This window comes from Sylvia atricapilla, chromosome 17 (genome assembly GCF_009819655.1).
Source record: "Sylvia atricapilla isolate bSylAtr1 chromosome 17, bSylAtr1.pri, whole genome shotgun sequence".
In the NCBI taxonomy this organism is placed as follows: domain Eukaryota; kingdom Metazoa; phylum Chordata; class Aves; order Passeriformes; family Sylviidae; genus Sylvia; species Sylvia atricapilla.
In genome coordinates, this window is record NC_089156.1 from 6,949,573 (window position 1) to 7,082,851 (window position 133,279).

Genomic DNA, 133,279 nt, shown 5'->3' on the forward strand with positions numbered 1-133,279 from the left:
CTGCTGCGGCGGTGCCGCGTCCGCAGCCCCCTCTAGAGCCGCGCTGTTCAGGGAGCCGCTAAGGAGCTTCAGCATCCCACACAGCGCCCTGTGGAGCATAAGGCATTGCCATTTTCCTTTTCGGCGGCGGGAGGGGAAGCTGTCTGGCGGAAAGGATAGAATTGGGGCCCCCTCCCGCGGGGCTGCGCTGGCTGCGCGCCCCGCTCCCGTCTCCCCGCAGCGCTACCTTAAGGGGCTGGTTGACATCAGCCGAGTGGGCTGGGCGGTGTGGGTGGGATTTCCTGTGCTGGAGGTCAGCTGCTCCCGTCCCTCTGCCGTCCCTCCCAGCCGCCCGGGTCCCGCTCTCCCCGCGCCGGAGGGACCCGCATCCTCCCGGCTCCCTCCTCTCGGGTTGGATTTACATAGTGATGTGTAAACTACAGGATGCCCAGCAGCACTGGAAAGAGGTTTAAACCTACGAAATACATCCCGGTCTCCACAGCAGCTGCCTTATTAGTGGGTTCGACTACTTTATTTTTTGTTTTCACGTAAGTACCGCTCCGGCGGAGGGGGGGCCCGGGCTGGGGCCGCCCGGCCCGGCGGGGGGAGGCGGCTGCGCTTGACAGTCCTCCAGGGCCTGCCGCCGCTGGTCCCGCTCCCCGCCTGCCTCCTGCTATCCCTGCCCGGCTTTGGCTTGCAGAGGCTCGCGATCTCTCCCTATGATAGAATGTGCCTGACAGTCAGATCCACCATTTCACGGCACGTAAAAGCCCATCAGCCTCCCGCAGCTGCCGGCTGTGTGCATCAGGGATGCCAGAGCCCCGCAGCCCCTGTGCCCGTCTGTGCAGGGCTGGTGTACCGGAGAGAAATGCAGCCCCAGCCGCCCCGCTGCCCGCAGGCGTGGATGCAGCCTGTCTCCGCTGGCCGGAGTCTGTGCTCCAGGAGGGAGAGCTGGCCTCTCCCGTTAGTGTCTCGCTTGTCTCAGGGTTTATCCGGCGCAGCCTTTTGAAGTGGAAGGAATCCTATTCTAAGCATTACCGATTTTACATATTTTTATGTAACTGTTCCTGAAAGCTTGAGGAGCTAATGAACAAATTTACATTTGCTTGAAGGAAAGACGAGGAAACTTTTCCCCTCTCTGTTTCTTCTTCTCTCATTCCCTTCTCCCTTAAAATGCAGGCTGGATCTGTGGCTGTCGGCTTGCAGCTCTCCTGTAGTTATATTAATATGTGAGTGCTGTAGTGCTTCGGCTGTTTCCATACGCTCGAGTTCTGTGGCTCGCTAACCCTTCCTGTGCAGGGGTAGCGGCACCCTCCTGCAGAGGTGTCCGTGTTTCCAGAGATGCTACAGAACCGTGCTCTGAAAGGAGCTTTGGCTAAGCTGCATTCGGGAAGGTGAAAACATGGCTATTGCATATTAAGATTTATTGTTTCACTTATTTTGGAACTCTGGTTTCCTCGTTTTACCGTTGCTATTTTTTAACCGAGCTCAGTGAAGCTGTTGGAAGCAGAAGGCTCTATAGGAGTGGGAGTATGTGTCTGTGTCATTATCTTTTGTGGTTTGGCTGTGATACGATTCTCGATGTTTCAAAATGCTCGTCACTGGTATGGTAATCTCAATGTAGGATTTCAGAATAAAATGTAAATGTTGTTTTGTCTAACAGTTTCATAAATTGAAACAGATTTTGACACTGAGTTTTGCTTTTGACTTAATGTACGTTGATTTTTCCGTGCTTGTTTTCCGTGCATTTGATGTGAAGTATGGATAAATCCTTTCAGGATATTACACTGTTTCAAGAACTGGTCAAGTCTCAACAGCTAGTATAAGTATCAGCCTCTCATTCATCATTTGAGCATCTAATTATAGTTTGGTGCTCACAGGCAAACACAGGACAGAAGTAGGCTTTTGTGATGAACTTGGTTGACGCTGGAGTGGTGAATATTAAATGGTGAAAAAGGGGGCCTTAATGTCAGCTTTTATTTTTCCCTGATGCTTGAAGAATGAGTGTATACTAAGGTTGTTTTGGAAGCTGTATGTTTGTTTTCATATGATACTTCCCGTGCAGAGCTGCAAATTGCTTAGTGATGTAAGACTTTCCTGGTAACACAGTTGTTGTTGGAACATCCTTTTGGCAGCAGGTCATCAATGGAGATGTTAGTTTTATAATTTGTACGGAAGAAGCAATTGCCTTTAATCTGTTACCGAGTCTGAAACTTCACTCTGCTCCCTCTGTTATCAGTGAATAATTACATGCAAAATGAAGTATTTTAAGGATCTCTCCATATTGTAACTTGGCCTGTGTATCTTGAAGTGTTAGTAAATTTTTTGAGGATTGTCCCAGACATACGTTCTCTGCTGCTGCCAAGTCTTGTGTGTAATAAAAGTAACACATAATTGAGCAACTGTTGTCAGGCAGAATCTGAAGTCCTGTCCATTCAAAAATACTCACATGAATTAGTATGGGATTGGTGTTGTTTTTCATGCTGAGCAGTTTTAGCAAAATCTATCTTTGTTGTGGAATCAAAGCAAGCCATATGCATGAGATTAGTTTCTTTTGTGTGGCAGTGGGTTTTTCCCTCTTTCCTGAGCATTTCCATTTTTTATCTTTTTTCCACAGGCAGTGTTTTGTCTCCTGAAGATCTTTTTGTTGTGATATGTTATTAAAGGCTGAGATAGACCTGAATTTTCAGGCATGTTGATTTGTCCAACTCGTTTGATGTTGGATAGAGCTCCAATACGCAGCAGTTGAAACACTGGCCTAAAATTGTTTCAGCAATTTTAGCAGTGCTTTTGGTACAATCCGTGTTTGCTTGTCATAGCACCACAACTTAATGAGATGAAGATTTACATGTGTGTTTATTAATTCCTTATTTGTGTCATTAAGCTCTAAGGCTGCTGTGTCTGCTAATGAAGTAACCTGTATAAATACATGAAACTGATGATGAATGGGATTCCTATCAAATTTTGGGTGCAGATGACCTCAGTGGGATGTCAGGGATTAGAGCAACTTCAGTGCAGTGGAATTGAATAACAGAGGATAATACACGTGGAAAAATTGAATAAAAACTATTTTTAAACCACTTACTGAATAGGGAAAAAAAGTAAGCTTTTTGTGGCACTGGAAACATTTCTGAGTAACACGTATGAAAACAGAACCTCCGACTTGGCTTTTTCCCTAGACACGTTTGTGGTCTCATGCCACGCATTATGAGTGTCTTCTGCTGGATGAAAAGCTCTTTGAACTTGAAGACCAGGGTTAGCTTTTTAGCAATGTGGTTCTTTATTTTTAGCTTTTTTTTCCTAACACCTTTGCTAAAAAGCAGCACATAAAGAGTATTTGAAATACACAGTTGTCTGCTATTAGCTCATCGTGGTGCTGATCAGTAGTACTGTTATACTTCAGGAAAATTCCATTTTAAATTCTCCTTTTTTCTTTTTTCTCAGCTAAGCATTTAGGATTCACTGTATCACCACTATATTTCTTCTGTTTTTATGAGGGGGAACTAAACTATTTAGCTATCAAGATTATTGCCTGGAAAGGCAACCAAATACTGCAGTTGTATTATTGCAGGCTTTTAGCACTCCATGTGTGTTCCTTCAGTAATAAATACAGTGTCTGAGTAGGTGGTCTAATTTGTCACAGTGGGAGAGTAAACAAGCATTAACTCCAAGCATTATGAAGGAACATATCAATAATGTTGTATAGAATGATTAAGTTAATTTACTTATATGAGCAAATCAAATGGTGTAATGAAGGAAGAACTAAGTCTTCTTAATACAGGACAAATCCAGTGATCTGGTTCTGCAAACTTGAACTTATTTCTACCAAAATAATTTTTACTTCATATTTCTCATAAGAGTTTTTGTTAGAGGTAACAATTTAACCTGTTTCAGTGAAGTCTGGGTTCTTAAGCCTTGAAGTACCAAGTGCTGTGATGTAAACCTAGTTGTATTAATTCAAAGACCCTCTTTCAAGAACTTGCCACCTTATTTTACATTATGCAACTTCAGTGTTGGCAGAGAATGCAGCTCAATGGTCTGCAAACAGAATGTCACCTCTGGCCAGTTGGAATCAGTGATCTAAAAGGACAACCTAAATAATTTTATAATTATTCTGGAGCTAGTAGTTCTCTTCACTTGCATAGATTGGCTATTTACTGTAGATGCTGGTGCTGAGAACTTCTGAGTTAGTTCAGCAGCTGCAATACCTGTGTCTGGAGATTACACAGCCAGCTGAAAGCATATGGTTTTAAGGGTAAACTGTGTCTCATTTTAGTAAGGAGAAAAAAGCTCATCATTCTATCACTGAACGTTGTAGGCCTGAAGTTTCTGATAAAATACCCATTTTCAGACTATTTTCTGTAGCATGCAGACTCTTGAGCATCTCTGAAATACAGTAGAAACATGTAATTCATAACAAAGGTCTAGGTGCCACTACTTCTTTGATATAATGGTAGTAACACTGCTGTATATTATTTCTTTAAATGGGATAATAAAATGGGTAATTTTCTGGGTGAAGTGAAAGCACAAATAAGGTGAAAACTCATTCAGTCAGTACTGAAAATGTGAACAACTTTGTTTTCAAGAGTCATAATGGGAGATAATCATAGATATACACCACAGACATCTGCAATTGGAAATCTAATGCAGTCTGTGGCACAGGGAGTCTAATACCAGTAACCTTCAGGAAACAATTGAGGAGTGATAAATTGGTGTGGAAGAGCAACTGAAGTTGAAGTCGCAGTAGGGATGGAAAGAAAATAGAGAAATAGCCTAAACCTGTGCTGTTCAGATAGCAGGAGGAGGAAGAATGGCTGGTAGACTGTGCTCCATAGCAGGGCTGCTGGATTTACCTTAACAGGGAGGAAAGCCTGGCTTCAGTTAATGAATATTTAAAGAAAAATTTGTGTTCCCCCCACATTTATATAGCATGTTACTGCATTTCATGAACTGGAAAGACTCAACATTTCTGTAGTTAGACATATATGAATCCAGATGCACTTACGATACACTCACCTCTTAAATCATAAGCACTACCCCCTTCCTGCAGTTATCTGGTCCTGCACTGGAACAGCCTTAAAATAAAGAGGTAATAGCACTTCTAAGTTTAAAACTATCATAACCATCCTGGATGGTAGTTAATGAAAATATAGTGCTATGTGTACCTAGAGTTCTTAAACTATATGTTAGATCTTTTCCTCTTATGACTTGCAAATGTTCACAGATCAAAAAGGGAAAAATACAGTCTGTTGTTTTCACTTGGGTTTGTTTAGTCACTAGCAAAGGCCAAGCTAATAGAAGATCATCTTTGCTTTAGTGAATTTGATTTGTATCCAAAGATGTTTTCCTTGCCTAAAGTATTTGGTTCCAGATGTGCAGTTGTTCACCTCTGCCAGTTCAGTGTTCTGATCGCACTTAAAACAAATGATAAGATGTGATTTAAAATATATTTTTACAGATGTTGTGGAGCTTCATCTGTAACACAGGTGTGTTTTATACCAGCCTAGAGGAAATAGAACTTAATGCTGAGAGGTAGATGCACAACAAAGAAAATAAAGATAAAATTGTAACTCAGATTCTTTTATCTTGATATGTTGCTGGACAACATGAATCTTGCCTTAGAGTGTGGTCTTACATCCTTCTTACTGTTTGGCTTCTGCCTAATAACTTGCTGAAGGCTGCTTGTGGATTTGGGAGAGCTCTGGTGGCTTGTGCTGCATGATGCCAGACGTTCCAGGTGTGCTGTGGTGCGTATGAGAGCACATAGAAACTGCCACTCCACAAATCCACTTCCCCTCCATCCCCCAACCAGATGGTCATATCAGATATCCTTGGCATTCTGAAAACTTTGGAGCACAAATCTCCTCTACCTTGTCCGTTTCTAGCTGTGCTAGAGGTCCATTTGATAGTGGTAATGCTAATTTTGAAACAGAACAAATTCCCCCCTCCTTGAATGTTCTTTCCACACCATTCTTCACTACTTGAAATATTAATGTACTTCTGACTTTTCTATGTTTGTTTGTTTGTTTGTTTGCTTGCTTTCCATGTGCCAAATCAAGAAATTTCTGGAGCTGGTAGGAGCAGCCTCACTGACAGCCATGCAGGTGACACTATACAGGGGGAAAAGAGTGTGAAAAAAAGTGTGCATCAATTTAATCAGATGAATTTTAAAACTGACTGCACAGTCACATACTGATTTCAAGCAGTGCAGTTTGGCCTCCTGAGATACCTTAACATTTTCCATGTTAGATGCATCTTTAATGGCAGGTTTTTCCTGTCCACTCCTCCTGCAATCCAGAAGAGGTAACACTTGCCTGCTTGACCTGAGTCATCTCAGTTGGCATGTCTGTAAGCTTCTGAAAAATATTTACTTTTGTTATGACAAAGAAATGTCCTTTTAAGCTGTGGCAATTTCATCTTGCTATAATGTTTTTGGAAATAGAATCTAGACAAACTTGTCATTCTAGATAAGACAGGCAGTCTCAACAGGAAAGTATATTTAACTGAAGTGTGAAAAGTTTTTGGTTTATTTTTTTTTTTAATGCTTTAAGAAGCCTCAGTCTTACTGCTTTTAGCTAGTTGATTTTATGATCTTTGCTTCCAAGGACAGTTATATTTGCTTCCAATAGCAAAGCTGGCAATACAGGACATTTCTGAAAGCTATTAAAATTCATTCCTTTGGAAAAAAACCTGATATTTTATTATCAGTGGGAATATTTTTTTCTTTCTGTAGTTTGAGAAAGTAAAAAGGAGAGTCATATTTGGTGAGGGCAGTAAATGGCTACACATGTTCAGCTGGGGATGCAGAGCTCTCTGCAGCCACTGCAGTGGCATTTCAGTGCTCATTGTAGATCCATTTTGAAAAAGGCAGGAGAGTTACTGGAATGGAAGTTATTGCTGTACATGGGCTACAGCTGTAGTCAGTGTGTGATTTATGCCAGTAGCAACCGCCTTTCTATTTTTCCTAATAAGCAGAGATTAAGGTCATATGGAAATAGGAATGAGAGTGTCTCAATTAGATCAGGGTGGGCCTCTCAGCCTTTCTACAGGAATATAGGAGCAATTTTTCCTTTTTTTTTTTTTTTTTTTTGTCTAAAGTCCTTTTCAATATGCTAATTTAAATACAGTTCTTGTTTGTCCAAGTATGCCACATGTGTATCCTTTTATAAATAGAAACAATCTCTACAAGATTGTTCAAGCTCAATTGGTTTGTTAGTAATGTCAGCAAAGGAATGTTATTGCTGAAAACACCAAAACTGAGAGAGAAATATGTGTGGTGATCTTGGAGATCTGATTTTTGAGGTTCATTACCTGGGATAGTTGATAATTATACACTTAAGATTATTGTGTAAACAACTTATTCTGCTACTACCTGCTTCTCAGCTGAAATAAACTGTAGAACCCTGTGGTGTGGGGATCCCTGGGGGATCTGTGAGAGATGTTCTGGAACAGGTTTTCAATGCTCACATAGAGTATAAGCTACAAGGAAACTTTTCAAGGCCAACAAAGGGAACAGCAAAAAAAGAAATATGAGGTTTGTTCAGTTTGCATTGAATGATGTCTGAAATACAGCAATAAAGTGGTGTAAACCAATTTAAAGCATGAAGGAGATGCATACTGGAGTGGGGGGGAAGTATTGTAAAAGCTACACTTGTTTAATCAGTGCAGAAGTGGAACTCTGATTTACTGTCCTTTGATTCAAGCCAGTAGATACAACACTTATTTCTCTATAATCCGAGAGTGATGTTCAATTTGGCTGCACTGTTACAGAGCTACTATTACTTGACCATTTGTCACTGGGAGCAGCTAAATGAATTTGAGAGGAAGAGGCATGGGGGTTGAGGCAGAAATGCTGCAGTTTTTCATGGAAATTCTGTATTATTCTTTTGCAAAGAATACTTTAGATTGAAAAAACCTACTCAGCCTTGATCTTATTTTACCATGGAGAGGCGATTTTAGGGATCCTTGCTTGGTGATTGGAAAAATTAATTCCAATGAGTACAGCACAGTGTAGTGTCTACTACATAAATCTTCAGCCAGTAATCTGTATTCAGAAAGAGGATTTAATTAGTCACTGATTGGTTTTTTTGCAATTACTAATGCAATTTAGCTAGACTTGCTTCAAAGCTGTCCAAAGTGCCTAAAATTCTGTGCTCTAAATGTGTTGTGGAAACACTAGTGGGTGCTTGATTCTTTGTTTTTCTCAGGATGGATATTGTGGAATAAACTGTACAGTAACCCATATTTAGATATTGCAGTGGTTACCATGGTTCTCTGTGAAAGTGTAAACACAGAATTTGTTCACTTCAAATGTGAAATCCTTATGAAATACCTGTACTCTGCTGCTATGTGTTCAGATCATCCAGCAACAAAAGACAGGGGTGCTGGGTGCAGGAAAAATATCTCTTGAATTTGAAATCTAAACACCAAAGCAGCTGTTCATGTACGTGTGCACCATGAAATGACTACTCTCCAGAAAACCTTGGTACACACTCAGACTAAACTAACCACTGAATATTCTTAAATGAACAAATTACCTTTTAAGTTGGAGCCCAACAAAGCAAACCTGAGGCTGCTTAAATATATAAGGGCCTTCATAAATAAAGCCAGACAAAGCATTATTCTCCTAGGATTCTTAAAACTAAATTGGCATTTACATTAGCTCTTATTCATGTCTTCAGGGAAATAATGTAATGTAATATCTATATCAACACAATTTAAGTACAGTTCTGGGAATAAAGAAAGCTTGGACATTTCTATAAACAAGCATAATTTTAATTTAAACTTTGGTCAATCATAGAAATGCTTCAAAATGGCAAAGATCAGCTTAAAACTTTTCTACTTACTCTGATCCCAGTCGACTAGGAGAGGCAGGTATTTTCTTATGGAAAAACACTTCCTCTCCCCCTTTTCAGCCAGTTCAGTTTCAAAAGTTATTTCGGATTATTTTCATTGTGTATAACCTCCTTTTCAGTTCTTTCTCATGAGTGAGATCTCGTTTTGCATGTTTAGCTTTCTCTGAAGATTAATGTTTGCCCCAGCAATAAGACTCTCCAGATGTGTTATGATCTAATAACGCTGTGCTTAACCCTTGTCTGCTGTCAGCAGCTTGCTGAACCACCTCCTGTGTTTTACCAAACCCCAGCATTTGATGATGTAGTTTCCTGGCTCCAAACAGCAGGAGCCATGAGTTGTGTAGGTGGGCAGCTCTCCCTCCATGGGCTTTGTATCTGGTACTGGGCTCAGGAGCCGCTGCCTCAAGACTTCTCTGTGGAACCACGCTGTTAACCTGGCTGATCCTCCAACATTCCAAGGCACAACGAGGGAGCAGGGTCTTGAGGATGTCTGTATGATCATCTTCATGTGCTCAGACCTGTGACTTTGACCAGTAACTCTAGGTCTCTTAAGTTCTTGTTTCATTTTAGCTTTTTTTTTTTTCAATTGTCTCATTTCTTTGTTGTGTGCTGCATAAGTCTCACATCTTTCTTTTCTTTTTGAAGCTGGCTTTGCACATACTGTATCTTGTGTAAATGGCTAATGAGTCTTTGTGGCAAAAACAATAAGAGCATCAACAGGCACTAGTTTTTTTTTTTTAATTACTAAGTTTTAAGAATTCTGCAGAAAGAGGGACTTAAAATGGCTGCTTTCTGATACACAGTACAAGTTGAACAGAAGGAGATAGAAAGCCTCTGAATCTGATAGCTTCTAAATCATGTATGGAAGTTGTAGCATCTGCACCAACAAAGGAAGTTAGTATCTGCTACAGAAATTTCAGTGCAAAGACAATGCAGGACTAAAATAACAGGACTCTCTGGGTGTGGCCATTGAATCAATGTAATATATTTTTAGTTGTGAAGCAAAACTTCTAATCCATGTCCAGATAGTTATGTATCAGAAATAAAATGCAAGGACCACCTCAGTTCCTCTTGGCAGCGTTCTGCTGAGAATGTTCCCTCATCTTACATAATCTATTAATTTTGAAATCAAAGCCAGTCTGTATGAGCAGTGCTGTCAAGAATCTGGTGGACCGTGGAGGAGGACAGGCAGATACAGGGGTTTTATAATATTAGAAGGGTTGGTTCCTTGAAATGAAATGGTTCCGGTTGTGTCATCTTTGTGTATTTTTAGAATCTGGCATTTAACAAATAGATTGCAATGATAATAAGATACAAGGTCTTACATGTGCCGTTGAATTTGGCCTGCTGATGATAATAAACAGGTTGGAAAACATCTGTTTTCCTTCTCTACTGCTTCAGTTGAGAAGACTTTGCTCGCCAAAGCCGTGCTACTCCTTAGGAAGTCACCATTCCTTCTGGTCTCTGGTAGTGTAACTTGTGAATAAGGTCATCAGTGCTATAATCCCTGTTTACTTCCAAAATGGAGGAAGAGAGGCACTGTACAACTGGAGTGCTGGTGCTTAACAAGGTTTGCACAGATGAGCCAACTACAAGCTGATGCCCTGTCAGCCCAGGACTCAGTGGAGATCATTCTTTCAGAGAAGGCTTCTGAAGATTTGCCAAATTCTACAGTTTCTACTCCATCTAATGTCATTTTGGGCCATCGGTTGTGCAGCAAGACTGTTTTGTTTCTTGAACACTGCATGAATGTATGAATAGAGAGATAAGTGTACTAAAGCTTTGTTGTCTCTCTCTAAAAGTTTAATGGTAACATTGTAGTCTTTAAACTTTTATTTGTATGTAATTCCACAATGACTAGTTACTTTTGCAAGTAATTTTTCTTGCATTGTATTACAAAGACTAGTGGGATAGAGCTAAACATGATATCTGTGGTTTGAGAACTGAAAAATTAATGATTCCTCCTCTAGCCTGCTGTGTTTGATTTATAATTCATATCTGATAAGAGACATGCTCTTCTGAGCCAGCTATCATCTCTCCATTTACATCTAGGTGGGGGTTTTTTTTAATTCTTCCTGTGGTGGGTGCTTGTGAATTTTGGGCCCTGGAGTGCTCCTGAAGAAGGTTCCCAGACACACATTTTCTCCACCTCTAATTTCCCACCTGAGACTCTTTATCCTCTGTAGGATCTGGCCCCAGGGCTTGTGTTGACCCCAAACGTCACCGCTGCTGTCACAGCCCACTGCCATGACCTGTGACTTTTAGCATAACCCAAGTACATGGTTTACCTTTCAGAGACACTTGACAGCAGAAGGAAATGGAGAACAACATGGGTTTTAAGTGTCCTGAGTAGCTGCTTCCAGCCACTCTGCCTCTCAGGGAGAGGCATGGCTGTGGACTAAGCTATGAGCCCTTTACAGAATACATCTCTCACTTCCTAGGTTTGGTCTTTTCCATCACTCTGGATCTTCCTGGGCTTATCTGGCTGCATCTTGTCTGCCTCTTGTACTGGTTTTTCTGGTGTTCTCTGTCTCTCTTGACAGGTGATCTCCAGGTCAGTCTGTTCAGGTGGATAAGGCCTTTTGCCCAATACACACACAAAGGAGGATCCACTGCTTGTTTACCCACTGAAATGCCAGAGAGGCCTTACAAATTGCAATTCAAAATCTAATCTCATCTGTTGAGCTAGGGTGGCTTTTGGGGTTTGATGAAACAGTTCTTCTGTACTGAAACTGTAAGTGCTCTCAGTGGGCCACTGTCTTTATTGTGACTCACTCATATTTGGCATCCTCTCCAAGGAAGCTGACCAACATCTCTATCTTCTTCCCTGCTAAAAAGTTCCAAATTCTTTGTAAATTTTTTTGCTCCAGAACAGTAAGCTGAGTCGCTGGCTGGTCAAAAGGGAAAGAGATGTGTAACAATTTGCCAGACACATTGTCCTCCTCTGAACACAAGAGCCCTGTTTAGGGGAGTGAGGCACTGATCCTGCATTTTTGTGATTAATATGTTTTGTGCTTTTGTTTGCGTCTTTGAGAATGACGTTATTTATTTTTGTTACTTCAACTGTTTTGGAAATGAGAAAAAGCTATTTCGAGTGTAATATTGTCTTGGCATCATTAGAAAAAGCATCTCTTCTTGCCAGTTTTTTTTCTTGGTTCCCCTAGAAATACATTTATTTTGGGTTGCTTCTGCCATTGTGTGTGTTGTGATAAGTCTCCAAAGTATACTGTGCATGTGTGGATGGTGGATGCTTGCATGTCTGATGAGGGATTGATTCCCCTGGGCATGTGAGTCCTGCCAACTCCTCAATTAGAAAACTTGAGGTTTTAATATACATTCTGTGTTTTAGTCCCAGTTGGGCCTCTTCTTTTGGAAGACATTTCTTTTCCTTTTTAATAAAAAAAGCTTAGTTATATTGAGCTACTTAATTAAACAGTCTGCATCTAATTCAGATCTCTCCTCTTAGTTCCCTTCTCACTTTCTCTTAACTGTGCCTGCTTAAATAACCTGATGAAGCTATGTAAGAATTACTGAGATGGGTTGAAGCCCATCTAAAGCTAGAACCTGAATCTGATCTCCCGACCTGCCCATTAAAATCTCACTGCAAAGTGATTACTCCAAGGAATTCTGCACGCTTGGTTTAGATCCTTGGAGGGCTCTTGGTTCCCCTGGCGTGGCTGACAGTGTTCCTTCAGCTGCCATTATCATGCAGATGTCCTGGGCCTTACCCTTCTGAAAGATGACTGTCTGTGGCCCAAGGACAAGATCCTGTTCTGTTACTCTGAAGGGATGAGCTTTTCAACAGGAGAAAAGAACAACATTCTTCAGCTTCCCCTTGAAAACATCTGAATCATTTTGGTTAATGCCTAAATTGGGACCAATACTCTGCTTGAAGGGCAGAGGTAGCAGAAAGATTGCAGCCTAACAGTTAATTTGGCAAAGTGATTTGGAATGGAAAATACACAATATTGCTTTATACCTGTGCCTTCTCAGTCCCATCAGCAGATATCTGAACACATTCCATCAGCTTTTCCAGTGGCTGCTAGTCTTCAGATGCCTCTCTTCACTCCTTAGTTTTCAAGTTGGTCTTTCTAAATTTCAGGAAATACTGAGCATTCCCTGTTAAAGTCAGTCCTCTTAAATCTGCTTCTTCCATAGGATGACAGTCTTAAAAATGTATTGTTTGCTCTTTTTGTTCTTCTGAGTTCAGAAAACAGCGATTTAAGCTAAATTATCTCTTTTAGAAGAAATTTCAGACAATTTGCAGTCTACACCCATTTAAGTGGTAGGGGGCAGGACGGAAAGACAGGAGAATATAAAATAGTGCTGTTATGAATTATTGTGCAGTAGGCAAGGATTTCTCTCACTTTCTACCCCAGACCCCCAACTTATATATCTAAGGAGGAGGTTGCAGGGTGAGAAGGGATATTCTGATTTCCAAGGCATTAACACAGAAGGAATTTTGCATTTTCTCTAGGAGTACACAAACACTTCACTATCACTTACCTGACATTGCCTGTTATATTTTGAAGGCTTTTGGAGAGAAGAAGGTATATCAAAGGGAGGCTTAGACTGCTGATTCTTACTCTTTATTTGCTGGCCTTGAGTGGGTCAGTGTTCAGAAAGCAGAAACTTGTCAAAAGTCAATACATCTACATTGAATTTCCAAATTATTATTAGTATTCTACATGCAAATTAGCTTTCTTTTTGTGGTTATTTACCTATCTTGGAAATAGCCTTCTAAAAATATTAGCAATAGATGAGTGCAGGATGAATGCCACACTAGGCACACTTCAAAATGCGCTCATGTATATGAAATCTAAAATTCTTTATTTCAAACTAAAGAAAATAGAAAGGAAAGAAGTCAGAACCCCTAAGGGGAAAGTACTGCGTGTTCAGGTCTCTTGTCATGGCCTATTTGATTTATAAATATAAAAAAGTGTTTGTGTCTAGAGCTGTGGCTGGTCCAGTGTTCTTTGTTGTGCTCCCACAATGTGACAGTCACCCAAAAAGCTTGTTTCTCTGTAGATACCACTGGGGTTTTAGATGCATTATGGTATAAGTGTATATCTAGATATAAACTGTCAATCTCCATTTTTGGGTGAGCCTTAAAGGAAGGTTCAGGCACAATAAAATAGACATGTTTGGTGACAGTTCAGCATCACTTCACTTGCCATGTATGATCACCCTATCAAGAACTGCATCCTGCTGCGATGACAGTTTGCTGGAAACTCTCCACAGATTCATTGGAAGTTGGCTGAGCCCCAGCTCCACAAATTACTGGTCAGAAGAGACTGTTTGTAGGGCACAAATGTATCCAATTTGTAGTGTTGATTTGATTCTTTTTGTAATTAACACTTTAAAAAGTGTGTCAGCAGAGTGCCAAAAAGACAAGAAATGATCAGCTAAAACATTTTATTGTGGCATATGATGCTGTTCCATATGATCATGAAAACATGGCACTTAGATACAGCAATATTTTATTTCCTGTTACTTTTGTTCATTTTATGGTCAGCAGCAGTTTTAAATAAACAGTCTTCCCCAAAAATGCTGGGTTTTTTCCCTTTTTTCTTTTTATGTCTTCTCGATTTTTATCTCCTTTCCCTGAATTCTCATTAAGTCCAGTATCTTATTGAATCTAAAGCTAACAAGTTGAATATTCCCTCCCTTTTAATTTTTTTTTTTTTTTTTTGTAAGACTGTTTTCTGTCTGGTGTTTCTGACTGTAAGAGGTGATTGGCAGGTATTACATAAGGAGTACACTAATCTGTAGTCCTTTGGAGATCCTGCAAGTACAGTCAGGATTAATAAAATCTGGCTGGCTGTTTTTTGATGAAATCATCTTTCTCGCTCTCTTTTTTTGCTTTGAAGCATTTTTTTCCCTTTTTTTTTTTTAATTTTTTAATTTTTTTTTTTTAATAGCTGTTATTTCCTCAGTGCTCTATGTGAGACCGACACTCCGTCCATTCCTTCAGTCTTGGATTGTGGGAGTAGCAATGTCAGCGTGAAAGCTCAGAGCTGGCGCTGACAGCAATTTAAACGCACCCTTGGTTATGTTTCCTATAGAACCGCTGGTTTACAGCTACAGACGCTGGAGATACTCCGTGCAGGGAGGCTGTTGCCGGTGCTGGAGCCGTGTTTCCAAGGCGGAGTCAGTGCTGTGTCGGGGCTTCCCGCTGCTCGCAGCCCGGCACGGAGCGGCCCGGGCCCATTCCCGTGCGGAGCGCCCCGTGCGCCCTGCCCGGCCCGGCTGAGCCATTCCCTCACGGCACGGCACAAAGCGGCGTGACAGCGACGTCACTTACCACTTGCCATCAGAGACAAAGCAAACTCAACTCAGGGAAAAATTAATGTATTGCCAATTAAAATAGATCTGAGCGATGCAAAGCGAAGATAAAAGCTGAACACCTTTCTCTCTGAGCCTCATTCCTCTATCCCCTGCTCCTCCCACCTCTTGCTGCCCCCCGAGCAGGGCCAAATGCTGCCTCAAGTTTACCTGCTTTTTACTGTTTGCATTTGTTCTCAAGCAGCTTCAACTAAACTATCTATATTTTTAGTTTTTTTCTATTATTTATATACTTCTCCTCTGAGAGGAGAAAGATGATTGATGGTGATGTTCACCAACGAGGTCGAAGAGGTGGCTACCTGCGTAGCCAATTTTGGCCTACTTATAAATGGAGTCAGAGAAACAAAGAAATAAAGTAGAGCCTTTCCTACTTGACCTCCTGCTGCCGGCTCGTTGTCTCGAGTCCCGAAGAGCCGAAGGGATGGGCCATGTGGGCTGTGGTCGGCGCCTCTCCGGTGCTCCGCTGTGGGCTCTCCATGGGCCGCGGTTCCTCCCGCTGCCGCGTTCCCTCAGGAGCCGCCTCAGCACAGGCTCTGCCGCGGGGATTCGCTCTGTGCTGCCTGCCAGGGAGTCCACACGGCCGCTCCCAGCGACGTTCCTCACACTTTTCCCCTCTCTCCAGGGTCATTCCTCACACTTTTCCCCTCGCTCCGTGCAGGTTTTGCCCTTGCCCGAGATGCCGCGGCCTTGGCTGAGGGTTTCCCTCACAGAGCCTCCGCAGCCCTCAGCGTCTGGCCACAGGCACCCAAACCCCCAAAGAGATAAACATTTCTGCATAGATGTTCCAGCAGCTCTACGTTTATGAGTCTTTACATACAGGAGAAGGAGACTGTTACAGAAAAATGCATTTTGACCTTCGTCATCCCCACCTGTACCTGTACAAGGTCAGTCAAACAAGTTGGGAGAAAAGTGGATTTGCCTGTTTTTTCTGCCTATGAACTGGTTGTTTTTTAGTGGCGCTTAACAATCTCTCTTCAGGAAAATTGCTGAATGTCAGAGTGCGGCAATGGCTCACTCTGATTTATGAAATTCCTCAGAATTTCCATTGTGATTCTGTGAGTCACGTAATGTGGCTTCTTCATGTCACTCGAGGAGCTCCAAAGCTCCATTTGCATGTTCCACTGTAGCCTCTCTGCCATGGTCTGGGGGTTGTTGGAGGCCAGGCAGAGGACACAAAGTCAGTTCTTGTGCTCTACAAGCTGCTGGGGAAGAGAGTTCACTGGGGGGAGGCTGTGGCTGAAAACAAACCCACACCAGGGGCTGGCAGCAGGTAATTCTGTGTAGCCTCACAGGCTGAATGCACTGCTGCTGACTGGCTGCTGAAAAGCCTTGTCCTTCCTGTTAATCCCAGAGAAAACTTGATGGGGTTAGTTTTAACCCCTTTTAAATGCTGGGGTTTGGTTATAGGGCTGAGATTTTTAGAGGAAACTTTCCAGAAAATAGGTGCCTTTTCTCTGGGGACTTAAAAAGGTTTAAAGATGTGGAAACTGCCCACAGTAACATCCGTGTAGTAGAAAGACATAATGTGAAACATTTACCACAGCTTTACAGAGATAAGTTTGGATAACTTTGGCAGCTGTACCCTGTTACTGGAGACTACATAGGAAGAGCCAAGGAGAAATAATCATCTTCTGTCAATGTCAGGAAAAGTGACTAGGTCAGAAGCTCTGTGAGAAATGAAGTTTCCAGAGCAGAAACGCTAAGGCTTCAGCCCAGTTTGCAGTTTTCTCTTTTCCTGTCCTGAAGCACTCCATCATAATTGCCTTTGTTCATACTGCACCTGTCAAGAGATGACACTGTTATGCATTAAACTTGGTAGTGTGACAGCAATCTGTTTTGGCCTGCCAGAATGGAGGTGGCTTGTGCCCATCTTCTAGTATTTGCTCAGGTCTACCAGCTTTTCCCCCCCTAATTTAGAAATAATGCCAAACAGTAACACATTGTGTGTAAACCAAATTGACTGTCCTTCCTGGGCCCCTTTAAAAATACCGGAGAACTGCTTTTAATGCCTCTGTTTATTTTGGTACAGTATCCAGACTGCTGGAAGTATGTTTACAGCACAGTCTAACAAGCTGAGGATCCTCTCTAAGATTTCAGTGCGTCATGGCTGGATAGAAAAAGCTGATGCACTCTAAATATATATTCATTTCAGACTCTTGCTTGCAGTAATAGTTAATGCCACCTAAGCTAAGTTTGAGCAGCAGTTTTTCCTCAGCACCTGATACAGTGATCCTTGTTACTGTGGTGCTCATTAGTCAGACTCACCAACACCCGTGGTTGTGAACATTACCAGTTGCATTAGGTCATCTGTATTTAAGCTTGATGACTTGATAAGAAACCATTTTAATGTGCTGTCTACCTGTGCAGCCTGAATTCTAGGTTAACTTTGAAATCTGGTTAATGTTTTAGATGCAAGAAATTCAAGTATGTGAAAATAGTGTTACTTACATTGAACAGTAGTATAACTGTGTGGTGAGTGCCTGGAGCAAATATAAGTGATACATAAACTGCTCTTTTCTGTACTGACAGGCTTTCAATCCACTTTAATGCAGTGGGTTTAATCTCCTATTCTTCACACTTTCTTTCTGTTTGTTTCATGCACAAAGACTTCATTAACTGGAAGACAATTTTGGAAATGTTTTATTTTTGACAGAAATATCTTCCACACAGGAAGAAAGATTGAAACATAAATTATAAGTTTGTTTTGAAACACAAGAATTATTCTAAACATTGAACAAATAATCCTGGTTGTGCAAGATTGGAGTTGTTTAAATCAAACTTGCTGCTTGAAGCCACTATTTGTTTCCAAATGGTTTGAAAAGCCAGTTTGCCACATCTGCTCTCCCTGCCCGTGTGAATATCCCCCTGCCCCAGTTACCCATGGCTGGCAAGGAATAGGTGCTCACTCTCCTTTTTTTTTTCCAGGCTCAGACCACTGAACTTATCAACTCTTTCTCACAGAAACTGGATGATACAGAAAAGTGATCATCCTTTTCCCTTGCTCTCCCAAATCTTAAAGCCACTGTAAAGGCTTTGCTGTAGTTGATAGTTCAGTGACAGAGAGTATGGAGAATTTTGCTTCAGTGCCTGTTGGAAGGAACCAAACTGTTTTCCAGTGTGCCTCTGAAAAGCGCCTCTCTTGTGTTCAGTTCTAAAATTCCATGCAGTCCCAAAGCTAATATTAGCAGTGAGCTCTAAAAGCTGACTGAAAAAGAGAATTGATTTGGAGTATAGAAAGCTCTTCTGTCAGTGTTTTGGCCAGCCCTGTGTAGTATGGGCAGTTGTTAAGTCTTCCTGAATTTCTAAAGAAAGTAGGTGTTTAAGTGATTTCCAGGTTATTAAAAACATCGTTATCATACCATGACAACATTTTAATGAATTACTTTTTAAAATTACAACTGGAACAAATATCTGCTGGAGTAGGAGGTTCTTCGGTACGTAGCAGAGTTGTTGCCAGGAATATATTGAATATTTGAAACCCAAATTAGATGTAGTGAATCTAGTTGGCTCATTCAGTGAGTTATAGCAAAGCATAGAAATCCTCCTGTAGCAAACTCATCCTGGGCTTTCGAAGAACATTCCTATTTCTTATTGACAGAGTGAGGATTGTTTAAGCAGTTTGGGGATTTGGGGAGGAATGTCCTTGTGCATGCATTAACAGCTCACTGTCTGGCTGAGGGGTTACAGTGCTCAGCTGTGTGCTGCAGAGTGCTTGTCTTCCTCGCCACGCTCCTTCCCCTTTCCTGTGCTGAAACTGCTCAGGGACAACACCTCCTCTGAGGCACAGCCCTGGCTGGCACCCGCAGCACCTGCCAAAAGGAAGGACAATGTTGAGTAGGGATGACTCACAGGAACCTTAAACCTGCTCTGTTACAAGCGGGAATTGCAGCTTCCTGAGGCAGCCAAACACGATCCTCGTGTAAAGCTCCTCCTCAGGCTTCTGGCCTTTTCTGAGCGCCTGGCAGGGCCCCAAGGCTCTGGTCTCATTCGGGGGTGAGAATTCTGGACTGACCCTCCTGTTCACCTGGGTGTTTTCTGCCTAAGCAGGTGAGGCCCAAATCAGTGTTTTCTGGGGAAGAGTGACTGGGAACCAGTGGCTGTTCAATCTGTGCTTTTTCAAACTTCCAAAAATAAGGAAACTGAGCAAATAAAATATGTAGACTGTGATGCTAACTTTTGCTGGCTCCTTTGGGTACTCTGTGAACTGGAGGGAAAACACGGGAAAGCAAGACTTTAAGCAGTGAAATAGATTCTGACATGAGTGGAAGACAGAAGCAACCAGTGGAATTACTAAAAGCTGTGATGGGTTTTGGGACACTGTTTATGACTGCAGAAGGCGACTTACCCTCTGCTCCTTCTGCAAACGTTACCAGACCATTTGCCCTACGGCGTTCCTTTACACGCATTGTGTGACGGGTGTGCTGCCGTGGTTCAGTTCCTGTGTAGCCAATAGCAGAGAGGGTCAGTTCTGTGCTCTCTCTGCAGTTGCCAGTGCTGTTGGCATCAATTTTTTGTGCCCTTAACCTCCCTTGTGCATGAAATCACTGCTTTGAAATTTAAATTGCAGGTTGCAGTGTATCTTAATTGTAATTACCCCCAGCACTTCCACTATAAGACCTTAGGTTTAGTTCCATGAAACTTGCCATTTGGGTGAAGAAATATACTTCACACCAAGGTGGTTTTTGTGTGCTTAGGTTAAACCCGAATGATTTTTAAAAAATGTTTTGCCTATCAGAATCTTCAAGATCAGTGAGACTAAGCCATAGGGACTTGAAATGGGACAACAGGATTGCTTTTGTGCTTGGACATCTTCTGTCTCTACAGGCACAGTGGGGTTTGTGTTCATGAGCAGAGGGTTACAGTCTCTTGATGTTCACTCTTGCAGGGCATGATCTGGTGCCCAGGGCCTCTGCCCTGCCCTGAGCAGGCAGCTCTGAGGAGCACACATGGGGAGCACACATGGGGCTCTTTGCCCAGGCTTTGGAATCCTGCAAGCAGCAGAAATGAGGGCAGAAACAGATATTTCAGAAATAGTCGTGTGTTTCCTCAGTGCTTCTAAGGTAGCAGTCAGGGAGCTGGGCAGGGGCAGGGGAAGGCAAAGAGCCTGCAAGCACCTGGGTGAGCTGGTTTCAGTCATCTCACAGTGACTGCAGTCTTGGTTTGTTTGCAGAGCAATGTCATCTTGAACTTCTAGCTCTGAGAAATACCAAGTTCATGTTATGTTGGCAGTGCCCCTTTCACTGACTGCCTAATGCCAAGGTTCTTAAAAAATCAGGTTCTGGGGGACACACAGCATTTTGGAAAATCAGACTGAGATAGAGAGATGATAATATCTCCTGGGGTGTTAAAATGATAAATGCTGATGTTAGCAAAACACTCATATGAGGTTAATTATAACAGAACATCCCAGAAGGAGAACAATTCTATATTGAGTACAGAATGTGCGTGGCATGCAGCGAGTACGGCCTGAGGCCACATGGCAGGGCACAGTTATCCTGAGCAGTACCTGCTCAGCCAGTATGCAGAGCAGCAGCAGCCCTTTAGGGAATACAGACAATAAAGAGATTAAATTTGGCCCTCTTGTTACATGCAAGTGACTTTAAAGATTCATGGGCAGTTTTATTCCAGCAGTCCAATTTTCTGAGCACTTGCCTTTATGCCAGTGTTGTCACTTTAATGTATTTTAAAAATATGATGGTGAATATGAACCCACAGCATCAAGTTGCAAAAAGAAGTTCTGGGCTTGGGGCTGTTGGGTTTTTTTTCCCACTCAGTTATTAGTCTAAGGAAGGTGAGAAATCCAATATTGTATCTATCAAATGGGAAAGCTTAAAGGTTATAAGCAACTTAAGTTCCCTTGGATTGATCTGGATTGTTTCAATGCATTTTTCTTCTGTATTGTCAAAATCATCACAGTTGATCTTGGAGCAAGTCAAAGATGTTGCTGCATGCAGAAATATTCGGAAGAATGCTTGCTTCCGCAGGAATTACAGTAAAGTCTATTAATCTTAGCCTACAGCCTATTTTTACAAATACAATTATGGGTTTCAGTTTGTTGTGGTCACATTTCTGCAAGACTATCTTGGATGCTTCCATCTCTCACTTCTAAAAAGGGATTGTATTATGTATTAAGCAGTATCATAAATATAAGTCTTATATTTTAAGAACAAAACCTTGGGCCTCCTTGCATTCTCCATGATGTTTAATATTTCACAAGTTTGACTCTTTTGCAATCCTTTGTGACTTTGTAAGTTGTGGTTTTATGGATTAGAGTTCAAAAACTGGTGGGTTTTTTTATAACTTCAAATAGATTGGGTGAAAGTAGTTATTATTCTTTGAAATAATTACAAGCATGGCAACTATTTGAGGCAGAAGTAACTGGGATTTCAGATTCTTACAGGCAAAGCTATTCATCAATCAAATAAATCAATCCCTGATGGGAAGGGGAGAAGGAGTAATCACCATGTTTTTGTGGCACAATAAAACAAAGAAGATACTGTGTCCTAAAAGTCCTACTGCACAGATTTAAGATACTTTTTTTCTTCTAGTACTTTTACAGATTAGGGGAAAAGAAAAAGCCAGACTCTGTCTCTCAGGCTTTGAGATAAGCATGAATAATTTCTTGTCTAAATATAATTCCCTACTTTCTCTAAAAATCTTCAGAATAGTTTTTAGAATAAAAAATGCAGTGAGTGTGAGAAGACTTAATAGGCTAAAAATTTTGGTAACATTTTGGTTTCCATGAAATTCCAACCTTTAAAAATGACTAAGAAAGGTGCTTTATTTTTACAGGAGTCAAAATGGAGTTGGTAGCAGCAGAGGGAAGGGTGGACAGGAGTAGAATGGGAAGACTTGGCTGCTGGGAAAATGGTTACCATTCCACTCTGGAATGGTATAATCAAAATTTCTTTATTCTGTAGCAAGAAAGAAGCTTGGGAAGAAAAGAAATCAAATTGTTTTATATTTAGACTTCTTTATATCCTAATGTTTGTTGGTTTGCATTATGAGAATTGTGGGTTTCTGTCTGTATTGACAGCTGTCGCCTCCGTGTCTCCTGGCTGCTTGAGCAACCAACCATCTTCTTAAAGCTTGTTCATTCCCCAGAGGGCAGGAGAAAATGTTTGGACCATTTATTTTGAAAGATAATTATTGCTCTAAGGAACCGTTTAAAATTGACACTACTACATTGATTCAAGTGTAAACATATGAAAAATGTTATGGTACTGAAAAAGAACATTTAGACTGAGAACGTCTGTTGTGAAACAGTCACAAGTTTTAAAGCACTGTTGCTCTAGTGAGAGCCCTGTTTCTTTTCTCTGTAGGAATATGGGTAAAGAGTTCAGATTTTGACTGTTAGAACTTGAGCTAGAGGAGCAGTTCAGGGAAGGATAATTCTACCGTGGGATGACTTTTCTTGGAAAGAAAACTTCCAGAATGAAAGCACAATATTCTGTAAGATGCCAAACCACTCTTTCCATAGTCGTGGGATTTTTCAGTTCAACTCCTGCATGTCAGGAGTTTGCTGTTAATCTAGATTTCTTACAAACTTTAAACCTGGTTTGGCTTTAGCAAAAAAAAAAAAAGCATAATGGGCTTTGGTCAATGTCAGGATGATCTCCAGTACCAAATTAAGCACTGCCTTGAGTTCAGGAGGATTTGCAATAATTTCTCATGTTTATTGCTTGTCCTCTTCCTTCTCATGTAATTTGTTTGTTGAAATGTAAAAGCCCAGTAAGTGTTGAATCATCTCACTAGAAAAAAATCTATTCTAACCTCTCTTGACCAGGAAAGAGGAGGAAAAGGGAAGAAAAAGTCTGCACATTCTACACTTAGGAAAGGATTTTATTGGCAAATAGAAATTATTTTATTGCAAATGGAAATGATGCACATGGATCCTTCCTTGTCTTTCTCTGTTGGGTACTGTATGTGTAGAGTTAAAGTTCAGCACTGCTTAACCCTCCTGTCCCTAGTTATGCTTTTTTTTCATTAAGTAATAATCCACAACAGGATACGATGATATTGTCCGGTCTGGCCACACCTAATCTGTGCTGGGACACACTGACTTCATTCACTGGTAGGTGTGGTGATTATTAGACAGTTTGTCACCGCACCCTGCAGTGTTTTATTGCAAACCTAAAGTGCTTCAGCTGAAGGAAACATCCCTTTTTCTAGTGGAAAAGAAATGGCAACTTTCTACCTCTAAAAGAACTCATTCCAGGAATATGTAGTGTAAAAATTTCACAGCCTGGAATAATCACTGAACTTGTACCAAGTATACAAAGAATTGCATGGCTTTTTCCATTGAGTAACAGCATACTGCAATATTTTAAAATAATTATCTTGGTTTGTATGCTTCCAAATTTTCATCAGATCTTCTGTAGAATGGCTGAAAGGAGGGCTCACATTTCTCTTCTTCCTCTGGCATGCAGAAAGGCTCATTTTATTGTGTGAACTTCTTTGTGGGCAATCCAGAAGGGAAACTGCAGAGCTTTAGAAGTGGAAATATTTTACTTTTTGGCTGGTAGGTTGTTCATGACACAGAGCAACATTGGAGGGTAAAAACAAATGGAGCTCGTGTATTTCTGGTGAATATCAATGTTAATTGGGCTTTGAGCATCAGTTCAGTTTACAACACTCTTTTCCTTGCTGTTAAAAGAAGACTCAATCAGAAATGATAAAAAGAATCCGTTGTGCCTTACAGAGCAACAGAAATGCCACTGATGAATGACCAGTCTGAGGTATTTTTAAATTCAGGCTTGCTGGAGGGAACTGAACTTAGAGTCACTTCCAAGTAATTAAATTAGAAGGAAAGACTTCTTTAAAAATAGTGTAAGGGATGAACCATATTAAGACGTGCTAGTTTCTTACCATGAATGCAACTATGCTACTGAAATGATTTCCTGGGTTGTAACTAGGGGAATTGCTTAATACCAACCAGCTGGAGGTGTGATTTCCTGTAAAAGTAGGAAAGACAGAAAATCCAGTTTAAAGATGATTTGTGACCTTGAGCAAAACAAGATGAGACAAATGGTAGAATTTCAGGAAGTGATGAGCTGCTCATGCCAAGCACGTGGCCACCCACAGGAGATATTTTACTCTGTGCTTCATCCTGTCTTCTTGTAAGCCAGTGCTGAGGTTTCCGAAGGGTGCAGGGTAGCTGGGCAGCAAGAGTCTCAGTCTCCCTAAAGCAAACCTGATGATCTCTACCTGAACTGAGTTTAAAGCATGATAGTCAGGTAGTTGGGGATAGAGGCACAACTAATAAAATTCAGTGAACTTGATAGTCCTGTGTTTAAGAGGAATGAGAGAGGACACTGTCTCACAAAGCTGAGCTGTGATGATGGTCTTTCTGCGAAATGCTGTCTTTGTAATAATTTTCAGAAGGAAAAGACAGCTTTGATGGCAGGGAAACCTTTCATTTCATTTACTGCTCTTGTCAAAAATCTGTTTTATTGATGCTATGCTGCACAGCCTTTTCCAAGTCCTTACATCTATAGTCTTTCTTCCTCAAAAAATTTACATGGGAGAGAAAACATGCTAAACTGGACTGTCTTGCTGTTTGTCACAGATCAGTCCCATTTCCTCATTTTTTGCTTAGAAAATGAGATGTAGCAGCCAAATATGTTTGCCATGCACATTTGGCATTTTGAAGAGACTATTTTTGTTCTGAGTGGAGGAGTATTAAGAAATCGTGATGGAAAATGTAGCGAGGCAGCAACATGCAACTGCTTTGAGGCTCAGTAGTAGCATGTCTGTGCTGTTGATTTCTCTGCATTTATCTATGTTGTGATTGTGGTCACCACCATTCTAAAGCCTCCCTTTTCCTTGCAGTTAGTTTCTCCCAGCTGCCAAGCTGTTTCATGTGTCCCTATCAGTGGGAAATCCCTTTTCCTATGCAGGGAATGTAAAAAAAGCCAAGGTCTCCTCCCCTTTCTTGCAGCCATGAGGTGATGTCAAACTCCTGTGCGGCATTTCTTCCATCAGAGGAAGGAAGTCTCCTTCTCTGTGAGAGTCTGCCAGGCAGAGTGTGGGGAGGAGCACAGCAGAGATCCTGAGAGGCATTCCCTTGGCCAGTTTTCTTTTCAGGAATCTTGAAGGTTGGAGGAAGTAGGCAAAAAATGCATATACCTGGAAGATAAGATCTCTTGGGTACTGTGTAGTATTTTGGATGATTGACACTTTTTTAATGCTGGAGTTCCTGTAATGCCTGAGTTTTGGGTGGTCTGATAAAAAAATGGACTCTTGGCAAAGGTGGCTGTCTCCATATCAAGTGTTTGGGCTGCCTATTTGTAAATCACAGACATTTCCTGAGCTACCAGCATTCAGGATGATTCATATCTTTCCCTTCTCTTTTTATTATATTTTCTTTTTTTTAATCACCTTGTACATCTTATTTCTCCATAAGTGTAAAAATATTATCTGGAGAGCAATAAACAAATTAGGAGCCTCACTGTGCTTGTATACAGTAAGGCAGGAAACAGACTTCCTAAATGTGTGTGCAGGTGTGACCATAAAAATGCTAGAATGCTATTGTTCATTGGAAATTAGTTATTCTGGTGAAAACCTTGAAGTACTGGAGTGGTTTTGGAACCAAGAAAAAGCTAAACTTGGCAGGGCTGTGCTTTACAGACCCTGTATTCCTCCCTGCTCCTTCTCTGGCTTGTTTCTCATCTGTGGATTACTGATGAAGCTTTTTCCCCTTGAGTTACTGAAAGTAGTGTGGGCCAGAGAGCTCATCTTTTCTCTCCACTTGTGAATTTGCCTTATTAGGAACTAGTCAGACAATTTTGTACAAGTGTGTGACTAACTTTGGACTCCTTTTTGTAACACTTTTGTCTACAAAAACAATTAAACAATTCCTGTCACAAAAGGAGGACAGATGCTGTTTTCCTTAAGTCACTTCCAGTGTGTCCCTAATAAAGGGCTTGATCAAAGCATTTTGCATTGCTATTACACAGCCTAATTGTGGAAAGGATCTGATTCTGATTTCAGTGAAATGATCCCCCTCAAAAGTTGGCAAAAGCAGGCAGGTAGCATCTCCCATTTAGACTTGAGGATCCTTTAGAAGACACTTCTGCTGGACATGCTTCTGTCACTTACAGATCCAGCTGCCAGGCTCTTTCACCTTGCATCTTTCAGTGGGAGAGCTTTAAACTGGTTTTAGTACCTGCACAAATTGTGCAGGTAAGAAAGTCTCCCTCTTTTTGAGGCTAAGACTGAATGTTTTGTCCAAGGGAACAAGAGCTTTATAGCAAGAGCAGTTTGGCAGAGCTGTAGAAATAAGACAGCTTAGCAGCACTTTTTCTTTTTTTTTTTTTTTTAAGTATGCTTTATAAGACATTTTCTGGAGGGAAACTTCACATCAGCAGTGATTTATCTTCCTCTAGGGGAAGGACTAGAGGCAGTGAAATACTTTGCTGTTTAATGTCCAGTGGAAGAAATGGCTTCACTCTCATACTAATGATGTTGTGTTCGTATCACTGAGGTCATATACCTCTGTGCCAGCCAGTCTACTGGGCAAAGTTCATTGTGGGTTCTTATGGAAGCTAGTGTTTTCTTTTTTGGGAGAATATTCTGTCTAGTCTTGGACACTTCACTTTGTATTGGAAACATAACAGTTCCTTCCTAGTGCACACATGATTTACAGTAATATCTTATTCTTTAGGTATGGAGCACAAGAATGTGTTTGCAGGAAAACGCCCTGCTTTGGTAGGACTGTAAATTAAGTGAAAAGGTGCATTATGAGGAGGCTGCTTTTTCAAGATTTCTAACAGACCATAGTTGTAAAGCTTTCTAAACAAATAAAAAGAAAGTCACTCTGTATAAGTGGAGCTTTTTGTCCAAGTTACAGCTTGGAGAAATGTTTCATTGGGATACTAATTTTAATGGATTTTTACAAGTGTAAGTTTTCAAAAATTTATTTGTGTTAATAAGTTCTTGTTTATTGCTTCAATTCAATGGCAATGGTACAGTCAATATGCTTATAAATAGTCTTAAATAACAGAGAAGCCAAGATTATTTTGTGTATTCCCAAGCTGTAGTGAGTGGACACCAATGAATCAGCCAATTGCTTTGGTTGTTGCTTTTTCAGTAGGAACTTTGAGAATTTAGAAGCTGTCTGCTCTTATCAAGGAAAGTACATATTTTGAAAGCTCTTGTTGAGCTTTGATCACCAAATTGTGGGTTTGCTTTTGTCCCAATTAAAGACCTGATCCAAAACCTACTGAATTTAAGTGGAGTGATTCCAGTAATTTTGAAAGAGTTCTGGATCTGGCCCATATTTTTAGCAAAGAGATGATGAAGGGCAGTACCTCAGCATCTGGCAGTTCTTTTTAGCAAGGCCACATCTAGGGTCTTTTGTAACTTGCTTCTGCTTTATCTTACACTTCAGTTCCACTCCTGTGGGCCAGGAGCCCAAGCTTCTGTTGTTTTTTATACTCCAGTCCTTCCCCTCTTCTTGAACACCCATCATGAAGCAAGCAGGACAAAGTACCGGTGTAAAAACCGTAAGATCTTCCAGACTTTGCATGTTTTGGCTTTCTTTGTGTGTTTTTCTTAAGTTTGTTTTTGCCAACATCTCCTCCCGTGTCTCTCACATATTTGCTGTTTCTCTGAGATACTGGAGGAGCATTTCTAACAAAGAACAGCACAGATGTAGCTACAAAACTGGCAATATATTTCCTTGCTGGAAAAAAAGCTATGGAGTGTTCTGCCCAGATAGGATGTTAAGGGAATGATTTTTCCTTTTCCATCGTATCAGATTGTTTTGCAAGTATATTATAAGTGGGAGGATGTGTTTAGGACATGTGTTTAAGGAAACTCTTTTCTTATCTGTGTAGGCCTGACTGACCAGGTCAATTTAATGCTCTTGATAGTTTCTTTGCAGTCAAGTAGGTTTGGGTATGAATTACAGCATGTCTTCAATGCACATCTGAAAATTATAATTTCATAAGGTTTGAGTTGTATCAGAGGCATTGCTGGAACACTGGTGTATATTCTTACACGTGTCAGAACTCTTTATTTAAACATTCTTGGGTGTAAAATTAGCTTACAGATGTGTTGGACTGAGGAATCAAGAGCTGCTGATGCCTCACTCTTCTGGCAGCCCTTGTGAACACTGTGCTTATATAATGCTCTTTGAGGGGGCACTGTTGCATAAACACCTCAGCATTGCCTTACTGAAGGTTACTGCTTTTGAGCCACTCATTCTTAATACCCTGTCCAGGAGTTTATTAGGCAGGATTAAGATGTGGCTTTGTACACTTGCTCTTCAGCTTGCTCGGATGCTTGGAGGAGTCAGGTGGGAAGGAAGGGGACAGAATGCAGAAAAGATCAGAAAATAGCTGCAGGGAGAAATTACTGCAAATTCATAACTGTCAAAAACTGTCAAAACCTTTAAATAGCTTGATGGGCCAATAAAGCATCAGTAGAAATGCATTGGTGCAGAGCTCAGTTCCAGACAGCCTCAGTATTACTAAGGAATGAGGAGTGATCCTGTCTCTCATGTCTCTCTGTGACTTAAAAGAGATTGCTAGATCCACTGGTTGAGGGTTGGGCTGTGAATATGGCCCCATGTCTTGTGGTGGTGTTTCTGGAACTAAAACACTTGAGAAAATGTCATTTTGGATGCCTTTTGGCATCCTGGGACTTGTTAAGATGCTTCAGTCAGGATTTGAGGTAATTGGGTAGGGAGCCAGGAAAACGAACTTCTCTCCGTAGTGTTTTCAATGGTTCATGCAGCACTAACATACACGCATACACACACACACACATCCATATATATATAAAATATATACATACATATGTATATGTGTAAATAAAAGCACCCATAGTAGGACAATTATGCTTTGTTCAGAAGAGCCAGCAGTTCAATTTTTTCCTCATCCCATACAGTTTCAAACCCATCAAGCAGAACCTGCATTTCTCTCTACTTTGTTTCTTCTGAGAAACAAAGTAGAGAGAAACATCACTGTGTTTGATCAAGCACAGTTTGTTGTTTCCCTCCTTCTGCTGCACCTAAATGGTTTTTTAAATAATTTGTGTATGAGGGATGTGTGAGTGAAAGCCATGTCCAAACAGGAGATAATGTTTTGAACTTTTCAGGTGTTGGACTAGTATATTGAAACTATTCCAGGACTTTGTTTGGTTTGGAAAAGGAAACTGTGGGGGTTTTTTTGCTCTTAGTAATAAAATCTCCTGGGTGAATTTTGATGGCTGAGGTCTGTTTTTCACAGTTTAAGCATCCAGTGTGCGTAATTGAGATTTTTTCCAAGGCAACTGGAACTACTGTGATTGATCCTATGGAAAATTTTAAAGTGGGACTGTACCAGAGTGTTACAGGTGTGTTCAGGGGCTCATTCTTTTAATGTACAGTTTGACTTTGGTCCAGAGGGGTTCAAGATGATGTGGGGGTTTGAACAATATGCTGGATAGAAAACTTGACTGAAGGAGTTCTAACAGGATCATGATGTTACTGGACATAGCCAGTAATTGCTTTTATTATTTTTATTTTGGACTGTGCTATAAATTACTTGTTTTTTATGAGTTGAGCTAATTGGATCACAGAATGAGAAGTATACAGAGAGAAAGGAGGAGTAAATAAGAATACCCAAGTTGGCATGTGCTGTGGATTTGCTGTCTGGTTGAGGAAAGGAATGGAATCCATTTAATGGATGTGCACAAAGCTGTCTGCCTGTGGCTGGGAGCTGGTTAACTGCTAATCCAGGAGCTGCATGCTGCTGGCTCTGAAGCTGCAGGCTTTGCTTGGCAAGCGGATTTTGAAGCATTTGGGAAAGAATGGGACTCAACTCCTCTTGTGTCCTTGAGGATCGACACATGCCGTTGATCATGGGTATTCCGTACCAAGACTGAGAAATCAGTTCTGGAGGAGAAAGGTATTTGAGCAGACCCAAACATGTAGTGGAAGTGTGGGAACTCTGTGTAAAGGAAGGATTAGGGGACAGTGGAGAACTAACTGGAGAACCAACTGCTTGGTGGTGTTCTTGGTCAGGTAACTTAGAGCTCTCCAGTCGGTGCATGCGATCGCCTTGGCGTTTAATTGTGCTGTACCTGGGGAAAAGGCAGGGCTTTGCCCAGACACTCAGCAGAAGCAAAGTGAGAGGTATGGGCTGTGCTGCTGGGGGAAATCCTCTCCTGCTCAGCTCTATTCTGAAATGGGCTGCTTGTAGATGTAGAGGGAATGATTCATAGTGAGAGGGGGTCTGGGAACAAGTTAGTTTAAACTCCTAAGCCATTCTTGTTCTATCCATGAGAAAGTGGTATTCAAGCTTCTGCAAGAATTGAAAATACCTATAAATAATGGGATAGGGCGGCTTAAATCAGAACATGTATTTCTTTGCTGACAATGCACAGCATCTGCTTCTGCTTTAAGCAGGGACTGAAGAGACTTGGCAAAAAAAAAGCCTTTGGCATCACATGCAGGGGGAGCTAATAAAAGGCTATAAATCGAGCAAATATATGGGCCTCTTCACATTGACAGTTCCCTTTGAGAAAGTAATTAAGGATGGGGATGAAATTTTAAAGAAAACACATGCACTGGGAGACTTTGAGTGGATCTCAAACAACAGAAGAGCAAAGAATGTATCAGTACTTTCTTGTGGAGTATAAAATAACCAGCATTTAGGGGTTGAGTTGGAAGTTAGAAATTTTGCCCCAGACTCTGCTGCCTAATTGAGAAATGGCTTAGCTTATGGTATGTCTTCCTTTTCTGATGAATCTTTGAAATGAACTGTGTTGCTGGATAAAACACATGGTATTTATGTTTTGACAGCAAAATAAATACCATGTATTCATATGCTTGGACACTAATCTTTTGAAGAGAAAAACAAAACCCAAACTCAGCTGTGATAAAATCTTGGCAGCAAAGTAGACCCAGATGAACTGCATTTTGTATGCAGTACAAAAAGGCTTCAGTTTTTTCTTCCCCTTCCCTGGCTGACTGGCCTTAACACTTTCCAGTAGATAGTTTGCAGTTGCTTCCAGGTTATTTCACAGGCTGTAGTTATCTTTGTGGTTACTTTCAATATTCCATCAGTGATAAAATTCCCCTGATGGTTTTCAGGAGAGTCCATGAATGTGAGGTGCTACAGGACAACTAAGCAATGGAATTCTTTAAAGACTCACTCTTGACTATGATTCAAATTGTTTGCAATCTGTCCTAAAACACACCAAGACTGTATATGCTTCTGTGGCTTTCTCAAAAGGGTATTGTTTCACGAATATCAGTTTCAGGTGGAACTGCAATGGTAGTGGTTGTACTAGACAAAGTTATAGTTGGAGAAAAATCTGCAAGACTGATTTCTGTTTTCTGCTTTGGCAAGAGTGTTTTTATTCAAGCAATAACTGAAATAGTGTTGAGCAAATTTGAACTTCTCAGGATCAGTGAGGAGAAGTGGTAGATAGAGTGGCAAATGGCTCAAAGGCACCACGCGTTCTTTCCATATATCCCTGATACAGTCAAGGCTTTAAGATAAAGGTGTGATTTCTAGAGGTTGGAGTTCTAGAGGTTTCTTTCTGTAGTGGGCTTTTCTCAGACTGCTGTGCAAGTCTGATGACATTACAAGGAAAAAAGCATTAAAGGAAGGCATCAGCAATACTTGTGCTTCTTTTAAAGTCTGGGTTCCGTTTTTTTACCTCTTTGCTGTGCTTTAGCCCCATTATTTCCATTGGGATTTAAATAGACTCTTCACTGTAACACAGGGCAGACTCACTGGCTTTTGGTTAGCAGAAAGCAGGAGTTGAATTAATATCTTTTCTGACAGTACCTCAAGAGTTCGAGTAGCCATTAGCAGTAAATGACTGGTAATTACTCTGGTTTCCCAACCTAGCAGAGACCCTGCTGCTGTATTAATCTCCTGGCTGTGGAATGCAGTAGAAAGGTGTTAGGCTGTGAAGGCTGCCCTGTGCAAAGCTTGAACCAAATCTGTCAATAGATGAGCATAAGCAGCTGCTGCCTTTTGATCTGGAGAAATACAGGACTTCATTGACTCAACAGTAGGATGCCCTCATTAGGTACCACGTAATACTATTTCTTCATCAGATTTCTGTAGAAGTTTGCAGTTTACCCTGCATAGTCCTGGTCTAGGGAGAGACTACAAGACTCCGTGTTTTCACACATCTCTGGGGTGGGAGCTGCCACTACAGAGCTATTTCAAAAGGAGCTCTTTTGATAATGTGTCATTATTGTGGTGGCAAAGTTCTGCAGAAGAGCTTAGGAAGGTGTTTTAGTGGGCAGAGTTTGGTTTAGGATGGGTGACCAGCTTGCCACTGTTTCAGATCTTGGAGTTCAGGAAATCAAATGTGGGCTTTATGAGTTAGCACAATTGAAGCTGTATATAATTTCATAATGTACCATGTAGTAAAGGAATGAAAGGTTTTATCTACAGGGAGTGCTATACTTAAAAGAAAGGCTTTTAGTCGATTTTAGTACATTGCAACAAACCTGTGGATACTTTTAAAATCTGCAAGCTTCAAGCAAACATCCAGTTATGCTCTGTAGATCATTTGCTGGCCGGGGGTGTTTTAGCTAACATATTCAAGATGGATATTTGGCAGTGTTTACTTTGAACTGCCCAGATGGCTGAAAGGCCGAGTGCTTTATTACACATCTCATACTGGGGCTGCTCTCAGTGCTACCAGAGGCGTGTCAGTTTTTCTGTTGGTGAAGTTGCTAGTAAAAGTCTTGGAGCGTGTTTTGGACAACTAGAAAGTATTTAAAAATCTCATCCAAGAAACAGGATAGTGCAGTCTGTTATTTTTGTGGGATGGTGGGTGGATTTACAATGCAGTTGAACAAAATAAGATCATGCATACGCTTCTGAGTCTCTGTAGTAATTCTGCTTCCTTCAGGGCTCAGCTTCTGTTTTGTCTTTTTGTAAACCTTCTCAAACAGTACAGTTTTAAACCTGTTTCTGGAATTGAAATTATCAATTTAGATCTGGGAAAAGCTGATCCAACAGTAAATTGGTGTCAGTCACAGCCAATGTATTCAGACCAAAAGCTCTGACTTTTGTCAGCAGAGACCTGGCCCATAGGGAATCCCAAGTGTTGCAGAGCTGAATTAGGGATACACTGGAGTCATAACACCAAAATTACTTCGTACTTGGATATCTGTATATATAAATAAAGAGATATAAACTTTTGAAGCAGATTGGAGTGAACTTTTAGGCCATTTTTCTGTTGTACTTATCAAGATGGCTGGGCAAGGTTCTACAGAATATTATATGTGCATTTGTGTGATGACAAAATAAATTCTTATGGTTTCATACTTTCTCCCCCCCCATTCCTTACTCACTGGACTTGAAATCTTGAGAAGAGCTTAATAAATCCTTATTAACATCTCAGGTGTTCTAAAACCTGGTCCCAAATCCTGTGCTTGTGGAGCACCCAGAAGCATGCATCAGTTTCTCCAGTTCCCTACAGATCAGAGAGGATCTGTATCTTTGTGCTTCATTCCTGAAACCCTGTAAATCTGTTTCTAAATTCCATAAAATACCCAGTGGGCTTTCCTTGACACTAAATATCGATCACACACTTAATTGAATATTCTATTTTTGGAGTTTATATCTGAAACAATATAGAACAGACTGCCTTAGTCTAGCATTCAAGTATTGAAAACTTGGCCTACATTGTGAAACTGCAGGTCTTATTTCCCTGATATTTCCCACAAAATAATGCAATAACTTGGGCTTTTGAAGCATGTGGTCTAAGGTGTGATCAGATGCAGTCTGCCTAACTTTTGCTTACTTACCCCAGCTGTTTCCTTTCAGGGACAGGGCACTGGTGGGCCTAATTTCTCACTCCCAAGAAGTGTGCTCACAAAAGTACAAAACTTCCTGCATTAGGTGATGTGTACCAAGTCTCTTGTCAGCAATGTCTAAATGTAGAGGTAGAAATTGAGAATTTAGTGAGTCTTACTAGCTGAAAGCTGAAGTTTGTTATTCTGTTAATAAAATAAGTTATGCGTGACATAAAAGTAGCTGTTACCAAATGTGCCACGATGCCACTTTTGAAGGAAATGCTTCTGGTAATTGACTCTTGATGTTTTGAAACGTGCCTCTGCTTGTACCCCTCTTAAAGCACAGGAGAGAAAGGTCTGGAAAGGAAGGCAGCGTTTAGTCAGGTGGACAGAATTTACAGAGTTGATACTGAAAATGGAACCAAACATGAGAGGGGAAACACTTGAGAGATTTTCAGGTGATGTATGTGGGTCCAGTAGGTGTTAGAACATTGTCCTGCTAAGCACAAATAAATAGCAAACCCAGTTCTTTCTACTTGCCACCTGTTTCTTTGAGGGTTTTTTTTTTTTCTTCCTTCCTCCCTCCACTACAGGAAAAACCCAGCCCCTTGTTGGTGGAAGTATAGCAAATAGGAAGCATTATTTCCCCATTTTCCCAGGAGGTGATTTACTCATGAGCAGTAAAACCCCAAACTGTCTGAACTGCAGGTTTACCCAGATCCCAGGGTTCAGTTCAGTCGTCATTTTGATTTGTAAAGAAAAACAGTCTCTTGTGGAGAGGTTTAGGAGACATCCTGCCTTGCATGGTCGTTCATAAGAATTGAGATGCATTTGAAATACAAAACAGATGCATTTGAAATACAAAACATTCTCTCTTCAAAGTATCTTCTCAACTATGGATAAAAGTCAGACCTGATGGGGTGAATTAGCTTTATCTAGGGCGAGATTCACTCTTCAGCTTAAATACTGGTGTGCTTCTCTGGATTTCCTGGGCTTCAAACTGAACTCAGAAGAAGGAAGATTTTGTATAGGTGGCTGCTGATTTATTTTACCTCCTCTTCAGAGCAAAGTGCCACCCTGCAAATTCAAGTGGATAGGAAGTGGATGGTGAATTGATTGTAATGGGATATTTTTCTGCTCTCTACTCTTTCCTCTGTGCCTGTGCAATCCAACCAGGCTTCAAGTGGTTCAGAACATGTCAGTTCCTAGATTCCGTAGGGCAGCCAAGAAGATAGTACTTAAACCTACCCAGTGATTAGTGTCCCCACTTAAACTGAAATTCTCAGTGTCAAGCCTTTTAGCTGGAGGTTGATCAAAACCACCTTTGTTCTCGTATTAAGTTACAGTGTCAATCTTATAGGACTTAGTTTTTTCAATGCTAAAATGCAGGTGCTATTCACATAGACTTACATTTGAATTAATTACTTCTATTTGTCATATATTGGCAGTATAAGTCAACAACAAAAAAATAAAAGGACCCATCCAAAGCCATTCGGGAGCTCATTTAATGTTTCACATAAATATTAACTTACAGAAAGTCTTATCTTTTACGTTAGAGGGTGAGTATAAAATAACCAATAAACCATTCAGTGGCCAGCTAAAAGAACATAAGATTTTCATGGAGCTTGATGTGCTGCATTACAGGAACTAGAGATCCCAGGGGTGAGTTACATCTTTAATCTGTGAGTCTGTGTTTGGTGCTATTGGATATTGAGAGGGTCAAACAGTGAAAGAAGGCAGCAGAAATACCAGTAGTTCATGATAATTTAAATATGGTCTAAAATTTTGAGGACCTGAATTTAACAATGTCCCTTTTAAAATATAATCAAAAATACATCATTTATCCTGTGCCTAATAAGAGGTAGAATATGCTAAGCAGTACATAATCCTTGCCCTAACAAATTGTCCCATGCTCAGTGGATGTAGGGCCCCAAATAGAGCCATGAGGGTGTCATTATGGATATAACAGCTGCAGTAGGTGGGATTTGAAGATGCACAAAGCTCTGCAGATACAGTGAAAAATCCATCTGAACAAGAAGCAACACAATAGAAGTCATTTGCACCAACATGTACCAAAGGTCAGAATGTGCTGGTTTAGAGACTCCAGAGTCATGGTGACACTGACACAAGCATTTCAAGGTTCAGGATACAAGAGGAGTGGAGGAAAGAAACTCTTTCTTTGTAGGAGTAAAAGTAGCTTAGTAAGCAAAACAGCTGTCAAGACAAGATCCGTGATCGTCTCCTGCATGCTTGATTGCAGGTAAGAGCAGGTCTGAGATTCTTTCAGAGAACACTAATATCTCTGTATATTTTTAGCTGTCATAAATGTTATTCAGGTGTGGTAGAACTGAAGGGGAAACAGCCAAAACAAAGAGATGTCACAGACAGTTTTGAGCAATATGTAAATGGTTAAGATGAGGGATAGATACTTAGAGAGACTGTAAGGAATGAAGGCTTTGTAGTGGCTTTAAAACCATGGGGGGAAAGAAGCAGCTGTGTGTATGTGTTGTAATTGTTTATTAAGTAGAAAGTGGCTGTTTGTAGTTACTATCTCTCAATTGAACTCTGCTTCCCAAAGACCCAAAAGCCATTGGAGTTTGGAGCACATGTCCTTCTGGGAGCTGGGAGCATTAGAGAGCAGTTGGAGAGAGTTTTGTCTGGGAGCCTGGGCAGAAGGAGGTCAGACTTGTGTTAGTCCCTGTCAGTGTGATGCAGCTGCAATTGCTGTCTCTGCTGCACTTTTCAAATGGATCCCATCCCTGGGCTGTGTGGCCCAGGGTTGTGCACACAGTGCTTTTCCATTTGTGGTTCTACGAACAGCCCTCTTTTTAAAGCTGAAGGCAGAGATGAGTGAATGCAGCTCCAGATGGGAACTGACAAGTTTGAAAACATGTCAGCATGTGTATATTTTTAATTTCAAAGGCATCACGCTAGCATTAGAGTTGCTTTAATTCTAGAAGTAACTCTGTTGAACTATACAATTCCTAAACATCTCTACCATAGAATAGGCATGTTGGCAAAAACACAAACCCCTGTGGGCCACTTAATCTGTAATGAAGGTGAAATATTCTTATTCTGGACTTCTGGTCTGATCAGCCACTTTCTGAGGATATTGTTGGTTGCACTTTGTCTGACATTACATGCATCAATTGCAGAAAGCTGAGGAGGAAAAATTTGTTATGGATACCTAAATAATCTTGGCTTTTGAAATTCAGTCCACAGAGTTCGGTAAGGTTGAAACAGAAGATTAATCTAAACAGATTCTATTAATAGTGGTGCTGCTAGGAGACTGAGCCTGAATTCTCTGTACAACAGCTGATGTGTGCTCTGAAATATGTTTGGTGTTGGTGCTTGAGATGTAGATTTGGAGGTGGGAAAGATTCTTAATGCAAGGTTTCATCACATGGGGATTCTTTTATTTCCTAGTTGACTCTACAAAATGACATTGCCCTCCAAGACCATTTTTTTTCCAGTAGGGATGCTCGAAGGGAGTGGAGGGTGTGCCTCCATTTTTGATAATGGGAGTCAACATATTGGACTATTTACAACTAATTCTCACGTCCACTGTGCAAGACTGACAGAATAAACAGCAGCTCTGGAGCTCATATCTGCTGTGCTGTGTGTGTTGGCAGGAAGGCAGTGAAAGGCAAGGTTGAGTACTCAGTGTCTGGGGGTATTTGAGACCTTTAAGAATGCCAAAATGTAAGTTACACTGAGGTATCTAAACAAATAGGCATCTGGATTCAAACTTCCCTCCACACCTACACCTGACTTGCTGAGCTGTAAGCTAAAGTGGAATCTGAGTGCCTGATTCTTACATGACTTCTGTCCTGAGCTGGAAAATATTTGGTTAAATAAATTGTTAAATAGTGTCCTATTTCATAACAGAAAGATGGAATTTTTTAATTATTATTTTGCATGCCTAGAAAAATGGCTGATGCTGCTTCATCATGGGCTTCACTAACAATGGTTTTTGTTTCTTTGATAAAGTTTGTCAGTGTCTGTATTACTGCTCCTGTGCCATAAATCTTAGAACAACGACCTGTGATAGTAACTAGTACAAAATGTTTGTAGGCTTAATCAGTGTCTCCATCAACCGCTTTCATCTCAGTGAAAAGAGGAGAAGAAAAGAACAGAAATAGCATCTGCCAAAGTGATGACCTGAGGTCCTGAGGCAGCCATTGCTTCCTGCCCTCCTTGCACAGTTTCCTTCATAAGGAGTCCCATTTCCAGAGCACAGCTTTGTTTCAGGTGTGTGGAGAACCTGGAGGTGCTTGGTTAGTGGCCCCTGGCAATTGACCCTGGAGGCTTTTGCCTTTTCTGCTGAGATCATTTTATTGCCTTCCTGCCTGAGAACAATGAGCTTTTAGTTCTGACACTTAGTGAGATTAGACCTTACATAAATGGCCCTTATATAAAATGCAGTAGAATGGTAAAATTGCCTAATTAGTAACACACAAAGCAGACTACATAATTGCATAAGAAGTGAAAACTACAGATGTGACTACCTGGGCATGCTGTGTGGTGTTATTGTAGGAAGGCTAGTTATGGTTTCTGTTTTTTTCATGAAAAATGTTTCTTGAGCAAGTTCTAATCATCTGATTTTGCAGAAGAGATTAAACCAAAGCTGTTAATATACTGTTAGGTCAGGTTTGAAATGGCTTCCCAAGGGCAAGCTGTGTCCAGGTGGGTGCTCTCTGATGGTAGGAACTAACCTGCCAGAGGTCTAGTGCTGAAAACCACTGAATGTGACAGTTAGAGCTTGCATGCTGCTTGGATGATTCAGATGTTGTATTTCCCAGCTTCACGGATATCTGCAAATGTTACATTCCTAGTTTCTGCTTTTAAAAAGACATTTTTGTTGAGCAACTTCTTATCTCTCCTTACTATTTTTGGTATTCCAACCAAAGATGCCGAAACTGAATCTGAATACTGTATAAGGCTATTTACTCTATTTAGACTGCTTCCTAAGGAAATGCCAGGCTTTTACAATTGCCCTGTCAGCTGACTAATTCTGAATTCATTGGTCAGTTTTCACATTTGAGAAGAGAGCTGGAAGCCTGGAACAGCATTGCTCTTTCTGAAATGGAAGGGTGACACAAATGAACATTTCTGCTCAGGAGGAAGCAGCAGCACTTAGCTGTTGCACATCATTTGGCAGGAGCTGACCAGTGAATTAGGCAGTGTGGACAGGTCATCTTTACTTGGACTTTTCTCTTTATATATGACATACATACACATATATCTCTAAAACAATGGGAAGAGCTGTAAGAGATACCTGAGCATGTCAAAGGAGACCAAATGACAGAGAGGAGACTACTTCAAACCTGAAACGAATTTCCTCTGAAATATAGCTGTGATCCTTGGGTTGTTTTTCTTTGGGGCTCATCTCACTGCTTGAAGTCAAAGAAAACAAAGTGCTGTTTGATTTGATAATATTGCAGGGAGGAACTTCATGGGTCATCAAATCCAGCACTATGAAAAACGTGCATTCAACCAAAAGCACAGTTGATAGATGTACCTGCCCTTCATCTTGTGTCTTGAACTGCTTCAAATTTCTCATAGCTCAGATGTCTTGCTTTGAATGAGAATGGAACATTTTACTGTTGGTGCTAAATTATGAGCTTGCTGACTCTGTCTGCCCTGAGCTTTACTGTCAGTGGCACAAGAATGCTGGAATAGATAAGAAGTGATGAATGAGTAGTTCTTAGGGGTTTTTTCCTAAGCATCTGCTGTTGGCGACTGTCAGAGACAAGAGGCTGAGCCCGCTGAACTCGTGCTCTGGTATCAAACAAGTGTTATTTTCTTAAGAATTTTGAAAATCCTCTCTCCCTCTGAAGCAGAGGAGAGGAAGGAGGGGGGTCCTGCATGACTGGACTGCTGCAATGCATCGTGTTTGGGCCAAGGAGGAGGAGGGTTACAATTTCCTAACAAAGCATTCATGTTGCCTCCCTTCACCCCAGGACTGATGGCTGCACATCGTTCCTGTCAGCCTCGCTCCATTATCCCTGGGACTTTCTCAGGGAAGCAGCTTTGGCAAATGAGTTTTTTCCTCCATCATGCTCACATGTCAGAGAATATCTGTGGAAATGGGAGGCTGCTCCATCACACTCATATTTTGAAGCAGAACTGGAAGCTGTGCAGAGAGATGATCAGAGGTTCATTACACACCACCTTGGAAACAAAATGTTTGGTTTTATCTTTAACTTTGCAAAGCTGTCTATGTCTTAGCCAGAGATTCTGGGTTTTTGTTTGAAAGGCATGACTGAATGTGAAAACCACCAAATTGGTACATGTGTATACAAGGTTTAAGACTGTAACTGATTGAATCTACCATCTATCTAACATCTGAGTTTCTAGGGCTATCTCTAGATGTCACTTGTGCAAATGTGACCAGTTTGAACATTTGAAATTGCAAATAAACAAGTTAAGCTTGCTGCTATGAATAATAATGTTTTAACCATAGTTTCTGAGTTTGCTGGTTTATTGGTTCACTGCTCTTCCTCCCTCCTTGATTAATTTGAATTTCTAAAATTTCCTGACTTTAAAATCCATGAATTTAAAAAACCTGATTTTACAAACACTTGCCCAGATACACATATGGGATTGCTTTATCTTTTGACATTAGAGCTTCGTGAGCAGTAAAAACATTGGCATAATCCTAATGCATCTATTTCTGAGTGGATGATGAGTCCACTCCTGATTTAATGAGGAAATAAAGGGAAGCAGTGGTTTGTATCAGAATATCCAGGGCAGATGTGAGTGGAATAATCTCTCAATTAAACTTTTAATTGTCTAGCTTTGTAAATATTCCAGTTTAGTAGGTTTGGGTCTTAAACTTTTCCATTACTCCTTAGGGGATCATGTTGGATGAGCCTTGGACAAGGAACATGTGATGCTCTTTAATATTGACAGGTCTTGAAAGCTCCTGAATAGATTAAATGTCTTTTTGCCTTCTTAGAGATGGCCTTCTTGCCCTTTTTAGAGTTTGGATCTAATCCAAGAAAAGGCTAGGACTTAGCTCAGCTGCCAACAAAACCTGACTACTGGCTCCTGAATTATGAATTGAAACTTCACATAAGGGAAATTTGAGGCCCAGTAGTCTAAACATTAAAGTTGCCTTGCAGTGTTGTTTTTGAATGAGTGCAGGTATTTTTGCTGTTTTTTTCTGCATAGCTTTTGCTTCCCTTCCTGTTTCATTCTTACTTGTTTTAATACGTAATTGTAGGCATACAATACATAATTGAGGGGCTCTGGTACAGGAAGCTTTTGAAATGCATGTGAAATTTGGAAAACATAGCTCTTTAACTTCATGTTTAAAGGTACAGTATGAGAAGGGTCTAAGGGAATGACTGCAAGATTATGTAAATGTGTATATAATACCAAACTATCTTTCATACTTTCTTGTCCCCTGTAATGTTCAGGGGAGATGATAATATTGATTCAGTATTCCTGAGTGTTAATTTTGGCTAGAAAATGTCAATATTAATTGAATTACTTAATGCTTCTGTCCATCTCATCATCATAGCCTTGACTGAATTCCTTTTCTTTCTCCACTCTCAAATTTATTATTGAAGTAACTCAGTGTTTACTTCATATCCAGCCCTTACTAGAATGATACAGGTACACATGCCCACAAGTATACCTGGAAGTCTCTATAGGATCTGGCACAGATGTAAAACAGGAGCAAGTAATTAATTATCTTGTTTCACTATCTCTAACCCATGGGCATTACCATATCCTTGTTGATTAAAGTACATTTTTCTGAAAAGCTGATAGTTTTGATCTAATGACACCAAGTGAAGGGTTTTCTGTTTTACTTCTTGTTTTCTTCCTGTAAGTAATTGGCCTCACCCATAAACTGGTATCATGTTTCTAATTTGTCTTGCTTGAACTGTGCAGCAACTTCTGGGACTGAGCCCCACTGTGCCTTCCCTCTTGGATAAAAACTCCTTCAGCATTTCCTCAGTGTCACTTCTTGCTGCTAATGATGGTCACTTCCCAACAGTGTCTCCTGTAGAAACCTTTTGTTTCAACCCTCAGATTTCTTTTCATGATGGCTTCTTTTCTGCCACCTTCAATTTTCCAACGCAAATTTAAAAATGTGGATACTAAGATTTGAATGTAATACATTAGTGGTGCCACAGAATCACGTCCCGACTTTCTGTTCCCTTATTTCAGGAAGCTGAAGGCTCTGTGAGTCATTTATTCATTGACAAGTTCTTCAGGACAAACTCTTTCCTGGAGCATGTGCCTGTGCTCTGAGTTACCAGAGGTGTAGCTGTCTCTGGCTTTGCCTGTTTAAACTGATGTCTACTGAATGTGTGTGCATTTTTCTTTTTTCTTTCTACTTTTATTTTTTATTTCATTCTGCCAATCTATGTGTTAGCAGAACATTTCTTCCAAGGAATTGGTTATATCTAGACCTCAGCATTTTTATGTATCTGCATGAGTATTTGGCTAACTCTGATTAATGCAAAACCAAACTAAAGCAATTTCATTCCCCAGTGACTTTATGCTGTCAACTGCTTTGAGATCTGTCAGTTAGCCAAGCCTTAATCCATTTAGCATGTGCTTTATTGACACATGAGCCAAATTTGTAGTCAGAATATCATCTGCTGTAAGTCACGTGCCTTGAAAGTCTTAAGTACTCAATCAACTCTACCAGCCAAACCCCTGATTTCAAAACCTGAAATCAGGTTTGTTTGGATACTGGTATCATAAACCCCTTGAGATTGCCATTAGTTGCAGTCCTGTCCTTTAATAGAAACTTATGCAAATTTTTCAGTTTCAGTCCAGCACTGGTTTTGGACAAACGAGATTCCAGTGGCCAAGGCATGAAGTTAGCAGTCATTTCTTTGGGAACTGTGGAGAATTGCATCCACTGAGATTTACATTTAAAAACTAATGTATTGGTTAATGCTGTTAAAAACTGCAAACAGACTGAAAAATTTGGAGCCGATATATTAAGTGTTGGGTGAGGAGAGTGTTTCAAATAGATCACAGGCTGCTGGCTTCCATCAAGACATTGGTGACTCTTGTACTTGTGCTTCTGTGTTCCAAGTGCCTGTCAGAGGCCAGCATCTCTGAAAACAGCAGTGTTTGTACTTGATGTCATTGTTTATACTTTGATTCACAAGTCTAGTCTCTTCTTGTGTTCTCTTCAGTGGAAAGAGATGTTGTTAATTAATGTTCCCAGATAGGAATGCCCATCACAGTTTAGTTAAACATAGTATGCACTTCTTAATAGGAATGCTCACCCCAGTTTAGCTAAACTCAATGTGCATTTCTTTAATCTTTGAACTCCTTGAGTGGAGAAACTGGCCTGGCCTTGTAATCAAAAATTAAACTGAGGCTACTGCAGGTTTCAGCTTGATCTCTTGCATTTGATTCTCAAGTTCAGTGGCTGTTGCAGGAGCTTCCCAGAGCCCAGTCTCTCAGGAAGAGGATCTCGCTGTTAACATCACTGACTGATGGTTTGGGAAGAGAAGTAGAACTGATTTGATAACTTTTCTGCTTGAAAGATAATATTGAGGAAGCTTCAGAATATTCAAGGGTTTCCCTCTTTGCAAATTTATATCACTATACTGTAATTTCAAAAGAAGAATCTGTTGCACTGTGGGAAGAACGTCATGGCGTTTAAAATCAAGTCTATTTTAGTTTTGCATAAATCCATCCTTACTAATCTTAATCTGCCTTTACTAATCTTGCTGGCCTTCTGCAAAATTGGAAAAGGCTGGTTTGAAATCAAAATTGTGCAGACTCGAGTCAAAACCCACTTCCTGAAGCCAGCTGCTGTGCAGTCAGCACCCTTTATGTGCTTCTGATGGAGGTTCTGATAACTTGAATTATCCATGGCTGATGTCTTTATCACAGCCTCGGTGCTGTAAGGTGAGGGAGAGCCATCTGCTCACAGCAGGATTAATCCAATTGATGGCCCATGAACGCAAGCTGCTGCTTCATGGATCTGCCTCTCTGAGTGATGGGAGAGGCAGATGCTGTCATATCACTGTAGAGACAGGCATGTGGCTCGCTGCACTTGAAAAAAGTCCCCTGGGATACCCAAGCTTTGTTTTCTACATCAGCAGCAAAAGAAACATTTGTTCAGGGTGTTTCACCTACGGGTTGTACCTCAAGAAGACAAGGGTGGAACTAAAACCCATAGTATGCTCAGTATTATATCAAAACTGAACCATGGATTAAATCTTGTTTTGCTTAAGGAGTGTAATAAATATTTATTTTGGGGAAATGGCAATGTCAGCAGAAGACTTAAATACAAAAAAATAGTTTGAGATTTCTTCTTTTTCGTTTTAGTTCCTTTGAGCTTTTCCTTTAGGGTTTCATTATTAACAATGAAATAGCAAACCTGCTCAAGGGCAGAATTGTACTCTGAGAATCATAAGCATGGTTATAAAAACAATTTTTTCCTCCATAGTATAGCAGATAGCTTAAATTTTAACCCTGTAAAGCAGGATCCATGAGCTGGGCCATATGAATTTTTGCTGATAAGGTTTTGAATTAATCCCATTTTGTACAGACCTGTGCTTGCAGAAGCTTAAGGAAATTCATCACAGTTGCAGATTGTTTTCCAAGTAATATCCTCATGGACTACGAAGCCTATCATTTTATGATAAATGCATAAAGGTTTTGCTTAACTTCATTTTTGAGCCACTCCATCTCTAATCTATGTTTCTCAGTTTTTAAGTAGGCTTTGGCAGTCTGGCTGAACTACAGTAGTGCTGACATTGAAATTGCACAGTACGAGGGGAGGGGAGGGATGGCAGAGGAGGTTCACTGTAGACACAGCTTGGATTTTTCCTCCCCTTTGATACAGCTGAAACTCTTACTTCCTGCACAGACAAGCAGTCAGCGTGATTTCTGAATATTTGGGTAGAGGATAATATACAGCAAAGTAATTCAACTGTAATCCCTAAGGATGGGATAACAAATAACATCCCTGCTCTACAGGCAGCTAGAATTATCCCGAAGGTGTAAAGGGGCTTTAATGTTGTGAGGAGCTGCCTGTGAAGGGGGCTTTTGAGTAGGCACATCTGTAACTTTGCAAAGGAAATCAGAGGCAGGCACAGACGAGGCTGCTGGGTTGTTTGCTGTGCTGAGGAGGTGACTAAGCATCTGCAGCTGCTGGCAGGTGTGCTCAGAGCTGCAGGTGTGGCTTCCAAGGCCTCTCTGCAAAACAGGCATTTGCTCGCAGTGATCGAGGCATTGTTATCACTGCTTGTTCCAGAGCAATCGTTGTTGAGATTACAGCATTAAGTAAATATTTTCCTTTATATCAGTGTTATTATCTTTTAATCTGCCTGGGTAAGGGGGAATGACAGTAGTTCTGGGAAGAGCTCTAGTAGGGAACTGGCTCTCGAGTATTCAGCTCAAGGCTGTTCTGCTCTGTGGGGCTGTGCCAGGGCTGAAACAGGCAGCAGGGGGACATTTGGGCCAGCATTTAAGCTGTAACTGCCAAAATCTGGGCCAAAGCATGAATGGCTTTGATAATCAACATTTCCATTTTAGACGTGGTTGCCTCTTGCTTACTCTAAGCAGCAGATACTCAAGTTTGAATTTCTACAGATTGAACTAATTTGAGATAACTGCAAAGGGGAAGGATTGTGTGAAGAGATACTGATACACTGTTCTTGTTTGTGAGTACCCCTGAAGAGAGAACTATCCAAGCATTTTTTGTTATCTGTGACATGAACTTGCATTATATATGTGTGTCTCTGAGGAAGATGACAAGCTTTTATTAAAATAAAACCTAAAACCAAACCCAAATCTTAAAACTCACTGATTGTAGTATTCACCCAAGGTCGTGTTTATTAAAAGTGATTGTCAGTTGTACCAGGAGTGTGTTGGCCTGTTCCTTTTTCCCTAGTTTGGGTTTTACAGCCTGTGGTGTGGTGTTCAGCCGTGGCAGAAGGGGAGCTGTGGCAGCGTGGGAAGCGAGCAGGAAGTTGGCACATAGCAGCTGCAGGCAGGAGCTCCATTCCCCATCCATTCAGAATCAGATGGCCCAAACCCACCCCAGGTTTATTCATCTTTCTACAGCCTTGTTCATATTTCTACAGGTTTCTGTCCAATTCCTTACTTCTTACTGTCATCTGAGTTATTGTAGTTACAGAATGAAGGCTTATATGACAAATAGCAATGGAATGAAGTTAGGCACAAGTGGGTGCTGTTAATTTCAATTATAGTTATTGAAAGGCTTTCAAGAATTTAAAAGGCTTGGGGTTTGTTTGGGGTTTTTTTCCCTAAGAAGGTATAAATGAAAAGTGCACCTTTTAAACAGATGGATGTGTAAATGATGAAGAGGTAATCTGATCTATAAATATAAATGGAATTTTGTCTACTGGCTTCAGGCCAAAAAGCAATAGGTTTAAAAATAATTTTAACTGCTTTAACCTGAAAATAGTTTTGCCTCTGAACAGAATATTTCAGCAAATGACCAGAGAGGCTCTTGATGAGAATTGCTGCTTAGCTGAGGAGCTCTGTCAGGCGTGCAGATCTGGAAGTCACAGCATGCGACTCTACCCTTGTTGCCAAAGTTCTGCAGGCCCAATTATTCCCAGTATGACACCTAAAAAATCTGTGTTGATGTGTCTTTCCTCTTACAGTGCTCTTTTGCAGCTATGAGTTCAGCTGTGCTGGGTCCATCTAGCCCTATATCCTGTCTGTGACTGTAGCCAGTAGCAGTTGCCTGAAAAGGAGTGTTGGAACAAGCCAGATGAGATTCTTGGCCAAAATACTGTCCCTGATTCCCACAGCTGCAGTCCAGAATGCTCTTAAATCAGCAGTGGTCTCTTCTTTGCCCAGTGTCAGGCAAGGATCACAGAGTGTGTTGCAGAGAGTGCCCCAGCAGCACATCTTGTGCCAGGGCTGGGTCTGCCAGCTTTTGGCTCCTCGCGTGGAGGAGTCAGGAGATCAGCCCCAAGTGTCCCCATGGAGAAGCTGTGCTGGTCCCCACGTTGGGAAGGACAGTCTGCTCAGGTGAATGTGTGGCTTCTTCGTCATCAGCAGGTCCTGGCAGCAGTCCTACAGCACAGCTACTCGGAGCAGGCCTGGGAAGGGAATTTGCTTTCCTGAGCTCAAGCAATATTGTGTTTTGGGCATAACTGAAGAATAATGGGTACTTAATCTAAATAATTGTTGTAATAAAGCTAAATTAATAAAGTTAAGAACACCTTCTGTAGTCAAAAACTATTCAGCTAAAGCAGAGAGTTGAATTATGCAAGCTTCTCAAATAAAGCAAAGGGAAGCAGTTGTTACTAGGATCTGTTTTACTATCCCAGGAGTGCTGATCCCAACTCTCCATTGCATTTCTAGGCTGTTGCTTTTCTTCCTGGGAAGGCTGTGAGAGTCATATGAACTGTGCTTCCTGCTAACAGTCCCACTGTTGAAAACTTAAGAGAGCTTTTCAATTTGCCAGACTTCTGGTGAAAGCCTCTGATCTGAGTTACACAATCGAGCCTCAGTTCGTGCCTGTCAGAGGCCGGTAGCTGGTAACATGTGGGCAGCTCCAGTCTGCCTCTGAAAGGTTTTGTTCAGTGTGTGCCTCTGCTCGGCCCCATCAGGCCCTTGTATTTTTCAAAATGTTAAGTACTCAGCTTTGCTGCAGTACATTATCTCACAAATCTTCTATTGTTTGGCCTTTTCTGAAGAGCACATTATGTGTGGTGGCACGAACCGTGGCCAAGCCATGTCTGCAGTGCATGCAAAGGTGCTGTGGGCTGGAGCTGGTGCCACCCACCATTGGGTGGTTTGGGACTGCCTGAGTCAGGGGTGCTCTGGACTTGTTCTTCTTGGCTTAAACTTGTCAACGAAAGCATAAAGTGCTGTGGCTTTGTTCAACGGGGACAAGCGGTGACAGGTACATAATGTTCCTATTCTTGGCGTTGTCAGATGGAAGAGAGCTAATATGATAACCCATGATACTTTGTATTCTGTGATCTTGAGAGATAGCTGTGCTTGTGCATCTAATTTCCACTGGAGAGGTTTGGAGGAAAGTAAAACAATCCCTGTTAATGCTCAAATCCAATCTAGCCAAGCTGCAGAGTTTTCATCAAAGGCAGGAAACAGACGGGCACAGCTGCAGGAGGAGCTGCAAGTGCTCTGAGAAAGCTACCCAGGCATGTGCTGCAAGCAGGGACACCAGGACTGTGCTGCTGTTCTGCACAGGGCCCCAGCTCTGTGCCAGTGGATGGATGGTCCCACAGCCCCTGCAGCTCAGGGAGATGCCATTTCGGGGAGGAACCTGCCTGGCATTTCTCCCAGCACTGTACTCTTGCCTGTTTCCAGGATTTGCTCACTGTCGTAGAAGAAGAAAAGTGCACCAAAGACTTATTTGTGTTTCCAAGTCTTGAATCTCTGGACTGTGCTGCAGGCCCTGTCCTAGGGAGCTCAGCCTTACCTCCTTTGCAGCAGTACCTCATTGCTGTGTCCCTGCTGAGTTCTCCATTTCAGAGTGGACAGCTGCATGATAAAGAGGAGTTCTACCTTGGTGGGCTCACAGAGGCAACCAGAGAAACCTCTGGGGTACACAGGGGTGTTGTTTCTTATGTTCTTTGTGAGACAGAAAAGAAAAGAAGGTCCAGCACCATGTCCCCGGTGTGTGCCCAGCCACTCACCCAGAGCCAGTCTGACAGTCAGTCATTGCTCTTGTGAAAAATGACTCAGTGCAGGTTCTTTATCTGGCACCTTCAGGCCTTGACTCCTCCTGTTGGAAGGTGCAAATGTTTAGATCTCTTCCAGAACAGATGTGTGTTATTGTTATTGAGAGGGTTTCTTTTCTTCAGCAGTTTAGGTTTTTTGCTTCTTTCGTGTATTTTTTTCCAAAATCAAAGATTTTTCCAAACAAGGCGCCTATGTAAGCACAACTGTGTAGTGGGGAGAACTTTTCTCAGCTTGCTTTCCCTTTTCTAAAGACAAAAGAGCCTTATTGAAATGTGCTTCCTTTCTGACTGCTAATGGCTTTTCCTTCCTTCCTCCTTGAAATGAGCTTAACATTCTCCCATCCTGTTGAGTATAAATTTCAGCCTGGACTATTTTCCCTGTTGAGGTGTTGAGTCACTGGCCTTGAATGGGAACCTGTGATGAGGAAGGGAGAAGAGAAGGCTTGTGAAGAAAGAGTTTTCCAGCAGTTTGGTGGTACATGGGATGATTTAAAAAAAAAAAAAAAAAAACAAAAAAAAAAAAAAAAAAAAAAACAAAAAATAAAAAAAAAAACAACAACAAGGGCAAGGTGCTATTTATTTTAGCTCAAATATCTTTTCCTTGTTTTATTTTTGGATACTTTCTTATGATGGATCTGGATAAATTCCAGGACATAATACACAAAATGGATAAAGGAAGAGCTGGTTCCTGTTCAATAACAATGTTCCATTTTAAGCTGTCTCAGGTTAAAGGGGAAAAATATATGATGCCATATCACTCGAATCCATTTATCTCCTGGAGGAATGGTGCTGAAATCTTGCTTCAAAGGCTCTGTGTGGGAATAATGTCCTGAAGCCTGGATATTCTCCAAGGCTTAATTAAGTTTATTCATAGAAACCCTAAACTTTATGAACTGGACAGCAGACCTCTAAATTTGGCTCTAAGTGCAGATGAGGTATTGTTTCTGTGCACTCTGATTAGGAACACTGAGCACAGACATACACTTTGGAGTAATTAGTACAATGGACAGGAATTAAAGCAAGCTTTGCTCTGAAAACAAAACAGATGAGCTAAACAAGTCATCTTCCTATCTGCATTTTTCTCTCTTAAGTAAGGTTTCATTTTGTGTGGTGTTGGGGTTTTCATTTTGTGTGGTGTTGGGTTGTGTCATGTGGGATGTATCTTCTCTCTCTGTCTCCCCTCCAGAAATTCTTTCTGTTCTCAAGTCCACAGTGGTGTATTTGAGACAAAAATCTGCATCTCCTCCCATGTCATCTTGCTCTGCAAGATGAAGAAAACAAGGCTGAGCAATGGCATTAAACCAGCAAGAGTAAGGTTAGGGCCACACATACACTTTTGGCAATTTCAGAGAAATCTTAACCCAAATATCTCTGTTGCTAATATTATCTATGCCTTGGAGGTTTCTTTTGCCCATTTTTCCTCTCCAAGCAATATGGCTGAGAAATTAACTTCTAAAATCAAGACTAGAAATATTATTGTAATTATTGTAAGGCATCTGAGCTTGTGTGAAAGCAAGCTATTGTTCAGTTGGCTTAAGCAAAAAGGGGTGGTTTTTTATTTGGTAGAAAAGCAGGTGAGACTTCAAAACCAGTTGAAATCAATGTGTCCTGCTGCCTTCATGGATTTGTGTAGTTTGCAGGCCTCCCTCTGGAGAGCCAGCAGTGCCAGAGGGTCACAAAAGTAGTTTAGAGGGCTTTTTTGTTGGTGCTTGAGGGTTTTTTTTTAATTGTTCTGCTTTAATTGCAGATCAGTTTATAAGAGATAAGATTCTTCAGTAATACTTCCTTTGTAGAAAGCTCATATGTAGGTGAAACTGAAGGGTTTGCTTGGTTTTTTTAAAGAACTCTACCTTGAAGGAATGTTTTCTTCTTTTTGGTATTACTTAGGATTTATGTATCAGGAGATTTTTTTTATACATCTTTTCTCACAGCATTTTAAATAAGTGTGCAAAAAAGCTGAACAGAAGTGTCATTTGGACAGAGCAAGTTATATGCCTTGCTGTTGTCACAGTTCTGTCAGTGTTGGGGCAAATTGTCTTCTGTTCAGAATTTTGTTCACCCAGAATTCCACTGTAGATTAGTTTTGAAACTTACTACTCAAAGGAATTTAAGAAAAAATATCCTATGTAAAATTAAAAAAAAAAATTTGTAGTCTTAACAGATAGAATTGACTATCTGTTGATTGACTTTATTTTTTTAATGTAAGTCATAACATTTAGACATGTAAAAATGTAATTGCTTTTTAAAATGTAAAATAGCTCCATGAGACTGCCTAATTCTTTGTGCATGACATCTCCAGGCTGCTTAAGTACTGTTTGCTTTGTTAGTGAGATGAAACAAGGATTTGAGAATGATAGACAGTCGGGGTCTGGAGAAGCAGTTGTTATCAGTGAATTTTGTTTGTTGAAAAATGAGGCTCTTAGAGCTGGAAACTTTGGCTTTGACATATTGGGCCCACGTTTCACACAGATGTGCAGGTCCTGTTCTGATGACCAGGGGTCACTATGGATTTCAGTGAGCTATTTCAACTTCCATCCTGCTTGAAATTGTGCACCTTCCTCCTGCCTGTGCTTGAATAACGTGGAAAGAACCACAGGCTGGAAAGCAGCTTGACTAATCCAGGTTAAAGGGGCTGCAGTTTGGGATAGCTGAGGTCTCCTTACTATGGCAATTGCCTACCCAAGTGTAGAGTGTGAGTAAAGTGTCATTACAGCGTTCACAAGTCTTGCAGCTGCTGACCTGATATTGGAAGATTTTTATCTAACATAGAACAAATATCGTCATCATCTTTCATATCTCTGAAAGCAGCACTGTGCTCCGTATCTTTTATGTTTGATTCTTGCAGGCACTTTGAATGTGTATCTTATGCCCTGTATCCTGCTTTTGAATTTGCAGTGCAGTATCATAACACTCCATCTTTCTGTGAAAGAGCTGACTGTAGGATGAAGCCTAGGAAAAAACCTCGGGGTTACGCTCTCTGTCTGAACTGCTTTAGAGATCAACCCAGCTGAATTCTAATGTAGAGAAGAAAGCTTCCCATGCTACATTTGCACTGTAAACATTTAGGGAGGTCTGTAAGAGTTGATCTTGAAGTGTCCTTTAGGCTGATTGTTCTGGTTTTATGAAAATTTTGCTTGTGAGAGCCCTTGAATACACATCAGTGAGGAAAGAGGTGAATAGAAGTAGACCACAGAATTCTGAATCTATATAACGTCATATATCATGAGACTAAACTTTGTCATTAAATACTGAACAACTCTATCCAAGCCTCTTCAGAACTCAGATTTGAAATTCAGTAGTGTGGTGCTAGCCCATCTTGAATCATGTATCCATCAAAAAAGTCAAGGTCAAGAAAAGTCAGATCTACCAGTCAGTTCGTTTTTGTTTGGGAATGCTTGTAAGAAGACTCTTAGTCTCTTAGACTCTTTTTAGTGTTTGGCACTGGAGATTGGAACTGGAGTGGGTGGAGGGATAGAGATCCTTACCAAAAAAATCAGACCAAGCAACAAGGCTGCTTCCCTGAGGAAGGACATGATGGTATTTGGCAGCCCAAGCTGTGAACAGCTGCTGGCTGAGCAGTGTCTGAGTGGAGATCAAGGCAGGGGTATTCCCTTTCTGTATCGTTTTATTGAGCACAGTTCTATGGGCAGAAGTACTTTCAGCAAATCTAGGAGGATTCGGGTTATTTCTCTGCCCTTTGGCTTAAGGCTGTAGTTATGTGTAAACTGAAAACACCGTTGTAAAAATCCAAAATCACAACCCTCTGTAACAGGTCACCAGCCTGCCCGCAAGGAGGTGGCCTTGTGTGAGAGGGACAGGTCTGTGACCTGGGCAGGCAGCAGGGAAGTCTCATTGACTGCTTGGTTAATGTCAGCATCCTGGGCTGTCAGGCTCATTAGGGACATGCTGCTAATTTGGTCAGGCAAGGGCTGCCAGGCTGCATTGTGTGGGGTTAAGCAGTGTGAATAGAGCCCGTAAGCAAAGCTGCTGGAATCTGCTTTTGTGTTCCCTTTGGACGCCTGTCCTGCGCTTTTGGCTTCTTTTCCAGTTGAGAGTGGCCACGTGGAGTTTTGGCACGGTGAGCGCTGTCCGTAGATGAGTTATAGATTGCAGAAGTGATCTAACTTGTGCTGAGAGGAGTTAGCCAGCTTCTCTCCTCAGCTCCTTCTGCATACATACACTTAGAGTGTCAATTCGCTACTTCATGGGACTTAATTAGAAATGGATTAAGCCCTTTCTCTTGAAAACCCAGTTTGAACTGCTATAGGTATTTTCCTTATCATCCCTGCTCACATGTGCTAGGCACTGCTTATATAGCAATTAGAGTTTGCATTTCTTTTCTACCATCCAAAGATAACCTTCCTCCCTTTCCCACAAGCCATGGAGTCCTGCAGGTGGGTTTGGAGGTCTGAAAGTTGTGCCTTCCACGTGCACTCCAGTCCCTGGAAGAGCTGGAAAGTTGTGGACTGACCTGACCCTTTGGACATGGGAGATGGGTGGTGGGGAAAACCTGCCCCATGCAGCCTGGCTGGGTGGATGTGCTGGCTCGTGTATGCCTGGCTGGAGCGATTCCTCATGAGATTATTGTGAAAGGTTGAGCAAGGAGAAGAGATTGTTTTCATCTCAAAGAGAACAACCAGATTGTCTCACTGCTGTCTTTCCCCAGCATGCGTCAGAATATTGTTAATTTAGGAGTTGGAGTGCAGTGGAGGATTTTCTGATTCTCTACCATGTGTTTTCCTTTGTGACTCCAGTTTCTCATCCTTTGGGGATGTTTTTCACTGACATCTTCAGCCTTACCAGAACTTATTTTTGTTTCTGCCAGAGAAAACACTGAAATTAATAGTTTTTGGTAACCATTTGTCTACATCTTCATCTGATTGATCTGATTATGTTAAGGCTGAGTCGAATACTCCATGAAGAGTTTCAAATGCTATCAGAACTGAAGCAGGAAGAGGTTTCCCAGGAGACTGACTGTGTGTGCCTGTGTGGAGCAGACTTGGCGGGGAATTGGGCTGCACAGTTCCCTCCCTGGCAGAGAGCAGCACAGCTCCAGCACTTCTGTCACCAGATACCTGGGGAGATCCTGAGCTGGGAATAGACACCTGCTGGGTCAGGCTTTTTTGTCACCCTGGGGGCTGCCCTGCCCTCCAGAAACAAGGGGAATTCATGCCTCTGTCTGTTCATGTACAGGGATACTGATGTAATGCAGTGCCCCATTTTGGGAAGCAGTGTTTTTCCAAGGGTGGAAAAATGCTTGCTCTGTGGGAGGGAATACTTCTTGCAAACAAGCGCTGAATTTCCTCATTTTACTTTACTAGGGATTTCTATTAGAGAATAAGGCTGGAGGGGGGAAGTTAGGAATGATTCTGGGAAGCTTTGACTCAGAAAAGGGAGAATGATTCATATTATTACTGTTATTTATTAAGGAGAACAGACCATGAACCTGATCTTTTACTTATCTTTGGAAACTTAAAGCACTTATGCAGTGACCCCAAAAGAGTTTGTGGGTTTGAACCAAGGTCGTTCAACATAAAAGCTAAATCCCAGCTGTGGGAGCTGGCCCACAACATTTTAAAAAGATTTATTCCTATTACCTTCATACTTGATAAGTATTTTAATATCCTCAGTGCATCCCTTTACTGTTTCTGAAACAGGGTGGTAAATAAATCTTGAAACTTGACCCTTTCTGTGCCATGACAGTGGTTATTGCTGGAGTCTGGATGTAAGAGGTCATTCATTTGAGAGTCAGTCTAGTTTTGTTGGGGAGAATTTGATTACTAATAAAAGCTATTTATTTAGTAGCAATGTTTTTTGTCTTTTTAATTTGGAAATAAACATTTACTTCTCTATGCTGTTAATGATCAAAATCTAAGATAATAACCAAAGGTATACATTAAAAAAAGGTTCTAAGCTCCATCTTAAGATAGTACTGAAAACTGTGAGGTAATTTACATTTGTGTTTGTATTCTGCTACTATAAAAAAAAAAGAAGTGCAACCTAAATGATGGTTTAATTATATTTGCCAAGAGAGTTTAAATAAGGAAAAATCAAAACTTGACACAGTCTGTGTTCCACCTGTAACTTCATTCTTGTACTTCAGAAAGTAGCATAACTTAATCTTTTAGCTAATTCCTTAGGCCAGTTCTTTAAAGAATCAATCAGACAGGGTTCTGTCCATTTTATAAAAATGGAAAGGCACTTGACTGTGGCCACACAGTTTTATCTTCTCCAGTTGTCATGTCACTGTACACCCATAATACTTTTGGGTGTGCTGTCAGTGGCTGAGAGAGAGAGAAGTCAAGAGAAAGTTTTAACTTGTGGGCTTTAACTTTCAGAGTTAGAGACTGGAACAAATATCTCCGTTATCCTCCTGAAAAATCCTGTTAGCAAAGCAGTCCCATCATATCTAAGTTACTTGCTTGAATATTGCTTGTATTGCCTGTTAAAGCAGAGGAGCTTAATCTCAGCAGAGATTGAGAAGGCACGCAAAGACTCTGCTAGCAAGAGAAAATGGGGAGAAAGGACAAATTGTCACAGCAAGTATAGAAACTTGAACTTAAGACTGCATTTCACTGCACTGGGGAAGGCAGAAGTCCTCAGCTTCCACAACTGTGAATCAAACACTTCTGCCCAACTCAACACCTATCCCAGAAGGATTTCCTTACAGGCTCAAGAAAACTGACTTATGTCAGTTGGAATAAACACACTGTGCAAAGTTAACACATCTCCAAGGATTTGGATAATCAACAGAAATCTTAATTACGTTCAACCCCAGAATTTATCAGTAATTACAGACATTTAGTTGACGTGTAAGCAGTCCTGTGAGGTCACCAAAAAACACTTCTTGGATCATATCTATTAGTGGAGTTGAAACTTTTCTTTTCTTAAAGGTCCAAAGTAATGTCAGCCACGTGGAAGAGATGTGATAAAGCATTGAAAATCCATCAGAGTTTTCTTCATAAAGCGGCAAAATAAGCACATTAAACTCTGCTGTAGTCAATTTATGCCTGAAATCATCTTGTCCTGTGTCCTGTCAGAGAATCTGAGGAACTGCTGTGGTAGAAATAAGATCCTCTGTCAGGATTGTAAATACTTTCCAAAACTGAGCTCAAACTGAGCCATGCACTCAAGTACTGGAGTCTGTGGGTGACATTGCAAGGAGGGGCTGTGTAAGAACAAACATATGTCAAACATATTGTAGAGGTTTCCTCCTACTGGGCTTGGACTTTGTAGCTCACTTATGCTGCCAGAAATAAACACGATACACAGTTTGTGGCTATTGTGTCGTATTTCTTAATGCAGTGCCTGATGTACAAATCCAATATTGCAGCAAAATACAGGATCTAGTGTTACCTTACCAAGCGGCCTGTCTTCTGACCTTAATTTGACCTCTGAGGCTCTCCTTGGCTACCCTCATCTCCCTCCCCAATTTATCAATCTCTGCATGAAGAAAATGAGCATCAAGATGATTTCCAGCAAGAATCCTCCATTTCATGGAAACATTTTGTGAGTCAACATACCAAAATCCACACTTCAGGCAGTACATCCCAGAGATCATTATTAAGCAGTGTGGTTAAGAACTGTTTTCCTGGGAGGGATTTTGCTGCTTGGGCAAATCTCTCACAGGTGCAGCCTATTAGGAAGTCCAGACCACTTCCTATAAACAAGCAAAGCAAAAGCAGTCCAAAGGCCAGCAATGATCTGTTGCCTTGCCAGCAGGGAAAGTCCAAGAGACGACTTGGACTTCAGTGGAAGTAGAATCGGGGGCAGGGGGGAATCCATAGTCTATATTGGGATTTTTGGAACAAACCATTTATTCTGTAGAAAACTGTCCAGTCAAAAGAGCTTATAAGTTTAAGCAACAAGCAGAAATACCCAAGGAAAAGCTCAGGCAACCCAGCCTGGTTATTGAACTGAATGCAGCCCTTTCTTTGTATAGTATCAGTGGGCCTGAGAAGAGATCTAAGTCATCTGCTATGGAACATGAGTTACTTTGCAATAGCCAATTTCATCTGCAGCAGCCAACACTGATTGTTCAAGTGGGGGAACTCCAGCATTTGCAATCTGAGAATGCAGCCCCCTTTTCTCTCTCTCTCTCTCTTTTTTTTTTTTTTTTTTTTTTTTTTTTTTAAACTGAGGATGATCAAAAGAACCCAAATTACAGGGACCTTCCTCACCTGAGAGGCACAGAGTTTGGTAAGTAGATCTTTTTGGAAATTCTCTCAAGAACACCCCCAGCTTCAGCTTGGTGATGCAACACTGATATGTTCCTCTTTTCTCCTAGGAATGAGAATTCAAGTACCAGTAAGAAGGTAAGCTGTGTAGTGAGTTATTACAAATTTCACATCCATTCTAAAAAGATTCCTCCTAGAAATCCTTTGAATATGAAATTAAAATACTCTTTGAAGTCAGTTGTCTTGGAAAATTTTCCAGTCCTTTTTTTTTTACCCAGTTCATGTAGAATGTGATAATTTATTCTTTTGTTTCCTTGCTGAGGGGAATTCAGTGTGTATTTTTGCTTCACCCCACTAGTTTGAGTGATTCATCTTGCCTTCCAAAGTGATTACATGTCCATCAATCCAACTGCAAACCCCTTTTTGAAAACTCCTTGCTGCTGTTATATGTACTGAATAAATCCCAGCCAGACTACCTCAAATATATGTTTCTGTGACACAATAAAATGATTGCAGGGATTATAGCTCTCTGCAGCTGCAACTGAGAGCTATTTCAGCACTGAGCAAATAAACCAAACAACCTTCCCATTCCCCACCCCACTCAGTGAAACAACTGCAAAGTGTGTATAACCTGTATTTGATCTTTTTCTGCAGCATCCAGAAGAGTCTGTGGAAGCAGCTACCTGGAGCAGCCCTCTCACTGTTTTCCACCTGCAGCCTCGTGAGCCTTGTCTCCAAATGCTGTGTTTGGGCTTTCTCCTGCACTTAGTACTCTGCTTATTGTTAAACATTTCCCCATCTGGTTTTGGCTCCACAATGGATTTCTCCTGAACCCTGAAAGCAGTGAATTCTTTTGAAAGAAAATGACCTGACTGGAGCAGAATACAATTTGAAGAGTTTTCCACATGCTACTACTATATCCTGGAAGCCTCCCTTCAGGATTAGTGGTTCCTCAGATGCTTCAATGGCCAGGGCTGCCAGTGCTCTGGCAGGCAGAGCAACTCTCAGGTGGCCTCCTTGGTTTTTCCTCAGGTTGTTTTCACTTCTCTTTCCTCAGAGCTGTCTTTCCTCAGCAGCTCCTCTTCTTCCTCTTTTACTTGTGGGTGTTGTATGAGAGCAAATTCTCATAAACTTACATCATGGCTACTCTGGCTCCACCTTCTGCTCTTTGTATTTCAGTATTACATTTCACTTGTTATGGTTTATTTTTAATCAAACCAAATCACATCACTTTTTGGGGCCACAGAAGTGTGTTTGACATGTTTAAGTTGCCACTGCGAGGTTCTTCTCCAAACAGAATTCAAACCATTATGTTGCAATCTGTACCAGAGCCTTTCTAGCAGCTGTGTTTATACAGATTCTAGTAAAATGGGTCCCTGATTAGGATTTTTGAATAGCTCATTCACTGAAAAAATGGTGTTTTGAACCAGCTAAAGCTATTTTAAAGATTGGGATAATACATGATTAAAAGTTTTGGTTTGAAGAAATCAGTGGCAACACCCTGCCAAATTTTAGGCCCCAAACATCACCATTAGTATCGTAAAGACTAAGTTACTGAATTTTAACTGGGCAAAAAGTAGTTTTCTTTTACTTGTTAAAAAAATTAACTGAAAAAAAAATTGTCACAAATTGAAAATTTTATGTTCTGTCACCCAAAGTTGTTGAAGTTTGGTAAGTTAGATGAAACTGAAGACGGGTTCTTTTTTTTTTTTTGAATTGTCAAGTAACAGTGATTTGAGGACAATTTGATCTAGAATAGAAACTGAACATTAGGCAGTTCTGGGGTTGCTCCACAATTACCAAAATCGGAATTGTAATTTACAATTGCCAAGACAAGCTGTTTGAAAAGCCAAACCCCATCCTCAGCTGAGTGACACTGACACACACCACAGACTCTTTGTGTTGGGCAGGTGGGTTTTCAGGAGCCTGTCTGCTTCCTCTGTGCCCGGCAGTATCCTCAGGAGGATGGAGAAGCAGTAGCTGCTGTGGAGCTGCAGGGAACCCTGCAGGCTCTTCCTCCCACTGGTGAGGCTGGAGGGAAAAGGTTCCTCATCTTTGCTGTTCCCCACAGTGGAGGTGGCAGCTGCAGTCCCAGAATTCTGCAGGTTTGGTTAGTTGTGTTCATGCTGCAGGTACTGGCGCTGTACAAAACCAGTAAGGCACATCAAGGCAGGAAAAAAAAGTGCTGCTTCTGCTCCATTAAACTGGAACTCAGGATTAAAGGACCAAAAGCTACTTCGACTGACAAATTCCATATTTAAATGTTTTTTAAATTGTAAACTAAGAGCAAAGATTTATAAGTTTGTGTCATGATCCATAAATCTAGAGCTCGTCCTTTGCCTCTAGACAAATGGCTTGTAGAGGAATTTGTAGTGGTTTGGATAAGTCTAGGTTTCAGCAGTCAGCCCTCTTAAGTCAGACATATATGAAACATCTGTGATTGTTTGAGGAATTTGGCAGACAATCATGTACTTAAATCACATTTTCCCCGTTTGGAAATGTCCATGTATAAATTAGACACACAAGCCACATAACTCTGCACTTGTGAATTAGACAAGGTATCAACCTGCTGTTACCTTGCAAATCCTACTGCAAGGTATGAGCAAGTTGATACCTTGCTATAGTGAAAGAGACCAGCTTAAAGTTCTTTAAAACTAGGTACCTTTTTTGTGCCCCAGAATAAAATCTAAGAGCTTTAAGGGGAGTTGCTGCTAAATGGCTACTTTAGTGTTCAGAATTTGCCAGTTAGCCAAAAGACTAAGACTGAACTCAAAAGGTTCTTTGAGTAAAATTATACAAACCCTTCTTTCCAGGCAGAACTGCTGAGTTACGTGCATATTTGTCACATGCTGGGCCCCTGAGTACATTCATCATGCAGTTGTGCAGAGTCTGTCTAGAATCATCTCATCCTGTAATGAGATCATGTGAATTCAAAGCATATTAAACTTAATCCTAGTTTTCAGGATTATACCCAGTAAATTTAAAATTGCAGAGTATAAAGAACACATAATGTTCCTGACTGCTTATTATAAAAAATGGGGCCCAGCTCATTGTGAGCCAGCTTTGGTTCTGCCACTGAAAGCAGAGTTTGGTAAAGGGACTTCAGTGGGAGATTGAAGCTGATGTTCAGTGACCTTTGTCAAGCAGAACAAATGATTGCTATGTTTGCTAGAATTGTATTAGTGCTGGATGCTTCTGGTACAGCCTGAGCAAACAAAGTTTAAAAGTCTGGCTGCCTATCAGCAAACTTTGCCTTTTGATTGAGTCTACAAATGCTGCAGCATGGACCCTCCAGGCAGGAATTTAAGGCTCTGCTTTTTTGATGCTTGGATCTTCAGTAGCTCCAGAAAGTAATTTTGCTTGTAATAGAAAAGCTTGATGAAAACAGACATTATCATAAATAATGTGTTAAAATCAAGTACTATGTGTCAGATTCCTGCATAGCACATGTCCTTTGATACGCACAGGAATTGCCTGAACAACCCGAGGAAAAGGCTGTCACACACACACAGGCTGCTCCTCTGTGAGCTCCAGCTCTGGAATAAAAAAGCAGAGCTATCAGCTGTTTAAACTTAACCCAGCTCATACTGGACACAGAGCCAAAACTGGCAAGAAATGCCCTCCAAAAAAGAGAAGCCGAAGTTTGAAACTTTTGTATTAATAACCTCTGAAATGCTGTAAATTTACTGTGGAAGTGCCCTTGGTAGTTTTGGGCTTGAGGATGTACAGGATTTCTAAGCAGCATTCAGTGACCTGTCTTATGTGATGCTGAGCCTTTCTGTGTTCAGCTCTCTGCTAAGGACAAGCTTAGTTGGTTTCCAGTAGTCCTTCTGCGGCAGAGATTTTTACTGTGTATAATTGAGCAGCATCACACTGGAGGGCATGAAAGTGGAAAGATTGTCTTCCTCAAAGCCATTGCTGGAATAAAAATTACCCACACTGGCTCCAGTATATCACTGCTGTGGAAAACAGGCTCACTGTTTTCTTGCAGCACTTTCTGCCACCTCCTTAACCTTTCTTTCCTTTCTGTCTTCTGTACTTTGGCCTCACCACTCTCTCCTCTACATCTCTCCCTCTGTTTTCACTTACTGTTCCTTTACACACTTAATCCAAGGCAGTCAGTTCTAACTGGGTTTTTTTGCCTTATTCCCTGGGAAACATCTGTATCCTTTCTGTTCCCTTCCCAGAGCATATTTTTTTGCCAGCACTGGTGCATCTCAGCCACTTGCAAGCTTATCTCTCCTCCAGCCAAGCAAGAAGTTGATAGCAACAGACTGGGTGCCTGACTGGACTCAGCTGAGCATCTCCCCTTTGGATATCCTTGATGGCTGCTGCCATGCTCCCCACAGCATGGCCCAGTTTCTCTCTCTCTGGTGGCAGGGGCAGAGAGAGTTTGTGCAGAAAGTGCAAACCAACCTGGCACCTTCCACAACTGTATTTTTTTACCCCTTGAAGAATACAAGTTTCTTTTTAAGCAAGACTAACCTGTTTGGAAGATATTCTTGACATCTTAGGGGTAATGCAGTGTAGTATTTCTCTTGCCAGCCTATCTGAACCATTTCAGGAGGTTGTGGTGGGTTAGAGCTGATTGGCAGCTGTCATTTACAGGCTGTACATTGTCAGTGTTTATTCTTAGGCAGGCTGAATTGCCTGATAGAGCTCTCTGGAATGTAGCAGGAGGCAGTGCAGCATTTTCATTTAATTGCTTGTGGAGATAGCTGCAGGATTGTGGTGTCAGAAAATATTGTTAAATCTCTGGGGACTTCTTGGCATTTTGTTGCCACAATAAAGTCATAGTTGTCACAGTGGCTTAGTACAGCCACCAGTACATGAACACTTATTTATGCAGCCTGAAAATGTAGTGCAGTAATAAAATACTCTATTTACATTTCTGCGACTTGCATTCATTTGAATCTTCTAATGCTGCTTTTGTCATTCACTGTATTGTCTAAATGCATATTTCTTATATATGAAATTTGTAAAGATGTTAAGAAGAGTTGACAGTAAAGTCACATTGTGCAACCAGTCTTAAACATGATCCCACTTGTGGGTTTGTGTCTCTGCTGTTTTTATTACCTAAGCATTTCAGTTTTGGAAATCCATATTTATAAGGAATTTGTTCCACAGTAAAATTGCCATGGCATTGTTAATACCAAGATGACAAGTGGCCTGAAAATGAAGTGTTGAGCAAACACAAGCAGTTTCCACTTGAGCTTTCTGTGACTGTCCTGAAGCCCAGCCAGTCCATGTTGTGGAGCATTTGCAAAGTAAGATTAGTGCAGTGCAGAGCTTCTGCTGAGTTACAGAAAGGCAGCCAGTTGAGACCAAAAAATGAAGTTCCTGTTTCTCCAACTTTCTTGCAGCCAGTCAAAACTTTGCGTGCTTTGAGAATGTAAAGGTATCTGTTTTTCTGTGTGTCATAGTTGAAACCTCCATGTTCAGGGTTATGTTCACTATATGCAAAATATTAGCCTGTGGGAGGGGTGGGTTTTTTCTGTAGAAATTATCTTAGTTGCACAAGTGTGAAAAACACTTGCTCTGTATGGTGTTTTTGAAGATCCTTTTCTCACACTGTATTTGTGTCTGTTCCTCTTGTCTCCAGTGAGATGTTCCAGTTAAGCATAATGATTAAGTCAGAAGAGCTCCACCCTGTCAGCAACATGGAGAATGCTCCAATTATCTTCTTACCCATGTCTGTGGGACTAAACCATGAATATCCCTGGCAGGTTGCTCAGTCATTCTGGCCCAAGCAGGATGGCTTACATGAGTCAAAAATTCAACGTGATCTTGTGGTGCTGCTTCACAAAGTCATAGGCACACTGACCATGGTAGAGTGTTACTGGAGGAGCTTTCCTCATGCTTATCTGTGCTTTTACTCCTTCCATTTGTCGCTGCCTTGGTGCCTCTCACTTCTGGGTTTTTGTTTAGGAGTAGTTTTATGTCTCTGTTAGGATACATTTGTGAATTCACTGCTTTTTCTCCCAGAACATAAACTGGAGAGAGACTTTTACTATATCTTACAGAACAGATGTGAAATCCAAGCTAATCAAACTAATCTGATAAAATAGGTTTTAGAATTAATCTAATATCAATCTGCTGCTCTGTAAAATGCCCACATCAGCAGTACTTACTGTCTGTAGCTATGAAAGGGGAAAAAAACCCGCATGCATTCAGCTACTGCAGCAGCAAAGAGTTTCCTCAGAACAGTGGACATGATAATCACAGTGCAGTATGTTAGCCTAAACTTGCCAATAAAGGTTTGTGCTCAGATCCAGCCTCTCTGAGAAAGGAGAAACTGAGCTGAAAATCATCCCTGGAAACCTGGCAGATTTGTGAGTTGGGTGAAGAGGAGATAAAACATGATTTTCAGGCTGTAATGAAAGATGGCTTTGGAGGACACGTGCATGTGCATGGAGCCTGAGGGAGGAAGTGGAAGATAGGAAATTCTGCGTCTTTGAACACTGACAAATCACCTGGCTCTGCTTAATGATCTGACAGCGTCTTCTCACCAGCTGCATCAAGATTTGGGCTATTCATCACCTTTATAGATTCATAGCATTAGGTAGCACAACTTTTCTATCAACACATGATTTTTCCTGCCTAGTGAACTGAAGAAAAGCTTCTTACAATTCCTTCAGTAGGGGAAGCACACAAACAGGCAGGTTATACTCCATGTCAGATTGTGGGATTTATGTTTCTGAACCATTTTTTTCTGTCACAACCATTTCAAGTTTGAGACAATGGTTCCAGAAACTGGTATTTCGCTATTCATCATCAAAGATTTGGTCAGAGGTTTCTTCTGATCAAATTATTTATGTCTTCATAAACTTGCCTCTCAGTAAGACTTCCCAGTGTCCCCTGTGATGAGTTTAGGAATGGCTGAAGATCATAAAACAAACAAATTGAAAGGTTTTCATAGATATAGTATTCGTTTGGGGAAGCAGTGGTATCTTTACCATTTATTACTGGGAAGCAACTTTGTCATCACATTTGCTGGCAGACAGCTGTGTACAGCTGCTGGCTGGAACTGGTTTTTAGAAAGTTGGTTTATAAGAAGTGACATTCATCACTGATCCACTGAAGGGCCTTGGTGCTGCCAGGACTAATGGGTACTCTAACATCAGCAACCATATTGAAACAGAAAAGGAGAGGTCTTACGGTGTTTGGGGGTTCGATTTAATAACATTTTAAGTGTTTTTGTATGAAGGTGGTGTGATGGTTCTGGTGGTGATGTTTTATTGGTCACTCATGTGATTTGATGTAGATAGAGATATAAATCATAGAATTTGGGAAAGATCTTCCAGTTCATTGAGTCCAGCACTTAACCCAGCACTGCCTAGTTACCACTGTACCCTGTCCCCAAGTGCCACATCTATACTTTTAAATGTGTCCAGGGATGCCACTGTCCTGGGCAGCCTGTTCCAATGCTTGACAACTCCTTCAGTGAAGAAATGTTTTCTGATACCCAACCTAAACCTCCCCTGCTGCAATTTTGAGGGCATATCCTCTTCCTGAGGGTCTCCCCTCAGCCTCCTGTCCTCCAGGCTAAACAAGTCAAATTCCTTCTGCCACTCCTCATAGGACTTGTGTTCTAGACCCTTCACCAGCTTCATTGCCCTGCTTTGGGTTAGCTTTTGGACCAGAAAGGACTGTCCAGTGCTTGTGCTGTTCAACTTTAAGATAATATTAATGTATAAAGTGATGAGGTTTTATGCTTAACTGAAAAATGTGTAGAAACAGGGAGAGCAGGACTGGAAGTGGGGGTGTTTCATTTACAAACAACAGACCCGGCCCCTGCTGTTTATAGTATGGACTTTCTGTCCTGTTTCTTTAGCACAGCAATGGTGAGAAAGCTAGTCAGAAGCATGTTCTGATTTGACTATGCTTATGAGCTCTTTTTTTTTCATTAAGTTTATTTGCATATCTGAATTTGCCTACGAGAGACATACTAAGCAGTGTTTAAATTAAACTTTAGCATTTGCCAGAATAAAAATGAACATTGTACAACTGGTGACAAAAACTACAGTTTATGCAAGTATCACAGAGGACTTTGGTATAACTAGCACAGTACCCTACGCAAATGTTCTTAGTTGAAAAGGAATTAATCCGTTTCCAAAGGGCCAGCACAAATCTTTCAATGGCACATAAGCTTGCTTTTGAGGGAGCAGGTGCTTAGCAAGCCTTGAGGATTCTGATTTCTGAACTGTACACTGCATTGACACATGCAAATACCTTAAAAACAAATTTCCAAACTCCTGTTCTCCTGCAAATTCGCTATAAATTCTGTATTTTGTAAATCTAGATGTAACTTACAAGGCATGCAGAAATTCTGCAAGAGCAGGATCATGTCATTCTGGAACTGAGCAATATCATCTTTTAAGTTGGGATTGAACACAGCTGTAATTGAGGATTGGCCAGGTCCATTTGCCAAGCTGCTCATTTTGATCATTCATACCAAGACATCCTTATTTTGTAAAAATCCTTTTGTTAGTGAAGACAGCAGGCAGGTTCTATTCTGTCCTCGAAGAAGGTGGCTTGGTGCCAGTGTCAGCAGCCAGCAATCCAAAGTATTTTGTTTAATCACAAGATTAATTTTTCCATTTATTGGCTTTTCCTTTCACTATCACCAAGCATGACATGTTGTAAAACAGAAACACTGGTTGAACAAGGGTTGGCGAGCATCTCTAAGCCCCCTGGCTATGTTGATAGCAAAGTGAACATTTGGCTTGATGTGCAGCCAGTAGAGGCTCCCAGGAAACCAAACTGGGAGAACACACTCGTCAGTGCATCGGCCCTGTGCCCGCTGAGGAAGGAGGGAAGGGGAAGCAAGATTCACCTGGGTGAAAGAGCTGTACTGGGGCTCATGTGCTTTTCCTCCTTGAACATTTCAAGCATCTGCAGTTTCAGTAGCACATCACTCACCTGAGTTTTTGTACTGTAGATCCAGTCCATGGATGGTCTGTGGTTCCGTTAGAATGTATTTATTTTAGCCTTAGTGTGGCCCTATGCAAGTTAGCTTCTAAAAGGAAATAGCAGAAGATTCAAATCAAGTTAAAGATTTGTACTCAACCCACTGAATACAAGGACTTATGCCTTGCATTGAGTCATATAGGAAAAGAATTACTTTCTCTCTCTCTTTTTTTTTTTTTTTTTTTTTCAGAAGAATTATTAGATTAAAAATTTATCCTCAGAGTTTTCAGCAGTGACTGCATGAGCATCCCTGGTGTTCTGAGCCATCATGCAGAAATCTGGCCATGGGTGGGAATGCTTATGGTGGAGAGGCTCTGTCTGTCTGCTCCTGTATCTGCAAACAGCCACATCTGTTCATCTTTAATTTAGGGGACTCTGGTGATTTTGGATGGAAAGTTTAGCAGAGTTTGGTGTGAGTGCAAGAATGGGTAACTGCTTGGCAAAGAGTTGTGAACTTCCAGAGCCCTCCATTTTGAGGATTATTAAATATTTTTAGATTTACATGCTTCTGTCTTTCTACAGTCTATATTATAACCTATGAATATTGTGTTCCCAGTAGTCAGAGACAGATGATAGAACTTTACTGAGTTTAAAGGAAGGTAAGTGTACCTTCAGGGTAGTGTCCCTTCCAGTTAAGAGTTCTAGTTTTGGATTTGACTTGTTTTACTGACATCTTCAGCATAATAGCACAGATTTGCGTCTACCTTTTTCAGCCAAAGTTAATTTATTAGCTTTTCACAATCAAACAATAGGGCAAACAATAATGTGAATCTCCTGTATGAATAATACAACTGCTAAAAGATCAGTGACAGGTACAGTCAGATGCTGCTGGTAATTTGTCAAGGTCAGGCTTCCCTGAAAACAAAGGTTAAAGATTGCTGCCCTGACCTGTGCTTCTTCCAAGTTCCCATGCTGGAGCTGCTCCTGTCAATTCCTTCTTCTGCTAGAGATCCTTCTGCAGTGAAACTGTTCTGTGATTGATAATCTTGTGAAAAGATTTCAAAACTCTAAGGAAAAATTAACAAATGTCACTTTTTCAAACAGACACCATGTGGCAGCTCTCAAGGAAGCGGCCTAATTTTTTGTTTCAAGGATTAAACTTCTAAGCCTCAATTTCCACTCTTTTGCTCTCAAGGAGCTGAAACTTGAGGGTGGGGGAATTATGTATAGTTATGCATTTGTGTAAATATGAAACATTGACTGGAAGTTGCAGGAGGAGACTGCAACCAAACAGCTGTCTTTGCAAATTTAATATTTACTGCAGAGTTAAACAAAATGCCTTATTGTTTAGAGCATTATTTGCCTTGGGCATTGGCTTAGACAGACGCGTTGGCTGAAAAGAATTTCCTAACCCCCTTTTCCATGCAACAGAAGATTAAGTAGATAATAGCAACAATTGGCTGTTTTGATCTGGCCTTGACATATGTTCCAAGCATCTACTTCATGATTCAACTGCATTATTTTTCTCTTTCATGGCTGCAGCATTTTACTCCTACTTTACCATTACTGCCACTTAAGAGCCATCAGGGGCTTCTTTCTGAGCCTTCTTTCTGGTCAGAAGTAAACAATTATAAAAGATTCTTGCTGCACAGTATGTAAATTCTTTATGCACAGGGAGTATTCCTGACACATTATTAAGTATACAAAGTTTTTCAGAGTTAAGAAAGCTCCCTTTGAGGTAACAAGTTCAAATCAAAAGTTAGAGGAATTGCATGAGGAAGATTTAGTATCTTTGGCGGTCAAAAGCCCAGAAGAATTGTGATGCTGCATGGTGGTGGTACTGAAAGTTAGAGAGGATGAATGGCAGAATATTTCTGTGCAGAGCTTTCCCCTGAAGTTTCTCTGGCTGTCCTCATGCACTGTCTCACCGTCTGCTAGGAATAGGCTTCTGATCAGCAATCTAAGTGGGTCACATAAGTTTCCTGCATGTTGCCAGGCCCCCAGGCAGCTGTATTCAAACCTTTTTCAAAATGCTTACTTGGTTTCTGAACAGAATTTATCAGCCGGCGCGGAGCAGTGGTTTAACTAGTTCACTCCTTGAAGCAAATGGAAGCTGTAGGAAAAGCAGTAGAAGTCCTGCTTTCCTTTCTGTGTGCTGCTCTGGAGACAGGGCCAGCTGATACAGCAGAATGTCGGTGACAGTGTTGCTGCCCATCTTCTCTAGAAGGCAAAAGGTTTGTGGCTTCTGTCTGTCCTTTTGATCAGACTCAGGGCTGGCTCCAGCTGGTGCTCAGTTCCAGCTGTGCTGAAAGGTAGCTTTTTGATTTCTGTGCTTGTACTATCTGTCTCTCTTCCTGTCAGATCTTTGATCAGAAGGAAGGGATGCACTTACACCCAGGGAAAATTATCTTCCTGTGTGCTTAGGCGACGCGTTAGTCTCTTAGTCTGTTTTATATTATCAATTAATTGCAAAGTCCACGTTGTAATTGAATTAAATGTGAATATGGAGTGGAGCCTGACATAGTGGAGTTGCAGCAAGTGGTTGCCAAAGCTTTGAGGGGCCAGAGTTTGCAGCCACATTAAGACAGGGCATAACTAGGAGTATCTGAAAATTTGGGTTGTATCTTTCCTTGACCCATTTTCCTCTCACACAGCTGTAGTGGCAGGAGATGAGGGAGCCCTAATGATTCTAATACCCACAGCATTGTGTTTCTTTATGCTTATTTAGTTTCTGTGTCTGAGTCTGAGCAGTCTGCACACACTGCAGGCACTGCACCTGTTTCCAACATGGGTATTTCAACACAGAGCACTCAGTGACCAAGAGTTAAGGTCAGTTCTGCAGAATCTGCCACAGTGTGGAAGATGCTGAGCAGTGAATTGGTAGAGTTGCTTCAGTTACTGAAATTAAAATACTTAAGCAAACTGACTAAATAGGCTTCTGCATCTGCATTGCAGATTTGCACTGACCTGGTAGATCGATGTTAGGCTTGGCTGTGCTAATACAATTTTTCTACCAGACTGCAGTTAATTACCTGATACGGGCTGGCAGCATCCGCCTTTGAGAGTGTATCCACTCTGCAGAGATGGGATGCTTAAGGAGCAAAACATTTCAAGGTGACTCTCACAGCCTGGCCTCCACTTGTAAGTGTTACAGTACAGGAAAGTCCATACAGCACCAGAGACAACAACACTGCCTAAAATGGGACTGTATGGAAACTGAAAATGGAAGGGAAGGTACGGTAATCCAGTGTGGTAGTGTTGGCTTTCACTGAGTATATAGAAACTGCCATCATAAAAGACAAAGTTGAAACATGTTTTTCCTATTCACTAGAAGAAGGACTTTATACCTACTGCAAAATCCAGAAATTTCCAAAACTCATAAGTTTCCAGGGAAGTAATGAGCAAATGAATGTGTCATTTCTGAGAACATTTTTTGATCCAGGAGATGCTGTTCTTATTATGCCTGTTTGTCTTTGTGAACTTCTGTGAAGTCACACTGCAGTTAGACTAAGTGTCAAGCCAAACACAACTGTTTGTAATATTGTTTGCACACAAAGCAAGGTGTGGTGTTAGAAGCAGTTTTCAGCAGAAAAGCAAATGACAAACAATAGATTTCACTAGTAGAAAAAAATGAATTGGATTGATTCAGCCAACAACTTTGCTAGTTAAAAAAAAACCTGAACAAACCCTGTCCTTTCCGATGGAGGTTATCCAACAAATCTTTCACACTGTTACCAGTCTGCAAATCAACTTGACACAGTCATTGGTTGCTATAATTTGAGATCAGGTGGTGACTGCTGGATTATAACTCTCTTAGGACCCACTGGCGGAGCCCCTTGGGACTGGCACTTTCACCATTTGACATGGCTCTGTGAGGCAGCTGCAGGTCATTTACTCTGGCTCCTGAGTCACAGTGTAGGAACCCTTAATCCAAAACGAATGCTGGAAATCGTCCCCTGTGGACCTGGCAAAGTCATCCAGGCTGAAGACAGATGTGAAATTACAACAATTTGCAAGAGAGATGTTCCAGAGAGGTTCTGCTTTTCGTGCTTTGTGCTCCTAACTCGAGGAGAGAGAGCTGGAGGTTGAACTCTCTTGCAGACAACTGTGAGCCTGTGTGCAGGCTTTTCTGGAGCTTCCCAATCTCCATGTGGTGTGTGTGTGTGTGCATCATGGGGTGGTGGAAAAACAAGTCACGCATTCTCCAGCCTGTCACCACGGGCTTTCTTCCTGTTTGAAGGGTGCTGAGCACTTTAAGTTCTTTTCTTTGTCACTGGCTGTGCTGTTGTAAATGAGCAACACAAGACTTGTAATTTGAACAATTCAACGCCCATGTGTTTGTGCAGGCGAGGGCTCCGAGTTGAATCAAACACGTAGGAAACAAAACCCTGGTAGAAAGGGAATCTGTTCTCCTTGGCTGCTCCTCCCTCTGCCCAGGCAGCCCTTCTGCCAGAAGTGCACACCCAGGTTGACTTTTCCAAAGGGCGCAGCTTTGCTGGGATGGTTTAACTGCACGGATGCCAAGAGGCCCCTCAGTGTCTGGAGCCCTGGCACAGAGGCTGCAGTGGGAGCACACCCTCTGCACAGGCTCTGCTTTTTCTACATCTATTAGGATGTTCTGAATTCACTTTAACCCCTTTTTTGTTTTGCTGGCACAAATTGTGAATAATTGAAAACGTTTCCAGTTCAAGACAGAACTGTGCTGTCTTGGCATCTGTTCCTATTCAGAATGAGAATACTTGCATTTTCTTACTGGCTGTGTTTACTGTATCTTTAGCATAACCGTATCATTCTCTCTAGCTTTTATTTTTTTTTCCAACATCCACAAAAAATCTCTGGGAAACTAAGCCATGGTTATGTGAATTTGAGAGAAGCAAGGAATACCAAAGGAGCTGCTGCATAGCAGTTACTAAAGAAAAAAGGCAGATGCATTTTCTCATCTTGCACAGTTAAGACAACTAACATGGAGCTTTTCTTTTTTTTCTAATAACCTTCTGAAGGAGGGCTCTGTTCCCTACAGCCTTTGCAAGCATGGAGTTTTGCAATTCAGAAATACTAAAAATTCCTAAATAATTATTAATTCAGCAAAGCTGATTGCTTTTGTTCATGGCAGTCAGGCCACAACCTCCAGATGTCCTAGGGACTGTGGTTTGCCTTGAGCTGTCATGGAGAGGGAGAAGAGAGAATATGAGAATATGAATAGAAGCTGAATACGGTGTTAAACTGCTGTATGGCAGTGCTCCATTTTAAGGGAAAAGGCAGCATCCAAACAATCTTTTGTTTAATTACAAAAAAATCAAAGCAAAGCATCGTGAAAAGCAAGCAGATTTGTTAACTTGTCAATGACTTGATGGGTATGGTGTTGTTAAAAAAAAATAAAACCTGCTGGTATCTCTGTTTACTGTTGAACAGCAGATGTTGAAGAGCTGATAAAATGAGTGTGTCACTCATGTCCAAGGAATAAACAATGTTAAAGGTTCTTTTCCTCTCTGTAGTGTGTGGAAGCAGGCCTGTAAGCATGACAGCGTCACAAGCAATAAGCTTTGGGAGGGCTGTTGTGACAAGATGAGGAAGAGGATGGACCCCACTCCTCATCTGCATCTCCATGGCCATCCTGCAGCAGTTTAAGGATGTACTAGTCTGTTGCTGAGAGTCTCTAATTTCAGCAATTCTTTCAGTTAATCTCTGTCCCTAGTTGGTGAACTTCTCTTGGGACAGGCTCTAACACTTTCCAGTTAATTTTTATTGACATATGTTTGTATTGTTTTAAATGGAAAACTTCTCAAAATTGCTGAAGTTAATGTTAAAAGTGAGGCTTTTTCCCATAGGAAAAAAATGTGCTGAATTGTGGAATATATAAACAAACTGGTGAAAAAAATAACCCCCAATCAGGTCACTCAAACTACCTGACTATGCTGCTTCAGGTAAATAAGCAAGAGCCTGGTTTTAGTCCAGTGGGTGAATGAGAAAAATATTATCTGGATGACTCAAATGTGCATCCTGGAATTAAAACATAAAAAAGCCACTCTTCTGGCTCTGAAAAAAAGAATTGCTTTTCATATTCACCAAAGGGTACTTCAGGGATTTAACTTCCTAGAACATAGCTCATTTCTACCTTGTTCCTGCCCTGTGGAATCAGGTGCATTCTACTACAATTTCAGAAATTACAAGTTTTCTTCCAAGTTTTCCTTAGAGTACGAATTGCAGCTCCATGCTTGGATTTTCTGATTACTCTGATTTTTTTTTTCTCCCCTCAGTCAAAGGAGATGATGGCAAAGTTTTATCTTAGCAAGCTTTGCTTATGTCTCTGTGGCTGTTCTCCTGTGATGTGCAGCTCCACATTTCCCCTATCCATTGTGGGATTTGCTGTTGAAGATGAATGTAAAGGGCAATGAGGTATCCCAGAGTTAAAGAAGTTTTCTAGTATAAGCCAAAATTAGTTTGCTGGTGGTTTATGACTTTCAAGAAATATTCAAGGAAGAAAAGACAGGAGACATAAGGGATTCAATCAGAAAAACTGAACAATAAATTATTTTCCTTACACTGTGACAGCTGTTTAGCAAGAAGTAAATGTTCATTTTTTTTCTGAAAAGCAGAATGATGGTCCCTACTCTTTAAATTAAATCAAGAGCATGAATTAAGATTTCTTTTAAGTTCAGGGAAAGCTGGGTATTTAAAAAGTACACATACTAATGCAAGCTATTGCCACTGGAAACAAAGACAGAAGTCCACAGACAAAACATCCACAGTTCAGATCTGCAGCCAGACCTCTTGCTTGAAAATTTGGCCTGGAAATTTCTCAACAGTTAAATCATAAGATGCTTGACGCTCCTCATTCTGGTCCCAGCTGGGAATCTGGAAAGTGTAATGTTTAAGCTGAATATTCACTTTGATTCTTGGAAATGGGAACAAGTTTCATCAAGAAACTGTTTCTTTTTTTATTTTTCTTTTCTTTTCCATCCCCAAATTGGTTTGCCTGTTGCATATCGTTAACAGATGGTGGCACATATGTCATTGCCATAGTCTTCTATTTTGGTACAGGAGCTGTTAATTGTCCCATTTTGACTGGGGAGTATTAAACTTTGTTAATGCATCTCAGGTAATTGTAATTAGCCTATGTTCCTGAATTATGGCCACGGAGTTGGAAGGGTTTTAGTTCATCACACCCAGTGCATAATTGTACCTTTTCTGGTTACTCTAGGTGCTCTCATTATTCCAAAGAAACGCACCCCAAAATGACAAAACCCATGGGCTTTTAGTGAGCAATGAAGTATTAATAGGGACAACAGCTACCCTGTGTCCACTGCACTGTGTGAGCAAGCTGCTCTTCTGCCTTTAAAATGTCTGAGTTTTGGGAGTATAGTCAATAATGCAAAAGTAAAGCGGTGACACTTGTCCCATCTTTGTGGCTGCTGAGGGGGATCCTCGCCTTGTGCACTTTGGAGTGGAATTGGCAAGAAACAAATCTATATACCAGGCTGAATCCCATTTCCCTGTCTCTGTAATTAAGATGCTATCTCCTCACAGGATGTTTTCAAAGAAAGTAATTTTGTTTTCTGTCAACCTGAATTGAATACCTGTGCACTAGCACAAATATTGGAAGACTCGGTTTATATTTTGTCCAAGCTGACAGAGACACTTAGACCTAAGGTGGTGATGCTGCTAGGTTTCATCATTTAAATAAAAAAAAATTTCTGTTAATGTGACCATCACTGTGGTCTGTTTTAAGTTTTTATTGCTCCCCAAAAGCATTTTGGTTTTGATGGGTTCTGTAATAAGATTTTCCCTGCAGGAGAAGCTGCCTCCAGAAGGCTGCCCTAATCCTGTTAGATGGTAAGCAGAGATGTTTCAGTCATTGATGTGCAGGCAAGGGAGTCTTGGGACAGTGATTTAATAGTTGGAGAAGGCTGTGACTCTTCTCCCTTAGTGATTCTTCTTGGTATCTGTGGAGGCAATGCATGGGAACAGCCAGGAGTCCTCTGCCTGTGTCAGCTTTGCCCTGGGCCTGGGACATCTGTGTCCAGCTCTGCCCATGAGCTTCCAGACCCATGGAGGCACCTGAGAATGCCTTTGAGTGGCCACACACCCAGATTAAAGCAGCAACTGCGCCGTGTTGCTGTGCTGCAGGAGGACGTGTGGGACTGCTCAGTCATTTGATTTAGAACAGGACAATGGGAGGGAGAGAAGATGAAACAGTGCCTGAAAGTCGAGGAGATCCAAGGAAAGGAGAATAGTTCCACAGAGGGAAAGAGAAGGCAGATTTCTAGTAGAGATGTTTAGAAAAAGGCTCTTTTGACTGCTGCTGCCTGGGGCTGTCCTTCCCAAAATTAGAAAGGGGAATAAGATGATGTTGTTACTGGGGAAGGGTGGAGATAATGAGAACAAGCTGAATTTGGTGTGTTTCTTCATTTGATGAATGCAAATGGAGGCATGTGTTTAGTTTTGTAACATCTCCACCGGGTTAGGCAGTGGAGTTGTGGTTTTGCACCCTTGGTTTTGTTTGAACTCCGTGTATCTCTCACTTGGGATTTAATCTTACACATTTGCTTGCGGGCTTGTGTGTCCCGCTACCCTCTGCTGGAAGAAATGAGGATTTTTCTGCTCTCTCCTTGAGCCCCAAAACAGTCCCAGAAATGGGACTTCAGCAGAAATGGGCTGGGAAGCAATTTGGGAGGACCCCAGTTCTGCCCATCCAGTTGCTGGATCCACCCTGCAGGGAGGAGATGTGGGGTATAGAAATGTGTTGCTGGGTTTCAGAACAGTGTGTGGCCAGGAGAGGTGGTGCACGCGGTGTTTGTGGTAGCAGGGGGCTGTGTCTTGGTCTGTTTTGTTACCTTTGTTACCTTTACCATAATTATTAGTCTGTTCTAGTTTATGATTAAAGGTATTTCCAAAATAGGCTGAATCACTGGTGATTCTCCTCTGATATCCAGTTTCAAAGGGTGACTTGTATAAAGGTGCCTGGTACCAGCTGGTGGCTTGAGAAGGGGTGAAACATCCCAAAGCAGGTGGCCACAGGAGCATGTTCTTTCCAAATGCAAAGTTTTATATGTTGAAACATGGTCTCTTAAATTTCTCTTTCCTTAAAACAGCTGAAATAATTTTAAATTTTTTTATTCCCTGCTTAAAATCTTAATATATTAGGGTGCCTTTATACCTGCTATGCAAATGTTCTTTTTCAGTGTAGTGAGAATGAGGTATATAAATGTCATGCTCCCAGTTCAGGTTTCCATAAAAACCCTTCAAGAGGATATTCCAGAGGGAAATTAAAGATGGGTTTCTAAGAGAGGCTTTTGTTTTATTATATATTTGCTCCAGTACTTGATATATGAGAATGTTTACATTTTCTACCCTATCTTCTGTATCTGTTTGCCATAGAGGTGCCTCTTTCTCTTTGTTTTGTTGATCTCTTCTATAAAATATCAAGTCCCTAATAATTTTGTTTCACACAGGGGAAGACTGCATTAACTGCAGGAATTTTGCTGTACCATGTGTGTAGAAATCTCAAAACAAGAGAGTTCAGATTGGAACTGGTTTTCTTTCCCCACATAAGCAAGCGATTGCACAGACCAATGACCTTGTGTAGCAGTTCTGAAGCGTGTTGTTCAGGGCATGGACAGGTATTGTTTCCAGATTTCAAAGGCAATACAAGATCCAGACAAGTCTGCAAGAACCTCTGGTCTCAATTAGTTGTAAATTTCCTGAACAACATTTTCCAGTCGTGGAAGAAATTTAACTGTTATCACTCACCTGACAGGATTTTCCTGCCCCTCCTTTGTCCACATCTCTGTGGTGTCCCAGTACTGCAAAGAGCAGCTGGCAGATCTGTCAGAGCCAGAGCTGGGTATCGGGTACCTTGGTACCTTTGGTGCATTGGTATATTTGGTACATTGGTACATTTGCCCTGCCAAACACCTGGGTCGTGGAGGCAGAGTCAGACCTCACCTGCAGTGGATGGTCTGTCCTGTCCTCCCAGCTGTGGTCATGCAACATCCCTGGCAGGTCTGGCTGGCTTCTCTCTGCCAGTTCGTGGAGGAGTGGCACGTGTGGTGGAGGGAGAAGGTCCTCCAGTGAGATATTCCCTGGCAGTGCCCACTCTCCCAGGCAGCCCCTCCAGCTCTTTCCAGAGCAGTGTTTTAACTCCCTGATGCAGCCCTGTGGCTGCACCCTGACACCAGGACACCCAGCCTGCCCAGGATCAACCTCACACACCTGGGCTGTCTCTGCTGGTGTTCCTGCTTGTCTTCTTTTCCCCTGCATCTTTGAAAGCACACCATGTTACCCTGTTCTCTGCTAATCCACCGAGGACATGATCACAGAGTTCAGAGCTCACACTGAATGTTTCTTAGGCATATTGGCTCATTGTTAATTTAAGTGGCACATACTTTAATCTAATAGATGCTGTCTTTTAGTTAGGTAATTGCTCCAGTAGCTGTAAAGGGATGGTATTTTGTGAAGTTTAATTTCTTTCTATTGAGCTCATGTGGAAAAGGAATATCTAAAAAATCAAATTAACTTTTCAACAAGGGTAATATAGGCTGTCTTTTCACTGATGTCACCACCTCCCTCCTTAGATCATAATATTTCTCTACTTGTATCTTTCTCTCTCTCTCATCACCACGTACTTAAAATGAGCTGCCTTGTTTCCACACTACTATCTCATGAATTTAAACACTGGATGTGTACTAGAAGTTCTGCCAGTCACTGCTTGGGGAATACAGTGAGCAAGTGTACAAATCCTTGAGTGCCAGCAGCTGGGAGCGCCCCAAGTGTGTCTGAATTAGGCTGCTGATAATTTAAACTTGTTTTAAAAAGCAACTCTGTAGCAGCAGCCCACCTTAGCTTTCCACATTGCTGGATTCATGTGTGTATTGACAAGGGTGAAGACAATAGAGAAAGAGGAGAACATCTTTCAGCCAGGGAGGAGCTCGCCTGTGGGTTTTTTCCATCTTGGGATCTGGCAAACACAATTCCATCTGTTCAACAAAAACTTGTGTTACTGATTGCTGAGAGGTGTGGAAGATCACGAGAGTCACTAGTGGTGATCAAATAAATGATGTTCTTTGTTACTCAAGGAAATGGAACTCTAGTGGACTCAGGATTGAGGGGCTGTCCTTTTTAGCACTGCTGTGGTTGGTGTGACATTCATTTCATAGTTCTGATGTTTACAAATTAGAAGCACAAGTTTGCATTCCACATGGTGTTTTCAAAAATGCTCAGAAAGACTCAGCTTGTGTAGGATATGTGTCCCTTTCAGACACTGTGAAGTATCTTCTGCCCTCCCTGGCCACTGGCCTGGGCAGCTGGATTGTCATTATTGCTGGAAGTGGGAGCACAGACAGGGCAGTGCAGCCTCATGCACTGAGAACTCTGCTATGTTATGAATTATTGGTTCATACAGCATCTTTTGGAGATAATTCCCATTTAGCAAGGTTTCCAAGGCTTGATGATTTGCTTATGTGACCTTTGGAATGGGCTGGAAGTCACTCAGCTGTTGCAGTGCAGGGATGCTGGTGGCCAGCCATATGCAGACAGAACTGCAAAGGAATGTTACTGAGTAGCAGTTCCTTCTTTTTCTAACCGAATGAATTTGAAACTTTCAGTGTGAGAGGGCTACTAGTGTCTCTCCTTCTGTGCTTATTTGGCGCTTACTCCTTATTGCCCTTCTCTTCTGCCATGACCCAAACACCACCCATACACTCAGCTCTCTTATTGGCTGCTGGAAAAAGCAGGGCTCATTTCCAGGTGCCCAGCACGGTACTGATAAAAGGTTGATGCACATCTGAGAAGCCCTGGAATACACTTGTCCTTGTCCCTTCCAGCTTGTGTGGCATTTAAGGCTTTGCAAAGTCCAGAATTGAAAGAGTAAAAAAAAAGGTGTGTGTCTCTGAATTTGTGTGCTCATCCCATGTGTCTGCACCCAGAATCTGCTCTGATTTGCCCAAGCACTGGCAGTTGGCTCCTTTCCTGAGGCACCAGAGCATTCACTGCTGCTTGGAGATAATTCTCTGATTTCCCATTTAGCAAGGTTTCCATGCTCACAGTCCATTAGACACTTGAAGTGCCATGAAGACCTACTGCCTTACTTTGCTTTGAGCATTATCCTTCTCCTCATACAAAAATGTTACTGTGTGCTCTGAAATCCAGCCTGTCTGTACCCAGATCAGTGGATGCCTTCCATTTGAGGTGCAAACGAAGAGCTGGGTGTTTCAAGTGCTGCTGCACTATTACACCATATTCCTTTACAAGTACATCAAAACCTCTGTCCTGGGCCTTCATGTATGTCAATAAGTGCAGGCTGACCCTGAGTAGGTCCTTAACTCGCTGCAGGACAGTGCAGATTTCAAAGCAGTGTGTAGAGCAGGATTTTGCTGGGTTGCTGTGTATTTGCAGGTGAGCTCAGCATCTGCCTGCCCAAACCCTGCTCTGAGCAGCATGCAGGTGCAGCCCCTGCTAGTAGCCAATGGCTTGGGTACAGCTGGGGTTGTTCTTCCAGGTTCCTGGGCTCACAACAGCTACTGAGTGTGCAGAGGGCATCTCTGCAAGGCCTGAGCACTGAGTCCAGCCCAGGCCTGTCTGCTGGCTGTGCACACCATGTAAAGTCACACAGTGTCACAGCTCACACAGCACGTCCTGCCTGCTGCCTGCAGGGTCAGCCTGTGCCTGGACAATAGGTCTGGGATGGCAGGACAGCTTCTGAACCTGAGGATGATGGGTGAGTTTGCCCCTGTGGTGGTCTCACTCAGGTTGGGTTATTGGTATTCTTGTTCCTTCTCTGTGTTTCACCCACATTAGTTCACATGACAATACTGTTTTTTTCTGAGATATTTGGAGACTGTTAAAAATGGGAGGAAGGGAACATGATCCAGAGCTGTCAGACAGCTTTGTGAAAAGGGTAGATTGTGTTTTACTTTGGGGGTGATGTGCAGCCCAGATAAGATTTTTCACCAAGCACCATTACATCTCAAGTTGACTTTTTAATTGATTTAGCTCCTCTGATCTGTATGTTGCCAGACATGAACCACTGGTCTTTGGATGGAGTCCAGAGTGTAATGGAAAGTTCACTGAAACCACATCAGCTCTTGTTAAACCTGAGCAACACAGTTAAGCAGGTGATGGATTTGAACCTCTATGTCTAGTGTTCGTCTGTATTTCAATGAGGATAGGAGTCATGAAATTAATGAGGTTTTTGGTGGTGGGATTTGGGGTAATTTTTTGCCTCTTCTGATGGATAACTGCACCTGAAAACTCAGGGTAGATGTTTTGGTAGGTCCTATTTATCACCAGCATGAGCTGTTCTATGTTGCATTCAGCTCTCATAATTTACTGCTTTTCAGTAATAAATTTTCCAGTGTTTACTTGTCCTTTTCCCATTTTCTGGTAACATTTGGATTTGTTACCCTTTACTTTGATATCCCTTTCTGTCAGTACAACTGCCATACTCACAGTGAGAGTGTAGTGCTATGGCAACGACGTATTATCTGCAGTCTTGCCAATGAGTAAGATATGGTGCAGAAATTAGTTCACTTATCAAAATCTGATGTGCAGAACTGAGCAAAGAACCTGGCAGTCCAGAACCTCCTGCTATTTTCACAAGACCTACTGTTCTATTTCACGTTGGTTATGACTCTCACGTAAATTCTCTCCTGACAGTTTCCAGTGATGCCTTGTTAAACCTACAGATGTCTCAGCACCTTGGAAAATATTTTTAGATGTACAGTAATCTTCATGCTGTCTTTGATAGTGAGAAAAAATGGAAAATGAGCACTTTTTTTTTTCTTCTGTTACTATTCCAGAAAGGTACTTTTCTGTAATTTCAGGGTAGGCAAAAGCATATAAATAGAAAAATCTCACCCAGACTGGGAAATGTGAGAAATGTGGTAGATTAACACTGCTAAAGACTAAGAGAGCTCTGCCCTTCTCTGCTCTGTGGTGCAGACTGGCCATGCACAGCCTTCAGGATGTGTCTTGCACCTTCTCTGTCCCACATAACAAACGGATGATCTTTAAGGCACAGTGTTTACATCCAATTTCAAATCCTTCTACAACGTGGGTGTTCGGAATCAGTCAGTTGATAGCCCTTTCATTTATCTTCCAGCTGGTGCAGTGCTGGTTGAGGACTTTTACCTCTGTGGACCTGTCCCTCCACTGGTGTGTCCTCTCTGCCATCCTGACTGTTGTGCCTTACAGGGTAGAGCAGCTTTTGGGCAGCCCAGGATGTTGAGTCCAGCTCCCAGGGTTGATGTTAGAAATGCTACATCTTTGGTCAGATGATTAGAAATTGTTTATATGGATTTTACAGTGCAAACATAACACTTAACAGCCAGGGTTTGGCTAGAAACTCTTGGAGAGGAATCAGGGACAGGCTTCTCCAGTCTTTGGACATTGTTTGAAAGTTTCCAGTGAAAGTGGTACTCGTTCTTAGTCAAATTATGTTTGCTTGTTGACCCCTCTTATCTAATTAGTCCCTACTTCACTGAACTGCTCCTGCTTGCGTGCACTGAATCAGCTATTCCACATTACTCTTTTACCACTGCAATGGTGGCAGAAGTGCATTTGAGTTAAGAGATGCTTTCCTTTCTGTGTTATAACCCCACGCCTTGTGATTTGTGGAGAAATAAATCATTTTGTTATGCATCAGCCATCTGTTTAAGGCTGAGGGGAAGGATGTGTGGTAATCTCAGATCAAGTATTAGGTGCAGCTGAGCAGCCAATTAGGCAATCCTTGAGGGTCTTCTTATTAAATGTAGATAAATGTCCAAAGCTTGGATGCCCATTTCTTGAGGTTCCCACATCTCTGTGCACTGCAGCTTCAAGAAATGGCAGGGTTGTAGCCTCCTGCCACGTGTCCTGCTCCTTGTCTCTGGCCTCCAGACATGAGCTCAGATGTGCTTGTGGTGCTCCAGGCAGGTTTGGTGTTGCCTTCCCTTCCAGGCAGGCTGTGAAATGAACCACCAGCCTTGTTTGCTGGGTACATCACTGACCCATCCCCACAGCAGGGCCCTGCAGCAGGAGCCTCGCCCCTGCCCCGTTCAGGGGAGGCTGGTGGGTGCCTGGAGCTGCCTCCAGGGACACCACCACCACAGCCACCAGCTCTAACAGAGATGCTTTGAGACTTTCAAACTCTCTGCCCTGCAGTGGGGAAGGTGGTCTGACAGGGGTTTGGTCTCATTTGCAGAGTATGTAACTGAGGTGGCTGGGGGGAGTGGGTGGCTTTTGGTGGCTCTATGAGCTGGTGTCAGAGTTCTTGAAATCCCAGGCTCCATTCTCTGTGGCCCACTGTCTCTCTAGCCATGTTTTAATGAAAAATACCAGATCTTAATTTAGGACAGGATTCAAGAAAAATGTCTTGTTCAATTACTTAATTATAGGTGAACTATAATTGTAAGACACAAACATGTCTTGCTACAAAGCACCAGGCAAAAAAGCAGAAAGGATTATTTGTTGTTTAATTTAGCAGAGGAAGGCAGCTGATCATGCTAAGTCTATCTGACACCTAGCAAGTTGTGTGATCCTATTTGTTAATCTTTTTAACTTTCTGTTTTATTAGGATAGGGTTTCAAGAGCAAATAGGATAAATGAGATTAAATCTATCGCCCTGAATTACTCTCCACTGAGTTATGAACAGAATCACTCTGTGTCAGAGAAGTATAATTATGAGGGAAATGCTGCCTGTGTAATTGTGTGCTTTGTTTGGAAAAATCTGAAATCTGTAATTATCCCCAGTGTGCCATGATGGCGTGTGCTGGCTCTGAATCTCTGCAGTAAACAAAGCCAAGGAAAGTTTCTCTTTGGAGCAGTCCTTGATGCAGAATGGCTGGTACCTGCAACAGTAGCAACATCACCCTTCAGGTCTTCTGGTTCAAGTGAGGGATCCAAATTAACTTGGAATAGGACACACATTGTACAATTACTTTGTCTCAGAGAAAAATCTGTGGTGCTCCATTAGGGTCCTGGCTCGATTTAATTCATATAGCCTTATAAAAGTTATGGTATCCCTCCTGCTATATAATTCCACTGTGAGATGAATTGAAGACACAGAGCTGTAGCCTCTTGAAATTTTGGATTCACCAGCCAAAGAAAGCTGTAAATCATATGTGCTGTTTGTCTGGATTCTCAACAGCTTCTGTTAGGAAAAAGAAAAGGAAAAGTTCAGCTATATTTGTTCCTATATAATAGGCATAATTGCTGCTGGAGGTTGATCTCCTGGAGAGAGAATATGCACAAAGTAAAAAGAAACTCGCTACATGTCCAGCTTCAACACTTCTGCAGCTTTCTTCTTGAGGCAGAGGGGCAGAAGCCAGGCTTTCACATGATGGATTAGTGATAAAACAACCTGCTAGGCTCAGATTAGAATTTTTGTTATTTTGCCAAAAATTACATGTGCATTAGTGGAGAGAGGCAGGGAGGCTGCATCCTTTTGGTGAATCCTATAGGAAACTTTATTTTCTTTTTCAGACCTTTTTACAGTTCTGAGCCAGGACTTGATCTCCCCATCTGTTTTTATTGGCCAGTCTGGTTTACAAATGAGTCCCCTTTTGTCTCATCTAATTTTATGTAATCTGTGATGCTGCATAACAATTCTGGGAAGAAGAAATGGAAGGATTGTGAACTGACCTTGTGGCTAGTATGTACAATGACTCACTCTATCCTTTATTTCAACTTCCGTGAAGTCTTTTCAGATACACTGTATACCCATTAAATGAGCCGTGCAGTTTATCTTATGGCTAAAATTCTCCCTAATATTTTGATATATTTGTTGAGAGCATGACAAAATAAATCACAAATGAGAATGTTAAAAAATGCTTACATTAATCACCCGAGACAGTCTCTCTCATTATAATCTTGTTCAGAGTAACTAGTTATCTTTAAGAAAGGGTTTCCTGTCCCTTGATTTGCCAACCTACGTGACTTTACTGCCAAGGACATCTCTCTTCCATGCTTGACAAGCAATGGGTAACTTCATAATCTTTCTCTGTGTAGGCACTTTCTTCATGGGAAGAAATTAAGTCAGTCATGCCCATTACTGAATCTAATTTTACTATAATTTAGAGAGAAGAACTCTTCCCTGAGTAGAATTGATTTTATAACCGCTTACTTTGGATTTATTTTGCTTTCCTCCAAAGGATGTGGCAGAAACTGTTGTTAGTGACAGGCCTGCAGCTTGCTTGGCAAGGTCACTGCAGCAGCACCTTTCCTGGCAAGTGAGAAACTTGTGCCTTGCTTTGATTTTCAGTCAGCAGCAGCTGCTCTGAGGCAAACAAAGCAGGGCAGCAAGTCAGTATGACCTCCCTACTTGTTGAAATTCCACCTTTTGGGAAACGCAAGGTTCTTAGGGTAGGTACCTCATGGAGTCAAGCTGTCTTTGGCTGATTTTTTTCCTTTTCTCTTAGTCAGCCTGGAGGTTTGGTCCTGGCCACAGACTCGTCTTGCTTATGACTTCACAGTTCCTTCATCCTGGGTAGGCACTTGTCCATCTTTTCCTCACTCCTGGCCAGGCTGAATGAAGCACACACAAGGAAAGGTCGTTTTCAAAGCAGTTTGCAGCAGTGCAGTGGTAAAAACCCAGCTGTGAAGAGGTGGGGAGTGCAAAACAATCCCTTTCTGCCTGCCCACAAAGAAACAGGAGGAGAAAATGCGGTGGCTTTCTAGAGCACATTTGACAGTGTCCCTTCAAGGTCAATGACACCATTCTCAGCTGTTCAAAACAGCCTGCTGGTAGTAAACCCAGTGCAAGTTTGTGGAAGAGGGCTGCTTGCTTCTTCTTGTTGTTGTTTTCTCCTTCTTTGCACAGTCTTCAGCCTGGCAGACAATCAGATCCAACTGTAGATGTAATGCAGGCAAAACACCAGAATACAGGGGCCAGTGTATGATTTATGCTAATGGCAGCAGGCGGTGCTGAATGCCTGCCTGCTCGAAGGGTCCTTGGCTGTCAAGACATGTGGAAATCTAAGAAGCAACTCAGTGAGGGGTCTTTTTTTCAATTACATACTTTGACCTGTGTTCTTCCTTGTTTATATTTGCAAGTATCATGAGATTGATCAGATTTTTCTCCACAGTGCCCCTGTAACACCAAACCTCCTCCTGCAGACAGGAGAAATACATTTGGTGTGGTGTTCAGAGGTTGTGAATGGCTGAGTGAATGCACACTGCTTTTTATTTGGTGAAGCTGCCTGCAAGGCAGGCTCTTTTCTGCCTCATCATGCCCTTCTCTGCTGGTGGGAAGTGTTCTTTGCAGCTTGAACAATTTTCCTCTAATTAACAGGCATTTCCCCGTCCTCTTTCCAAAGTCTCCTACTCGTTCTCCTTTACCCTTTATCTTCAATTCCTCTCAGTTACACTTACTGGGTAAGCAACAAATTTTTCTGGTGCTTCTGAACACTGTTCACATGGCATATGCCATCCACTTTCTTTTTGATATTGCATTTTCATGTTCTGCTGACACCTGCAAAGCCCGTGCTTGGCCTGACAAAACTTTCCCCCAAGGAGAGGTTTTGTATTGTTGCTTCTGAGTGTTGAAAGCTTAGTGAGAAGCAAATGTGATTCTCTTTGCCCCTGCTTTGGGGATCAATGGTTTGAATCCTATTGTGCTTTACACCAGGGAAAATTGAAAGTAACCCCAGCTGCAGCAAGGCTGTAGAGAAGGTAACAGAAATGCAACAATGGGATGAAGCTTTTACACAGAGTAGTAAAATGCCAGGTTGCAGATAAGGCAATAGGGTGGCAAAGCCCTGTGAGCCCTGTGAACAATCTGTGCTTTCTGTGCTCTGGAACAAAGCAGCTTTACAGAAGAGTGTTGCAGTCATCGCTGAAAGTGGCTCTCTGGAAGTTTCTGTTACATTGCAAATTCAGCCTTGCTGCATGGCTGGGCGGGGGGCAGAGTACTTCTGTGTGATGCTAGTGAGGGGGAAGAAACTACATGTTACAGCTGAAACAGCCCTTACCCATCACTTTTCTTCTCCACAGGTGCCCCTGGTTGACAAAAGCCATCTCCCCAGCCATCCCAGTGTACAATGGACTCGTTTTCTTGTTTGTACTGGCAAACTTCAGCATGGCAACTTTCATGGACCCTGGAGTTTTCCCACGAGGTAACAGAAATGGGACTGTTGCAGGGGTTGGAGGGAGCATTGAAAATCCAAGCCAAAAGAGGTGCCAGGTATCCAAACACACAAGTTGCTGAGTAATCTTGTAGACTTTATTTCTTTATTTACTGTACTTGACTGTCACTAGGGGTGGGATGGCAGTGAAATGCTGGGTACCCTCCAGCTCCCTTCTGAGCTCCTGGGTGTCCTTGCACTTGCTCAGACTGGCACTCGAGGGCACAGGGTTGTGTAGAATGGTTCTCCCTGGACAGCTCTCCCGAGTGATGTGATTTGGATTGCTATTCCCTGTGTCATGCTGGCACACTGGATTTAAGTCACTGTCTTCACAATAGGTAGCAGAGCGTGGCAGAGGGGAGAGGCTACACTTTCTGAAACATTTCATCAAAGCAGTCCTTCCAGAATACCTTAAAAGAAATGCAGAAGCATTGAACACTAGAACAGATAATGATTAAGGTTTGCCTTAGAGTGTCTAAAAATGTATACATTTAGAAAGATATTCCTGCTTAAATTAGTACTGATTCACAGCTGATTAAATGGGATAGAGATCACTCAGCTTTTGTAATGGGAACCACAGTGCAGCTATCTCTTTTAACACATCCTAATGAGAGAATTATCACCTCATTTTATCTGTCTTCCAATAATTATTCACATGCAGTTTGCAGCAGAGACTGCTCTAGGCAGTCTGTCTAAACCAATGGATCTGTGCTGTCTGCAAGCTGTGCTTCTTCACCTCTCTTCACCAAATTCAGTGTCTGTTTCCAATTGCTACCTGACAAGAACAAGGTACCAGTCCTGCAGGCTTCCCGGAATAGCAAGGCCAGGTTTCTCCAGGTAGCAGGGTCTAATAATGAGCATCTCTCTGCCATTCCTCTCAGCAGATGCTTCTGAACCCCTGATTAAGTGTTGCAGTTCTCCAGTTAAGAAAATTATTGTGTGTAAAGGCAAACTAAGACAGAGGCAAGATTCAGTCACTTGTGTAAGATCGACTGATACAGTGTATAGGTAGTTAAAGCTAAAAATGCTAGTGACTTCCAAAAGAACTTAGGCAGATAGAGTTTTTAAGTAGTTTCCTGGACTTGTTACTTTCTTTATCTCAGCAGAGATAGCAGTGGTTAATTAAACATTAAACATTCTCAGTCTGAGAAATCAGTGTTTGTGCAGGGCAGTTCCCTCACAGCCGAGCTGGACATCACCAGGCCCCAGGAGTGATCAGTGCTGAGTGTATTGTCAGTTCATACCTTCCTTTGGGCTCCTCTAACTTCCTTTGGCAAACAAGTTCTTCATTTTGCACTTTGCGTTTAAGGAAGAAACACAAGGAGAGATCAAATAGAAACTTTCTCATCTTCCCTCCCATCCCATCTCCCTTTATACAAGAGAGTCAGGAGCAAAGCAGGAAGAGGAGGACTTCCTAAAGTTCACCCCTCTACTGTCTCTCACTTCATTTGTGGCCTTGGCCTTGCATCTCTGTGCTGTGCCTGTGCTTTGTCAGGGAGATGCTGGGAGCAAGGGGAGAGAAAAGACATGGCATTCGTCCTGGGAGAAGGTAATGGAGTAGGAGTTTAGATGTGTGAAGGAATCAAACTGATAAGGGAAAAGATGGAAAAGACTATAAATACCAGTGCTGGGAGGAAAGAGGAGCAGATTTTATTTCAGATCACAAGTGTGCATGTGAAAAAAAGCTTATCACCACCCCACGCCGCCCGCAGAGCTGCCAGCGCAAAGTTCAGGAAATTGTAGGAGTGACTTAAAATGAATACACAGTCACTCTATTTGCTTTCTGCTGTTGAAATTAGGTTTGGTCTTCTTGGTTTTCAAGCTTCTTAGCACATTTCTGATAGTTAGGAATTTACTTCAAAACCAATAAGCAGTACAAAAGCTGAGACTCTATTCCTGTAAATCACACAATTCCTGTAAGGAAGCTACCAAAAATTTGTTAGAAAAATATGAGGCTTGGCTGCTCCCTGTCAGTGGATCAGTGTGTGAGAATCTGTGTAGTAAGTTACATTTCTTTTTCAATATATTCTTCTGCTCAGGTCGCTGAAACTGGAAATAAGCACATTTCCAGCTATATGATATGAGCTTACAGGTCTAGCAGATGTAACTGCAATGATCACAGAACTTGGGCTGCAGAAACCCAGCTTGTTGAAGAGGAGCTTAATCAAACTCCCAGATCTGTTACTCATTTTTTAATTTTCTTTATTTTTTTTTTAATTTGTTGGCTCTCTGAATCTTTCTAATATGAATCAGGATTGGCTCTGTGTGAGTGAATTTCTGGTAATACACCAGAATGAATGAGTAGGAAAGGAAGTATTAAGTAACTGAAATTGGGGCTGCCTTGAAAAATCTGATTTACAGTCTAGACTGAGACTGGCAATGTTTTTTGCTGGCTAATTATACCAACTACAATTGGCTTTCAGGATTTTTGATGTGCAACTGTTTTATACAAACTCTGTGTTTGAATTCTGCAAAAGCAACATGTTTAAAGGCATGTAGGTATATATAATGTACAGACTTTTTGTCAGCATAGTCAGATTTTTTAGAAGAGCTTAAATGGTTTGACTGTTCCAGTGTCTTGTTTTCATCTGCCCACATGTATTACACAGCTTGGGCAGGTTTGTAATGGTATTGGAGAACCTACAGACTGTATTTATAGAAGTGCCTAAGGGATTTAGAGTCTGGCTCTCTCTAAGTGTCCCACTGACTAGTTATGAAGGAAAATTATAGGGAATGGTGCCAGTACAGCACTCTGCTTCCACGCACAAACGTTAATCCAGAGAATTCTCTTGCATATAAATACTGCAGCTGAGCCAGATCCCAAGCTCATCTAAGTGAAGGGAGAAATTCCCTCTGAAGTCAATGGAAATTGGATCACGATAACACATCTAGAGAAGATTTAATATAGAACTGCATGACAGTAATTGATGCTCCGCTGGGACAACATTATCAAATTCCACCTAATTTGGAGCCAGTCAACCAATGCCAGCTGCACTATAATGTTTAACCAGGTGTTAAATAGATGTGAACTTCTTAGATTTTCTGTCAGGAGGAAACAAATAAAGATCACAGGAATCTAGAATAGTATTTTTTCTTCCCAGTATATATTTGTCTGTTATAGACTGGGCTTTATTTTGTGCATTTATTTTAAAATTTTTATTTTAACCCTCCCCCTAAACAGGCCTGGGGTGATAAACCATGCATTCTCTGCCTCACCCCCAGTAAGGGGACTGTGCAGTGTCCCTGTGTGCCGGGTACTGACAGGATTAGCCCTTTTCTCCTTGCCCTCTGCTATCTCCACTAACTCTCAGCTTTGCGTTGAGCAGCGGACGAAGATGAGGATAAAGACGACGACTTCCGCGCGCCGCTGTACAAGAACGTGGAGATCAAAGGAATCCAAGTACGGATGAAGTGGTGTGCCACCTGCCATTTCTACCGCCCGCCCCGCTGCTCCCACTGCAGCGTCTGTGACAACTGCGTGGAGGTAACCCTGCCGTGCCTCAGGGACTGGGCTCTGCTGGGGCTGGCTCACACCTGCTGTTGGAAACATGTGCTTGGGTTGCCCCAGTGTTCCGGTCCTTGGAAGTTCACAGCTCGTTGTTCTCCCACTGAGCAGTACCATTTGCAGCCCAGCCCTCAGTTATGTGTGTTAGAAATGCTACAGTGCTTGTCGGTGCTTGTCAGCCCAGCAATAATTAAAATAAACATTGATAATGCTTCTTCCTTGGAGTAGCGAAGGGACTGTGAATGTAAAAAAGGAGTGAATGGTTGAGTTGATGCGGAGTTCAAGAGAGCAAGAAATTTAGGGTGAAGCATTTAAACTTGTCATGTGTGAGCTTAAGGCTCATCATTTATTTTGGAGCAATTTTTTAACTGGTGTCTACATTAGTGGACAAGCAGAGAAGCCACAAAGGTGTATGAGTTCAGGAGAACCAAACTCCAAGTTCAGCAAATGGTTCTCCAGCCAATGGAAGGAGCCCATGTTTCTTTCAACAGTCCAGCTCAGAGCGTGAGCTCATTCATGTTTCTAATGTTGATTGCTCTGAATTAAGGGACTTTCTTGATTCTTGATAGCCTTAGGGTCTTGGTGAGTCACGCAGGATTTTAAGAAAATAACTCCTAAACAATAAGATATGCTTTTGGGCTATAGGCATCTCCCAGACATGTAGGTACAGAGCACTGTATTAACAGCAGTGCATTGCCAGGGGACTTTTTGTTGCTGAGCTAAAAAATTCTACTTCCAAAGGATCATTTCTGCTGCAAGGTCTATTTTTTTTCAACAGAAAGATGAAATCTTTAATATGTCTAAAATATATTCAGCTGTGCCATTAAAATGAAAGGAATTACTAATCAGAAGGGGAAAAAATACCAGAGTCAGCTGGAATGTTGTATACACTACCTTTGTCCTAATCCTCTTTGCCATAAGCAAGGGAATAGTCCCAAAGAAAGCAGCACAGTTACAAGTGAGAGAGGCTGCTTGGATTTATCTTGTGTCAGTCATTTTCTCCTTCAGGGCAATATATATCTAAGTTATAATTATCTGGAAGCAATGCTGTGCCTAGTGACCATTGATAAATAGGACAAGGCTGTCCTGTTTTGGAAGGCTTTAGAAGGATGTGGGATTTCAGAAGCCTGAGAGTGAGGAGTTGCCAAGGTCCCTGGGTAGAGGGGAATAGCCACAGCTATTTGTAAGTTGTGACACACAATTTGTTTAGACTTCTGTGAATTTTAGGATAGAGCTGGATTTTTTGGTAGAAACCCAGCATCATACATTCCTAGTTTTAAAACATAAATGTTTTCACTAATTCTAGATTCCAAGGATTGTTTAGATAATGGTAAGTTCCCAGTTGTCCCATGGAATTTCTTTCTTCCACCTTCCCCAGCGGCTCAGCATAAAAATTCATTTTCAGGAAACGAAGTTTTCTCAGAAAAAGATTGCTCAAAAGTCACTGATATAAACACTTGAAGTTTCATGCTGATGTAAGGCTTCCATGGGAGTCAATTCTGCAGCAGAAATGAAAATGGGAGGGAATCCAAAAGGAACCTGCATAAAATAGCAGAAGACAAGGTGACTCTGGCTAGCCCTCCACAAGTTCTATTGATAGTCAGGTCAGTTGAATGTTCCCTACTATTCTGGTGCACAAGTAAGGAGCTCTGCTTGTAATTAAATTATTACTGCTGTGGAGGAATGTAGGCAAAAAGTATTAATGATTTCTAAATCAATACATCATGGCCTTAAGCATGTTTTATTGATTCTTGTGATGCTTATTTCCTACTCACCTGTCATATTCTAGAAGAGCTTTGAGACAGTAACAGGAGTGACTCTGCTGGCATTCCATGTAGGATCCACTCAGGGATGTAGTTCCTGTTTTCACCTTCAGTCTAGAATGTACAATAAAAATTATTTTCCCAAATATAAAACTTTTAAATCAATTTCATAAAAATGAATAAACAACAAAAGCAGACAACACTTGCAGAAGTAAAACAAATTAAAACTTAAAGCATGTTGATATCAGAGGGACCAAAAATGCATCTGTGACAAAAGTAGTCAGATTTTTATTTTCTTAATTGAAATGTTTGCAGTGAGTACTTATATAATTTCATGATCCATAGGTATTCTGGGCTGCATACAGCCAGATTTGCATAACAGCCAGATGTTATGTCAACATTTCAGATATAGATTGAAATGATCTTAATATTTACGTTGCCCCTGTCATTTTCTAATGTGCTTGGAGAAAGCTCTAATCCATTTTTTTGTATTTTGCAAATTTTTGGTAAATGCATTGTACAAAACTTAGAAATACAAAACTCCCTGTGTCATCATTGAGCAGTGTTTAAAAATAGCATTGCCTCAAAGCAAAGAATAAACAGTTCATTCGTCAGTGCAATGAATGTGTAATATCTGCTCTGAAGAACACAGAGGTAAGAAGGGTTTATTTCTTGCACCTGATCCTGTCTTCACGTCAAGAATAATCCCATTGGAGACAGTGGATTTACATGCTTACAAACCTATGGAAAGGCACTTGGAGGGTGTCTGTGGTTTGCCCTCATTATTAAATCTCCTGTTAAAAGGGATCTGACTTTGTGAGGGACTTTGGACTTGTGACTGAGACAAATAGGTTTGGATTCATAACTTAATGAACCTGTGCAGGACTTTGCCTGCGTCTGATCCAGCTGTTGCTTTTCTTTGTGATCTGCTTGGTAAAAAGGTACTTTTGTGATGTCCATTGTTCAAAGTGAACTCATTTCAGTAGAAATACTGAAATGTGGGACAGGGAATTCTGCAGCACTATTGCATCTTCAAACCATTCTAGGTTATATTAACTTCACTGTAATTGACTCATGCTAAGGATGATAAAAAATTAGGGCTTCTGCTGCTAGCAGATAAATAGCCTGTCCTTTATTTTTAATATATCCTCTCTTCAAACCCTATAAGCACTCAAGTATCTCTGCATTCATGGATAGAGAAACAACTTGGTCCTAAAAATTCTTATGAAAGACAGTCAAGCATTTTGTAAAGCTGCAGAACTAGTCTGATGTAATTTTACATGACAGCGGTTCAGATTCATCTCTAAGGCAATGTATTTTCTTTCACTGTTTGGATATTTCTCCCTATCTCTCCCTTTCTTTACAAGGATTTTGACCATCACTGCCCATGGGTCAACAATTGCATAGGACGGAGGAACTACCGCTATTTTTTTCTCTTCTTGCTGTCCTTAAGTACGCACATGGTTGGAGTGTTCACCTTTGGGCTCATCTTCGTACTAAACCATATGGAAAAGCTGGGAGCAGCTCATACTACCATTACGTATCCTTCTTTTTGGTCTTTCCAGACTCAAGGTGACTGAGGAAAATGCGCAAGAATCTGAATATTTGTCCTCTGGGAGCTGGCGGAGCCTCTCCTGATCCCCCACTGCTCTCCTGCTGTAAATGCTCAGTGCAGATTTTGCTTCCATCGTACCTGTGTGAACATGGGTTGCTCCAGAAACTGTAGTTGACCCTTTTGTCTTTCTCAATCTTTGTCATGACAACCCAGCAGAAGGACGAGCTGCCTCCCAGAATTTTACTTACACCCGGGTGTAGCTCTCAACTTCTGTTTGCTGTGTTTAAAACTCTGTTGCTGTATTTTGGAGCAGAGTATGCTCTGGAAGTAGCCCCTGCTTGCCGGTGTAACACATGAACTGCTGGCTGAGGGGTGATGCTGCTCATGACAGATCAGGGCAGAACATCCTCTACAAGCTAGAAAGGTAGAGGCTGAATCACTGAATTCACATTAGCTTTTAACCATCTCAAGGGTGAGGACCGAGACTAGGAGCAGATGGGCTTAACTTTGAGATGAAATTTAGTTAGACCTTACTAAAGGTGAGGGACACTCTACTCTGCACTCATGAGACCCACACCTGGAGTGCTGCACCAACATCAGAAGGACGTGGAGCTGCTGGAACAAGTCCAGAGGAGGCTATAGAGATGCTCAGAGAGCTTGAGTCCCTCTGCTCTGGAGACAGGCTGGAAGAGTTGGTGTTGTAGAGCCTGGAGAAGAGAAACCTTCAGGGAGGCCTTAGAGCCTTTTCCAGTGCCTAAAGAGGCTCCAGGAGAGCTGGAGAGGGACTTTGGACAAGGATCTGGAGTGAAAGGATGAAGGGGAACAGCTTCAAACTGAAAGAGGGCAGGTTTAGATGAGATACTAGCATGAAATTGTTTACTATGAGGCCCTGGCACAGGTTGCCCTGTGGCTACCTCGTCCTTGGAAGTGTCCAAGGCCAGGTTGGACAGGGCTTGGAGCAACCTGGTCTATTGAAAGGTATCCTGTCTACAACAGGGGAGTTGGAACTAGGTGATCTTTAAGGTTCCTTCCATCCCAAACCATTCTATGGCACTGTGACTGTGTGTTTTTTTGACACTGTGTATTTTTTTTTCTCCTATTCCTCTCCTTGTCTTTCACAGACTCTTTTCCTCCTTCACTCATCCCAGTTTCTTTAACTCTTGGATACAGAATGGCTGTCATGTGTGTGGCTGGGTTATTCTTTATCCCAGTCATTGGTCTCACTGGTTTCCACATTGTTCTAGTGGCCCGAGGGCGCACAACGAATGAACAGGTAAGAAGCAATCCTTTCTCTGTGTTTGTGGCTCAGGTGTTGAGGGGGGAAGGAAAGTCAGCAGGTCAGCTTGGGTAAAGCAAAAGATAGTCCAAATCTTACCAGTACCAAATGTCTTATTGGAGCTTTTGGGAAAATCTAGGAAGATTGCCTATGTTTTATTTTCAGATTTTTTTTTTTTTAAATACACTGCTGGCAAAGGTTTCCCTTTTTTAGCCACAGAGCATCACCCCAGGTTTATTTATTATTTAAAGTCCACTCATGACCTTTTAATAGGTTTTATGACCATCAAGCCCAGAAATTCAAACTTTATGAGTCAGATGAACAATCGATGAGATTGAGTGAAAGAAAGAAAGGAAAAGATTAAATCATTTGCCCTCTCTCCTGGCATTTTGACCTCCCCCAGCAAGCCCACACTGCCCATAGCAGGGTCTGAGTTAGCTCTTTGTCTCCCTCTGTGTCTCTCTCTTGTTCTCAGGCACATGAACACACACACACACGCACTGCTGTTGGACCCAACTTACTTTGCTTCTCCAAACCAAGTGCCAACATGACACCTTGTGCCAAAAAGCCTGTAAAACTTCAGTTCCCCTGCAGTTACTCAGATGTCCACGATCCACAGTCCCTGTGGTTGATGCAGACCTGCATTCATGGGCACATTAATGGCTTGATGTGGGTGATAGAGATCAATGTGATGGGATCAGTAACAAGTCCCTGCCATCCCAGGGGACAGTTTGCAGGTGTGGCACTGGTCTCAGCCCTCATCTCAAGGCTTATGAGCTCTGTGTATTCCAGTGCTTTACCCTTGCACAGCTCCAGCTCCAAAGTGCCTCTCACATCTGGGCTTTTTTCACATTCTTCCCCACCATCCTTCTTTTCCCCTGTGGTTTGGGTGTTTTTCAGATGGGTTTTTGCTGTCCTTGCACCCATGGGTGCTGTCAGCTCCCACTGAGCTGTTTTGGCTGTCCTGGGGACTGATGGCTCCATGCTGTGGAGCTGTCTGACTCCTGGGCAGGCTGTGAGTATTGAAAACATCTGTCTGAGGCCAGGCCTTCATAAACTGAGATGACATTGTCTCCATCCCACAAGAGACAATAAAACTCTTATCCAGAAGAGTGTGGGAGGTTTACATAAGCAAGGAATCTGAAGTCATCCTGAACTGTTGCCTAACATGGCCTGTGAACAAAGCAAGCTTCCAAAGCTGTCATCTTCAAATGCTTTTCTCTGTCCTGCTCAGAATTGTCTGCTCTTCATTTTAAAATTGATTTTGGCCAGGTATTAGGTTTGATAGTGCTAACAATAGTAGCATGAAACACAGGGCATTTTGGTCTCATAGCCCAAATCGTGGTTTGCCTTAGGCTTGTATTTGTGCAGTGATATAAACTCTTCATGAAAAATTTAGGCTGAAGAAGAAGGAAAAATTTAACTTTAAAAAATGTAAAATTTAACTTCATGTCTTTGTGGCTGCCCTAGAATTTAAAAAGGTTGAGAATTTTTCTGTGATTGAAACAACTGTTGGAAAATATATCCTAGCTTGGTTTGGTTTCCTGAGCTACCAAACCACTTGAGATTTAATTCATCATCCCATGCCATTTTGAAAATTAAATATAATCTGGTCTTAATTTCTTCTTAGTCATACGTAGCAGTTATCTGTAACTGGAGGATGGATGTGCCCAGCCCTGAGGTCCTTTCAGAGGAAGCATATCTATGTAATTAGAGCAGCAGACCAGGATAGATGGATATGAGATCTGCTCCTGGCTTTGCCACTGTTCTAAAACATTCTCTTTTCTCCTGCAGTCTCAGTGTTGATTCTCTTTTCTCACACTGGTAGTTATCTGCTGTCAGCTTTCCAGTTGCAATATGCTCAGCTTATCTTGTCCTCTTTTCCTAGGACATTTTATAGGCCAGTGGTATAGACATTTTTGGGTTTTTACTGTAAATTTTTGGTATTTATTAATTCTGGAGTTTGTAAGTTCTGAGCATTCATAGTAGGCAGACTGTGACTGAAAAGTGCATAGTGGCTGGGTTTAGATGTTTCTGAACTTTCTGAATGCCTCTGAACTTCTTTTATAGAATCAAAATAACCCATAACCCAACATCTGCTCATATTCTGGTATTTTTAGTTTCTGAATAGAGTAAATAAATACCCTTCCTTCTTAGACTGCTTTCTACCAGTGGATTTCAAACTACTTTAGAAACCAAAGTGATATAATTAGTACTGTAATCTGTGAGTTGGAGAAATTTCTATTTTCATACTGCATTTGAGAAAATGGGCACAGAGATATGAAATGCTTTGCCAGCATCTGGCACAAGTCATTGTGAGCCTAGGATTGAATGCAGATGTGCCAAATGCCCCAGGTCCGTGTTTTCATCAAAAAGTTGCTCTTCCAAATCTCAGAACTTCCAGTCTCTCTCTCTCAGCCTCTTAAAGAGCTTTATGTTATATCAACAAGGCCAGCATAATGTATTGCAGAATCATTTAATAGTTGTTATTTTATGTGCAAGTTATTAAAGTATTTCTGGTACTCTGTAAGCTTGTTGCTAGGTCAGAACTATGAGCTAATTAAAATGCTTTACTTGCAAACAACAACAGTAATGCTTTTAATGGCAACTACTATTAATCTCCCTGCCTTTATTGGTATTTATCCCCATATGGTGACTTTCGAGTATCTGCCTGTAGAGTAGAAACTCTTTATAATGCTTATGAAGCCTTGAATGGATCCCGCCAGTTAATGAGGCTTGGCTTTTATTAAACATGCTCATTTACAAGCAAACATTGTAATCACCAGGGAGTTCCTGGCACCCTCTCACATAAGGCAGTGGTTTGTACTGATTGCTGCCCAGGATGGGATCTGAGAGAGAGGAAACATTGCTCTCATCCAGCATTTGGGAATGTTGATTTGACATTGCTGTTGGTTTGGAGGGCAGTTGCCAAGGCAGAGGAGGGGAAGTGACGGGAATGAAAGAGACCAAAACAGGATGTCTGGCTGGGAGCAGACACAAATCCAATGCAAGGGTAGCACGGAGAGGTGAACACATCACATCAAAACCCAATCAGTCACATTCAGCAGTGTCCTTTTGGGAAGGATCTCGAGTTGAGTGCCTCCTAGCTGGAATTAGCTGACAGAGGTGATGTGTTAGAGCTGGAGAGAAAAAGTGCAGCATTCAAAGTAAAATGATCTGTTTGGGAAGGACAGAAGGGTCAGACTTGTTCTTGGCTTTCTGAGGCTTGGATGATGACTTTTATATAACCAGAGGTTTGAGCACTGTCCTGAACATGTTTCCAGGTGACAGGGAAATTCCGTGGGGGAGTGAACCCTTTTACCCGAGGATGCTGTGGAAATGTGGAACATGTGCTCTGCAGCCCCTTGGCTCCCAGGTAAGGGAAATGCTCTCAGCTGGGAATGAGGGAGCAAGAGTACTTGTTTGAAACAGGGGAAGAAAATGTGCTTGGCTGGGCTCACAAGCCAAGGATCATTGATGGAATAAGAGGAAAGCAAAGCAAAACAGTCCTGAAGGCATAGCTCTGTGATAGCTCTGTGATAGTTACACCCTGTTGCATGGCTGTAACCTGTAATTCACCACCCTTATCCCAGAAATATTTTTTTGGAATGAGTTTATCAGGTTATGTTGAGCTCATACCCTTGTCTTCACCAGCTTGTTTATCCAGTGGATTTCAGTTACAAGGTAAATATCCATATATTATCATATTACTCACACAACTTCTTACACTGTACAGGCAATGTCCAGTCTGCTGGAGAAAAGGAAGGAAGGTAAAATCAGCCTTTCTCCTTAAGGCTTAAATCTAATTTAAGGCTGCCATGGTTTTCAATCTCACTGGCACTTTCATTATCATAAAACAGATTATCAATGAGGTCTACATCACGGAACTTGAGATTTTATTTATGGCTTTCTATTTTTGGGGAAATGGATTTATCGTTTCACATTTTGAAATCAGGATCTTAGTGCAGTAGATCAGATGGACTATAAATAATTCTAGGTGCTGAGCTGTCCAGCCTGCAAACACGTTCATAATCTTACTACAGGACTTATTTGAGCCTTTTTGAGGTGTAGAACAAATCCAGACCTGAACACTCTTACCTGTCTATTTTTTCCCTTTGTTATGAAACAATAAGTCCTAAAGGACTGTTACATGTATTAAAGACACTGGAGTAGCTGCTTCTCAAACTTTCCAAAATGTGAAAATCAGGTCAAGGTGGATGAGAAGCGCCAGGTGTTAAATGCTGTGAGACACTTCTGTTGAGAGAGGAGTTGTGAGTACCATCACCATGGCTATTCAGAGAATTATAGCAAGCAGAACAGTTGGTGTTTTGTGAAGACTTGTTCACATTGTCCTATATGAAGGTCCCTGAGCCATCACTACTAGAATGTCCTGTTCACTACATAAACAGAGAAAGCTGGTGTGTGTATTGATATTCAGGCATTGTACAGCCACTGGCCAATTGCACTTAGAGAATTCTGTTCCACTGGAGAGAATATAGATATCTAAGTCAGCCATTTCCTCTTAGATCTTTTGCTTCCTATAGACTTGTCAGTCTCTTTTACCTCAGTTTATCTGAACACTAAACAGAAACAAGTCACCATGTGGTAAGTTAGAACTGGCAGCACATCATCTTCTCCATGGTAACTCCCCACGTGCTGGGTCTTGTTCCTCCAGTCACTGACTCCCACCGCAGGGCAGCTGTTTCATGTTAACTGGGATGATCTAGTCAGTCACTTCTGTTGGTGGTGGGCCTCTCTTGCTCTCTTCATGCTCTTGTCCATTAGTGCTTCAAAAATTGCTGATTTTTTAATGAATCCTTCCTTTCACTCACTTTTTTTTTTTTTTTTTTTCTGCTTAATTATTACATACATTGAAATAAATGGAGGTTCTTACCTAGATTCTGATACATTCTTAAACCATAACCTGGAAGTGGGAAAATTTTTAAGCCTTGTTCTTAGGTTGCTGTTTATTTCAATGATGACTGTTGCACAATTAATCAGGTACGTGGTTGAGCCCAAGAAAAAGCAAGCTGTGAGTGTGAAGCCTCCTTTCCTGAGACCTGATTTGTCTGAGCGACAGATCACGGTGAAGATCAGTGACAACGGCATCCAAGCCAACCTCAACCGGAGCAAGGTGAGGAGATCTCCAGGCTCTGCTTTTGAAGGGCATGGATTGAGCATTAGCAAGCCTGGGAATGAGTCTGTCATTGACAAATCTCTCTGAGGTGATGCAGAAACTAGAGTTTGAGTCCTTCTCATATACTTCATCCTCTCTAATGCAGGTTCACTAACATCAGCTCTTGATCCAGTAACAGGCAGCTCTAGAGTGGAGTCCCCCTGGGCTTCTTTTGGAAGAGTTGGCTTTTCTTTGCGGTAGTTGTTTTCTGTCCCAAGAGCTGTCACCTCTTGGTGTTCAAAATAATTTTAATGAACCCTTGTACCACCAGACCAGGTCAGCTGTTCTACTTCAAAGAATGTTCTGAGCTTCCAGGCTGCAGGAAGGCTTGTGGTCCAGGACAAGGAATGTTGACTCAGAAGCTGAATTCTCTTCTCTCCTCTTTTCAGTTTCTCCTGGCATGAATAATAGAAAAGGATTTGTTTAGTCTTATAAAAAGTGGTGGATTCATAGGAAGCCAACTTGCAAGATTTTTGTGGATAGTTACTTTCTACACTCTTTGGATAGTTATGCTGAGAGCTACCTGGAAAGTTGCTGAAAAGTGCTAGAAAGCACTATTGTCTTCTACCACAAGACAATATTAATTAGCATGATGATTATACTACTTAGCATGCCAAGTAGACGAGGATAGTGCATTTAAAATTCTACTGGCTGGTTATGACAATGCTAATTTTACATGTGACAGTCCTTGCACTCAGTGGATGCTAAACCTTGTTTGTAATTTATAGGTGTAGGTAGTTCTGGTTCTCTGGTACACCCAGCACTCTGCCACGTGCTGTTATTTAACCAAGTTGCATGTAATGATTGATTTTTTTTTAATAATTTTCAGTCTAAAATCAGCCTGGAAGGTCTGGAGGATAAAAGTATGGAGGTACAGCCACCTCTCCCACCCAAAGGAGATCCAAGCAAGTACTCTGAGCTAAAAGGGCAGCTGGGCACCACTGAAGGTATAGTTGCATGATCAGTGTTTTATTTTTGTTAATAAGAAAATATTTTTGCTTCTTTAAAAGGTTTCTTGTATTCTTTCAAAACATGGGATCTGGGTGAAGGCTTTTTTTCTGTTCAATGGATTTCCAGACCAGGAGAATTAACAGCAAGAAAGGAAGAAAAAAAGCTAGCTTGAAGTGGTTCATTTAAACTTAGGTTGAATATTTCATGTCAGTTTTGTGGAGTTTGTAAACTCTTCAAAACCTCTTCTTAAATCAATTTTTAAATGAAAAATGTCAATAGAATCTAGGGAATTGGAACTATTAGCATGAAATTCTTAGGCATTGCAAACTGAATTACCTCATTTGTAAGAATGTGAACTTTATGCTTTGATACTATTTAATTTTATTTTTTTTTTCAGACAGAACTAATAGCTGACTTCAACCCAAATATTTTGTGTTTCAAATAAGGCAAAATTTCTACTCACCAAAGCATGTCACCTCACTCACTATATTGTGCCTGTTCTCTGTAGATGGCTGATCTGGCAGCAGTGTGCTGTTACTGCCATAGGGGCCCCACTGATTTTGGTGGAATGCTACACAAAAGTACTGCAAGTTTTATTCTCTCCAGAACAGATCCATTTGCAGAGGATGGGTGGCAAGGAATTATGGCTGATGGCTTTCTGTCCACACACATCTTAATAGAAAATACTTGTTTGTTTTTGATTTTTTTTTTTTTTGCAGAAGGTGGCCTCTCACCCAAACTTATCAGCCCTCCTACTCCTGCCATGTACAAATACCGACCAGCTTTCAGCAACAATCCCAAAGTCCACTACCACGCCACGGCCGAGCAGGTGAGTGAGCCTGGGAGTTTCTTCTCCCAGCTAATGCCAGGCAGTGCTGAGCTGAGGATGACTTCACTGCAGGGCTCTAGTGAATACCAGAGTGTAAAAGTAAATAACAATACTTGGCACTGTTGTGTGACAGTGTATTATTTTCACTGTGCTCCTTATGGGAACATGTCTGATCTCACAGCTCCATGCTGACACGTCTGTCCCCCTGCCAGGCGTGCACTGCCACTGCTCCGGTGTCTCGGCCTAATCCCAGGATGCTGAGAAGTGTCACCTCCCATTGCCTTCTCCTGGCAGAGGTGCCACCTCACATTCCCTTCAGAGGGAGCTGGGCATGCTGAGTTCTTCTCTGGATCAGACCCTTCAGCCAATACTCAGTGTACTCACTGATTCCTTAAGATGTTAGCTTGCAAAATAGAAAAAACTTTTAAAGCATCCCAAGAGATATTTTAGTGAACATTAGCAGAAGACTCCTCATGTTTGACCTTCCTCAGAACCTGTCCAGTATATTTGGGTTATGTGGGAAAAAAACCTTCCTAACACTTGGCATAATTTTCACCTATCAAGAAAACTGAGGTCCAGACAATTAGAAAGATTTGCTGTGGAATTTTGACAATTTTCTCTTTTGCTTAGAAGTTACGAAACATTTTTTTATGGATTTATTGCAAATATTCCTTAGCCCCCAGGACCTGAGAACAGCATTTGGAATATCACTGGTCTAACTTGTATATTTGCAATATGTATCCAAGTCTTCACACACCACTGGAGACACCCTTAAAGAGCACATACCACACGCAGCGCAGTTTTCTCAAAATTAATTTCATCAGGTCCTTCAATGTCACCCCTGGAATAACAAGAAGGGGGTGACAGGAGGAAGTATTATAAAAGAAGTAAGGAAAGAAAAATATGGTAGATAAAAATAATTGACTGCAGCAACACTGTAATAAGACAGAATGTTCCTTAAATGGTGAGGAAAGCTTTTCGTGCATCCTTCTCATTTTGAAAAGAAAGATGGGGATAGATAGTGGAATTCTGGCAATGATCAAGTTTAGGTTTTAGTCTTGCTGCAGTAATGGTAAATCTTATTCTCTGGATTTGTCCTTTTAATGAAGAAATGAGTGGCTTATGAAACGGAACACAAGAACAACAGTGTGTTCACTGTATCCAAAGTTTAATATCCTATCATTTTCATTTTATTACAGGAAAAATGGCTTGACATCCAGTTCAAAATATTCTATTTACAGGCATCCTCTAGCAATTTTGAGCTGTGGAAGCCACAGCATTCTGAGTCATAATGCCAAAAGTCAGGGAGCCAAGGAAGGCAGGCTTGTTGTGTTCATTCAGTGCCAGAGATGCAATATAGATACAGAGCAGGTTCTGATCAGGCCAGGGCGCTGGGCAGTGGTGTGAGATGATAACAGGGAGCAGCACCTTCACTCTGAGGGTTGCTGTTTCAATCCTAATCCAAAACAGTGCTGTTGCTGACTGATGTGCAAGCTCTGGGGACTTGTTCAGTTCTATAGTAGTCACAACCTTCTAGTAGTCAGCTGAGAGTATCATAAAATGGGGCTCACGTGGTGACCTGATAGGAGGGCATGGATTTGTCTGCCAAGCCTAAGTAGGAGGTACAGAGGGAAAGAGACTGGGCTGTGTCAGGAATGCCATGATGTCTGTTCTGTATCAGTTCTTCAGCCTGTCAATGTAATTCTGTTTTTGAGCAGTGAAAACTGCTAGGAAAGAGGCATTGGGACACAAGGATAAGTAGCACAAATATACTTACAAGCTACGTCATTGCTCTCATCCTCCTTTACAGGCTGCCACTTGGTCTCCTTTTTCCAGAGAAGGCCAAATTTAGCACCATGCTCTAGAAGAGAGCGAGCTGTTTTGCATATTTCCCTATCTTCTAGCTGAAAGGAAAAAACTTTTTAAAAATCCACAATAAACCAGGGATTTGTCATTCATTTTTTTCTTTCAATCGTTTTCCTTTAAAAGAAATTAAAGAACAAGCTGTGTCAACTGCATTTCTGATTAAATATGCGACTGATAATAATTCTTTGTTAGCAGAGCCAATGTAGCAAATTTATTGTGCATTATGACAAACTCTTCCTTAAAAATAACAGCCAAGACTATTTGCTTAGCACAGAATAGTGTTTCAAGTGAACCCAAATGAGTAATTTTCACAGAGTAAAACAAAGTGAAGTCCTATCTGTTTTTAGAGCATAAATAAATTATGGCCTTTGCTTCCTTTTCTGATGTGGCCACTTTCTCCTACACAGGTAACAAAAGCAAGAAATTTGCTTCATTTTGTTGTCTAAATGGTGGAAATTAGCCTTTCTGCTTTAATTAAGATTTGGTGCCTAATTTTGAAGACCTGTGACCAGAAATTCAGAATTACTGAATATTCATAGCGCAGAGCAGAGCGGATAAGAGTGTGCTGGTCCCCAGTGTATTGAAATGAAGCTCAAAGTATTTCTGTCTCAGCACACAAAACCACAGCCATCCCTCAACTCAAGAGCTATTTGTAGAAAACGTGAAGTGCAGTGCTTTTTCCAAGGGCAGTAACATCAGATAACAATCTGATTTACCTTGACTGAGACTTGAGCCTCAGCTTGGGTCTTTCATTCAGTGTTTTCAGTCTCCATGCATTAACTTACTTTTTACTGTCAATATTATTTAGCACTCACTATGAATAACTCTTCCTTGCTTCTAAGGTGCTAATCCATATGTTGAACAGGAGTCAGGAGATTTCCTTGTAATGAACCTGGGCTGAGAAAGGGAAGACCTTCAGCTCTGTCCTTCCCATGCACTCACCGAGAGAGCAAACCTGTACTTGCATGTCACGGGCTTCTGGTTCTCATAATCACCTCTGTTTTAGATCACCTTGCAGGAGGGACACAGTCAAGGGGCTCTGATAGAAGAGGATGGCAGGAGCCTTGATTACCAGTCTGAACCCAGCTTGGACATCCCCAGCTACCGGAAGAGCTCCCTCCACAAGACCTATCAGTCTTCCCCACTCCAGATAGATTCCTTTGCCATCAATTCACGATCTCTGAGCCTGAAATCTGCTGGCAGGAGAGGGACAGACAAAGTGCCCCTTCATCCAATAAAGTCTGAAGGGGCGGCTTCCACCCCTTACAAAAGCATTTTTTCTCCCAATTCCCTGTCAAACAGAAACGGGAGTCTTTCATATGACAGTTTGCTGAACCCCATGTCTCCCTCGGGGAGGAAGTGCATCGCCCACTCTGCAGTCAGCTCTGTCGGGTACCACTCCCCATATTTGTCAGCCAAAATGTGCCACCTCCGGGGCAGTGAGCTGCAGCGCCAGCCACCGCAGAGCTTCAGCCCGGTGCTGGGGAGCCCAGCCCCACACCAGCGAGACCCCTCCCCAGTGCGCTACGATAACCTTTCCAAGACAATTATGGCATCCATCCAGGAAAGGAAAGAGATGGAAGAGAGGGAGAAGCTCCTCCACTCGCACCCTGACTCGGTGTTTGCAGACTCGGGTGTCTATGACACGCCCAGCTCCTACAGCCTTCAGCAAGTGAGCACGCTCTCGGAAGACCCGCGCAGCATGGCCATGAGATACGGATCCAGGGACAATCTGATGGCTGCCAGCAGCTTTAGCACAAGGAACCCTTTACTGCAGTCCTCAGTGTCTTCACTCTCAAGTGCAATGACAAGAGCACCAAGGACTTCCACGACCTCTCTGCAAGCTGATTTAGCCAATAATAATGTGCAGTCCCATCAAGCACTACAGGGCAGGGTGAGCAATGGCTCCTACAAATCCCCAGGCCACCAGGTCCCATCGTCCCCCACAGGGATGCCTAGGTCACCCTCTTACGGAGGCCCGAAGGCTGTGTCGTTTGTAAACACTGTGGAAATTACAGAGGTGCAATCGGTGGGAGCACAGAGGTATGTACTGCTTGGGGGGCTGAGAGCAGTGGGAATCTGCTTGTGAGCAGGGGCAGAGCACTGTGCTGGAGGCACAGCCCAGATGAGGCATTTGCTGTGGGCCACAGGGGTAGGAGGCTTGTGTGTGCTCTTCATTTCTGTCACACCCCCACAGCAACCTCATCATGACAAAATGTTTGCACTTCTGCTGTACCTTGAACTGCAGGTGGTCAGTTTTGCTGTAAATTCATAGTGATATGGTGTTATGGCTGAATTGGGGAATTACTTCAGGGCAGATTCTGTGAGGCAGATTATCCCTCCCCTAATGCACAAAAGGGTGGAGCTGTTTCAGTTTGCAGTTTGAAGGGAGGCTGACCCAGACATTTCATGGATACAGAGGCAGAACTGGGATCGTACTTGTGCTACACACCCTGCACTGAGGGAAACAGGCTGGGACGAGTCCTGGTGCTTACAGACAGCTCTATATTTAGCAGTGTTGAGTGTCCATAGTACAGAACTGCTGCTAAAAACACAGAGCTTCATGACATTACCTTAAGGCCTTGCTGCTACCTTCCTTTCTGTGAGAAATCAGGGAGAGAGAGGATTTGCTGTGCCCAAAGCCTCAGTAACTGCCACCTCAGCAAGATCCTCAGCTGCAGCTTCTGCAGGTGCTTCTCTTTTCCTTCTGGAAGCCATGGAGCTTGCAAAGCCTGGAGAGATCACGATCCCACTGAGGATGCAGTATTTTAGCTTAGTAGGGACCTGGACAGATGCTTTTCAGAATTATCTAAGTTTCCTTTGTATCTGGTACTTACTGTGCTGTGCTGGCCTCTGGTTAAGGTCACAGGTTTTTTTCTTCTGTTATCCAACAGTTTTGGAAATGTGAAGAGAACCGTTATTTTAGGTTTCCAGAAGTTAAATGCCAGCAAGTTGTTTCAGAGATGTGCAACAAAGTTTTGTTTACGTGGATATTTAACTGGGAAATGTTTTTTCTGAGAATTTATTTCTGATTTTAAGACACAGTTTGGCTTAAGGTCAGTGGTGAGCAGTGGTTACAGTTAAACCCTCCTGTGTTCTACAAATGCCTATGGAATTAGTTTGGATCAGCAAAGCATTTAAGCAAGTAATTAAATGAATAAATATTACTGTGGTCCACTTACCTAATGGCCAAATTAATTCTCTCAATTCAGTGGCTTTTCATCCAGTGCACTGGCTTCAACCAGCTTGCTCCCAGGTTTGAATATTTTGCTGTGGTGGGAACTCTGTGTTTATTCTGAATGAAGCCATTCTGCTATCACACTTTGTCACTAATATTGCATCTTTTGATATTTCTTTTGATGCAGGGATGAGGTGCAGTTGAAGACACCTCACAGTAAAATAAATGGACAGCCAAAAGGAATAGCCAGGTTGGGTTCAACATCAAGTTCCCAGGGGACGCCTGTCAGCCCTGCTAGGCACTCAAATGTTAAGAAGGTGTCTGGAGTTGGTGGAACAACCTATGAAATTTCAGTGTAAAATAAAATGAATTAAAAACAAAGAGCCATCCACTCAGCCAGCCATGAAGCTAGGAGCACTGTGAAGACTCAAATAACAACAAAGAAGGAGCAGCAGCAGTCGGCCACTCTCCTTTTCTTGTTTTGGGTTTGTTCTGTTTTCATCTTTCTCTTTTGGCCAAAAACCAGCTGCAGCCTTATTCTTGAGGGAATAATAAAATTGTACAGTCTATCAGACTCTTCCTGAACCAACAGGTGGGAACTGGCTACAACCTAAGACCACCACAGAGCGGATTTCCTTCCTGCAAGAGAGCGCTAAAGCCATTGTGTGTGTGTCTGTCCAACCACTCTGTTGTGTACCAGTTGTGCTGTCAAAAAGTACAGTCAGTCCAGGATCAGTCAGTTTTCCCATACCCCTTCCCAGTTCTTCTGGCCAGCGATGTCCAGGAGGAGCCAGAGGATCAACTGCTGTTTTCCTGCTGCCATGGAAAGTAGAGTTCCTGTGCTGGGCAGGAGCTTCTCCTTGTCCCTCGGGCACTACAGCTCAGCTTCCTCCTCCTGAGAAGGAACAAGGCAAGGCCACTTGGGCTGCAGACACCACGTTGGCTTTAAAAGCCTCCCTGGTCCCGGATGGGGGCAGGAGAAAGGATAGCAACAGCTTCTCCCTGTCTGCCATTGGCCTCCCTGCGTGTGAAGTTGTGTGTGTGTGTGCGTGTGTTTGTCTCCATGGAAAAGGACCGCAACACCGGCAAGGACCTGCCACTCTGACCTCCTGCTCCCTCTGGGTTTGAAAGGCTTCTCTGACCCAGAAACAAAACCAAGTCGATGAGAAAGGAAATGTTTGGACGGAAACGTATTTTAAACAGCCGTCAGCTGCTTTCCCTGCACCCTCCTCACCTTGTTGGATTTAGGCAATAACAGAGTTTACTGCCTTGCCCTGGTGCCATCAGTGTAATCCTGCAGCAAGGTTACCATGAGCTGTCGAATTTACAGTGTGTGTAACTGAGCCAAGCGTGCATCTGAAGGATATAAATTTTCTGTCTGCTTAATTACTAGCACATTCCCTCTGGTCTTCAATACTGTTAGACAAAGGATTTTCAATTTGGGTTTTCCCCCCTGGGGAACAACTTTTTAAAATAATATCAATCAAATCTATTTAACATTCTGAGGTTTCTTTTTTCCTGTCTCCAGAAAACTACATTTACTTTGTTGGATTTAAAGACAATTTAACATAAAAAAACAAGAAAGGGGTGCATTACTTTTGTCAAAAATACTAGGACTCCGGCAAAGCTAATTTTGGGACAAATGGATTTTTATTTCTCTGTTCCTTATCTCCTTTTCCTTACCATTCAGTTACCACCTCAGAAGTCAAAAGTACTGAGATCTGGACCAATGCTAACTAGCCAGATGATGTGTGCAATTAAGAATATCCTGAGCGACTGTTGCCAAAGTCACTAAAAATTATTATTTATCACTGAGCCAGTCAGCATACAAGACCTCGACTTCCCACCTGGTCCTCTTGGTGAATAGTTTTGATTAGAGATCTAAATCCATAATTTTTCAGGATATTTGTTTCAAGGGGTTAAGTCCTTGTCAGTCCTTGACTATAATGGAAAGCTCTCCAGGTATTTGGTAGCGATTCAGAATGTGTTCGTAACATCTTATTTGTTTTCATGTATGTTGAGGTTAATTACTCCAGAAGGCAAATACTGACCTTAATTTTGTCTGGTTAAAATTTATATTTTGATTTGATGAATCTTGACATCTGCTGCAATACATGGTTATTATGTCCCTTGTATATCACATTATTTTTTGGAGACAAAGGTTAAAGAGAACATACGAAAGTTAATCATCTCTCTGTGTAATGCTCTATGTTGCCTGAAGGGAGAAGCCTGGAAAGCAATGCATCTGCAATAGGCTAAAGTTCTGAGAGAGTGAAGTAAAAATCAGTGTGCATTTTTTTGCCTTGGTGATATTTTAAATGCCTGGTGTAGGGATATTGCAGAGCAGAGAAGAAGCAATAGTCTTTCTATGCAGATTTGCTCACTGCCATGTGGAGCACTGTCTTTATTTGGAGGTATCATGGTACCAGAAAGATGCTGGCAAACTGGATCAGGTACAGATGGAGCAATATATATTAAAGAACTGGATGGGCTGGCTAATGAGAAGATTTAAAGGGCTAAAACATGCCACTGGCTTAGCAATGAAGTGGAAATTGAGTATCATAATTTTACAGATATGTTACTTAAAATTTGTAAAACCAAAGCTAAAACAAAGGGTTGTCACTGGTAACCAATGATCTACATTTAGAAAGGGGCAGAAAAGATGAAGAGGAATGGATAGTGGAATAGTCTTCCAAGCAGAGTTTTGGACAAACTGTTTCAAGACAGTCAAACTGTATTTGGACAAGTCATTAAAGAATTTCTGTGAGAGGTGAGCCTGTAGGGAGAAGGGGTAGACCAGATGGCCTTACAGAATTCTTCCATCTTTAACTGTTATTAATCTGCAGTCTACCCTGATATTAACTCCTCAGGAAGATGCAGTACCTCTTTAAGGACTGGAATTCACTCTGGTGCATAGAGTATCACAAGAATTACTTGTTTTTAAAGTATCATGTATGCCATATGTAAGCCCTGGAAAAGAGGGGGTATGAAACACATGGGATTAGGGAGTGAGACAAGGGCACATTTTATCATGTATCTTTGAATACGTACATGAAATTCATGCAAGCAAGGCTGAAAATTTGCACCAATGTAATATTTGAGATTTGCATCCCAGTGATGCTCCACTTTGATCGTTCTTTCTCTTGCATTTATAAATGAAAAAGCTACTGAGGAACTTGAAGGGCCAAAGAGCCTTTGAAGTTAACTACATTAGTTCATGAGAGAATTTCTCAGTAAGACTAAACACAGTATTGTGTGTATAAAGCACTAATATCCAGGGTTATTTTGACATAGTTCACAAGGGGTAAGGGAGAAAAAAAGGATGCACTGTGTCAGTACAGGTTCAGCAGTAAGGATTATGTATTTTGTGAGTAGTTTTGCCCACAGTTGAGAGACATTCAACTTTTTCATAGGTTTACAATGGTACCAAAGTATTTTTTTTTTCTTTTTCTTTTTTTTTTTTTTTCTTCTTCTTTTGAGGTTTGCATTTAATTCAGTGCACATAGCCTGGAGTAAATGATTCAAATTTTCTGAAAGAATAATCTAAGCAGAACTGTTAACAGGAGATTGCATGCAGCAAATCCAGCCTCATTTCCATCCAAGGCACTGAACCTGCAGCTATTTACTCATAAATGTAAGTGTGTGTTCCATAGTTCCTGTTGTGGGACTGGGGACCTATTTATTAAATCTAATTTTTGAGCAGAATCCAGCCCATATTAAAGTATAGTTCTTTAAGCAGTTTACAGATCAACAGTAAGGTTCTTCTGCCCAGATACCCAGTTTTTACAGACACTGCAGGCCAAATCTTCAGCTGGTATAAATTGCTGTGGCTCCATGAAAGCTCATTTACTTGATGCTAATTTATAGTAGGTGGGGATCAGCCATGAAAATCCAGCACGAGTTAATACATCCTGTAAAGTAGCTTCTTTATTTTTGTCATGCTTATTTCATGTTTCAAAAGTCTTAAGTATTTTCAACATGTTTTTATTTGTAGCTGTGGATTGTATTACTTATTTAAAAAAAGAGCAATAGGTTTTTTTAGTTTACGCGTCAGTTTTCATTGCATATTGCATTTTATTATCAGTTTGTTCCCTGTTCATATGCTCCCATTTAGCCTCCAGGTTTTCATTGTAGTACTTTTCTGCCTTGAAAAGTTGGATCTCTATATCTTTAATTGTATAATATATTGAGTATTATGGAATTAAATGTACCTTACTGCATGGGTGGGAGAGAGAGAAAATATTTTTACTTGAAGCCTTAATATTTTCTTTTTTTACTACTTTGTTTGTTGACCTCATAGGAAAGTCTGAATAGCAAAGACTTTGAAACTCCGGGCCAAATACTGCACTGACAGACAACCAGCATTTGGCCCCCATGTCAAAACTGGATGCAGACATAACCTGAAGTGAACAAGGGAAAAAGCCTCAGGGTGGCATATTTTCCTGAAGATCGTTAATGCAGTCTCAAAACGTGTCTGTAAGCAAGTACATTAAAGAAGTCTTCAAGTCTTGAATTTTTAAGGAAGGTGATAGCAAGAACTGCCCTAATATCTTACATCTGCTTTTTTTTTTTTTTTTTTTTTTTTTTTTTTTTTTTTAAATTAAGCAAAACAAATGTATTTACTCAGTTTGGTTCAGCCAGCTCGGGGGGTTGCACAGAGCTCTGTGTTGGTAGCCATGTGCAGCACATGAGCTGTGGGGTGTTGCTGTTCTAATTCTAACCAAGCGTGATGTTGTGTCAACTCGGCCTGCCAGGATCCCTCCCGGGCCTTCCAGTGGACGTTCTTCAGATGATGCCTACTCTCCTACAAGCCTAATATGGAAATTGCAATGTGGTTTTCTTTGGACTATATCTGTGGTCCAGACTAGAGATATATAGAGAGATATATATATATAGTCAATATTTTTTTGTGTGTGTGGGAAAGATGGGGTCAAGCTTTTCTGTCTCTGACAGTCTGGAAAGTTAATGTCGAACCGTTTTTATGGTCTGTATTTCACCTGTTCTGCCACCTTGAATTGTTGGAATGTATCCGTGCAGGCTTTGTGGAGCTCTGTCTGTAACCTTTTTTGTGGCTCTCGTAATACATATATATTTTTTAAACCTTCGAGTCACTTCAGTATTTTCAAGTGTCCATTTCTGCCTCAGGTGCATTTGTTTGCTGAGATGGTTCACAGTGCGCTGCCGTTTCTCACTTCCACTTGTGCAAAACCTGAACTGGAAGAGCAGAACTGCAAAGGCCAGTTCCAGTGCAAAGGATGAAACTGAGAAAATATTAAAAGAAGTGACTGCAGGTTAGATCTCATTGTCAAGATGCCTATGGTAGAGTAGGAAGTATGGTGAGTCTTTAAAAGAGTGTCTCCCAGTTGTGACCAATGAATCTTGTTTGGGAGGTCACAGCAAGTGGTCCATGAAACGACACTAAATGAAGTTTTCTGTACTGTTTATTTAGGTTGTGGGGTTAATAGGGGTCCTGTGGTCCAGCACAGTTTTGAATCACTGCCACAGAGTAACTGGAAAAATTTTTATATTGGTATTTGTTGAATACATTCTGTCCAGGTCATCTGGGTTTGTAAATCCCAAACATGCACAATTCTTAATCTGTCTTCATCTATCTGTTTCTAGTCTTTGGAAACATGTCCATTTGATCTGTCAGACTGTCTTACAACACACACAGCTGCCAAGCCCTGCAGCTGCTGCAGGATTTCTGATGCCATAATTTGCATATATAGGCTAATTGCATTAAGCAAGGATCCATTCAAGCATGTTCATTATAAATGCCAGTCATATTTGTGTGCTGTTGTGTCTTCACATGGCAGAGATTACCTTTTATACAAAATGGCCCAAACTGTAATCACCAGGCTCCATTGATGTTGGCTACATCAAACAGGATTATATAAGGCCATGATCTGTTTCAATACATTATTTAAAGATATCTTCACTTACAGCAATCTTGGCCTTCCTCTTGCTAAGTAATAGGTAAATGATCCAATTTTATATTTCATTTCTTCATTGTTGTTATTTTTCATTCTGCAGGACAAGTTTAGATGCCTATTTCAGAACATAATAAGGAGAGACTAAAGGAAACTATTTCTACAAGTGAATATGTCTTTTAAGACATAGTTTTACACTTTTACAGTAAATAGATTAGAATTACTGTCAAAATTGTTTTTGTTCATCTTGTTACAATAACTTGAAATTTAAAGTAAGGCTTATTTCACAGCTGATATCTCTTAACCCTGAAACATTTTAAAAATGTTTTGGTTAAACATTTCAAATCACATGAAGAAATATGATCTACTTTTACAAATTAAAACAGTCCTGGAGAAATGATGGTACATTTTACAGTGCCTTATATATATGTGTATATATTTATATGTATATATATAATGCCTATATGTATATAATGTATATATAACTGTGTACATAGAGTCAAGTAAAACTAGTTACAGGTGTCCCTCTCTGATGTATTTTTAATGGAACTGATCTGTCTTGATAGAAAAAAACAATGGTTGTATCAGCAGCAAAATACAAAACCAAAATTACTTTAAAAAATATAAGCAAATAAAGTAGACTGGAAACAGTGTTTCTGCCAGTGGTTGTGTTCCAGGCCATGGAAGACTGGTAGAAAACCCACCATTTTAAGGGATATTCAGAGAAAATGGAAGGCAGTGCTGGAAGCTTGGAGGAAGTGGAGAATATGTAAGAGTAATTTAATTTGCCTTAGAAGTTATGTTGTTTTGCCATCCTGTTCACCTTTTATACATCCATCCCTTGTGTGGATTTTTCAGACAGCAGTTTTGCCATTTATTTGCAGGAATATAAAGCACTGACATAGCCTGTCCATATTAGATGTAGGATACCCCTGGCCTGGAATGGACAGTGAACACTGGGCAATGCTGAGGTTTAAAAACATTTCTAGACTGTGTTAAGATATTCTGTCAATCTGCTCCTCATTAATTGAAGTAATTTCTGCCTTTGTGGGCATGGGCCAGTTTGATCAGACTACATGGCAGAAATGCACAACATGGCTTGGGCGCAGATTCTGCCAGACCAGGAGCTTTTCTTGAGGTTTAGTTGCAATGTAGAAGAAAGGAGTACCACAGGTAAGTCTTTTATTTTAAAATATATCCCCTTTCTGAAATAAAATTCTTTTACAAGCATCAGTAATTCAAAAACCTTTCTTTCAGCAGACTTTGTGAAGTATCTGCCATGTAACAGCCATAAAGGCCATGTGCTGCCTTCTGAGGTTTATTTCACACCTTTTAACTTTCAGCCTCCACATGGGGCTTGGACTATCCATCCATCTATTTCTTCAATATGAGGTAAGAGCAGGATTGTCAAGGATTTATTTGAGCGTTGTCTGTGTGTGTGAAACCCTCCCACTGAGCTCAGTGGTAACTGAAAGAAATAATAGGATATGTGAGTTGGCCAGAGAAATAGCAATGCCTGGAACTCTCAAAGGGACAAGTCACCTTCCATACAAGTGGAGAGCTCTCCTTTAGTCAGCACTGTTGATTTGGAACTAAAGCATGCTCCTGAGTTTGGCTTCAGTAAATCTCACCATTACACACAGTCAGCCATGAGGACTTGATGTAGGGCTTTCAGCACCCAAATCACAAGATTTGATACCCCAAAAAAACACCTAAAATGAGAATTTCTGTTTTCAGAGTAACAACAACATATCAAACTCAGGAGTGCCAGGCCAAGCTCACACTGAAATCTTACTTCCCCTGAAATCAGTGGTAGCTTTTCCTTTAAGATAAATGGTGCCTCATTATACTTGACATGCCATTGGGAGTGGCACCCACAGGAATTTGCCCTCTGCTGTACTTCATTGACATTAGGACTTCTTCAAGCCTCTAACTTGGAGGAAATCAAATACTTGCCGTCTTTTTTTCTCTCAACAGCACACAGGGAAAAGTGGCATTTCATAAACAGATCTCATTCTGGGGTCAACTCTGTTTTTAATGGAACTTGTCCTTACTCCACAGAACAGAGATCGTCTTCATGGAGGCATTTTTGAGTGGCAGGCAGCAAGGAGGAATTTGTGATTAGTAGTGGAGCAGCAGTGTGGGCTCTTCTGCCTTCTGCCTTGTCCTTTCATGCAGTGTGCAGGGCAGTGGCTCCTGGGCAGTGGTTTCCTCCTGCATTCACTGTTCCCATGAGGTGGATGGCTCCTGGTGTGCCGGTTGCACTCATATAACTTGAGAGCCTCTTTCAGCTACATAGGAGCAGAGCACATGGGGATCTTTGGGTCAGAGCTGACTGTGGAAGCTCATAAAATTGAACTATATTCTGGTTCCAGTCACAGGCACAGGTGGTTTAGTGGAATACAGCTTTGCTGTCAGCTTTTTCTCTTGTACAGTCATTGGAACAGATGGTGAAAGGATTGTTGAGTTTCTTTTTTAAATACAAGGAATGCTACTTTTTCTTAGGAAAAACTCATCTTGTAGAAACTGCAGTGTCCGAGTAAATTCAGTGAGTAACAGCATAATCCATTTTTTGCAGCCTGTATATTATGGATCCATCTGGCCTTGGGATCAGCCCTTATTGTCTCATTGACAGAAACCTAAAACATCAGACTTAAAAGCAGAGGAGTAAATAGTTCTAAATAGGTGGTACTTGGCTATGACTAATTTTTCAGGCACAAAGTGACATAGTGGAGACAAACTGCTCTGTTGTTGGCCACAGTCTCCTCCATCAGAACTCACGTGCTTTGCACTGCTGTTGTTGGGAGCTTCTCAGCATCGAGCTGTGACTCACAGTGACAGAGGTACCAGCCAGATGTTCTCCTCCAAACACGGGCTGCACGTGAGGCACAGGAATGGCCTTCAGGCATTCTGGCACCAGTTCCTGACTCCACTGCAGATTCCTGCTGCCTCGTTTGTCTTTCTGTGCCTCTTTGCTCCATGTTGGATAAGGATGTGACTTCCTGACTCACAAATGTGTTGTGTTTGTGAGAGGCTCAAGCTCTCCTGCTCTGCAATCAGCTCTGTAGCTGAAGTCAAGCAGATGCCTCCCATAGGTATCCTGGAGCTATAGGGCATAGTTGGGGCACATTTAGCCTCAAATGGGAGCATCACTTAGGTCATGTACTTGAGGAGGAAGTTTTTGGGTGTTTGTGATGGGTGTTGTTGACAGTAATGTTGGTATTTCACGTTGACTTTGGAAAGCTGTTTTAGTAAACAGATTAAAGACATTTCTGCCTTGCTCCTTCCACTGACCCCCTGCATATTTCCCTATAATCAAACTCTCTGCACAATACCCACACAGCACAGCCCTCATTCCAAGAGACCATATGCTTCATTGCCTTAAGCAGTTCTGCTCTTCCCTGCCTGCTTCTTGGAGCAGTTGTACATGTATATAATAATAACAACTAAAATGACTGAGCAGAAATACAGTAAAAATGGCTGTAGCTTGGGAGTGACCTCAAAAAGGAGGGACACTGTGATGTGCTGGTGAGGCACAGAACACATCAAGAGCTGAGTTCCACAGCCATTGACATGTCGTGGGCAGCTGAGGAAACCCAGCCTTTCACATCTCTTGAGAGCAAGGATGAGCTGCTGTGTTGCCATGTGAAAAATGTTATTAATTCCTGCATTTTTTTGTGTCTGTTTTAGTGTTGTAAAGAAGTATGTATCCACTTATCTACATGGCCGTATTAACAGCACATAAAGCTTATCAAAGAAGGAATAATGTCTATTAGTGCACAAAATTATTCCTTTTCTGGTATGGTCTTTCATTCAAGGAGCAGGAAAGAAGATGGAAATTATTAATTCCTGGAATTTTAACACAGGCAAGCACATCGTGATTTAAGGAGTAGAGAAAAATAGGTGTGTCCATGTGTAAGCAGAAGTCACATGAGTTTATTTAAGTGTAAAGGCAAAAAAAGAACAAAATCTTCTTATAATGAAGAACAAAATAGCTATTTTTTTTAGCATGTAAAAATCTTCATAAGAATGGATATAATAGAAATTTAGTGTATTACTCCCTCATTTTAACAGAATTCTTAATTTAGATCTCTGTGAGTATTTTGATTTATTTTTGAGATAGGTATTTTTTATTATATGTACTCAAATTCTTGGGATATTTATCCAGCTTCTCTTTATGTATCTCTGAAGCCCTGGATGCTGGAGGACTGCATTTCAGCAGTGTGACACAAATGATGGAAAGAGTCCTTTTTGGGCATAAGAGACTTGGGGTGTGCTCTCTGCTCTTGGTTCAATTCTGTATGTATAAATATATGTATACACTCTGCTACTATTATTAGCAATCCCCTGCACGGATTGGGAAAGCAATTCTTAGCCTGGGCTGACATTACTTGATTTTTGAAGCCGAGTTCCTTGGATGCTCCATGACTGCCTAATCCTAGGCTTAAGGATAAATTCATCACTTGAATCCTACAACTGGTGACTTGAATAATTTACACTAATGTGGTGCTCAGAGTGGCTCGATGCAGCAGGCTGATTTTCACCTGAGGGCCCTTAACATTTCCCTAGGAAATGCATGAATACATTAGCAGAAATTCAATGGAATAAGTTCAGCAACATGATTTGGAAGAGAGGAAGAGCCACGATGCCATTTTGCCTAATCTATACCTATAGGAACTTCCAAGTTGTTACACGCACACACATAAATAAATATACACATACATTTACATATATATGTATGTGCCCAGATATTTATAGAACCAGCCACAGCCTTTCAATTGTGTGTGCTGTGATTCATCAGCAGCAATAGTTTTTGGCAGGGACATAATTTCAAATCTTCTGCTGAGGATGCCTGCCAAAACGTTGTTGGACAGAGATAGGATGAGGAAAGTTATTTATAAATGGGGATAATTAGGTCTTGTGCTTATTAGTGTTGAGGATGAGACAGAAAGACGGCATGTGTAGTAAATGAGTATTGTAATATGAGAAGATGCTCTCTATGATTTTCTAATTGTTGAGAGAAAAAATGTAAAAAAAACAAAACAAAAACCTCTCAGGTGAAATAACATCCTTATGTGCTGCTCCCAGCTATGAGATTCAGACTGGGAGTTTGTGTGCTGTGCTGTAGGAGAGGTCTCAGACTAATGGAAGCTTGGAATACTTCCACAGGATCCAGGTGCTGACTGTCATAACTGAGATCAGATTTTGTTTTCTCAGTCCTGGACTTTGCATTTTGTGTTCAGGCAAAAACAAACCCTGATCAGACATAGGAACTGCATTAACTCCTCTTATGTGAAAGGAGTGCTCACAACCACACTGTCAGGAGAGAGCACTGTGATGTCTGGTGCTCTGCTCATCACCTCTGTCAGCAGAGGCAAGGCTGTTTCTGTGTTCCAGAAGTCATGTAGATGTATGTTACACGCCTTTTCTTCAAGAGATACTGTCACTGGGACAAATTCACCTTTCCACTGGTCTTCTCCCTAGAGGTGTAAATCCAGTGTGAAATTCTTGCCCCCAGGGTCTGGAGGGCACCCATCCTCACGTGCTCACAGACTGCACAGCACCCAGCATAATGCTCTCAGCCAGTTACTACAGAAGAGTGCTCATACGGTGAGTCAGGAGAATAGCGATTAATATGAAAGATTTCTTAGCTCCTGGCTTTGTACCAAGCTTACTAGATAGTGTGACTAATGTGTAGGAGACACTTAAGCACACATCTGTGTTGAAACAGTTGAATATCCCATTAACTTTTCTTACTGCCAAGCTATTTGGACTGGTCTCGCAATGCTTGGGGGTTTTATGGCCTGAAGCTCCTGAAATCTCAAGTAAATGGTTGCTTTGGGGGGTTCTGAGTTTTTCATTAGAGGTGAGGGGAAGAAATAGTCTTCAGCATTGCAGAGAGAAACTTGAAATACAAAAATGGAGTCTTTCCAAAGGTCATCATTTCCCTGCACAGTGTGGAGTTTTTTAAACACTGGCACAATACTGACAACGTCCAGTGCCTTCAGAAAGATCATTCATGTATTTAAAGGTGGGTGCAATGTAAGCAAGTGCCTGGCTTGGTCTGGGCCTTGGTCTCTCTGAAGGGGGAATGGCGTTGGGAGAGCTGATCTGGCTAAATTGCTGCCACAGCTGCTCTTTCTGCCCTGTGGCCTGCAGAGAATGTCACCTGAGTATCTCCCAGGCTCTCCAGACCCGGAGTTAGCATCACATCCCCCAAAACTATTTCATTCCAGGGTCTTGCCTACACATCCTCAATGCAGCCAGTATGTGAAAACACTGCATTTAAATGCTGTTGCCAAAAAAAGAATCAGCAGGGTTTAGACAGCCTGTGCCAAGCTCATCCCTAGAGTGATTTTTTTGAAGTAAAGCTGGGAATATCTAAAACAGCTCCTGGCAGAGAGATAGGAAAGGATATTTGAGGCAGCTAGAATTTTGCCTTTGTGTTTCTTGTAAAGCATTAAAAGCATCCTTAGAACTAGAAATCTCCTAAAGTGTGTAATTATGTACGTCATGGTGTCTCAGATGGTTCTGCAGGCAGAGCACTCTCTTTCCTGCTAAGGGAATTTTGCAGAGCAGGTTTTTTAGTGGTTTGCAAGGGCACCTAAAAGCAGTCTTGGTTTACAGACTGCAGTGTCTAAATATTAAATGCTCCGTAGTGACAGTTACTATCAAGCACAATAGAAGCCAACACTGCCAAGACCATAACAACTATTTGTTTTTCTTTCTAAAACAAGAAAGTAAGGGAAAATGGTGCAAAGGGAGATCAGTTGAACTTTGCAAAAGCAGCATGTGCTATTGCAAAAGCAAATTCTCACTTGCTAATCAGGATTAGGAGAAATGCCTGCGTTGTTTCATTGTTGGGAGCTATCAGCAGCACCTGTGCTTCATTAGCAAAATCAAAGTTTACTGTTATCTAAGAAAAAAACATTGGGGGGGCAGGTGGTCCTTGAATCAGTAATATCGAATCCCCTTTTGTTTCCTGGAGAATGATTACACTGAAATACTTTGCTTATGTTTCCATTCTTTAGACCATCTGTTTCAAATTAAACCCTTCTGGCAGGATACATCATCATTTATTAGAGCGTTACATTAGATAATGCAGTGTTAGTACGGCTGTTATAAACCCTTAGTTTCATGAATGTGACTTCAGGGACAGAACTGAAGTGTTTACTTAATGAAAGGGCCAGAGACTGTTAATAAAACTGGTTTTCCAGTTCAGAAATTACTTTTTTTATAGATCTTTCAGAAATTACATTTCTGGTATGTCTTGATCTGCAACTCTGAATGTGTTTGGTAGAGTGAAAACTTCTGGCTTTAGATGTCTGAAAGCAAAGGTACTGAGCAGGACTTGTCAGTAACAAACTGTAAGACACCTAAGGCTGGAAACACAAGCCCTGCACATGATGGGGTGAAAGCCATTTCCAGACATCTCCAATCCCCTTTAGTATTCAAGGCACATCCCATGTGATTCTAGAGCACACAAAGCTCTGGCAGGTAATACCCCAACATCTGAGGCAATTTGCTACATTTTCATTCTTGTCCTCTATAGAAAGTTTTTTTTATGCTTTCTGTCTGAGACAAAGCTTCACATGCCAATAGACCAAAGACAGGCCTTGGTCCTAGACATGTGCTGTCACTGCAGTCTCAACCATTTGGGGACAGTTTAAGGACAAGACCTTGCAAGGAGACTTTTTCTTCTTTTTTCAATTCTCAGTCCCAGTGTACTAAAGAGGCTCACTCACTGCTTACTGAAGGAGTAAGGAAAGTGATTCAGTCCCAGGAAACAGGAGCAGGTCCTTAAAGGTGTATTTGAGGTACTTCAGTTTACCAGTGATGCCCACTGTTACTAAAAAAAATTCTTTCCATCTACTTAAATTAGAAAGATGGTGACTGGGAGCAAAATTAGGAAATAGATTAATCATTCATGATATAAAGACTTTGTATGCTTTAGATAAGGCAAAGCCTGCTTTTAAATATGCTTACAGAGAATGAGCCTGGGGAAGAGGACAAGTCTTTCATCTTAAATGAGCTTTTTTTTTTTTTTTTCTGGTTAAGGAAATCTGAAGAATCCTCTAGTAGGTGATTGACACCACCTAGATTAAATTCAAGATCTGAATTACTGCTACTGTATTTATATGTAGAGTTTCTTTCCTGCAACAATCTCCCAAAATTTTGTGCTGTATTTAACCAACATAGTATTTGTCCTGGTTACCCTTCGCTGGTGCAGTCAGACACAGTCAGGAAGCCAGAATCTGCTTCAAAATATTTTATTTTTTTAACTGATCAAATCAAAGTTGCTTAAAACCAGTATTCTCTCTTGCTCCATTAAAAAAAAAAATTAAGTGAGCTTAAGTAGCATCATTTTACAACCCAAAAGTTTAATGTATCATTTAAATGCTGCAGGGTCTGAAGCAGCCAGGATGATGTCAATATTTCCTTTAAGAAGGCCAGCAGTAAGTCCACAATGTATGTCTGAATACATGTGGTTTAAATGACATAATGTTAACTTTTTTCTTTCTCTCTGTTGCTCTTTCAAGAATAAATTCACACTTTTTTTTTTTTTAAGCATTGGGACGGTGCTACATAGTAAGTAAAAAATTTTGAGGTCATAGAAGAGGCTTTTCAAAACCACATTTTTCTTGTTTAAAATGCCCTTTCTCTGTTTTGTTAAAAAAAAAAAAAAAAAAAAAAAAAAAAAGCCTGAAAGTTCATAAACTTTGCTTGCCAGTTGTAAGCTAGAGACCTGCCCTTGCTCTCCCTGTAGCTAATAGTAAAACATCCAAACACTGACTCATCCCTGTGCTGATCCAAGTCCCATCCAGGGATGAGTTGTTTGTATTCCTGGTGAAGTTAACCCCGAGGCTACTGTGAGCCTGCTTTTGCCACAGGGTTTTCCTGCCTGCCAGGGGAAACTATTTGTTGGACCCCACCTATGCTGACCTTTCTGCCAACCTTTTCTGGCTTTCTGACTTCTCTTTTCTCTGTTCTGGTCACAGCACAGTTCAGAGGCTGCCCTAACCTTGGGCATCCTCCTTGAAGGTATCTCTGCATCAAACCACAGAAATGGGATAAGCCCCTGGGAATCATCCCTGAGGATTGGACCTATGGCATCAGTAGCACAAGCATTTACTGTTTTCGCTAACAGAATAATTCCATTAGTGGGCATCAGTAGGTTGTTATCCTCTTAGATGGATTTTCTGCTTACAGATGAAATACAACACAATAAAACTGGATTACAAAAGCAGCAATATAAATACGTATAAAAAGAACAAAGAGCAAGAAGATGGGTAGTTATGATGGAACATAGGGCTGTATATTCAAGCTAATGGTAACCTTCAATGAATTACTTTTGGAGATTTTCTTTTTACCTAATTGAATTGTAAGTTTTAAAAAGGGGTAAACATAATCTAAAAATAACATTTTTGGACATACTGAGGAAAATCTAAGGTAATCTCAAAAGACTTTTGAACATAAATTGTCTAAGTGTAAGAATAAGTCTTACTAGGGATAAAAGAGAAAACGCATTATGAGAGAGAATCTTTAGAAAGCATTTGCAGGACTTTGGGAGACTGAGACCTGGGGCAATGGGACCGGGCTATTCACGAGGAATTGTGAGGAATTGAAACACAATTGAAACAATTGTGTGAGGAATTGAAACAAAACTTTTTTTTCTGGGCTCTTGCTAGGAGTGAGCATATGCAGTATAAATACACAGGCCTGCCTATACAATAAGATAAACTGAAGAAAATAAAAACATTTTAAAGCTATATAAGAAGAAACAGAGAGCTGAGTATCTTAAATACAGAGAATGAGCAGGCAAGAAGGATAAAGGACGGTGTGTAGCAGATTTTCATCAGGGTCTGATTTACTCGTGTGACCCCTGGGATCCACTGTTGGTCTGTGAAATGCCCTAGAGCCACAGGACCTGTGCTCCAGTCGGATGTGCCTCCTCGCACCGTATGTGTGTGAGACAGAGACACGGAGTGGTGGGCCGGGGAAAGACACTCCGCTGGGAAAGCTGGAAGGTGGCTTAACTTTAACAGAAAGACTATTCTCTTTTGGGCAGGCACAGCGTCCTTGTACCCGTGCTGTCCCTGCCGCAGGAGGCTGACTTGTTCAAGGGGAACATACCTCTGTGCTCGGCAGGGGACAGCCGCTGGCCTCAATGGCTCTGGAGTCACTCACACTGGTTGAAATCCGGCAGTTGGAAACTGTCTGCCCAGCTGGCATGTTAGTGGAATAGTATTACAAAATTTGTGGTGTGGGGAATGTGGGTAGAGAGTTGGAGCTTGAACAGGTGGACAGGGGTGGTAAGAATGAACAATTAAATAAGCAAAGGCTGGATAATGGAATCTGTAGAATGTGCTGGCATCCCAAGGTCCACATACAGCAGCAGTTCTGTCACCATTTGCAAACTACTGAATCTGAGAGGTAGACACCTGTGCTGAATTTGGGATGCCAGCTCAGAAAAAGGGGGCTGTGTTCTGATTCTCTCTCCCTGAGGCCTCTGTTGAGGGTTAAGACAGCACCATTTGCCATCTACAGGTAATTCACATTCCAATTCCACTTAGTCTTTCTTCTGCACAAGGCAATGTGTGGAGCTGCAGTAAGCCCTGGCTTCTGAAGGGAGTCTCCTGTGAAGAGGAGACGTTCAGGCCAGAGGCACGAGAGGTGGGACGGCAATGCCAGCTCGGCTCTGTGGCGTCCACCTGCCTGGAAACCACTTCTATTGCCCAAAATGCAGATTCCTGGTTTCCAGTGCCAGGGACCCAGTGCTGCCTGTAGGAGATCGATTCCTGTGTGACAGAATCACAGAATGGTTGGGGTTGGAAGGGTCCTTTGGAGATCATCCAGTCCAACCCCCCAGCCAAGGCAGGGTCACCGAGAACAGGTGACACAGGAATGCATCCTGTGGGTTTGGAATGTCTTCACAGAAGGAGCCCCCACGACCTCCCTGGGCAGCTGTTCAGTGCTCTGCCACCCTCAACATAAAGAAATTCTTCCTCATGTTGAGGTGAAACTTCTTGTGTTTCAGTTTAAGGCCGTTGGTCCTTCTCCCGTCACTGGGCACCAGTGAAAAACTCTTCTCTTCAGACTCAACTGGCCCAGCTCTCCCAGCCTGCCCTCATAAGAGATGCTCCAGGCCCCTCATTGTCTTTGCGGCCTCTGCTGGACCCCCTCCAGTAACCCCTGGGCTTTGTTGTAGTGAGGAGCGGCTGGGCACAGTGATAAGGCTCAGAGCTTATAATTAAATATGACGGACTTGGCAGTGCCAGGTTAGTGGTTGGACCCAACCTACAGGTCCTTTCCACCCTGAAGGACCGGTCACGGCACCAGGCTGTCAAAGCGGGCACGGCTGGCGGGGATCCCCCGGCCTGACCCGGCTGGGGCGGAAACCGGTTTGGGAGCGGCCAGGCAGGAGCAGCGCCTGAGCCCGGCCCGAGGCGGGCACAGCTCCCCGGACACCGCGGTTCGGGCAGAGGGGACCGGCCAGTGTCTGTGAGCACCGCCGTGTCGCCGGGGTCCCCGCACCCCGCGGTCCTCGTTCGCGGAGGAATCTTGGCCCGCACCGCGCTCCGTCCGCGGCGGGGCGGGGCGGGGCGGGGCGGGGCGGGCTCGCCGGTGAGGGGCACGCGGCCGCCCCGCCATGTCGGTCCGCCGCGCCTTGGCGCTCGCCGCCTGCGGGCTGGCGGGCGGCTCCGTCCTGCTCTCCGCCGTCGTCGTGGGCAAGCAGCCGGCCCGCGGCGGTGGCGATAGCGAGCCGCGCCCGGGGGGCTCCGCCGTGCCCTCCGCCGCGCCGCCCGGCTTGCTGCTGCTGCCGCCCACCGCCTCCTGCCCGCCGACTGCCGGCTGGATCGAGAGACCCGCCGGCACCGGCAGCTACTGGGACAGCAACTGGGACAGGTGAGCGCGGCCGGGCTGCGGTGGCGGGGCCGGCTCCTCGCCCGGGAGGTCGTGGCTGTGGTGAGGGGTCGGGGGGACCCGGGAGCGGCCGGAGTGCCCTGAGTCCCGCTCCGGAGCCCCGCGGGGCAGCGGGCTCGGGCAGCGCAGGGCCCCTCGGGGGGCGGGAGGCCCCGGCTCCCTGCAGGAGCAGCCCCCGGCTGGGCGGGACAGCCCCGAGGCGACCTGGGCACCCGGGACTCGTTTCCCGGCGAGATTCCCTGTGGTGACCTGCTCAGAGCAGAATCCAGCGGGAGTTCGTGGACACCCGTAGAACACTGGAGCACCCGAGTGCTCTGGAGTGATGTGCCAGCGCTGGGTTTTGTTCAGGCAGCTCGGAGACTTAGCCAGTGCAGATCCCTTTATTCTGTGCTTTCACCCAGCGAGACTGCCAGGCTTCAGGCTTGTGATAAATGTAAGCACTGGGCAGAATCGTGCCTTTCTTACAATTTTTTAGCCGTGTCTGGACGTTGCTGCAGGGTTTTCCAGCTGGGCGTTCTCAGTGCTGGGCAGGCGCTGGGCCTGATGCTCATGAAGCTGCCTCGGCTTAGATCCTTGTAAAGACAGTGGCGCTTTGAACCCAACTCAGTCGTGTTCTTTAGCATTGAAACACATTCACGCAAGGGTTGACTGCATTTTTTTTTCTGAATCTGTAACCAGAATGTGCAGATATCTGCATGGAGCTTTGGCTTATTTAGCTTCGGTCTGGTAGAATTATCACCCAGGGGAGACTTATGTCAGGCTCCAGTTTAATCACAGTAAATCCAAACCTAAGCACTAACAGATTTTTATTGTATAATGCATCGTTTTGATTTTTGAGAGGCTACAGGATCAAATGCTCATGTAAATAGGGCTATGTACACCCCGGTGATAAAAATAATACCTTCATTAAATAAGGTTACAGCTGGTTACACAATTATACTGAGGGAGGTACTGAAGCTGCTTAACCGCAGCTCCGGGCCTTCCTGGTTCTGCTAAAATGTTGATTTTCGTCAAGGATTCGAAAGTACTTTCCGACTCAAGTAATTTTTTTTAAACCAATCCAGGAAGCAGAGATTGTGCTATAAGTTACAGAGCTGTCGCCATTGCCTGAACAAACATGGCCAGATAACACTTCCTAGCAGTTCAGGACAGCAAATCACCATTCATCACCAGTCTGCAAACAGTGGCAGTGGAATACATTAGCCCAGATCAATTTGTTTTCTGCTGCTTGCAGTCTACCAGCTGCTGTGCTGTGGCTTAGGTTGTGCCTGCTTGAAATCTTAATCTTGACTTTTGGATGTTGTTGGCAGAAGCACTTAATGTGCAAAGTTGTTAAATGGCTTATAAATACACAGAATATCTGACCACTGCTCTTTGGGGGCAGGGAATGTTTAGAAAATCGAGTCTTGAGCGGATAACCAGATACTACAATATTCTTAACAACCAATGGCTTTTCACGTTTGAAACAATCAAATGCAAATGTCAAACTTGTTATTGGTCTGATCGGGTATCACACTTGGAATGCTGGTCTCTGCCACTTGCACAGAAATTGTGCTGCTCAGCTCTTGGAGAAGACAGATCTCGTTTCATTCATGTGGAATACTTAATGGCAGATATCAGATGAGTTATTCCCCTTGCTGCTTTACAAATGTGCTTGAATTGATTATAGAGATTTTTTTTTTGTTTTCCTATTGTATCTTATCAGCAGTATAGTTTCCAGAGAATCAAAAATATCCTGTGAAATAGCAATAGAACTTCTTGTTACTGGACTATTGTTTCATTTTTAATGCCTTGCTGAACTTTAACAGCTTGAGGAATGTGTAGAGCCTCATTGTTTAATGGAAATCATGTGTTCAGTAGAGCAAAATGGAGGCAGGAGGGCTTTGCACAGCCAGTCTTGCTGTGAGAAATAGGTGTGGCAAGCAGCAATTTTCTGTGAACAAATTACTTTGTCCCTGACTGAATGAAAATTATTTTTCATTTTAAAAAATCCATCATCAAATAACCAAGTTTAATAATGGAAGAAGTGAGGTGTGGTATGAATAAAATACTCTGAGGTGGAGTGACATAGAAAAATTTGTATTATCGGGGTGGAGGATCAGTGCAGAGAGGGGCCCAGACTAAGGTGGGAAGGTTTGGGCAGGGCTGGTGCTGGGAGATCTGTAGCACTAAACCTGTGATAGCAAAGAGAGGGGGGGATCCCCATGTCCTCAGGTCAGCTGTGTGGTGATGTGCAGAGCAGGGTGCTCGTGTGCACTGTGACAAGGGGGAGAGAGGTTACAGTGGTGTGAAGGGGGAGAGTGCTGAAAAAGATGGAAGGGTAAATGAAACACTCCAGGCTGAAAAATAAAAAGTTTTACTGGAGAGACCTGATGTGACCTAGTTTAAAGCAGAAAATAATTCTCAATGGGCACTGCAGAAGGTTGGAGTCTTTCTAGGATGTTGGGGAGGGTGATTTTTTTAGTCATTTGATGTAAATGTAGTTGATAAAGTGCAAATTTTGTAGGTGTTTCCACAGGGCCTTTTAGATATAGAGCATTTTCTTTCTTTACTGGTCAGCCAACACCTTCCATCTTTTCCTGGGTGTCCTTCCTGGTTAGTTTTTCTTATCAAAGCCCCTACTGTTGTACCCTACAAGTTTTTCAGTTGCTCACTGCTTCTGTTTCCCAAGAATTAATAAAGGTGGCTGGCACTAAGTGGCAAATTTACCTGTGTCAAGTTACACCTTTTAACCCTTGACATTAACTTTTTTTCATGCAGGCATTTCATTTTAATTTTTCACACAAAGGTTTGAATCAATTTCATGATATAAGTGGCTTGTCAGTTTTAGTTCTTCAACTATGTCTGAAATTAAGGCAAGACTATCTATCTGTAAAATTCCCCTGCCTTTTAGTCTCCCCTAGCTAAACATGACTCTTCAAATGTGTTTGTTTAGACGTGAACCTCTGGCTCTTATCAACCTCAAAAAGAAACATGAAGAAACTGGGGAAGAAGAACTTGCCTCTCGCTTGGATCACTGCAAAGCAAAAGCCACCAGGCACATATTCCTCATCCGTCATTCCCAGTATAATTTGGATGGCAGGGCTGATAAAGACAGAACTCTGACCCCACTGGGTAGGTATCACTGGCAGCATCATACTTTGCATTTTGAGGAAATTATTTTTCAGGTGATGAGTACAGGTCAGTAACTCAGCACTGTTCTGGGTCTTGCTGCCAAACATAAATCTACTTTCTGGATTCCTTTGTGGCAGAAAGATGTCATGGATAAGTTTGTTTTCTTCAGTTTTGATCCGAACATTAAGATGTGATTTAGTTGTAGAGAAACTTGTCAAAGGAAATTCCAAATTATCTTAAGGTTGCTTGAACAAATTTTCATGCCAGCTGATGTAATTCCTAAGGGCTGAGGCTTTTAAACTTCACTCCATTGAGATGAATTTTTCTTGTGTTTCTCCTTATTTAATCTGCTGATTTATTAAAAAGAAAACACCTCTGACTTTGAGCTGGAGTCTTTATAATTAAATATACTGCACTTTTGCTGCTGTCACTGTTTCTGGGAGTACTGCTAATCACTTACATTAAATGAGGATAACCTTTGTCTGTGTTAATCTTAACTCACTGATCCTGTGACTAGGTCTCATGCTAATTACTATTACTTTTAATAATGTAATTTAAAAATGGTGAACACTTCCTTGATTATATATGTGCCAAAACTGTTTTCAGAGGGGGAAGAATTAATACTGTGGACTTTTTTTCCACCCACATCTCAATTACTGGTGTGCAAACAGGAGTGAAATGCTAATTGTAGGCCTCAAGTGCATTCTTAAACTGGTAACAAAGTATAATGTTAATCCTGTCTCATCCTGTGCCTTAAGTGACTTAGCCTGTCTGTCGTCTTTTCACCTGCCTGCCTGAAAGGTGGGATGAACCTTCCTGAGGCTGCCCAGGTGCTGTGAGCTGTGCCAAGCTGGTGTTGGCTTTATGAACAACACCACACTGTCAGCCCTGAGGGGGTTGTTGCTTCCTGGGATGGGGATAGCAGAAATATTGAGTACTTCAGTGAAAGTTGCTGAATAAGTTTCGAGGGGTTTTTTTTGTTGTTGTGTGGGTTTTTTTGTTTGGTTTTTTTTTTTTTTTCCTAATTGAGACAAACCAATTTTTTTCCTGCCGATGAAAGCACAACTTCAGATTGTCCAACCAGTAAGCTTGGCATGAGTAGTGGCTCTGATGAAAATATTTTCCAGTTGCCTTTTGAAAGGAAAAAGCCTGATGTTGATGTAGACCTTTCCTGTCTGCTGGACTCTCTCTTGGTAGTTTGAGGTGCTAGTGGGAGTGTCACCCATTTATACAGTGAATGTGCTGTTTCAGGTCGGGAGCAGGCTGAACTGACTGGACGCAGGCTGGCAAGTTTGGGGTTAAAATTCGATCAGATTATCCACTCCTCCATGACTAGAGCGACTGAAACAACTGAAATTATAAGCAAACATCTCCCAGGTAAGAAACTTCCCTTAATTTTGCATTGTCTTCTGATCCTTAAAACTGCTTCCAGTAGAAGTCTAAGCTCGTCCTTGAAGTCGAGATGTTATTTAGCCACTTCCCAGCCCTGTGTGAATGTTTGTATTTATAAAGAAACCTACAGGCGTAATTCTGCTTTTTTCCAGTTTATCTTTAAAAGTACAAATAGGCTTTTTCAAAGTGTAAAAGTGTAACAGACAGGGAGAAGAGCTTGCTGCTCTGTTCAGTTGGAATAAGTTGTCTTGCTGATGGCAAAACAGTTTTGTTGGAGAGATACACATCCCTTGACAGAAATGTGTAGACTAAAATGGACTTTAGGATGGAGAGTAAGCATTCCTCAAAAAAAGACTGTGAGAAATGTACTGATTGTAGAGTTGTGGGGCTGTTTGTAATGGCATGTTAACAACTCCTTTCTGAATGTGTATCTGATTTTTCAGGAGTCAAAAAAATCAGTACTGATCTGCTGAGAGAGGGTGCACCTATAGAACCAGACCCTCCAGTCTCCCACTGGAAACCAGAAGCTGTGGTAAGCTTTTCCCTAAAGTTTTTTCTGTTTATGGTTTGGGGTTGGGATTTTTTTGTATACTCTGTATGGACAGTAGCAATAACTTGCACTGTCTGAGCTGATGTTTGTTATTGCAGCCCTTAGATAATTGCATTCTTTCCTCCTCCTCAGTAAGTGTGCAGAACAGTTAAAATAACCAGCATTAGCTGAGCCCCAAGTGTGCAGCCCAGTAACCGAGAGCCCTTGAGGAGATGAGGGGGTGCAGGCAGTGCTGCTCTGAGCTGTGTGTAACTGTGCCCTCAGCAGTATTACGAGGATGGAGCCCGAATTGAGGCTGCTTTTCGAAACTTCATCCATAGAGCTGATGCCAAGCAGGAGGAGGACAGCTACGAGATCTTCGTGTGCCACGCCAACGTCATCCGCTACATCGTGTGCAGGTAGGGGCTGCCTGCCCTGCCCTGCCCACCCGGGGCTGCCCCAGGGAGGCTCCCTGAGACACGCTCGGCTTGTGGCACCACTGAGGGGGAGGTTGGGTTGATTTCACTTTTTTGGAGATCAGTGCCTGCATTGTAAGCAGCTGCTTTTGCAAATTCATCCAAGTGCATTTGAAAATCAGAGCGCTTTCATTCTAATTCTAAAGCAAAAATGGCTAAGTTAGTGAAACTTAACCTTTTTTGTACATCTGGACAGTTATTTAATTACTATATGCTTCTGCTTCCATAAACCTGAGGGTAGTGCCTCTTGGAAGATTACAAATAGATGCATTACTGGATGCATCTCTTTGAGGTGACATCAGTTTGAGCTTACATAATTAAAGATTCATTCAGTTTTGGGAATTCTTTACTAATAGGTATTTTTGAGTTATGTTCAAGTTGCATTAGTGTGTTTTTGCAGTAACTTCCAGTATTGGATTAAGGGGAGAGTGGATCTTTCCAATAACATCAAGGTGTTGTTCATAAAGAAAAAACCAGTTCTGGATCTTGGCCCATCTCTGTATCCAGTCAGCTGAGTCTGTTTTATTCCTCTTCCCCATCAACAAAGCACTGTCTGTAAGATTTGTCATGAGCAGGACAGATGTGATTAAACTTTAATCTGATCAATACCTACAGCAGTTTCAGTTAGCTTTATTTAGCTGAGCTAGGTAAATGCTGGCCTGTCTGCTCTGTGGGCTGCTTCGGAGCTTTTCAAAATTGCTATACTTGAAATTATCGATCAGGTAAACAGAATATTCCTTCCTGTGCTAAAAAATACCATGCTGTTCCTGCCAAGGCCTTTTCTGAAATACTTACATACTTTTTCTCATTGCTGTTGATTTCCTCTTCATTTTAATGTCTCTTCTGTGCCTTCAATTCCAGGCAATCTGATAGCACAACCCTGACACAATCCATGTAACATTTCCTTCAAATCTAGCTTGGCTGTAGCTGGTATTTAATTTCTTGGGCTTTCTACAAGACTGTCATAAGAGCCAAAACCAAGTTATTCTTCAGTATCAGAGGCAAAAGCTGTTTGAGGCACCATGATATTTTTTCCAGCTATTTAATGGAATTGATGGAGCTCCTGAGTTAGGAAATTCAGAATGGCTGCAGACCAGCTGTGATGCTGTGTTTCTGAGGAAGGCACAAGGTACTTTTCCTTGTCCCTCCTGGGGAATGATGTAGGCGATGGAAAGTAGTTCTGGTGAATTTCTTGCCTAGGCACCTGCAGGCCACTGGAAGGAATCCTGTGTTGCTGCCTCTGCTGTGGGGGGTGTGGCTGAAATTGGGTGTGACAGTCACTGTTGGCCGCATCCCCCTGGCCTCTGCTGAGGCAGCCCTTGTGTGCTGAGCCAGCTCTGCCCTGTCCCACCTGCACAGGTGCTGTGGTGCTGCAGCCTCGCGGGGACAGCTGCAGCCTGGGCCATCCCCTGCCCTGTCCATGATGGGGCTGCTCAGAGCACTCCTGGCAGTCTCACTGCTGCCTTCTGTCCCCTTGCACTAATCCTGTCAGCAGTAATCACACCCATCTGCTGGACTCTGCTTAGCCAAGTGCACTCTTGGCCCTGGGCCAGTGCCAGTGCTGTGGTTTTATAGCACTTACACAAGAAAAGGCTATTTTCCGGGGCTGACTGGGGGCATTGGTGTGCAAGCTGCACAATGCCCACCAGTGTTTAGTTTCCCCCTCCTTCCCCCCTTATCTGGGACAGAAGGTGGTGCTGTGAGGGCTTGTTAATCTAACTGTTCATGGATGTATGTGTTTTTGTCACCAGAGCACTGCAGTTCCCCCCAGAAGGTTGGCTGCGACTGTCCCTCAACAACGGCAGCATCACTCACTTGGTGATACGTCCCAACGGCAGAGTGGCCCTTCGAACACTGGGTGACACAGGTTTCATGCCTCCAGACAAAATCACACGCACCTGAGTGAGCCAAATGGATGGAATGCTGTCCAGGAGATGCCTCTGGTCTCTTTGCACTAGCACATTCTGCTACAGTACCACTAGATTTTTATTACGTTGGGGTGTGATGCTGTCTTAAAAATGTCCTTTAGCCCCATTCCTCCTTCATATTCATGCCTGCCTTTCAGTCCAGAAAAGAAGAAACCTTTGTAAGCCTGAACGTGTCCAGTCCTTAAGTATTCCCCAAAACTCAAAGCTGAGCTGTGGAATACAGGTTGAATGTCTGCTCAGCAGTTGCCAGAGCACTGACTTTTTCCCCACCCCGCTGTGAATTTCTCTAACCAAAGCTTGCTCCTGTGGGTATTTTTCTTGTGCAGGAAAGCGATTGGTGTGGGAACAGCCTTGTATCACACTGCAGCTAAAACAAAAGGTGAGCCAGCTTGTTCCAGCAGAAGTGACAAACAGGGTATTCTGCTGTCCAAAGGACAAATGGATAAAGCTTCAGTTTTTTTAAGCTGTTGAGTGTGTATATTGATGTTGTGTCATTGTTCCCCTCTGCCCCCAAAAAGCGCATGTAAACTGTGCCTGGAGGTTATGAGCATGAGGGAAAGAGGGTAAGAAACCATTTGCCTCAGAGCTGTGGTGCTAGATCTAACTTCTGCTTATATTAAGGTTCCACCATCCTCAGGATGTCCTTTAAAATGTTCTTAAGAACGTTTTTCAGCCTTGTAAAGCCTTTAACCAAAACATGGTCTGGAGAAGGCTGTAGGGATGGAGACGGTAGCAGTAAGATGGGGGGAAACAGCAATCTTCTCCAAGTGCTTTCAGTTCCTATTTTTGAGTGCTCTTTCCCATTGATTTGTATTTGTTGATACCTTTCAGAGTAGAGCAATACTACCATGAGTTCAGGTCAGGTCAGAGGCCCTGCAGCACTGGAGCAAAGTGCTGTTGCCAGAATGGTAAGCAGGTTCCCATGGGACAGCTCATCTAGGGCAAGTGTATAGGACAGGCATTGGGCACAATGCTCCAAGTGCTTCCTTTATACAGCTCTGACACTGCTGCACTTATGGCAGGGGTGGGCTCAGAAGCATTCTGAAGCTTGCTGGGCACCTGAACCAGTGTAGAAACTTGGCTCAATTAATAGGTGGAGACTTGGGAAATTTCACCTAATTTCACCATTGTCTGCCTTGGGGAGAGCACAGACTGCAGGACAGCAAAGAGAAGTAGGACAGCAGATATAACTAACTTGTTTGACAGATTCTCTGATTGATAAGGATGTTGATGAGATGCTGAACTTACTCCTGTCAGAGCTGTATGAAGCATAATCAGGGCACACAACCTATGGAGAAGAGGATTTAAGGGTTTGGTACTGAACTGCTGCTACATCAGGGTAAGTTCAAGGAACAGGGTCTGGTAGGGAACAAACTGTTGTGTAGTGTAAGGTGTGGGGGGCAAGAGGAAACCATCATGAAGTATCTCTCATTGATGCAATGAGAATAATTTATCAATTTTTGTCTATTAACTTTTTAAAAGTTTTGAATAAAATACTTGGTCTGTCTGTCTTGCCTGTCTCTTCAGCTGAATGGCTGCATGGGCAGTTTGTAGCAAGTGTGGCTGGAGCTCTGCAGGGACTGCTCAGGACAACAGCTCTTTCACCAACCATCTGAAACGTAAACTTGAGGTGGGAACCAGAGCAGTTAATTGTGCACAGCCATTTGCAGGGCTGTGTCACCACCAAGAGGAACAGGAGCAGCACCTGTAAGATGAAAACTCTGTGGGTTTTTTGTGTGTGTGCACATGTACCCTCTCACACACATCCTGTGTGTCAGTGAAGAAGCTTTTGGTGGGCAGCCAGAGCACACAACACCTCTTGGCACAGGTACAGAATGAACAGCTTTGGTGACACTGTAGGTTGGGGTGAAAAGTGAAATTTAAAATTACGTCTTTTTTACCATAATCTGAGTTCCTGTCTCTTCAGCACTGTAAGATGCTTCTTTCAAGTCTTTGGTGGTGTAGTCCATTGTCACTGTGCACACACACAAAAGCTGCAGGTGTTGTATGAGCAAGGCCTGGACAAAGCACTGAGTTGCCCTGTCCTGCCCAGCTCCTCCTCCCACATCCCATACTGAACACAGGCTGACACTTTCAGCTATTCATTTGATTTTAATAGAAAGTGGGATACTTCTGTAGTTTTAACATGACACTTTGCTAATTAAAAAACAACCAACAAAAACACAACTAATTTTTTGCACCTTTAAAAGTGAACTTTTGGCCAAGAAAACACAATTCAAGCACTATCAGTCTGATTTAAAGTGTCTCCACAGGCTCAGTGTTGAAGGGCTTTCTTCACAAAATCACAAATGATCAAATCCCTACATAAATTGCTATTTTTGTCATAGTTGAAGTAACACATTGTTAGAAAAATGACCTCTTAAGTGCAGTACAACTGGACTAATGCACATTATATAACACAGTAAAAAACATACTCTCCTGACTGAACCAAAACATTACAAAGTGAAAGGAAAGGGTGTGGTGGGTGGAGGGGTGGGTGTGGGGGGTGTCTGGCTACATGTACATACCAGTAACATACATTTAAATATTAAAAAAAATAAAGCAAAGCGTAATAAAGGTAAAAAGGACAAAGAACTAGAGTGTTAGTATCAGTCTCCTGGTTCAGTAACAAACTCTTAGCAAAAGGGCAATGCTGCTGAACCACAGCTCTCAAGGACCAGGCTGGAGAAGAGCAGCTGCACCCACAGCAACTTACCCCAGCAGTTTGGCTTGAACATGGTATTAGGCAATTACAGCAGCTGATCAATTTCTCCAGAATGATAAAAATGTAATTTACATTAAATTATTTAAAAAACCCAAGAAACCAATCTCAAACCTTTTGGAGTACAACTGTGGGTATGTGGGACCCTAAAATATTTTGAGACCATGGAGCCTGCTACATAAAAAATTAAATCAATAAAAAACCCTTATGAAAAAGACAGTTAATATACTTGGTAACAGAAGGTTATGTTTTTGGTTCTGGTGGTTCTGTTTTTGTGGGGGTTTTTTTGGTTTTTTTTTTTTTTTTTTTAATGTTTCCTAAAGTATGACACCCCCAGGCCCCTGGTACTTGTGTGGAATATGACTG

General features: G+C 41.9%; 2 protein-coding genes across 4 annotated transcripts; both read left to right on the top strand.

The window, feature by feature from the left end:
• The first annotated feature begins 316 nt into the window (after window positions 1–316).
• Window positions 317–109,486, top strand: ZDHHC8 (zinc finger DHHC-type palmitoyltransferase 8). Of its 2 annotated transcripts, XR_010744931.1 has the most exons (12): window positions 317–527; window positions 84,668–84,789; window positions 88,125–88,282; window positions 91,434–91,606; window positions 92,792–92,894; window positions 96,182–96,273; window positions 97,899–98,031; window positions 98,903–99,020; window positions 99,744–99,853; window positions 102,726–103,762; window positions 105,085–108,531; window positions 109,198–109,486. XR_010744931.1 is itself a non-coding variant. In XM_066331446.1 (11 exons), the coding sequence occupies exons 1-11, from the start codon at window positions 424–426 to the stop codon at window positions 105,254–105,256; spliced, it is 2,322 nt and encodes a 773-aa protein (XP_066187543.1). In that variant the 5' UTR covers window positions 317–423; the 3' UTR covers window positions 105,257–109,486. The 2 variants fall into 2 exon arrangements, 1 of the variants encoding a protein (XP_066187543.1); XM_066331446.1 differs by having other exon boundaries at window positions 105,085–109,486.
• A 12,945-nt stretch (window positions 109,487–122,431) lies between these two features.
• On the top strand, window positions 122,432–131,698 carry PGAM5 (PGAM family member 5, mitochondrial serine/threonine protein phosphatase). 2 transcript variants are annotated; one of them, XM_066331447.1, is made up of 6 exons: window positions 122,432–122,734; window positions 125,688–125,866; window positions 127,118–127,243; window positions 127,702–127,790; window positions 128,073–128,206; window positions 130,015–131,698. In XM_066331447.1, exons 1-6 carry the CDS (start codon window positions 122,478–122,480, stop codon window positions 130,163–130,165), a joined length of 936 nt encoding a protein of 311 aa, XP_066187544.1. In that variant the 5' UTR covers window positions 122,432–122,477; the 3' UTR covers window positions 130,166–131,698. The 2 variants fall into 2 exon arrangements, with proteins under 2 accessions (XP_066187544.1, XP_066187545.1); XM_066331448.1 differs by having other exon boundaries at window positions 128,076–128,206.
• The last annotated feature ends 1,581 nt before the right edge of the window (window positions 131,699–133,279 follow it).

Excerpts from the sequence above, each read along its gene's own strand:
- ZDHHC8 (XM_066331446.1), top strand. The coding sequence starts at position 424 with ATGCCCAGCAGCACTGGAAAGAGGTTTAAACCTACGAAATACATCCCG. Across the intron at positions 88,283-91,433 it reads TCTGTGACAACTGCGTGGAG|GATTTTGACCATCACTGCCC; the intron begins GTAACCCTGCCG and ends TTTCTTTACAAG. Across the intron at positions 96,274-97,898 it reads TGCAGCCCCTTGGCTCCCAG|GTACGTGGTTGAGCCCAAGA; the intron begins GTAAGGGAAATG and ends ACAATTAATCAG.
- PGAM5 (XM_066331447.1), top strand. The coding sequence starts at position 122,478 with ATGTCGGTCCGCCGCGCCTTGGCGCTCGCCGCCTGCGGGCTGGCGGGC. Across the intron at positions 127,791-128,072 it reads ACTGGAAACCAGAAGCTGTG|CAGTATTACGAGGATGGAGC; the intron begins GTAAGCTTTTCC and ends CTGTGCCCTCAG. Across the intron at positions 128,207-130,014 it reads ATCCGCTACATCGTGTGCAG|AGCACTGCAGTTCCCCCCAG; the intron begins GTAGGGGCTGCC and ends TTTTGTCACCAG.